This window comes from Salvelinus alpinus, chromosome 24, assembly GCF_045679555.1.
Source record: "Salvelinus alpinus chromosome 24, SLU_Salpinus.1, whole genome shotgun sequence".
Taxonomy (NCBI): Eukaryota; Metazoa; Chordata; class Actinopteri; order Salmoniformes; family Salmonidae; genus Salvelinus; species Salvelinus alpinus.
In genome coordinates, this window is record NC_092109.1 from 31,045,162 (window position 1) to 31,183,543 (window position 138,382).

At 43.8% G+C, this 138,382-nt stretch overlaps 6 protein-coding genes and 1 pseudogene across 9 annotated transcripts; 4 read left to right on the forward strand and 3 right to left on the reverse strand.

Moving 5' to 3' along the window:
* Positions 1-1,057: 1,057 nt before the first annotated feature.
* On the forward strand, positions 1,058-67,030 carry LOC139551877 (ryanodine receptor 1-like). Its single transcript, XM_071363224.1, has 84 exons — positions 1,058-1,210; positions 2,855-3,002; positions 5,219-5,421; positions 5,514-5,688; positions 6,985-7,193; positions 7,351-7,703; positions 8,386-8,512; positions 8,672-8,832; positions 8,931-9,093; positions 9,934-10,020; positions 11,892-12,118; positions 12,309-12,753; positions 13,011-13,559; positions 13,667-13,867; positions 13,978-14,089; positions 15,823-15,963; positions 16,175-16,448; positions 19,660-19,774; positions 19,890-20,022; positions 20,160-20,254; positions 20,352-20,487; positions 20,591-20,780; positions 20,910-21,024; positions 21,135-21,255; positions 21,475-21,644; positions 22,450-22,670; positions 22,873-22,963; positions 23,114-23,254; positions 23,383-23,546; positions 23,828-23,906; positions 24,021-24,110; positions 24,435-24,578; positions 24,697-24,774; positions 25,043-25,118; positions 25,234-25,357; positions 25,444-25,559; positions 25,709-25,776; positions 25,910-26,031; positions 26,306-26,355; positions 26,657-26,717; positions 26,826-26,952; positions 27,057-27,168; positions 27,331-27,412; positions 27,510-27,640; positions 28,037-28,357; positions 28,454-28,694; positions 28,893-28,980; positions 31,684-31,776; positions 34,396-34,410; positions 37,904-38,074; positions 38,206-38,265; positions 40,170-40,304; positions 40,439-40,551; positions 40,837-40,933; positions 41,028-41,128; positions 41,254-41,305; positions 41,406-41,498; positions 46,430-46,529; positions 46,999-47,078; positions 47,157-47,233; positions 48,586-48,659; positions 49,181-49,198; positions 51,595-51,675; positions 51,835-51,923; positions 52,386-52,514; positions 52,608-52,712; positions 53,659-53,664; positions 57,125-57,206; positions 57,311-58,614; positions 58,725-58,840; positions 58,979-59,141; positions 59,270-59,356; positions 59,599-59,883; positions 62,796-62,926; positions 63,073-63,115; positions 63,203-63,336; positions 63,471-63,531; positions 65,416-65,562; positions 65,648-65,782; positions 65,900-66,056; positions 66,222-66,286; positions 66,395-66,495; positions 66,581-66,632; positions 66,734-67,030. The coding sequence occupies exons 1-84, from the start codon at positions 1,058-1,060 to the stop codon at positions 66,827-66,829; spliced, it is 12,378 nt and encodes a 4,125-aa protein (XP_071219325.1). The 3' UTR covers positions 66,830-67,030.
* Positions 67,031-67,252: 222 nt separating this feature from the next.
* On the reverse strand, positions 67,253-79,583 carry LOC139552613 (tyrosine-protein kinase receptor UFO-like; annotated as a pseudogene).
* Positions 79,584-83,778: 4,195 nt separating this feature from the next.
* Positions 83,779-85,935, forward strand: LOC139551956 (uncharacterized). The gene is made up of 4 exons (XM_071363277.1): positions 83,779-84,363; positions 84,526-84,559; positions 84,721-84,988; positions 85,189-85,935. The coding sequence occupies exons 1-4, from the start codon at positions 83,981-83,983 to the stop codon at positions 85,533-85,535; spliced, it is 1,032 nt and encodes a 343-aa protein (XP_071219378.1). The 5' UTR covers positions 83,779-83,980; the 3' UTR covers positions 85,536-85,935.
* Positions 85,936-87,987: 2,052 nt separating this feature from the next.
* Positions 87,988-89,692, forward strand: LOC139552614 (B9 domain-containing protein 2). Its single transcript, XM_071364498.1, has 4 exons — positions 87,988-88,169; positions 88,441-88,554; positions 88,663-88,788; positions 88,941-89,692. Exons 2-4 carry the CDS (start codon positions 88,467-88,469, stop codon positions 89,252-89,254), a joined length of 528 nt encoding a protein of 175 aa, XP_071220599.1. The 5' UTR covers positions 87,988-88,169; positions 88,441-88,466; the 3' UTR covers positions 89,255-89,692.
* Positions 89,693-91,177: 1,485 nt separating this feature from the next.
* Positions 91,178-96,211, forward strand: LOC139552615 (transforming growth factor beta-1 proprotein). 4 transcript variants are annotated; one of them, XM_071364499.1, is made up of 7 exons: positions 91,185-92,679; positions 94,012-94,281; positions 94,488-94,586; positions 94,701-94,851; positions 95,107-95,257; positions 95,391-95,501; positions 95,644-96,211. In XM_071364499.1, exons 1-7 carry the CDS (start codon positions 92,340-92,342, stop codon positions 95,689-95,691), a joined length of 1,170 nt encoding a protein of 389 aa, XP_071220600.1. In that variant the 5' UTR covers positions 91,185-92,339; the 3' UTR covers positions 95,692-96,211. The 4 variants fall into 4 exon arrangements, with proteins under 4 accessions (XP_071220602.1, XP_071220603.1, XP_071220600.1 ...); XM_071364500.1 differs by having other exon boundaries at positions 91,187-92,679; positions 94,509-94,586; XM_071364501.1 differs by lacking the exon at positions 94,701-94,851 and having other exon boundaries at positions 91,178-92,679.
* Positions 96,212-107,066: 10,855 nt separating this feature from the next.
* LOC139551793 (carbonyl reductase [NADPH] 1-like) lies at positions 107,067-112,642 on the reverse strand. The gene is made up of 4 exons (XM_071363132.1): positions 112,199-112,642; positions 109,707-109,887; positions 109,237-109,360; positions 107,067-107,558 (listed from the first exon to the last, which is right to left on the reverse strand). Exons 1-4 carry the CDS (start codon positions 112,482-112,484, stop codon positions 107,319-107,321), a joined length of 831 nt encoding a protein of 276 aa, XP_071219233.1. The 5' UTR covers positions 112,485-112,642; the 3' UTR covers positions 107,067-107,318.
* A 14,670-nt stretch (positions 112,643-127,312) lies between these two features.
* On the reverse strand, positions 127,313-129,770 carry LOC139551794 (carbonyl reductase [NADPH] 1-like). The gene is made up of 4 exons (XM_071363133.1): positions 129,343-129,770; positions 128,397-128,577; positions 127,898-128,021; positions 127,313-127,813 (listed from the first exon to the last, which is right to left on the reverse strand). The coding sequence occupies exons 1-4, from the start codon at positions 129,626-129,628 to the stop codon at positions 127,574-127,576; spliced, it is 831 nt and encodes a 276-aa protein (XP_071219234.1). The 5' UTR covers positions 129,629-129,770; the 3' UTR covers positions 127,313-127,573.
* Positions 129,771-138,382: the final 8,612 nt, after the last annotated feature.

Genomic DNA, 138,382 nt, shown 5'->3' on the forward strand with positions numbered 1-138,382 from the left:
CTATGCTCCGTGCTATGAGGCTGTGCTACCCAAGGATCGACTGCATATTGAGCCCATCAAGGAGTATAAGCATGATGTCAATGGTGTCCGCAATCTGTTGGGGCCTACACAGTCCCTCTCGCACACAGCCTTCACCCCCTGCCCTGTGGACACAGCACAGGTAAAACTCTTGACTTATCAATGCATTTCTCTGTCTCCTATCTCTTGCTTCCATTCACCATGTTGTCCTTTCAGATTGTGCTTCCACCTCACTTGGAGCGCATTCGGGAGAAGCTGGCAGAAAACAGCCATGAGCTATGGGCTGTCACTCGCATTGAACAAGGATGGACCTATGGGTCGGTGAGTGCTTCCCATACTGCCCTATTCAGCTCACACTGCTTACATGACTGACTGATATCTATTTACTTCAATCTGGCAAACAAATTGTTTCTGTCCTCTACTTGCATTTCCTCTCCTCCAGTTCCGAGATGACAACAAGAAACTGCACCCCTGCCTGGTAGATTTCCAGAGCCTGCCAGAGCCAGAGAGGAATTACAACCTTGCCATGTCAGTAGAAACACTCAAGTGAGTCAATGTTTTGTACACGCCCTCTCCGCCTAGTGTGTGTGTGTGTGTGTGTGTGCTCAGTATTCACTCCCTCTGTTTCTCAAAGGACTCTACTGGCGCTGGGCTGCCATGTGGGCATGGGAGATGAGAAAGCAGAGGAGAACCTGAAGAACATCAAGATGCCCAAGACGTGAGTCAGACCTCAAAACAGGATCTCAGACTATTTTAGATGTTGACTTAATTATTCTCTGATATTAACTAACATGGTTGACAGTATTGTTTTCTGACGAAGGCCGTGAGGCCGATACGTAAGCTTATTAAAGATCAGTAATACTATCAAGAGCAGTGTGCGGTTTCCTTTTTCATTCACATTATCAGAGATAAACGTTTTGAAATGTTGGATTGTCATTTAAGTAGAGGCCTGTTCACTTAGTGAGTGTAAAGAAGAGTCCTAATGACATCTCACTTACTAGTCTAATCATAACATCATGTTTGGTCCACTAGGTATATGATGAGTAGTGGATACAAGCCTGCCCCTCTGGACCTCAACCATGTCAAGCTGACACCCAACCAGACCAACCTAGTGGAGAGACTGGCAGAGAATGGGCACAACGTGTGGGCTCGTGACAGGGTTCACCAGGGATGGACCTACAGCATTGTACAGGTATCTTTCATCTCTCTCTGATCCTGTGGGAAACCTGTGATAATAGCTTAAGTCATTTTAGACAATGTGTTTCTGTCACGTGGCTTTTAACGCACACGAAGGCGTACAGGTGGGCACACAACAAGCTCACCCAAAGTTATGCAGATACTTTGTCAAAGTTGAAGTCTGGGTGAAGTATGAGTCCTACTGACTCATGAGTTGTCGTAGTCATGTTTTCAGAGCCAACGTTTATGTAACTGTTGTGGAAATTCTTCCACAGGGACACTCAAAGTCAATCTTAAATGAATCATTGTATATTGTCAACGCGCTGGAGAGGTTCCAACCAACTCAATGCACCATAGTACACATGTCTGTCAGAAGAACTCTGCCGGGGCAGTCCCAACAGTTGTCTTATACACGGCTATACACAGACATGTTATATTTGCGTGATTTAGCATAATTAATTAATCATTACCGTTTTGTTTCATCCATGTGATCGATCAATACTGTTTCATAACATGTGATCGATCAATACTGTTTCATAACATGTGATCGACCAATACTGTTTCATAACATGTGATCGACCAATACTGTTTCATAACATGTGATCGATCAATACTGTTTCATAACATGTGATCGATCAATACTGTTTCATAACATGTGATCGACCAATACTGTTTCATAACATGTGATCGACCAATACTGTTTCATAACATGTGATCGACCAATACTGTTTCATAACATGTGATCGACCAATACTGTTTCATAACATGTGATCGACCAATGCTGTTTCATAACATGTGATCGACCAATGCTGTTTCATAACATGTGATCGACCAATACTGTTTCATAACATGTGATCGACCAATGCTGTTTCATAACATGTGATCGACCAATGCTGTTTCATAACATGTGATCGACCAATACTGTTTCATAACATGTGATCGACCAATGCTGTTTCATAACATGTGATCGACCAATACTGTTTCATAACATGTGATTGATCAATACTGTTTCATAACATGTGATCGACCAATACTGTTTCATAACATGTGATCGATCAATACTGTTTCATAACATGTGATCGACTAATACTGTTTCATAACATGTGATCGACCAATACTGTTTAATAACATGTGATCGACCAATGCTGTTTCATAACATGTGATCGATCAATACTGTTTCATAACATGTGATCGACTAATACTGTTTCATAACATGTGATCGACCAATACTGTTTCATAACATGTGACAGACCAACACCTCACAAGGCTTCTCTTCTCTAAGCTGAGACCTTGAAACTGAGATATCTTTAGTTTGTTCTCAAAACACGGTCGTTCGTTCTCAAAACACGGTCTGGGCCTACTGCCAAATCGCAGCTACTGATAGGTGTGATTTGTACAGTCAGCCACTTGCATCAACACAGAAATTGGTTTATAGAACAGCACATGAATAGAACAGAGAAATGAGTTATAAGAATAGCACCAACATTAAAATGTCCCTTACATAACTATTCAAGATGTTTAGAAAAACAAACAATAAGGTTCTTGGAGCTTTCTTTATTCAGTATCAATCTTTCCAGGAGATTAAAGTCCATAACTTGCACAATCATTCTATGTCTCACACAATTGTTTGTTGATTTTAACTGTTTATTTCCATGTTCAGGACATAATGAACAAGCGCAACCCGCGCCTGGTGCCATACAACCTGCTGGACGAAAAGACCAAGAAGACCAACAGAGACACTGTCTGTGCAGCTGTCCGCACTCTCATCGGCTACGGTTACAACATTGAGCCACCTGACCAGGAGAGCAGTGAGTCTGTCCGTCTGTCTGCCAAGATATAAACTGATCTAGTACCGGGTCGGACCCACCAGAACAGTCTGAATTCTTCAGGGCATGGAAACGTTGCTCACTTGGTATCACGGGACCTAACGTGTGCCAGGAAAACATTCCCCCACACCTGACTGGATGTTTTTTGTTTGTCGCACCATTCTCGGTAAACCCTAGACACTGTTGTGCATGAAAAGCTCTTTCTGAGATACTGAAACCGGCGCACCTGGCCCTGAAGATCATACCACGCTCAAAGTCACTTAGGTCATTTGTTTTGCCCATTGTAGCATTCAATTGAACAGTAATTGAATGCCTCGATGCCTGTCTAACTGTTTTATGTAGCTAGCCACGTGACTCACTGTCTGCAGGAGCGAACCATTTTTGTGAACAGGGTTGTGTACCTAATAAACTGTCCAATGAGTATGTGTGTGTGTGTATATACACACATACATACATACATACATACATACATACATACATACATACATACATACATACATACATACATACATACATACAGTGGGGAGAACAAGTATTTGATACACTGCCGATTTTGCAGGTTTTCCTACTTACAAAGCATGTAGAGGTCTGTAATTTTTATCATAGGTACACTTCAACTGTGAGAGACGGAATCTAAAACAAAAATACAGAAAATCACATTGTATGATTTTTAAGTAATTAATTTGCATTTTATTGGATGACATAAGTATTTGATACATCAGAAAAGCAGAACTTAATATTTGGTACAGAAACCTTTGTTTGCAATTACAGAGATCATACGTTTCCTGTAGTTCTTGACCAGGTTTGCACACACTGCAGCAGGAATTTTGGCCCACTCCTCCATACAGACCTTCTCCAGATCCTTCAGGTTTCGGGGCTGTCGCTGGGCAATACGGACTTTCAGCTCCCTCCAAAGATTTTCTATTGGGTTCAGGTCTGGAGACTGGCTAGGCCACTCCAGGACCTTGAGATGCTTCTTACGGAGCCACGCCTTAGTTGCCCTGGCTGTGTGTTTCGGGTCGTTGTCATGCTGGAAGACCCAGCCACGACCCATCTTCAATGCTCTTACTGAGGGAAGGAGGTTGTTGGCCAAGATCTCGCGATCCATGGCCCCATCCATCCTCCCCTCAATACGGTGCAGTCGTCCTGTCCCCTTTGCAGAAAAGCATCCCCAAAGAATGATGTTTCCACCTCCATGCTTCACGGTTGGGATGGTGTTCTTGGGGTTGTACTCATCCTTCTTCTTCCTCCAAACACGGCGAGTGGAGTTTAGACCAAAAAGCTCTATTTTTGTCTCATCAGACCACATGACCTTCTCCCATTCCTCCTCTGGATCATCCAAATGGTCATTGGCAAACTTCAGACGGGCCTGGACATGCGCTGGCTTGAGCAGGGGGACCTTGCGTGTGCTGCAGGATTTTAATCCATGACGGCGTAGTGTGGTACTAATGGTTTTCTTTGAGACTGTGGTCCCAGCTCTCTTCAGGTCATTGACCAGGTCCTGCCGTGTAGTTCTGGGCTGATCCCTCACCTTCCCCATGATCATTGATGCCCCACGAGGTGAGATCTTGCATGGAGCCCCAGACCGAGGGTGATTGACCGTCATCTTCAACTTCTTCCATTTTCTAATAATTGCGCCAACAGTTGTTGCCTTCTCACCAAGCTGCTTGCCTATTGTCCTGTAGCCCATCCCAGCCTTGTGCAGGTCTACAATTTTATCCCTGATGTCCTTACACAGCTCTCTGGTCTTGGCCATTGTGGAGAGGTTGGAGTCTGTTTGATTGAGTGTGTGGACAGGTGTCTTTTATACAGGTAACGAGTTCAAACAGGTGCAGTTAATACAGGTAATGAGTGGAGAACAGGAGGGCTTCTTAAAGAAAAACTAACAGGTCTGTGAGAGCCGGAATTCTTACTGGTTGGTAGGTGATCAAATACTTATGTCATGCAATAAAATGCAAATTAATTACTTAAAAATCATACAATGTGATTTTCTGGATTTTTGTTTTAGATTCCGTCTCTCACAGTTGAAGTGTACCTATGATAAAAAGTACAGACCTCTACATGCTTTGTAAGTAGGAAAACCTGCAAAATCGGCAGTGTATCAAATACTTGTTCTCCCCACTGTACATACATACATACATACATACATAATGAATATATAACCTGTTAATAATGTCACCTGAATCTGTTTGTGCTAGGTGGTCATGGGGAAGGTCATTCTCCGGGTAAGATCCGGGTGTTCCGGGCTGAGAAGTCATACGCGGTGACCCAGGGGAAGTGGTACTTTGAGTTTGAGGCTGTGACTGTGGGGGAGATGAGAGTGGGTTGGGCCAGACCCAGTGTCCGCGCTGACACAGAGCTGGGAGCAGATGAGCTCGCCTATGTCTTCAATGGTTTCAAGGTATGGTTGGTGATAAATGTTCTGTTCTGTGTCTGTTTTAGGGAAAACATTTACTAACATGTCGTATTTAAACTTTGACCGTTCTTTTTTAGGCTCAGCGTTGGCATGTGGGCAATGAGCCGTTTGGTCGTATCTGGTTGCCAGGTGACGTGGTGGGCTGTATGATTGACCTGGTAGAGCAGAACATCTTCTTCACCCTGAACGGAGAGATGCTGATCAGTGACTCTGGATCTGAGATGGCCTTCAAGGACATTGAGATAGGAGATGGTGAGTGACGAATGGGGAGGCTGCTGGGGGCTTGGAGGTGACGGATGGGGAGGCTGCTCGGGCTTGGAGGTGACGAATGGGGAGGCTGCTGGGGCTTGGAGGTGACGAATGGGGAGGCTGCTGGGGCGTGGAGGTGACGAATGGGGAGGCTGCTGGGGCTTGGAGGTGACGAATGGGGAGGCTGCTGGGGCTTGGAGGTGACGAATGGGGAGGCTGCTGGGGCTTGGAGGTGACGAATGGGGAGGCTGCTGGGGCTTGGAGAAGACGAATGGGGAGGCTGCTGGGGCTTGGAGGTGACGAATGGGGAGGCTGCTGGGGCTTGGAGGTGACGAATGGGAAGGCTGCTGGGGCTTGGAGGTGACGAATGGGGAGGCTGCTGGGGCTTGGAGGTGACGAATGGGGAGGCTGCTGGGGCTTGGAGGTGACGAATGGGGAGGCTGCTGGGGCTTGGAGGTGACGAATGGGGAGGCTGCTGGGGCTTGGAGGTGACGAATGGGGAGGCTGCTGGGGCTTGGAGGTGACGAATGGGGAGGCTGCTGGGGCTTGGAGGTGACGAATGGGGAGGCTGCTGGGGCTTGGAGGTGACGAATGGGGAGGCTGCTGGGGCTTGGAGGAGACGAATGGGGAGGCTGCTGGGGCTTGGAGGTGACGAATGGGGAGGCTGCTGGGGCTTGGAGGTGACGAATGGGGAGGCTGCTGGGGCTTGGAGGTGACGAATGGGGAGGCTGCTGGGGCTTGGAGGTGACGAATGGGGAGGCTGCTGGGGCTTGGAGGTGACGAATGGGGAGGCTGCTGGGGCTTGGAGGTGACGAATGGGGAGGCTGCTGGGGCTTGGAGGTGACGAATGGGGAGGCTGCTGGGGCTTAGAGGTGACGAATGGGGAGGCTGCTGGGGCTTGGAGGTGACGAATGGGGAGGCTGCTGGGGCTTGGAGGTGACGAATGGGGAGGCTGCTGGGGATTGGAGGTGACGAATGGGGAGGCTGCTGGGACTTGGAGGTGACGAATGGGGAGGCTGCTGGGGCTTGGAGGTGACGAATGGGGAGGCTGCTGGGGCTTGGAGGTGACGAATGGGGAGGCTGCTGGGGCTTGGAGGTGACGAATGGGGAGGCTGCTGGGGCTTGGAGGTGACGAATGGGGAGGCTGCTGGGGCTTGGAGGTGACGAATGGGGAGGCTGCTGGGGCTTGGGAGGTGACGAATGGGGAGGCTGCTGGGGCTTGGGAGGTAAATCCTTGTAGGATGGATCTGCTGATTTTAGATGAGTGTTATTCATTAAACTACATCTGCCGGTCTCCAGGTTTTATCCCTGTGTGTAGTCTGGGCCTGTCTCAGGTTGGCCGGCTCAACCTGGGCCAGAACGTCAGCAGCCTGCGCTACTTCACCATCTGTGGCCTTCAGGAGGGCTTTGAACCCTTCGCCATCAACATGAAGAGAGACATCACCATGTGGTTCAGCAAGAGCCTGCCCCAGTTCATCCCTGTTCCTACAGAACACCCTCACGTTGATGTACAGTACAGCATATGTTGTTCAACAACAGTGTCTTGGAATGGCTTCCCTTCCTATATTTTATAATTCCATTTAAAACACGTTAACATTCAAATGTTTTCTTCTGTGGGTTTTCAGTATGTGATTTTCTGCCCTTTCCCCCACGTCCCCTGTGTAGGTGTCCCGTGTGGATGGGACGGTGGACAACGCTCCCTGTCTGAAACTGACCCACAAGACCTTCGGCTCTCAGAATGCCAACACCGATCTGTTGTTCCTGAGGCTCAGTATGCCCGTGGAGTTCCACGAGACCTTTAAAATCATGGCTGGGACCACCCCCCTGACACGAACCCTGACCATCCCCGAGGACCAGGTCCTGGAGGTGGACCCCGACTCTGACTTTGAGGTGCTGAAGAAGTCTGCCAGCCGCACAGAGAAGGAGGAGGAGAAGGAGCCCTCTGTGCCTAAGGAGATCTCCGTCAACGGAAGAGAGAATGTGAAAGATGCCTCTACAGAGAAGAGCAAGAAGAAGGGGTCAGTACTGAGTAGGGGTCAGATTAGTGAAGAGACAGACGATAGGCTTGAGACAGGTCACAACTCTCTGTTGGAGAAGAGACAGGTCACAACTCTCTGTTGGAGAAGAGACAGGTCACAACTCTCTGTTGGAGAAGAGACAGGTCACAACTCTCTGTTGGAGAAGAGACAGGTCACAACTCTCTGTTGGAGAAGAGACAGGTCACAACTCTCTGTTGGAGAAGAGAGAGGTCACAACTCTCTGTTGGAGAAGAGACAGGTTCCAACTCTGTTTGGAGAAGAGACAGGTCACAACTCTCTGTTGGAGAAGAGACAGGTCACAACTCTCTGTTGGAGAAGAGACAGGTCACAACTCTCTGTTGGAGAAGAGACAGGTCACAACTCTCTGTTGGAGAAGAGACAGGTCACAACTCTCTGTTGGAGAAGAGACAGGTCACAACTCTCTGTTGGAGAAGAGACAGGTCACAACTCTCTGTTGGAGAAGAGACAGGTTCCAACTCTGTTTGGAGAAGAGACAGGTCACAACACTCTGTTGGAGAAGAGACAGGTCACAACTCTCTGTTGGAGAAGAAAGTGGAAAGTGAATGCTGAAAACGGCACTTTTAACTGTAATCGTCGTCATGTTTTCTCAGTCCTGTTGAAAAGGAGGCCCGGCTACGCTGACATTGTGTGTTCCCCTCAGGTTCCTGTTCAAGGCCAAGAAGGCAGCTTTCACTCCGCAACCTGTTGTTCCCACCATGCCTCGTCTGACGGAGGAAGTGGTCCCAGACGACAGAGATGACGATGACATCATCCTCAACACCACCACAGTATGAACTTTAACATCTCTTCAGATCCTCGTGTCTGAACCTAACTTCTCTTCACTGGGACATTTTTGTCTGGAAATATGTTTTTTTTAAATTCATTTTTAGTTTTAGGTAGTTCAACTCCTTGTTAATCATGTTTCTGCTCACATTCTCTGTGTTCAGTACTATTATTCAGTGCGAGTGATTGCGGGACAAGAGCCCAGCGGGGTGTGGGTAGGCTGGATCACCCCTGACTACCACCAATACGACCTGCACTTTGACCTCAGCAAAGTAAGAAATGTCACAGTCACCGTGGGAGATGACAAAGGCAACATACATGACAGGTGAGTAACGTGTCCCTGTGCACACACACACATGCACAGTATTCACAAAGACATAATACCTTAATATCTTCCTATGTTGTCTCTCATGCCTCCCTCAGTATGAAGCGCAGTAACTGCTACATGGTGTGGGGAGGGGAGTTCAGCAGCTCCCAGCAGACCCGTGTCAGTCAGGAGGACTTTGTGATTGGCTGCCTTATTGACCTGGACACAGGACTCATGACTTTCACAGCCAATGGGAAAGAGATCAACACCTTCTACCAGGTGAGATGCAGTGTTCAGTGTAAACATGTATTCTGCATTGTGTCCCGCCACCCACCACCCGCCAACCCCTCTTTTACGCTACCGCTACTCTCTGTTCATCATATATGCATAGTCACTTTAACCATATCTACATGTACATACTACCTCAATCAGCCTGACTAACCGGTGTCTGTATGTAGCCTCGCTACTTTTATAGCCTCGCTACTGTATATAGCCTGTCTTTTTACTGTTGTTTTATTTCTTTACCTACCTATTGTTCACCTAATTTTGTCTTGCTGCTTTTTGTTCTATGTTGCTCTGTCTGTATGCTACGTCTTGCTTGTCCTATGTTGCTATGTCTGTATGCTATGTCTTGTTCTATGTTGCTATTGTCCATATTGTAATTGTTTTTAATAACCTGCCCAGGGACTGCGGTTGAAAATTAGCCGGCTGGCTAAAACCGGCACTTTTACTGAAACGTTGATTAATGTGCACTGTCCCTGTAAAAATAAAATAAACTCAAACCTAATACCTTTTTTGCACTATTGGTTAGAGCCTGTAAGTAAGCATTTCACTGTAAGGTCTACAACTGTTGTATTCGGGCACACGTGACAAATACACTTTGATTTGATTTGTATTTCATTACTCAGAAGCATGCCAAGGGTTACTGGACTAATAATAAGCAAGGTACAAACTGCTCTGGGCTTGATTGATTGATTGATTGATTGATTGAATTTATTAGACAATTTTAAGAACATAGATAAGAGACGCCTCCACATACAATTCAAGGATAACACATTAAAGCTGGAAATCGAATTTCCATTGTGGCTTCCTGTGTAACACTGTGGTTGTTTGTTCCAGGTGGAGCCCAACACTAAACTGTTCCCAGCTGTCTTTGTCCTGCCCTCCAGTCAGAACATGCTGCAAGTGGACCTGGGGAAGCTCAAGGTCAGACTCATCGAGAATTACCCCTCCACTTTGCTTTTCAGTGTTACCCCTCCACTGTCTGCATTTTACAGTGTTACCCCTCCACTGTCTGCTTTTCAGTGTTACCCCTCCACTGTCTGCTTTTCAGTGTTACCCCTCCACTGTCTGCTTTTCAGTGTTACCCCTCCACTGTCTGCTTTTCAGTGTTACCCCTCTACTGTCTGCTTTTCAGTGTTACCCCTCCACTGTCTGCTTTTCAGTGTTACCCCTCCACTGTCTGTGTTTTACAGTGTTACCCCTCTACTGTCTGTGTTTTACAGTGTTACCCCTCTACTGTCTGCTTTACAGTGTTACCCCTCCACTGTCTGTGTTTTAATAGTTTTACCCCTCCACTGTCTGCTTTACAGTGTTACCCCTCCACTGTCTGTGTTTTACAGTGTTACCCCTCCACTGTCTGCATTTTACAGTGTTACCCCTCTACTGTCTGCTTTACAGTGTTACCCCTCCACTGTCTGTGTTTTAATAGTTTTACCCCTCCACTGTCTGCTTTACAGTGTTACCCCTCCACTGTCTGTGTTTTACAGTGTTACCCCTCCACTGTCTGCATTTTACAGTGTTACCCCTCCACTGTCTGCGTTTTACAGTTTTACCCCTCCACTGTCTGCGTTTTACAGTGTTACCCCTCCACTGTCTGTGTTTTACAGTTTTACCCCTCCACTGTCTGCGTTTTACAGTGTTACCCCTCCACTGTCTGCGTTTTACAGTTTTACCCCTCCACTGTCTGCGTTTTACAGTGTTACCCCTCCACTGTCTGCTTTTCAGTGTTACCCCTCCACTGTCTGCGTTTTACAGTGTTACCCCTCCACTGTCTGCTTTTCAGTGTTACCCCTCCACTGTCTGTGTTTTACAGTGTTACCCCTCCACTGTCTGCATTTTACAGTTTTACCCCTCCACTGTCTGCGTTTTACAGTGTTACCCCTCCACTGTCTGCTTTTCAGTGTTACCCCTCCACTGTCTGCGTTTTACAGTGTTATCCCTCCACTGTCTGCGTTTTACAGTGTTACCCCTCCACTGTCTGTGTTTTACAGTGTTACCCCTCCACTGTCTGTGTTTTACAGTGTTACCCCTCCACTGTCTGCTTTTCAGTGTTACCCCTCCACTGTCTGTGTTTTACAGTGTTACCCCTCCACTGTCTGCGTTTTACAGTGTTACCCCTCCACTGTCTGCGTTTTACAGTGTTACCCCTCCACTGTCTGCTTTTCAGTGTTACTCCTCCACTGTCTGCGTTTTACAGTGTTATGGATGTTTTCAACTGTCCTGCCTGCGGCTATGGAACCCTGACCTGTTCACCGGACGTGCTACCTGTCCCAGACCTGCTGTTTTAAACTCTCTAGAGACAGCAGGAGCGGTAGAGATACTCTTAATGATTGGCTATGAAAAGCCAACTGACATTTACTCCTGAGGTGCTGACTTGTTGCACCCTCGACAACAACTGTGATTATTATTATTTGACCATGCTGGTCATTTATGAACATTTGAACATCTTGGCCATGTTCTGTTATAATCTCCACCCGGCACAGCCAGAAGAGGACTGGCCACCCCTCATAGCCTGGTTCCTCTCTAGGTTTCTTCCTAGGTTTTGGCCTTTCTAGGGAGTTTTACCTAGCCACCGTGCTTCTACACCTGCATTGCTTGCTGTTTGGGGTTTTAGGCTGGGTTTCTGTACAGCACTTTGAGATATCAGCTGATGTAAGAAGGGCTTTATAAATACATTTGATTTGATTTTGATTCTATTTCATTCTGTCTTTTTACCCTCAAGGCTACTCAAGCTATTATTTCACTTCAACGACGACCCTTCTACTCTGCAATGTAAGTGTTTGTTTTCTCCTCAGAACATCATGCCTATTTCAGCAGCCATGTTCCGCAGTGAGCGTAAGAACCCGGTCCCTCAGTGTCCTCCCAGGCTAGATGTCCAGATGCTGACCCCAGTCATTTGGAGCCGCATGCCAAACCACTTCCTGTCCCCAGAGACGGGCCGTGTGAACGAGAGGCACGGCTGGATGGTGGAGTGTAGAGAGCCTCTCACCATGATGGCCCTGCACATCCCTGAGGAGAACAGGTCAGAACACTGCCACCATTGCTGACATCTAAGCAGAAGATTATTGTGTTTGATTGTGAAATGGATTTCAGTCTTAGCTATAGTATTGGGAAAGACATATAAACGGGAGACATTTTGGCTCTGATGCAATAGATTTGTCCAAATCTGTACAGCCTTGGGCCATACTGTCCTCTGCCTCTGTCCCGTCTAGATGTATTGACGTCCTGGAGTTGTCGGAGCGTATGGACCTGCTGAAGTTCCACTACCACACTCTGAAACTGTACGGCTCAGTCTGTGCTCTGGGGAACAACCGCGTGGCTCACGCCCTGTGCAGCCATGTTGACGAATCCCAGCTATTCTACGCCATAGAGAACACCTACCTGCCTGGACCAATGAGGAGCGGCTACTACGATCTGCTCATCAGCATGCACCTGGAGTCGGCCAAGAGGAACCGCCTCATGACCAATAAGGAGTTCATTGTGCCCATGACTGAAGAGACGCGCAGCATCAACCTCAACTCAGACACTGACAAATCCCATGCTTTACCAGGGGTGGGCCTCACTACCTGTCTGCGCCCCAAACTCCACTTCTCCCCCACTGGGTTTGTAGGGACAGACCTGGATATCTACACCCTCAGCCCCTTCATCCCCCTACATGTAAGGAGCCTCATAGGTTTGCAATCTTTGCAACTTTAAACTTTAAATTTAAATTCCCTGGTTTTCCAGAAATCCTGGTTGGAGGATTCCAGATTTCCTCATTATTCCCTCCTGAATCCGGGAATCTTCCAACCGATATTTTTGGAGAAAAAAACTGGGAGTTTTGCAACACTGGGCCAGGCTGATGAAGGGAGAGGGGAAAGATTTTCTGTTTGAACTGACTGGTGGTCATGAAAGTGTGTCTCTCTCTCCTGTAGGTGCTGAAGGCGAAGGCCCTGACCATGCTGACAGAAGCTGTCCAGGATGGTGGTCAAGCAATGAGGGATCCTGTAGGAGGCAGTGTTGAGTTCCACTTTGTCCCCATCCTCAAGCTCATCAGCACCCTGCTCATCATGGGTGTGTTTGAGAATGAAGATGTCAAGCACATCTTGAAGATGATAGAGCCCACAGTGTTCAGTGGAGAGGCAGAGGCTGCTGCCCAGGGAGAGGGGGACCAATCACTGGCCTTCAAAGAACAGGGGTTGGAGGTGAAGGAAGAAGAGGAGGGAGCAGTAGAGAGCGGACATGAAACAGAAATGGAGGATGAGGGGATGGGTGAGGAAGATGAGGAAATGGAGGCAGAGCTGGAGCAGTTGGAGCCTATAGAAAAAGAGGAAGACAAGGGGGAGGATGACGGAGAGAAAGTGGATGGAGAGAAAGGTGGTGAGGAGACGGAGAAGGAGGTGAAGCCTGGAGAGGCAGAAGAACAAGTAGGTCTGGAAGAGGGATTACTGCACATGAAGCTTCCAGAGTCTGTCAAACTACAGGTGTGTGTGTTTTTCAGTTCGCTGTAACTTTCACTATCCTCCTTAGTTTGATGAATTACCCTAATCTATGCCGCTAAGTCTCAGGTCATTCTCTCTCTGTTGGTCAGATGTGCACTCTGCTGCAGTATTTCTGTGACTGTGAGTTGCGCCACAGGGTGGAGGCCATCATAGCCTTTTCAGACGAGTTTGTGAGCCAGGTGCAGGCCAACCAGAGAGCCCGCTACAACGAGCTCATGCTGGCGTACACCATGAGCGCTGCTGAGACTGCTCGCAAGACCCGCGAGTTCCGCTCCCCACCACAGGAGCAGGTACCCTCTGCCTCAGTCACTGTATACCGGAGGAATAAGTACACTATCACACTTGTAACAGTACATGAAAGGTAACAACATCTTACTGTTTGTCTCTGTTTGATATGCAGGTCAACATGCTGATGAACTTGAAGAACATTGCGGAGGATGAGGATTGTCCTGTGCCTGACGAGGTCCGCGATGCCCTGCAGGCTTTTCACAAGAACCTGCTGTTTCACTGCAGTCAGTCAAGCTCATACCTCCACATGTAACTTAGAATTTCACTTGTACAGTGGGGAGAACAAGTATTTGATACACTGCCGATTTTGCAGGTTTTCCTACTTACAAAGCATGTAGAGGTCTGTAATTTGTATCATAGGTACACTTCAACTGTGAGAGACGGAATCTAAAACAAAAATCCAGAAAATCACATTGTATGATTTGTAAGTAATTAATTTGCATTTTATTGCATGACATAAGTATTTGATACATCAGAAAAGCAGAACTTAATATTTGGTACAGAAACCTTTGTTTGCAATTACAGAGATCATACGTTTCCTGTAGTTCTTGACCAGGTTTGCACACACTGCAGCAGGGATTTTGGCCCACTCCTCCATACAGACCTTCTCCAGATCCTTCAGGTTTCGGGGCTGTCGCTGGGCAATACGGACTTTCAGCTCCCTCCAAAGATTTTCTATTGGGTTCAGGTCTGGAGACTGGCTAGGCCACTCCAGGACCTTGAGATGCTTCTTACGGAGCCACTTCTTAGTTGCCCTGGCTGTGTCTTTCAGGTCGTTGTCATGCTGGAAGACCCAGCCACGACCCATCTTCAATGCTCTTACTGAGGGAAGGAGGTTGTTGGCCAAGATCTCGTGATACATGGCCCCATCCATCCTCCCCTCAATACGGTGCAGTCATCCTGTCCCCTTTGCAGAAAAGCATCCCCAAAAAATGATGTTTCCACCTCCATGCTTCACGGTTGGGATGGTGTTCTTGGGGTTGTACTCATCCTTCTTCTTCCTCCAAACATGGCGAGTGGAGTTTAGACCAAAAAGCTCTATTTTTGTCTCATCAGACCACATGACCTTCTCCCATTCCTCCTCTGGATCATCCAGATGGTCATTGGCAAACTTCAGACGGGCCTGGACATGCGCTGGCTTGAGCAGGGGGACCTTGCGTGCGCTGCAGGATTTTAATCCATGACGGCGTGGTGTGTTACTAATGGTTTTCTTTGAGACTGTGGTCCCAGCTCTCTTCAGGTCATTGACCAGGTACTGCCGTGTAGTTCTGGGCTGATCCCTCACCTTCCTCATGATCATTGATGCCCCACGAGGTGAGATCTTGCATGGAGCCCCAGGCCGAGGGTGATTGACCGTCATCTTGAACTTCTTCCATTTTCTAATAATTGCGCCAACAGTTGTTGCCTTCTCACCAAGCTGCTTGCCTATTGTCCTGTAGCCCATCCCAGCCTTGTGCAGGTCTACAATTTTATCCCTGATGTCCTTACACAGCTCTCTGGTCTTGGCCATTGTGGAGATGTTGGAGTCTGTTTGATTGAGTGTGTGGACAGGTGTCTTTTATACAGGTAACGAGTTCAAACAGGTGCAGTTAATACAGGTAATGAGTGGAGAACAGGAGGGCTTCTTAAAGAAAACCTAACAGGTCTGTGAGAGCCGGAATTCTTACTGGTTGGTAGGTGATCAAATACTTATGTCATGCAATAAAATGCAAATTAATTACTTAAAAATCATACAATGTGATTTTCTGGATTTTTGTTTTAGATTCCGTCTCTCACAGTTGAAGTGTACCTATGATAAAAATTACAGACCTCTACATGCTTTGTAAGTAGGAAAACCTGCAAAATCGGCAGTGTATCAAATACTTGTTCTCCCCACTGTATATCAAAGAGGGCCAATAGTTGAGATGAAAAGTTTTCAGCTAATGTCAATGATTTATCACCCCTGATGTCACGTCAGGTGTACATATCGAAGAGGAAGAGGTAGAGGAGAAGTTGGATACGTCTTTCAAAGGACGACTCCTCCGAATGCTGGACAAGTTGAGGCACCTCCGTAAGAAGAAGGTAGAGGAGGAGGAACCTGAGGAGGAGAACAAACCCAGTGAGTCTCACTCTCTATCAGCTGTCCCAGTGAAAAACGGTAAAATCAAGCCAAAAATGTACCATCAATCTCAGTCTAGTTGCCATGGGATAGTTTTATTCGGTTTCAGCAATCAATTATTTTCAGGTTACAATGATTTTATCACTAACACAACAAAAAACAGACAATCGATCAATTAACTGATGTCCCTCCTCCATAACCACCCCACCAGGCACCCTCCAGGAGCTGATCTCCCACACCATGGTCCACTGGGCCCAGGAGTCATTTATCCAGAACCCTGAGCTGGTGCGTCTGATGTTCAGCCTGCTGCACCGTCAGTATGACGGGCTGGGGGAGTTGATCCGGGCCCTGCCCAAGGCCTACACCATCAACGCCATCTCCATAAAGGATACCATGGACCTGCTGGAGTGCCTGGGACAGATCCGCTCGCTGCTCATCGTCCAGATGGGCCCCGAGGAGGAGTGGCTCCTGATCCAGAGCATCGGGTCAGTACAGAGAACAGTTAGAAAGATACAAAGAAGACATTATAAACTGGGTGGTTCTAGCTCTGAATGCTTTTTTTTACTGTTCTAATTACGTTGGTAACCAGTTTATAATAGCAATAAGGCACCTCTGGGGTGTGTGGTGTATGGCCAATATACCACGGCTAAGGGCTCATTTTACTTATTGAACCTTTATTTAACTAGGCAAGTCAATGATGGCCTACCAAAAGGCAAAAGTTTTCCTTGGAGGACGGGGGCTGGGATTAAAAATTTAAATAAATTAAATAAAAATATAGGACAAAACACACATCACGACAACAGAGACAACACTACATAAAGAGAGACCTAAGACAACAACATAGCATGGCAGAAACACATGACGACAACAGCATGGTAGCAACACAACATGGTAGCAACACAACATGGCAGCAGCACAACATGGTAGCAGCACAAAACAGGGTACAAACGTTATTGGGCACAGACAACAGCACAAAGGGCAAGAAGGTAGAGACAACAATATATCACGCAAAGCAGCCACAACTGTGAGTAAGAGTGTCCATGATTGAGTCTTTGAATGAAGAGATTGAGCTAAAACTGTCCAGTTTGAGTGTTTGTTGCAGCTCGTTCCAGTCTCTAGCTGCAGCGAACAGAAATGACGAGTGACCCAGGGATGTGTGTGCTTTGGGGACCTTTAACAGAATGTGACTGGCAGAACGGGTGTTGTATGTGGAGGACGAGGGCTGCAGTAGATGTTTCAGATAGGGGGGAGTGAGGCCTAAGAGGGTTTATAAATAAGCATCAACCAGTGGGTCTTGAGACGGGTATACAGAGATGACCAGTTTATAGAAGAGTATAGACTGCAGTGATGTGTCCTATAAGGAGCATTGGTGGCAAATCTGATGGCCGAATGGTAAAGAACATCTCGCTCAAGAGCAACCTTACCTGCTAATCTATAAATTACGTCTCCGTAATCTAGCATGGGTAGGATGGTCAGCTGAATCAGACTTAGTTTGGCAGCTGGGGTGAAAGAGGAGCGATTACAATAGAGGAAACAAAGTCTACATTTAATTTTAGCCTGCAGCTTTGATATGTGCTGAGATAAGTGCTGAGATAAGGACAGTGTACCATCTAGCCATACTTGAGGTGACTACCTCAAGCTCTAAACCCTCAGAGGTACTAATCACACCTGTGGGGAGAGGGGCATTCTTCTTACCAGACCACATGACCTTTGTTTTGGAGGTTTTCAGAACAAGGTTAAGGGCAGAGAAAGATTGTTGGACACTAAGAAAGCTTTGTTGTAGAGCGTTTAACACAAAATCCGGGGAGGGGCCAGCTGAGACTGTATCATCTGCATATAAATGGATGACAGAGCTTCCTACTGCCTGAGCGATGTTGTTGATGTAAATTCAGAAGAGGTTGGGGCCTAGGATCGAGCCTTGGGGTACACCCTTGGTGACAGGCAGTGCCTGAGACAGCGAATGTTCTGACTTTATACACTTCACTCTTTGAGAGAGGTAGTTAGCAAACCAGGCCAAAGACCCCTCAGAGACACTAATACTCCTTAGCCGGCCAACAAGAATGGAATGGTCTACCGTATCAAAAGCTTTGGCCAAGTCGATAAAAATAGCAGCACAACATTGCTTAGAATCAAGGGCAGTAGTGACATCATTTAGTACCTTTAAGGTTGCAGTGACACATCCATAATCTGAGCGGAAACCAGATTGCATACCAGAGAGAATACTACAGACATCAAGAAAGCCAGTCAGTTGATTATTGAAACATTTTTCCAACACTTTTGAAAAACAGGGCAAAATAGAAATAGGCCTATAACAGTTAGGATCAGCTTGATCTCCCCTTTTAAATAAAGGACAAACCGAGGCTGCCTTCCAAGCAATGGGAACCTCCCCAGAGAGGAGAGACAGGTTAATGAGGTCGGAGATAGGTTTGGCGATTATAGGGGCAGCAACCTTAAAGAAGAAAGTGTCTGAACCATCTGATCCAGATGGTTTTTTAGTGTCAAGTTTAAGGAGCTCCATTACTACCTTGGATTCAGTGACCACCTGCAGGGAGAAACTTTGTAGCAGAGGGGAAAAGAGGGAGGAGTATCAGGGCTAGTCGCATTAGAAGGGCTGGGAGATGAGGAAATGTTGGACAGGCAAGGAGGCATGGCTGTGTCAAATAGGAATCCAGACTTAATGAAGTGGTGATTTAAAAAGCTCAGCCATGTACTTCTTGTCACTAACAACCACATCATCAACTTTAAGGGACATGGGCAGCTGTGAGGAGGAGGCTTCATTCTCCAGGTCATTAACCATTTTCCAGAACTGCTTGGGGTTTAGACCCAGAGAGAGAGAACTGCTCCTTAAAGTAACTAACTTTGACCGGATAGCCTGAGTGCACTTATTTCTCATTTGCCTGAACGAGAGCCAGTCAGCCTGAGTATGCATGTGCCGAGCCTTTCGACAAATGGAATTCTTGAGGTGGAGTAACTCTGCAAGATCACTGTCGAACCAGGGGCTGAACCTGTTTTTAATTCTCATTTTCTTTATGGGGGCATGTTTGTCAACAATATCACTGAAAATATCCAAGCATCATCCAAGCATCATCGACAGAGATGATTCTATACCATTATACAGAGGCCAGGTCATGAAGGAAGGCTTGCTCATTAAAGTTTTTTAGCAAGCGTCTATGACAAATCAGGACTGGTCGTTTCACTGAGCAGCCATTACGAACACAGGCTGTAAAACAGTGATCACTAAGGTCTTTTCAGAAAACACCAGACTGATACCTATCAGGATTATTTGTGAGGATAACATCGTGGAGAGTAGCCTTTTCTGGGTGTTTGGAGTCATATCTTGTGGGATTGGTAATAATCTGAGAAATATTTAGGGAGTCCCATTGCTTGAGGACTTGATCAGGTGGTTTAAGCATGTCCCAGTTTAGGTCACCTAGCAGGACAAATTCAGACTTAGTGTAAGGGGCCAGGAGAGAGCTTAGGGCAGGTAGGGTACAGGCCGGTGCTGAGGGACGACGATAACACCCAGCAACAGTCAACAAAGATCTATTTGAAAGTATCTAGGCACTCCGCATTGTGTCATGCGGAAGAACATCCTTTAGCTGTGGTATATTGGCCATATACCAGACCCCCACGGGCCTTATTGCTTTAGTATACTGGAGGAACTGAGAATCAGCATGAGCCTTCTTTCTCCATCAGGAACATCATGAGCAACAAAGTGTTTTATCAGCACCCCAACCTGATGCGAGCGCTGGGCATGCACGAGACTGTCATGGAGGTGATGGTCAACGTGCTGGGTGGTGGCGACTCCAAGGTGAGGTGGTTATATGCTTCATAACTACAGGATCAATGCTTGTCTGCAAATTCAAATGTGTAACATATTTTTACACTGTAGTCAGTGCATTCACCCTTCATGTGTTCTTCTGCAGGAGATCAGATTCCCTCGTATGGTCACCAACTGCTGTCGTTTCCTGTGCTACTTCTGTCGTATCAGTCGTCAGAACCAACGCTCCATGTTCGATCACCTCAGCTACCTGCTTCAGAACAGTGGCATCGGCCTTGGTGAGGGACATTGATATCTTCTTCCAATACAAGTTTATATTCTTGTATAAATGGGAAAGAAAGGTCGACATAATTCCTCTAAAGGCAGAATCGTTTTGCTGTGTGTTGAAACTGAACGTGTCATGGATGTCTTTCAGGAATGCGTGGCTCCACCCCTCTAGACGTAGCTGCAGCATCCTGTATTGATAACAATGAGCTGGCTCTGGCGCTACAGGAACAAGACCTGGAGAAGGTTGGACACCCCCAGCACCCACATGAACATTCTCTGATCCAGCAGCACATTGGTCATCGCTCTTTCTGGCTCTTTTGCCCTGTGTTTTTCCTCCCAGGTGGTGAAGTACCTTGCAGGCTGTGGGCTTCAGAGCTGTCCCCAGCTCCTGGCTAAGGGTTACCCTGACATTGGCTGGAACCCTTGTGGCGGAGAGAAATACCTGGACTTCCTCCGCTTTGCTGTCTTTGTCAACGGTCTGTGTTTGTTGGCTTCATGTAATGGAATACACTGCTGTTGGTATTGTCTTTCTGTTTGTCCTTCATCACTGAACGTGGTTTGGCTCCATGTCCCCCATAGGAGAGAGCGTAGAGGAGAATGCCAATGTGGTGGTGCGTCTTCTGATCCGTCGGCCAGAGTGTTTTGGCCCGGCTCTGAGAGGAGAGGGTGGGAACGGCCTGCTGGATGCTATAGAGGAGGCCATCAAGATCTCTGAGGATCCTGCCAGGGACGGCCCCACTGTCAAGAAAGACAGGCGCTTCCCCGGCATGTAAGCGCCAAACCGCTTAGGGACTCTGATGATTGACTATCTAGTCTTAACTGGTGTAGTAGATTAGAACATGTTCTCCTTTCAAAGGTTTTGGGCCTACATGTATTAATTTTTCCTTTCTCCTGGTAGGTTCCCTGGTGGAGAGGGGCAGCATGAGGAGAACAAGGTGCATCTGGGGAATGCCATCATGTCCTTCTACTCAGCTCTCATTGACTTGCTGGGACGCTGCGCTCCAGAGATGCATGTGAGTACTGAGCGTTGGGAAACCTTAAGAGAGAAGCCAAGGCTTATGGAATTGTGCTAGCTAGCTGCTGTTTCAGTCTAAGACATTGCTATTTGTTCTTCATCCTCCAGTTAATCCAGGCTGGGAAGGGTGAGGCTCTGAGGATCAGGGCCATCCTGAGGTCCCTGGTGCCCATAGAGGACCTGGTGGGAGTCATCACCCTGTCTGTCCAAATCCCAGACTTTGGAAAGGGTGAGCCACAGGGGAAACCATTTGGGTTCAATTAACTGTTGTGTTGGCTCAAGGAAAGGGAGTATTGATGTCTTGATGATGAAACAGAACAAAAAATGGTTTTAGTTTAGTTTGATCGTGATATGTTCCATATTATATCTGTAGTCAAAAGTGTTAATATGATGTGAGTCCTAGCATTATTCTCCTCTTTAACTTCCCTCTGTCTTTTGTGATGTCTAGATAACAGCATCATTGAACCCAAGATGTCTTCCAGTTTTGTGCCGGACCACAAGGCTCCCATGGTGCTGTTCCTTGACAGAGTGTATGGTATTGACAACCAGGACTTCCTGCTCCATGTGCTGGAGGTGGGCTTCCTGCCTGACATGAGGGCAGCTGCTTCTCTGGACACAGTGAGTCAGCCTCTCTCGATCTCACTACTCATATACTGTACATGGCATAAGGCAATAACTTGCTCTTATGCAGGAGTGAGACACTAAGCATTTATTGACTGTAAACAGAACTACAGCTAATTTGTTGGCATATCAGCATATTGTTTGATTAAAAATGTGTCTCAACATTTTAATTGAGTTAGTGTGTGGTCTTTTGAACACAGAGAATATGACGGTTTAAATCAGGGATGGGCAAATGGCGACCCGCTTTTGTAGTCCAGTGGATTACTGTTGAGAGTTAGAATAGTAGAATACACAAGGTGCAATTTCAAAATGTGGTTGTGTATCAGCAGTTTTTCTCTTGTTATGTCAGTCACTGGCAGTCACTCAATTAGCTCATCTCAGCAAAACATGTTTAGTTTGGTAAGTTAGCTGGCCGCTAGACTATCTAAACTTGTAGTAATCATGATGGAATTACTGACCTGGGGGCCCCCGTTGATTTTGTTAGTCACTCTCGATCAGAGCTGTAGGAAATTAGCTGTAAAATAAAAAACATTTCTCTCTTCCCCTTCGCAAAATGTGTAGAATTGAAGGAAATTAACTCTAAAACCTAAAAAATGCTTTCAAAAGGGGGGGCCTCTAAAATGTTTTCCCAGTGGGGGAATGGGGGGCAACAACATTTCACTTAGTGACCCAAAAATGCTAGGGCTGGCTTTGACTGCCTGTGTGGGTAAGGATGTGGGTACGCAGACCTGCAATTTGTTTTGTGGCCCCCACGCCCAACAAAGTTGCCCATCCCTGGTTTAAATGGATCTCTCCCCACTAGGCGGCTTTCTGCACCACAGAGATGGCCCTGGCTCTGAACCGCTACCTCTCTCTGGCCGTGCTGCCCCTCATCACCAAGTGTGCCTTCCTGTTTGCCGGCACAGACCACCGGGCCATCATGATCGACTCCATGCTGCACACCATCTACCGTCTGTCCCGCGGACGAGCCTTCACTAAGGCCCAGAGAGATGTCATTGAGGAGTGTCTCATGGCTTTGTGCAAGTGAGTTGGACTTACCATGAGCTGTTATCTGAAGTCTATCTTTCTGCATTGTGTCAGTAGAATTGTCCTCTATAATTTAATGTCTCCTGGACATGACATGTTCTCTTCCCTAAACTGTTTGTACAGTGAACTTTTAGTGAGGTGTTTAACCATGCTTGATAATGTATTTACGTCCGCTTATTTATTTGTGTCTATTTCTTAGAAATCTACGGCCATCCATGTTACAACACCTGTTGAGAAGGCTGGTATTTGATGTACCAATTCTCAATGAATATGCCAAAATGCCACTTAAGGTATGGACATGACTTAAACATTAGACAATCAAACCTTTATAGAATCAAAACAAAGGAATGAAGATAGCCGTATCAAGATAATGTACGTATCATCCAGATGTTAGTATGCATCATCTCACTGATCTCATAATGTTCTTTTGTTGGCTGCAGCTTTTGACCAATCACTATGAGCGTTGTTGGAAGTACTATTGCCTGCCCAACGGCTGGGGCAACTTTGGAGTGTCATCAGAGGAGGAGCTGCATCTCACCCGCAAACTGTTCTGGGGCATCTTTGAGTCCCTGGCCCACAAGGTTACACTATTACACTGATCAATCAGAGATACCTTAGTCACCAGGAAATGTTTGGCTCCAATACAAAAAGAAAACGTTGATAGATCATTGTAGAAATATTTCACTATGTCATCTGGTTCTGGTTTCAGAAATTTGATGCTGAGCTGTTCAAAATTGCCATGCCGTGCATATGTGCCATTTCTGGTGCCATTCCTCCAGATTATGTAGATGCCAGCTACTCCTCCAAGACTGAGAAGAAAGTCTCGGTGGATGCAGAGGGAAACTTTGATCCCAAACCAGTGGAGACCACAAAGTGAGACCCTTGAATGGGAGAGAGTGAGATGAGAGAGATTGAAAGAGAGAGAAAATTATGGACAGAAGAGAGGGCGAGATGAGGGGGTGAGATGAGGGAGAGATGAAGGGAGAGTAAACCGATAGGAGGAAGGCCTTGAGAAAACACAAACAATTTAGATAAGATACAGTATCAATGGAAAGTGTTGATATTTTCATGAATATTTCGCAGTACCTCTGCTTTTAGCTACTGTGTAGTAAGTTATGTCTATGGTGTACTCAAGTCGATGTTTTGTGTTGTAGTACTATCATCCCTGAGAGTTTGGATGGTTTCATCAACAAATATGCTGAATACACACATGACAAGTGGGCTTTTGAAAAGGTCAGTAAAAAAAACGACCAAAGGCAACAATAAACATTTGTGTATCAGTTGTACAGCAAATTGTACAATGTATGGTGTTTTAAACAATAATGTTGTATGTATGCTCACCTGCAGATTCAGAACAACTGGACATATGGAGAGATGTTGGATGAAGATTCTAAAACTCACCCCATGCTCCGACCGTACAAAACATTCTCAGAGAAGGTAAGAGGCACAGTTGATCATTTTCTTACAATGCATAGTCTTTTCTGTCAACAACCACAGATTTTTTTATTTATTTTACCTTTATTTAACTAGGCAAGTCAGTTAAGAACAAATTCTTATTTTCAATGACAGCCTAGGAACAGTGGGTTAACTGCCTGTTCAGGGGCAGAACGACAGATTTGTACCTTGTCAGCTCGGGGATTTGAACTTGTAACCTTTCGGTTACTAGTCCAACGCTCTAACCACTAGGCTACCCTGCCGCCCCCATTGTTACCATTGCTGCTCTCTGATTCCCTCTGTCTGTAATGATCTCTTCCCTTGTAGGACAAAGAGATCTACCGTTGGCCCATCAAAGAGTCCATGAAGGCTATAATTGCGTGGGAGTGGACTCTGGATCAAATGAGGGAAGGAGAGGAAGCCAAGACTGAGCAAAAGAAGGCGGCTCGGAAAATCTCTCAGACTGCACAGGTACAGAGAAAAGGACGATAGGAAAGGATGAATAACACATAAAATTACATTTGAGATTTAATAGGATCTCTGTGGACAGAGATAATAAAAACAGTATGAATAAATGTGTGTATTTCAGGCAACATACGACCCCAGCCATGGCTACAGTCCCCAACCGATTGAGATCTCCCACATGGCTCTGTCAAGAGAGCTGCAGGTATGATGGCACTAAAGTATTTTATCTTTATTCAACTAGGCAAGTCAGTTAAGAACAAATTCTTATTTTCAGTGACGGCCTAGGAACAGTGGGTTAACTGCCTTGTTCAGGGGCAGAACGACAGATTTTTACCTTGTCAGCTCAGGGATTCGATCTTGCAACCTTCTGGTTACTAGTCCAATGCTCTAACCACTAGGCTACCCATCCCTCTCAATTACTTTACAAACTGTAATGTGATCAATGTTTTCATAATTTCTCCTTTCCCCAGTCCATGGCAGAACAGCTTGCAGAGAACTATCACAATACCTGGGGTCGCAAGAAGAAGATGGAGCTGCAGTCCAAAGGTCAGAGGTCATTCTGTTCAGAAAACAAAGAGGATATTGCCTACAGAATTGCCAGTCACCTTTTTCTTTAAAAAAAAGTTAATGGGAACTTTGTGTGTGTTTTGACTGTGTGTAGGAGGAGGCTCCCACCCTTTGCTTGTACCCTATGACACCCTGACAGCAAAGGAAAAGGCACGAGACAGGGAAAAGGCTCATGAGCTTCTTAAATTCCTTCAAATCAATGGATTTGCAGTCACCAGGTAAAAGGAAAAGTCATTGAAGGTATCAAGTTGAAGAAGCAACTGAATATGTATTGATAAGTCATGCTTTTGAATTCTTTCTCCAGGGGGATGAAAGACATGGAGTCAGACATCTCATCTATCGAGAAGCGCTTTGCTTATGGTTTCCTGCAGAAGCTGTTAAAGTGGATGGAGATCGCCCAGGAGTTCATAGCTCATCTTGGTAGAGTGGGCTCTGGGAGGAGGGTGGATGATGATAACCAATGAAATAGTGCTTTGTTATTGAGCAACTGATTGAATCAGTGTAGAGTCAATGTTGACATTTAACACGATAACAATACTCCATAATGTTGTCTTGTGGGTTTCATTCAGAGGCTGTGGTGAGCAGTGGCAGAGTGGAGAAGTCGCCTCATGAGCAGGAGATCAAATTCTTTGCAAAGGTGAGAGCAGAATCACTTTGAAACAGGCCTATCTAGAGAGGAGGAGAGATGGCATTTGATCCAGCTGTTAAATGTTTACTGCAGGGGTATAAGAATATATGATGATGATGATGATGAACTGTGTTTGTCTCAGATCCTGTTGCCCCTGATCAATCAGTACTTTAAAAACCACTGTCTGTACTTCCTGTCCACACCGGCCAAAGTCCTGGGAACTGGAGGACATTCCTCTAACAAGGAGAAAGAGATGATTGCCAGGTAACTCTGTCACACACTGTATTACATGTGTATTGCTACACCTCAGTTTAGTTAGTTGGCTTTCGCCACTTTCATATATCTCTACTCATCATGTCAAGTCTCTCTTTTGGAACCTGTGCTGTAATTTCACATTTTTCCTCTTACCTTTCATCATTCATTACCTTTCATCATTCATTACCTTTCATCATTCATTACCTTTCATCATTCATTACCTTTCATCAATCTTTACCTTCCTCTGCGTTTCCTCTCTCCTTTCTATTGGGTGTCGCTGTAGCATCTTCTGTAAAATGGCTGCTCTGGTGAGACACAGAGTTTCTCTCTTTGGTAAGAAATCGTCTTTGTCCTGATGATTTAGTTCTGTCCCGTCATTCCTGCTCTGTTTCTGTCTAACTTGTGTTTGACCCTCCCCCACTGTATCTCTATTCACTGTCCGCTGTTCGTCCACCTCTGACTCTGATTACCTGTGCTTGGCTTTCTCCCCTTCTCATGCTGATTTGAGTTGATGTCATTTGAACTAATGTACTTGCATTGAAGGTTTTTCTACCTGGTACTGTAAATCCAAAATAATTTATCTTGATGTTGCCAGCCTTCATTATATCTAGGTGACTTTGTCTATCCTGTATAGGAAATGACGCCCCTGCTATTGTCAACTGTCTTCACATCCTGGCACGATCTCTCGACGCAAGGTAATCTTCACTTCTCTGAAATGTGTTCACAATCCAAATACGACGGTAATGGATCAAATGTGTCATCTCAGGCCTTCCTCTGTTCCCTCCCTGCTCTGTATTCCTCAGGACGGTGATGAAGTCTGGGCCTGAAATCGTGAAGGCAGGGCTCAGGTCATTCTTTGAGGGTGCAGCTGATGATATAGAGAAGATGGTGGAGAACCTCAAACTGGGAAAGGTGTCTAAAGGCAACCAGGTAAGAGCAAAGTGTCTACAAGAGAACAGGTAGGAATGGAACTATTCCAGAAGTATTGTCTTTCAATCTTGTTCACCATGTTTTACTGTGTGGTCCCTCTACAGCAGGTGAAAGGCGTGTCCCAGAACATCAACTACACCACCATTGCTCTGCTCCCAGTCCTCACCTCCCTGTTCGACCACATCTCTCAGCACCAGTTTGGAGATGATGTCATTTGTGAGTCATGTGTCATCACGGCATTCATGTGATGACACATCATTCCAGTTTACTTACTCTCAGAATTGTGAAAAATGTGCATGTCTTGTGGACTGTGTTAACCGTGTATGTTCGTGTTCATGTGCGTTTGTGTGTGTGTGTGTGTGTGTTTGTGGTGGTCAGTGGATGACCTCCAGATGTCGTGTTACCGCATCATGTGCGCCATCTACTCCCTGGGTACTGTCAAGAACCCTCATGTGGAGAGGTGAGTCTGGATCTGGCTCTGTTTATCTTTGTGAACAGTACAGCAATACAAACCTGATCATCTGTGAGTTTGACTGCCCTTGTCTTCCCTTGTCCAGGCAGAGGCCAGCCCTGGGGGAGTGTCTGGCCCATCTGGCGGCTGCTATGCCTGTGGCCTACCTGGAGCCCCATCTCAATGAGTACAACTCCTTCTCTGTTTACACCACCAAGACCCCCAGAGAAAGAGCCAGTGAGTGTCCAGCTAATGCTTGTGATTTGTTCTCTGTCCACTCAGAACTTATATTCAAGTTCCTCAACACTCTCTCTCATCTTCTCTTTTTTTCTCCTCTCTCTCTCTGCCTCTCTCTCTCTCTCTCTCTCTCTCTGTTTCTGTCTGTCTGTCTGTCTGTCTGTCTGTCTGTCTGTCTGTCTGTCTGTCTGTCTGTCTGTCTGTCTGTCTGTCTGTCTGTCTGTCTGTCTGTCTGTCCGTCCGTCCGTCCGTCCGTCCGTCTGTCTGTTGGCCTCTCTCTGTCTGTCGGCCTCTCTCTGTCTGTCTGTCGGCCTCTGTCTGTCTGTCTGTCTGTCGGCCTCTCTCTGTCTGTCTGTCTGTCGGCCTCTCTCTGTCTCTGTGTCTTGATGTCCATAGTCCTGGGTCTGCCCAATGAGGTCCAGGAGTTATGCCAGGACATACCAGAGCTAGACGTTCTATTGAAAGAGATCGGGGACTTGGCAGAGTCAGGTGCCCGTTACACAGAGATGCCCCATGTGATCGAGATAACTCTGCCCATGCTGTGTAACTACCTGCCCCGCTGGTGGGAAAGAGGAGTAGAGAACTTCCCTGAGCTGGAGGGCCAGATCTGCACCGACGTCACCTCTGAGCAGCTCAACCAGCTGCTGGGCAGCATCATGAAGATCGTCGTCAACAACCTGGGAATTGACGAGGCCTCCTGGATGAAGAGGCTGGCTGGTGAGGTTGCCACAATGCTTTACATGTCTAATGTACCTGTGTGTGTGTGTGTGTTTTCTTGCCAACTCACCATCACCACTCCTCTTCCATCCCTAGTCTTCTCCCAGCCTATTGTGAGCAGGGCCAAGCCAGAGATGCTCAAGTCCCATTTCATCCCTACCATGGAGAAGCTGAAGAAGAGGACAGGGAAGGTGGTGGCAGAGGAGGACCACCTGCGTATGGAGGGGAAGGCCGAGGGGGACGAGGAGGAGGGCACCATCAGGGAGGAGTTTGCTGTGCTCTGCAGGGACCTGTACGCCCTCTACCCTCTCCTCATCCGCTATGTGGACAATAACAGGTACAGTACACAGGCAAACTAGTGGCTGCTCATGTTTTTTCTGTAGATATGTAGTACACCCTTTCATATCCAGTATCCTGTCTAACAGTACTGTATGTCAGAAACCATTCCCCCTGCCAGTTGTCTTTGCATACATGTTTGTTGTTGTATTGATGGTCTCCATAAGTAGTACCTCAAAGAGATGTCCTCCATTTGCAGGGCAAGGTGGTTGACATGCCCAGACCCAGATGCAGAGGAGCTCTTCAGAATGGTTGGAGAGGTCTTCATATTCTGGTCCAAATCTCATGTGAGTGTAAACCCCTGAAAGGTGACAACTGTTTCTCTCAAATCAAATCAAATCAAACTTTATTTGTCACATGCGCCACATACAACAAGTGTAGACCTTACAGTGAAATGCTTACTTACAAGCCCTTAACCAACAGTGCAGTTCAAGAAATATTGTTAAGAAAATATTTACTAATTAAACTAAAGTAAAAAATTATAAAAAGTAACACAATAACATAAGAATAACGAGGCTATACACAGGGTGTACCGAGTCAGTGTGCGGAGGTACACGTTAGTCGAGGTAATTTGTACATGTAGGTAGGGGTGAAGTGACTATGCATAGATAGTAAACAGCCAGTAGCAGCAGTGTACAAAACAAATGGGGGGGCAATGTAAATAGTCCTGGTAGCCATTTGATTAACTGTTCAGCAGTCTTATGGCTTGGGGGTAGAAGCTGTTAAGGAGCCTTTTGATCCTAGACTTGCCGCTCCGGTACCGCTTGCCTTGTGGTAGCAGAGAAAACAGTCTATGACTTGGGTGACTGGAGTCTCTGACAATTTTATGGGATTTCCTCTGACACCGCCTATTATACAGGTCCTGCTCCACTACAGCCCTGTCGATGTTAGTGGGGGCCTGCTCGGCCCGCCTTTTCCTGTAGTCCACGATCAGCTCCATTGTTTTGCTCACATTAAGGGGGAGGTTGTTGTCCTGGCACCACACTGCCAGTTCTCTGACCTCCTCCCTATAGGCTGTTGGTGATCAGGCCTACCACTGTTGTGTCGTTAGCAAACTTAATGATGGTGTTGGAGTCGTATTTGGCCATGCAGTCGTGGGTGAACAGGGAGTACAGGAGGAGACTAAGTACACACCCCTGATGTGCCCCAGTGTTGAGGATCAGCGTGGCAGACATGTTGTTACCTACCCTTACCACCTGGGGGCGGCACGTCAGGAAGTCCAGGATCCAGTTGCAGAGGGAGGTGTTTAGTCCCAGGGTTCTTAGCTTAGTGATGAGCTTTGAGGGCACTATGGTGTTGAACGCTGAGCTGTAGTCAATGAACAGCATTCTCATATAGGTGTTCGTTTTGTCCAGGTGGGAAAGGGCAGTGTGGAGTGCAATTGAGATTGCGTCATCTGTGGATCTGTTGGGGTAGTATGCAAATTGGAGTGGGTCTAGGGTGTGCAGGGAGGATGCTGTTGATGTGAGCCATGACCAGCCTTTCAAAGCACTTCATGGCTACTGACGTGAGTGCTACGGGGCGGTAATCATTTAGGCAGGTTACCTTCGCTTCCTTGGCCACAGCGACTTTGGTGGTCTGCTTGAAACATGTAGGTATTACAGATTCGGTCAGAGAGAGGTTGAAAATGTCAGTGAAGACACTTGCCAGTTTAAGGGCACAAGGCGAGACCCAAATGCAGACACAGGATGCAGATGGTTGAGCGCCGATATTTATTATGCCAATTGGGGTAGGCAAAATGCAGGTCGAGGACAGGCGATAGTTCATAAACCAGGTCAGAGTCCAAACAGTACCAGGGGATTGGCAGGCTCGAGGTCAGGACAGGCAGGGTGGTCAGGCAGACGGATTCGGTGTCAGGACAGGCACAGGTCAAAACCAGGAGGGCTAGGAAAAAACAGACTGGTAAAAATAGGAGCTAGGAGAAACGCTGGTTGACTTGGCAAAACAAGATGAACTGGCACAGAGAGACAGGAAACACAGGGATAAATACACCAGGGACTAATGGGGAAAACAGGAGACACCTGGAGGTGGGTGGAGACAATCACAAAGACAGGTGAAACAGATCAGGGCGTGAAAGCCAGTTGGTCCGCGCATGCTTTGAGTACACGTCCTGGAAATCCGTCCGGCCCCACGGCTTTGTGAATGTTGACCTGTTTAAAGTTCTTTCTCACATCGGCTACCGATAGCGTTATCACACAGTCATCCAGAACAGCTGGTGCTCTTGTGCATTCCCTTTGTAGTCCGTAATAGTTTTCAAGCCCTGCCACATCCGACGAGCGTCAGAGCCGGTGTAGTAGGATTCAATCTTAATCCTGTATTGGCGCTTTGCTTGTTTGATGGTTCGTCTGAGGGCATAGCGGGATTTCTTATAAGGGTCCGGATTAGTGTCCCACTCCTTGAAAGCGGCAGCTCTAGCCTTTAGCTCGATGCAGATGTTGCCTGTAATCCATGGCTTCTGGTTGGGGTATGTACGTACAGTCACTTTGGGGATGACGTCATCGATGCACTTATTGATGAAGCCGATGACTGAGGTGGAAAACTCTTCAATGCCGTTGGATGAATCCCGGAACATATTCCAGCCTGTGCTAGCAAAACAGTCCTGTAGCGTAGCATCCGTGTCATCTGACCACTTCTGTATTGAGTCACTGGTACTTCCTGCTTTCGTTTTTGCTTGTAAGCAGAAATCAGGAGGATAGAATTATGGTCAGATTTGCCAAATGGAGGGCTGGGGAGAGCTTTGTATGCATCTCTGTGTGTGGAGTAAAGGTGGTCTAGAATTTTTTACCCTCTGGTTGCACATGTGACATGCTGGTAAAAATGTGGTAAAACTGATTTAAGTTTGCCTGAATTAAAGTCCCCGGCCACTAGAAGCGCCTCTTCTGGATGAACATGTCATGTCACCTCTCTGTGTCAAATCTGTGTACGCAACCTATAAACTTCGATTTGATTTGATCTGATGACATTTCTCTCTCTATCTTGTGTCTCTGCAGAACTTCAAGCGAGAAGAGCAGAACTTTGTGGTGATGAATGAGATTAATAACATGTCTTTCCTCACTGCTGACAGCAAGAGCAAGATGAGCACGGTGAGCCAATACAGACCATCTGGGGTTAAAAAGTCATTAATTTACAGTTGAAGTCGGAAGTTTACATACAGCTTAGCCAAATACATTTAAACTCAGTTTTTCACAATTCCTGACATTTAATCCTAGTAAAAATTCCCTGTGTTAGGTCAGTTAGGATCACCACTTTATTTTAAGAATGTGAAATGTCAGAATAATAGTAGAGAGAATGATTTATTTCAGCTTTTATTTCTTTCATCACATTCCTAGTGGGTCAGAAGTTTACATACACTCAATTAGTATTTGGTAGCATTGCCTTTCAATTGTTTAACATGGGTCAAACGTTTTGGGTAGCCTTCCACAAGCTTCCCACAATAAGTTGGGTGAATTTTGGCCCATTCCTCCTGACAGAGCTGGTGTAACGGAGTCAGGTTTGTAGGCCTCCTTGCTCACACACACTTTTTCAGTTCTGCCCACAAATTGTCTATAGGATTGAGGTCAGGGTTTTGTGATGGCCACTCCAATACCTTGACTTTGTTGTCCTTAAGCCATTTTGCCACAACTTTGGAAGTATGCTTGGGGTCATTGTCCATTTGAAATACCCATTTGCGACCAAGCTTTAACTTCCTGACTGATGTCTTGAGATGTTGATCAATATATCCACCTAATTTTCCTACCTCATGATGCCATCTACTTTGTGTGCACCAGTCCCTCCTACAGCAAAGCACCCCCATAACATGATGCTGCCACCCCCGTGCTTCACGGTTGGGATGGTGTTCTTCGGTTTGCAAGTCTCCCCCTTTTTCCTCCAAACATAACGATGGCCAAACAGTTCTATTTTTGTTTCATCAGACCAGAGGACATTTCTCCAAAAAGTACGATCTTTGTCCCCACGTGCAGTTGCAAACCATAGTCTGGCTTTTTTATGGCGGCTTTGGAGCAGTGGCTTCTTCCTTACTGAGCAGCCTTTCAGGTTATGTCGATTTAGGACTCATTTTACTGTGGATATTGATACTTTTGTACCTGTTTCTTCCAGCATCTTCACAAGGTCCTTTGCTGTTGTTCTGGGATTGATTTGCCCTTTTCACACCAAAGTACGTTCATCTCTAGGAGACAGAACGCGTCTCCTTCCTGAGCAGTATGACGGCTGCGTGGTCCAATGGTGTTTATACTTGCGCACTATTGTTTGTACAGATGAACGTGGTACCTTCAGGCATTTGGAAATCCCTCCCAAGGATGAACCAGACTTGTGGAGGTCTACAATTATTTTTCTGAGGTCTTGGCTGATTTCTTTTGATTGTCCCATGATGTCAAGCAAATAGGCACTGAGTTTGAAGGTAGGCCTTGAAATACATCCACAATCCACTAAAATTATGTCAATTAGCCTATCAGAAGGTTCTACAGCCATGACATAATTTTCTGGACTTTTCCGAGCTGTTTAAAGGCACAGTCAACTTAGTGTATGTAAACTTCTGACCCACTGGAATTGTGATACAGTGAATTATAAGTGAAATAATCATGCACAAATTAGATGTCCTAACCGACTTACCAAAACTATAGTTTGTTAACAAGAAATGTGTGGAGTGGTTGAAAAACGAGTTTTAATGACTCCAACTTAAGTGTATGTAAACTTCCAACTTCAACTGTACCTTCAGTGTTTAAATGTTGTGGCATGTTAGCCAGGCCTCTCCAACTCTGTTGCTGGAGCGCTACCATCCTGTAGGTTTTAGCTTTCCGTGAACACGGTTGGAGAGCCTTATGTTAGACTGATGTCAGCAGATTTGGGTAGACTATGAATTACTGAAACATCTATCATACATTGTCATCATTTACACCACAGCAACAATGCAGCCAGCAATTTGTCTCACATCCTGCATCGTTTGCTTTAAAAAATAAATAAAAACATTTTACATACTTGGTTGTCAATTAATTTGGGATATCCTCCTAACCCATTGTAGCTAACCATGTGGAGTATATCTTACCTATACAAATTGGTGGTTCTTTTTCAAAACTGTACTTGATGTCTGCATAGGTTTAAGCAAATGCTAACTAGCGTTAGCACAATGACTGGAGGTCTATGGGTGTCCACAAGTTTATCTGACTCTGAAATGAAAGATCTTGTTACTTAAGTATATATCTTGTTTCACTGACAACAGCCGAAAAGTAAAGGCAAACAAGTATTTTCCCCACATCTTCAGCAGGTATGGTACATTGGAAAGCGTAATTTTTTTTAATGTCATTTTGATATGACGGCTTTGTGCCCTGTTTTCCATGCCTGCCTTGACCTGTCTATCCACTCCCGAGTGGCGCAGTGGTCTAAGACACTGCATCTCAGTGCAAGAGACATCACTGCAGTACCTGGTTCAAATCCAGGCTGCATCACATCTGGTTGTGATTGGGAGTCCCATAGTGCGGCGCACAATTGGCCCAGCGTCGTCCGGGTTTGTCCGGGGTAGACCGTCATTGTAAATAAGAATTTGTTTTTAACTGACTTGCCTAGTTAAATAAAGGTTAAACTTCTTCTCCAAACAAGATAGATAGGCAGTGTATATGTCAGTAGAGAGGTTGAGTAGCTCTAGGGTTTACAGTTCTCTCTTTGACTGTCCCTTGTCCTCTTTTTCTGTGTCCACGCTGGGTTTCTAGGGCAACGACTCAGAGGTTAGACTTTGTTTCTGCACGACCGCTGTGCTGACCGCATGGCACCTCACTTTGGGGGGCTTTTCATCAACTCCTCCGGCACAGTGGCACACTAGGACACCGCACACACACACACACACACACACACACACACACACACACACACACACACATTTCTAGCACGTTCCAATTCACCCACACACAACTTGTGGCAATTCTACTTTGTATGTAGAGGCAGCTGTCTATGTCCACTCAGTAACTAGCTACGTGTTCTGCACTTTACTGCAACACCAATGGGAAAGAACTGGACACACAGAAATAGAGCACAATAGCTTGTCTGGATTGACTTACATGCATCACTGATACGTTTTGGATCCAGTTACACTATCGTCAACACTGTGGACACTATTAACACTCAGCTAGAAGACTAATATCACATTTTCTACTGCTGAACTGCATAGAATTACAGGAATAAACACACCTGTGTGACAGAGTGTGTGAGTGACAGACACAGTGCTCCACACTAGGGCAGATAGAAAAAGCAGACATGCACCATACTGTTATAACACTAGTGGGCCACAGACCTGCCAGTGGGGGGGGAAGTCTGGAGGCGCTTGATGAAAGTACTCTGCAGTAGTCGGGCTCCTGGCACTAGGCTCCGCACCAGGCCTGCCCAAAGCAGCAGTGGGAGCAGAGTGCCATCATCCTGCCAATGAGTTTGCACCCAGTTGATTTTAGTTAGGTGGGAGTTTTCCTTCCTTTTATTATTGTCATGACACATTCTCTGTTTCTAGGGCTTTGCATCCTCTCCTGTTCTGTGCGTTGGTCCTCTGTTATCTTCACTCCCTGGGCCAACCTCAGCCTGCTGTATGACACACACGTGTACACATACACACACAGACAGACAGAGAGACAGAGAAATACACACACACACTACATACAAGCTTGCAGGGGACGTCAGAGAGGGCAGACAACAGACCATAATGTTCCATCACAGAAACGAGACAGGAGAGAGGGAGGAGAGCACAGGGGCGATGGGACTTATCCCATGTGGGGCGTATATCCCATGGACATTTGGTTTACTTGTGTGATTTGCTAGTTGGTTGCTAACACCTTGATCTGAATCTAGATTCCTATTAACATGATGCTACTTACAACTAATAGTTGTGTGTGTTTTCAACAGGAGCTTTGTTACTTTCCAAAACCATGTAACACATGAATTCACCTAGTGCTGCTGGTGCCAAATGCACCTGAGAAACATACTGTACAAGAGGATTTTTCATGTGAATGGAATGCGTTTGTAAGCATGTTTTTATCTGCAGTTTCACTGATTTCCTGTCCTACAGATTAGAATGATTCCTTTCAGTTGTCCTCCCCAACACCCTCCACCCCAGCTCCAACCCCTGTCCTCAATACAGTGTTACATTCTCACATTCCCCTCCCCTTACCAGCCAAGTGTTCAGAAACAGGTCATTATGGTGGTGAGATGTAGCCCTGATTCTGGGCAGTTTGGTTATTTTATCAGTACATTGCCTGTCCACCTGCAGCAAATACTGAATAATATGATGATGTGAAGGAACTGACCAAGACTGAAGGGTTCAGAGAGGAGTCCATGGCTCTTGATATTAGAGGGTGTTAACTGTTAATTAATGGTATTTTGTGACAGCTACAGCCTGGGTAAACAGGTACGGGGACACATTGTAACTCAACAGGTCATTGAAATGAGAAGCAATGGTCACATTTCCACTGGATTGCAGGTATCAAGCTGGAAATAATGTGACAAGAGCACATTATGGTTTTTAGTACATTGCACAATGTGTAGATGTCATGTACATCTAGGATGTCAAACTCATTCCATGGATGGCCTAGTGTCTGCTGGTTTTTGGGATTTCCTTTCAATTAAGACTTAGACAACCAGGTGAGGAGAGTTCCTTACTAAGACCTAGACAACCAGGTGAGGAGAGTTCCTTACTAAGACCTAGACAACCAGGTGAGGGGAGTTCCTTACTAAGACCTAGACAACCAGGTGAGGGGAGTTCCTTACTAAGACCTAGACAACCAGGTGAGGGGAGTTCTTAACTGAGACCTAGACAACCAGGTGAGGGGAGTTCCTTACTAAGACCTAGACAACCAGGTGAGGGGAGTTCTTAACTAAGACCTAGACAACCAGGTGAAGGGAGTTCCTTACTAATCAGTGACCTTAATTCATCGATCAAGTACAAGGGAGGAGTGATAACCAGCAGACACTCAGCCCTCCGTGGAATGTGTTTGACACGTGATGGAGATTATTTAATGTAATGTAAATATACACTCAGTAGCCAGTTTATTAGGTACACCACTTCATTCACAAAAATGGTTGGCTCCTACAGTCTCGTGGCCGTGGCTTGCTATATAAAACACTCAGACAGGCATCAAGGCATTCAGTTACTGTTCGATTGAACGTTCTCAGAAACGGCCAGCCTCCTGGGCTTTTCACGCGGTGTCTAGGGTTTACAAAGAATGGTGTGACAAACGAAAATAATCCAGTTAGCGGCAGTCCTGTGGGCGAAAACAGCTTGTTGATGAGAGAGGTTGAAGGAGGCGGGCCACAAACAGTCAAATAATGGCACAGTACAACATTGGTGTGCAGAATGGCATCTCGGAATGCACAACTCATCAGTCCTTGTCACGCAAGGGCTATTGCAGCAGACGACCACACCGGGTTCCACTCCCATCAGCTAAAAACAAGAAGAAGCGGCTCCAGTGGGCACAAGATCACCAACACTGGACAATTGAGGAGTGGAAAAAGATCGCCTGGTCCGACCAATCCCGGTTTCTGTCAGGATTTGGCATAAGGAGCATGAGTCCATGGCCTCATCCTGCCTGGTGTTAACGATAGAGGTTGGTGGTGAAATAATGTGGGGTATGTTTTCCTGGCACACGTTAGGTCCCTTGATACCAATTGAGCAACTTAGGAACACCACACCTTGTATAATCCATTCCCTGAAGAATTCAGGCTGTTCTGGAGGCAAAGGGGGGGTCTGACCCAGTACTATATGGGTGTACCTAATGAACTGTCCACTGAGTGTATAATGTAGAAGTAGTTGCTTTTCTATTGTAGTGTTCATAATAATTATTTTCATGGTTAAGAGGTAGAACAGGACTCTTATTGAAAAATGTAAGTGATTGTAAGTGTTGTGCCATCGAATCAGTGCCATGGGTTCAATGCTAAGCAGTGGTAATTGATGGTGTTCAATGCCAAGCAGTGTTAATTGATATGTTGTTCAATGCTAGGCAGTGTTGATGTATATGTTGTTCAATGCTAAGCAGTGTTAATGTATATGTTGTTCAATGCTAAGCAGTGTTAATGTATTTGTTGTTCAATGCTAAGCAGTGGTAATTGATATGTTGTTCAATACTAAGCTATGTTAATTTCTATGTTGTTCAATGCATGTATTGGTTGTGGCTTTATGCATGAAGAAGATGCCTTGGTCCCTCCTTATGTTCTTGGCTTGGTCCCTCCTTGTGTTCTTAGGCTGGTGGCTCAGACGTGGAGCGTACCAAGAAGAAAAGACGGGGAGATCGTTACTCAGTGCAGACGTCACTTATTGTGGCTGCCCTGAAAAAGATGCTCCCCATCGGCCTCAACATGTGCTCCCCTGCTGATCAGGAGCTTATCAACCTGGCCAAGATACGATACTCTTTGGTAGTCTGCCCTCGGCTGTCTTAAATAACTCTGCCGTAGTATGACTAGTTGTTTGTGCCAGACCCATAGGGCTGTATATCCAGACACAGAAATAGTTCCAAAATAAATGTTAAACAACATTTTTCTTCCAGAGGGACACGGATGAGGAAGTAAGAGAGTTTTTGCAAAACAACCTGCATCTTCAAGGCAAGGTAAGATGGACTGGGTTGGTGCAGTAAAGTGATACGTGGTGAAGTCCTGTGGTGTTCCTCCGGCTGCACTGTGTGTTCTTCCGGCTGCAGTGTGTGTTCCTCCGGCTGCAGTGTGTGTTCCTCCGGCTGCAGTGTGTGTTCCTCCGGCTGCAGTGAGTGTGACTCTGGCTGCAGTGTGTGTTCTTCCGGCTGCAGTGTGTGTTCCTCCGGCTGCAGTGTGTGTTCCTCCGGCTGCAGTGAGTGTTCTTCCGGCTGCAGTGTGTGTTCCTCCGGCTGCAGTGTGTGTTCTTCCGGCTGCAGTGTGTGTTCCTCCGGCTGCAGTGTGTGTTCTTCCGGCTGCAGTGTGTGTTCCTCCGGCTGCAGTGTGTGTTCCTCCGGCTGCAGTGTGTGTTCTTCCGGCTGCAGTGTGTGTTCCTCCGGCTGCAGTGTGTGTTCTTCCGGCTGCAGTGTGTGTTCCTCCGGCTGCAGTGACTGTGCCTCCGGCTGCAGTGTGTGTTCCTCCGGCTGCACTGTGTGTTCCTCCGGCTGCAGTGTGTGTTCCTCCGGCTGCAGTGTGTGTTCCTCCGGCTGCAGTGTGTGTTCCTCCGGCTGCAGTGTGTGTTCCTCCGGCTGCAGTGAGTGTTCCTCCGGCTGCAGTGTGTGTTCCTCCGGCTGCAGTGAGTGTGACTCCGGCTGCAGTGTGTGTTCTTCCGGCTGCAGTGTGTGTTCTTCCGGCTGCAGTGTGTGTTCCTCCGGCTGCAGTGTGTGTTCCTCCGGCTGCAGTGTGTGTTCTTCCGGCTGCAGTGTGTGTTCCTCCGGCTGCAGTGTGTGTTCCTCCGGCTGCAGTGAGTGTGACTCCGGCTGCAGTGTGTGTTCCTCCGGCTGCAGTGTGTGTTCCTCCGGCTGCAGTGACTGTGCCTCCGGCTGCAGTGTGTGTTCCTCCGGCTGCACTGTGTGTTCCTCCGGCTGCAGTGTGTTCCTCCGGCTGCAGTGTGTGTTCTTCCGGCTGCAGTGTGTGTTCCTCCGGCTGCAGTGTGTGCTCCTCCGGCTGCAGTGTGTGTTCCTCCGGCTGCAGTGAGTGTTCCTCCGGCTGCAGTGTGTGTTCCTCCGGCTGCAGTGAGTGTGACTCCGGCTGCAGTGTGTGTTCCTTCGGCTGCAGTGTGTGTTCCTCCGGCTGCAGTGTGTGTTCCTCCGGCTGCAGTAAGTGTTCCTCCGGCTGCAGTGTGTGTTCCTCCGGCTGCAGTGAGTGTGACTCCGGCTGCAGTGTGTGTTCTTCCGGCTGCAGTGTGTGTTCCTCCGGCTGCAGTGTGTGTTCCTCCGGCTGCAGTGTGTGTTCTTCCGGCTGCAGTGTGTGTTCCTCCGGCTGCAGTGTGTGTTCCTCCGGCTGCAGTGTGTGTTCTTCCGGCTGCAGTGTGTGTTCCTCCGGCTGCAGTGTGTGTTCCTCCGGCTGCAGTGAGTGTGACTCCGGCTGCAGTGTGTGTTCCTCCGGCTGCAGTGTGTGTTCCTCCGGCTGCAGTGACTGTGCCTCCGGCTGCAGTGTGTGTTCCTCCGGCTGCACTGTGTGTTCCTCCGGCTGCAGTGTGTTCCTCCGGCTGCAGTGTGTGTTCCTCCGGCTGCAGTGTGTGTTCCTCCGGCTGCAGTGTGTGTTCCTCCGGCTGCAGTGAGTGTTCCTCCGGCTGCACTGTGTGTTCCTCCGGCTGCAGTGAGTGTTCCTCCGGCTGCAGTGTGTGTTCCTTCGGCTGCAGTGTGTGTTCCTCCGGCTGCAGTGTGTTCCTCCGGCTGCAGTGTGTGTTCTTCCGGCTGCAGTGTGTGTTCCTCCGGCTGCAGTGTGTGTTCCTCCGGCTGCACTGAGTGTTCCTCCGGCTGCAGTGTGTGTTCCTCCGGCTGCAGTGTGCGTTCCTCTAGCTGCAGTGTGTTGTGTTCAGGTGGAGAACCCGTCCATGCGCTGGCAGATGTCCCTGTATAAGGAGATGGCAGGGAAGGCTGAGGATGCTGACGCTCCAGAGAAAGTGGTGAAGAGGGTGCAGGAGGTGTCAGCTGTTCTCTATCACATTGAGGTGGTGAGTAGAGTAGTATACCCAGTACTTCAATACTACAACATCAATATAATCCTACAGTATCCCTATAGTCCTACTTCACACACATGGCATGATGTCAGTGGTGCCGTTTCTCTCAATTATCTCATCTCACTTAGACGGAGCACCCCTTCAAATCCAAAAAGATGGTGTGGCACAAACTGCTCTCCAAGCAGAGACGCAAGGCTGTGGTAGCCTGCTTTAGGATGACTCCACTCTACAACCTACCCAGGTTAGAGACGCTACTACAGTCTTGTATTTACATTTGAGTAATCTAGCAGACGCTCTTATCCAGAGCGATTTACAGAAGCAATTAGGGTTAAGCGCCTTGCTCAAATGCACATCGACAGATTTTTCACCTAGTCTGCTCGGAGATTAGAACCAGCGACTTTTCTGTTACTGGTCCAACATTCTAAAATGCTAGGCTACCTGCCGCCCCATTCAAACATATGCAGTAAGTAACACACAGCCACAAGTACAATACAGACACTAACATGGTTTTCTGTCTGCCTCACAGGCATAGAGCTTCCAATATGTTCCTGGAAGGATACAAACGCAACTGGATCCATACTGAGGGCTACTCCTTTGAGGACAGAATGATAGACGACTTGTCTGTAAGCTCTGCATGCTTGACTCACCTTTTAAGGATTTCAGGACCTGCGAGTTTCCTCCTATAGTTTCACTCCCACATCTCTTTCTCAAACACAGAAAGCCATGGAGCAGGAAGAAGAGGAAGAGACGGAGACCAAGCCAGATCCCCTTCACCAACTCATTTTGCATTTCAGCCGTACCGCTCTCACAGAAAAGAGGTGGGACTCTCCTTTTCTCCCTCAAGCATGTTAGTTGAGCAGCTTTTGGATTGAATTCAACACTAAATACGCATCTCCACCTTTTGACATGTTGCCTAAGCCTCTGTTTCTTCTCATCGTTACAGTAAACTTGATACAGATTACCTATATATGGCATACGCTGATATTATGGCAAAGGTAAGTTTTACGATGTAACATTTTAGCATGTTATTGTTATTTGTATATGAATGTATTTAAAGTATATAATTTATTTTTACCTTGTCTGTGTGTGTTGTAGAGCTGCCACATTGGTGAGGAGGACGAAGGGAGAGAGGAGGTGGAGGAAGGGGCTGAGGATGAGATGTCCCTTGAGGTGCGACAGACAGAACTGGTATGGGGCGGCCAGGGGCAGGGGAGCAGGGAGACACTGGAGCGGTAGCTCTCAACGCATCGAGTGACCACATCATCCACTGCACATCAGCCTGCAACCACATCTCTCTGTTCTCTATCGCTCTTCTCTCTCTCTGTCTCCTCTCTTCTCTCTCCTCTCTCATCCCTCTTTTGTCTCTTCTATCTGTTCCTTTATATGTGTGTTGCTTCCTCCTAAATGTTATCTGTTTGTCACTTGTTCTCCTTCTTTGTGTTTTGCTTCACTCCAAGTGTTTCTGGATTGTACCTGACTGTTGTGGTTAACATCGCGGTTAACATTCTGTAGATGTTGCATGACTCACAAAGTGGTTGGAAAATACAACTTATCTAGACCATACAAAATCATGTGGACCATCCTAAAGCATTGACCTATCTGCTAAGCACAAAGTTCTACTGATGAGTATTCCTTCAATTTGGCAGGCAGAATGTGTTTACATGGGTCAAATACTGTTGTCAATCATATAATGGCTCCTCTATTATTTTGGACAGAAATACATCTAATCATTTTCATAGTTTGTATGAACACCTTCCTAATATTGAGTTGCACACCTTTTTGCCCTCAGAACAGCCTCAATTCGCCGGGGGATGGACTCTACAAAGTGTCGAAAGCGTTCTACAGGGATGCTGGCCCATGTTGACTCCAATGCTTCCCACAGTTGTCAAGTTCACTGGATGTCCTTTGGGTGGTGGACCATTCTTGATACACACGGGAAACTGTTGAGCGTGAAAATTCCAGCAGCGTTGCAGTTCTTGACACATTCAAACCGCTGTGCCTGGCACCTACTACCATACCCCGTTCAAAGGCACTTAAATCCTCTGAATGACACACATACACAATCCATGTCTCAATTGTCTCAAGGCTGAAAAATCCTTCTTTAACCTGTCCTTTCCCTTCATCTACATTGATTGAAGTGGATTTAACAAGTGACATCAATAAGGAATCATAGCTTTCATCTGGATTCACCTGGTCAGTCTATGTCATAGAAAGAGCAGGTATTCCTAATGTTTTGTCCACTCAGTGTATATACCGGTATTTTTTCCATATGTACAGTGGGGCAAAAAAGTATTTAGTCAGCCACCAATTGTGCAAGTTCTCCCACTTAAAAAGATGAGAGAGGCCTGTAATTTTCATCATAGGTACACTTCAACTATGATAGACAAAATGAGTAAAGAAAATCCAGAAAATCACATTGTAGGATTTTTAACGAATTTATTTGCAAATTATGGTGGAAAATAAGTATTTGGTCACCTACAAACAAGCAAGATTTCTGGCTCTCACAGACCTGTAACTTCTTCTTTAAGAGGCTCCTCTGTCCTCCACTCGTTACCTGTATTAATGGCACCTGTTTGAACTTGTTATCAGTATAAAAGACACCTGTCCACAACCTCAAACAGTCACACTCCAAACTCCACTATGGCCAAGACCAAAGAGCTGTCAAAGGACACCAGTAACAAAATTGTAGACCTGCACCAAGCTGGGAAGACTGAATCTGCAATAGGTAAGCAGCTTGGTTTGAAGAAATCAACTGTGGGAGCAATTATTAGGAAATGGAAGACATACAAGACCACTGATAATCTCCCTCGATCTGGGGCTCCACGCAAAATCTCACCCCGTGGGGTCAAAATTATCACAAGAACGGTGAGCAAAAATCCCAGAACCACACGGGGGGACCTAGTGAATGACCTGCAGAGAGCTGGGACCAAAGTAACAAAGCCTATCATCAGTAACACACTACGCCGCCAGGGACTCAAATCCTGCAGTGCCAGACGTGTCCCCCTGCTTAAGCCAGTACATGTCCAGGCCCGTCTGAAGTTTGCTAGAGAGCATTTGGATGATCCAGAAGAAGATTGGGAGAATGTCATATGGTCAGATGAAACCAAAATAGAACTTTTTGGTAAAAACTCAACTCGTCGTGTTTGGAGGACAAAGAATGCTGAGTTGCATCCAAAGAACACCATACCTACTGTGAAGCATGGGGGTGGAAACATCATGCTTTGGGGCTGTTTTTCTGCAAAGGGACCAGGACGACTGATCCGTGTAAAGGAAAGAATGAATGGGGCCATGTATCGTGAGATTTTGAGTGAAAACCTCCTTCCATCAGCAAGGGCATTGAAGATGAAACGTGGCTGGGTCTTTCAGCATGACAATGATCCCAAACACACCGCCCGGGCAACAAAGGAGTGGCTTCGTAAGAAGCATTTCAAGGTCCTGGAGTGGCCTAGCCAGTCTCCAGATCTCAACCCCATAGAAAATCTTTGGAGGGAGTTGAAAGTCCGTGTCGCCCAGCAACAGCCCCAAAACATCACTGCTCTAGAGGAGATCTGCATGGAGGAATGGTCCAAAATACCAGCAACAGTGTGTGAAAACCTTGTGAAGACTTACAGAAAACGTTTGACCTCTGTCATTGCCAACAAAGGGTATATTAGATAAACTTTTGTTATTGACCAAATACTTATTTTCCACCATAATTTGCAAATAAATTCATTAAAAATCCTACTTTTTTTTTTCATTTTGTCTGTCATAGTTGAAGTGTACCTATGATGAAAATTACTGGCATCTCTCATCTTTTTAAGTGGGAGAACTTGCACAATTGGTGGCTGACTAAATACTTTTTTGCCCCACTGTATGTAAGTGGTATATTTGGACGAATAGGAATTACTCCTGCATCTGTAAATTGTTACCTTTAGAGTGTAGGAGGCCATTAGCCATGATGTTGGCTACATGTGTACTACCACACATTGTCCCAAGTCTAGTCTATCACTGCCAGCTCATACCACCATACCCCACCTATGGTCTTTCATGTAGATTCAGATGGAATCTCTAACAGAACTGATCCTGTCTGTTTCTCAGATTGTAACCAACTACTGACCCTTTGACTGAACTCTGACCCCCCATCTGTGTCAGTTCCATGTTCTCTTACTGCTCTCCCACTTACTCTGGCGTAACACGTTCATCTCTAATAACTGAGTTTTACTAATCAATGCTGTTCCCTTCCATACTCACTTAGCGTATTGACCAATAGACTACAGTGAAAGCCTGTCTACTCTCCCAGACACCTAGACTGACACATACAGTAAGAATATGTGTAAGAAGAGTTCCAGCAACAACACATTCACTGATAGACATACTGTATACTACACCTGATAGAGGGCTTATCCAAACACACCTCTTGTTTCCATTGGATTGGAAACTCTCCATAAGTAATGTCAAGTACATCTGCACCATGCTTACTGGGTAGACCATAATCAGGCATACGCGGGTGGGTGGGTGGATCTTTGGGTGGGTTAGGAGAGTGGGATGCTTGTGGGAACTGATTAAATATGTATTTGTATTACTTTTGTTTTAATTAAGTCTTAGTTGAAAAGAAAATGTTGGTTAAAATATCAAATCTTGTTAGTTTTTATACCTTCTATATACTTAATTGCATTACATTGCACTTGTCAAAATGTTGCAAGCTTACACTACAAATGTGTAAGTGCTTTTTAAAATAAAAATGTCATAACATTTATTTGAGCAGAACTGCTCCACTCTGAGGGCTGTGTAAAGTTCAATATGTGATATAAGACACCAAGGGGGACACTGTGGTTATTCAATAGATCCTGTATGGTTCTTTGCAACGGCTAGCACTGCAGCATGCAAGGCCATCAGGGCTGTTTGCTGTAGTCTAACATTTGCTCCAGTAGTAGTAGTGTAACGACTCCATGACTAATTAACTGGGGAGAGAGAATGGGTGAGAGAGAGAAACAGATAGGTGGAATGAAAGTAATGAAATGTGTGGAAAACGAGTCAAAAAGCAGATAAAGCATGCAGGTTTGAATGAGTTTATCCCTATACAATGAGAGGAAAAGGACAGCTAAGAAATGGAGATGGAGAGTAGAAACTGAGAATGAGAAACTATTTCAATTTTAGATATATGGTACAGGTCAAAAGTTTAGACAGACCTACTCATTCCAGGGTTTTTCTTTATTTTTACTATTTTCTACATTGTAGAATAATAGTGAAGACATCCAAACTATGAAATAACACATATGGAATCATGTAGTAACCAAAAAAGTGTTAAACAAATGTATTTATTTTTTATTTAACTACAGTAGGCCTTTAGTTAAAAACAAATTAGCGGTTTAAGGCACTGCATCTCAGTCCTTGAGTCGTCACTACAGACACCCTGGTTCGATTCCAGGCTGTATCACAACCGGCCATGATTGGGAGTCTCATAGGACGGCGCACAATTGGCCCAGCGTCATCCGGGTTTGAGCGGTGTAGGCCGCCATGGTAAATAAGAATTTGTTCTTAACTGACTTGCCTCGTTAAATAAAGGTTAGATCAAATTTTAATATATATTTGCCTTGATGACACCTTTGCACACTCTTGGCATTCTCTCAACCAGCTTCATAAGGTAGTCACCTGGAATGCATTTCAATTAAGGAAAAGTGAAGGAAAAGCATCCAACAAGTGCTCAGCATATGTGGGAATTCATTCAAGACTGTTGGAAAAGCATTCCAGGTGACTACCTCATGAAGCTGGTTGAGAAAATGCGGCTACTGTGAAGAATCTAAAATATATTTCGATTTGTTTAACACTTTTTTGCTTACTACACGATTCCTTATGTGTTATCTCATAGTTTGATGTTTTCCTTATTTTTCTACAATGTAGAAAATAGTAAAAATAAAGAAAAACTTTTCAATGAGTAGGTGTGTCCGAACTTTGACTGGCATTGTATATGAAGCATTTAAAACTATAGGCCTACACTATTAAAACAAAGTTTAGGGCAGCAAATCAGTGGAGCTTAGAGAGAAGGTCTATACAGCTAGGTACTAGCTGTGTGACTGTCACTTGTTCTCCTTCTTTGTGTGACCATCAGGACACAGTCACAGCATCTGTGTCCATCACAGGAAAAAGAGATGGAGAAACAGAGACTTCTGTACCAGCAGTCCCGTCTCCATAACCGTGGGGCGGCTGAGATGGTGCTGCAGATGATCAGTGCTTGCAAAGGTACTTCCCCAACCCATGCAGTTACACCAAGGATCCCCAATTACATTCAACTGTGGGACGATTTCTCCTTGAGAGGATGGTCAGGGGGCCGGAACATAATTTAGTTATAAATCATTTGTACACTTCAAATTGACCACAAGAATCCCAAACAGATATAGTATTTAACAAAAACATAATCATTTCAAACCTTGATTACATTGGGATACGATCAAAAATGGCTCTCTATTTATGCGTAGGAATACTTAGAAACAGATTTCCTAAATTAAAATCACATTGAGGCTTATTTTTTAAATAAATAAAATAATTTGGCCTGCGGACCGCCTAATGGAGAACCCTGCAGTACTACAAGTCGATGTCTCTCCATCACAGTGCATGTATTTGAAGGGTACCTGTCGTGGTCGACACATATCAAAGACATTATTCATACCCGTCATCTAGAATGGTAAAGAGTACTTTTCTCTGCATCTAGGTGAGACTGGCTGCATGGTGTCCTCCACCCTTAAACTGGGCATCTCCATCCTAAACAGTGGTAACGTTGAGGTTCAACAGGTAAGTGTCCTCTCAGTGGGCTGTCCATCTGACCTGAGGATATAGTAGTAATTGACTGGTCTCACTGTCTGTTTGCAGAAAATGCTTGAGTACTTGAAGGACAAGAAGGATGTTGGCTTCTTTTTGAGTGTCCAGGCTCTAATGCAGACATGCAGGTTTGTCTTCACCCCTGAATTATTCATAAAGGACAGTACCAGTCAAAAGTTTGGATACACCTACTCATTCCAAAAAGTTCTGGGACACTGTAAAGCCCATGGAGAATAAGAGCACCTCCTCCCTGCCCACTGCACTGAGGCTAGGAAACACTGTCACCACCGATAAATCTATGATAATCGGTAATTTCAATAAGCATTTTTCTACGACTGGCCATGCTTGCCACCTGGCTACACCCTACCCTGGCCAACAGCTCTGCACCACCTGTAGCAACTTGCACAAGCCCCCCCCCCCCCCCCCGCTTCTCCTTCACCCAAATCCAGACATGTTCTGAAAGAGCTCCAAAATCTGGACCCCTACAAATCAGCTGGGCAAGACAATCTGGACCCTCTCTTTCTAAAATGATCTGCCGAAATTGTTGCAACCCCTATTACTAGCCTGTTCAACCTCTCTTTCGTATCATCTGAGATACGCGGTCATCCCCCGCGGTCATCCCCCTCTTCAAAGGGGGAGACACTCTAGCCCAAAACTGTTATAGACCTATATCCATCCTGCCCTGCTTATCTAAAATCTGGTGTTTTGCAGGTACTATTTAATGAAGCTGCCAGTTGAGGACTTGTGAGGCGTCTGTTTCTCAAACTAGACACTCTAATTGTACTTGTCCTCTTGCTCATTTGTACACTGGGGCCTCCCACTCCTCTTTCTATTCTGGTTAGGGCCAGATTGCGCTGTTCTGTGAAGGGAGTAGTACACAGTGTTGTACGAGATCTTCAGTTTCTTGGAAATTTTGTTTCATGGAATAGCCTTCATTTCTCAGAACAAGAATAGACTGAAGAGTTTCAGAAGAAAGTTCTTTGTTTCTGGCCATTTTGAGCCTGTAATTGAACCCACAAATGCTAATGCTCCAGATACTCAACTAGTCAAAAGAAGGCCAGTTTTATTACTTCTTTAATTAGCACAACAGTTTTCAGCTGTACTAACATAATTGCGAAAGGGTTTTCTATTGATCAATTAGCCTTTTAAAATGATAAACTTGGATTAGCTAACACAACGTGCCATTTGAACACAGGAGTGATGGTTGCTGATAATGGGCTTCTGTACGCCTATGTAGATATTCCATAAAAAATCTGCCGTTTCCAGCTACAATAGTCATTTACAACATTAACAATGTCTACACTGTATTTCTGATCAATTTGATGTTATTTTAATGGACAAAAAGTGTGCTTTTCTTTCAAAAACAAGGACATTTCTAAGTGACCCCAAACTTTTGTACAGTAGTGTATATAAATGGAAAATGGAGCCAACAGCTTATGAAGTTTGATAAAAGTTGACTGTATGTTGTTTTTCATGGCAGTGTCCTGGACCTGAATGCCTTTGAGAGACAGAACAAGGCAGAGGGTCTGGGCATGGTGTCGGAGGAGGGAACAAGTAAGTCTTTAAAGCTCTGACTGTACTGGACACTGGTACACCAACTTTGTACCACCTTACACCATCTTTGCATCCATGTCCTGCCAAGATAATCACACACGCATGTGCAGTATCAGGGCCTATGGTCACTGAGTGGGAGTTCCTCCACTTCATTCCTCTTTTTTTTTCTCAGTATTAGTAACATCCATCAACTCTGCTGTCCAATAATGATTGGGTGATTCATGTGTTGATATGACTGTAATTTTGTCAGCGCTAACGCCTTATCAGTTGGTAATTTGAATATACATGGTGTCTTTTTAGTACTGTATTTTGACTTGCTAATATTTTGTGTTTACATTCAATGTTAATTTGTAAAATATTTTGTAAGTGTAGAATTATTTTTAACTAATTCTTAGTTTAAAACTCCTAAGTGTTCTACTGTTGTCCATCAACTCACTGGCGCTCTCTTTCCCTACCTTGGCATCATCGCATCCCTCCCTCCCCTATCCTCTCTTCCCATTCCCTCCTTTGCTGGTCCTCAGACATGAAGTCAGAACGGGGTAAATGATACCTCTGTCCCTCTGTTTATCTACTTTTTCTCTTTCTCTTGCCCTCCCTGTTCCCTCTTCCTGTCTCTTCATTTTCTTTAGCTCTTAATTATCTTGTGTTGTGGGGCCCACCTTTATTCAATTTCACACTCAAGGAGTTTATGAAATAACCTTTCAGTCATGTCAAGTAATGCCAATTCCATTGTTTCTCGGGTATATACTGTACATTTCTGTATTCATAGTAAACTTATTAAACTCTCAAAGAGTAATGTGCCCTAACAACAGACAATGACTGAAAAGCGTTTTTTCCCATTGAGTGGCTAACCACAGATCTACTGAAACTCAGAAGCTCACCACTATTGCAATCAGAATTCCTGAGCACGGAATTAGCTCAATATCTGGATCTATGTATCTCTCATATTAATCCTCAGTGTTTGTAACTCTGGGCCTGTATCCACAAAGCGTCTCAGAGTAGGATTGCTGATCTAGGATCTGTCCATATACAGTGCATTTGGAAAGTATTCAGACCCCTTGACTTTTTCCACATTTTGTTATGTTCAGCCTTATTCTAAAATTGATTCAATAGTTTTTTCCCCTGATCAATCTACACACAATACCTCATAATGACAAAGCAAAAACAGGTTTTTAGAAATGTTTGCAAATGTATAACAAAAAAAAGAATGGTGTTCAGACCCTGAACGACCCAGTCATACACAGAATCTTGTTTCTAATGGTCTGAGAGTCCAAGCGGGCTGTCATGCCTTTTAATGAGGAGTGGCTTCCGTCTAGCCACTCTACCAGAAAGGCCTGATTGGTGGAGTGCTGCGGAGATGGTTGTCCTTCTGGAAGGTTCTCCCATCTCCACAGAGGAACTCTGGAGCTCTGTCAGAGTGACCATCGAGTTCTTGGTCACCTCCCTGACCAAGGCCCTTCTCCCCCGATTGCTCAGTTTGGCCAGGCAGCCAGCTCTAGGAAGAGTCTTGGTGGTTCCAAACTTCTTCCATTTAAGAATGATGGAGGCCACTGTGTTCTTGGGGACCTTCAATGCTGCAGACATTTTTTGTACCCTTCCCCAGATCTGTGCCTCGACACAATCCTGTCTTTGAGCTCTAAGGACAATTCCTTTGACCTCATGGCTTGGTTTTTGCTCTGACATGCACTGTAAACTGTGGGACCTTTATATAGACAGGTGTGTGCCTTTCCAAATAATGTCCAATCAATTGAATTTACCACAGGTGGACTCCAATCAAGTTGTAGAAACAAGGATGATCAAGGGGAACAAATGCACCTGAGCTCAATTTCGAGTCTCATAGCAAAGGGTCTGAAAACGTATGTAAATAAGGTATTTCTGTTTTTGATTTATATAAATTAGCAAAAAATTCAAAGAAATCTGTTTTCGCTTTGTCATTATGGGGTATTGTATGTAGATTGATGAGGATTTTTTATGGTATCCATTTTGGAATAAGGCTGTAACATAACAAAATGTGGAAAAAGGGAAGGGGTCTGAATACTTTCCGAATGCGCTGTAATCATATTCTTTTATGATATGAAAGGCAAACTGATCCTAGATCAGCACTCTGTCTGCCCCACCCACCTCTGAACCCTCACATGACTTACACTGTAATCCCCCCCACAATGACATCATCCCTCCTCAACTCTACCTTGCTTGGACAGAAATCCAAACTCTGGCCCTCGTAACCCACATTCAGTGAAGGTAGAGGAGTGCAGTAGGTCTGTGCTGCATGACTGTGTTTCTGCATGCACTGACATAGGAACTGACAGGGTTAACTTCTCCATTACGTTGAATGTCTGTGCGGTATACAGTGTTGTCCATTGTATCTATACATGTTGATGTGACCATGTACTTTTATCTGTATGTATACTGTGTATTTAGTATACTGTGTTTTCAGTGTTGATGGAGAACTGTTTCTTTATATGTTTATGTATGTAACATAATGGTGTTTGATTATGTGTCTAAAAGTGCAGAAGTTCTTATCGTTGCTGTGAATGTGCTTTTACAGTACATGCCAACCTATTGGCCATGATTCAGCAAGTGTTTGAAGTTTTCTATATTGTAGTTACAGTGAACAACTCAGTATGGACTTAAGGAAGATGGACAGTCTGTAAGGAGGAGGTTATTGCAGCTCTTACTAATATGATTATGCAGACGTGATGGAGAGATGTGAAATGATAATCACACTCACCTTATTGCTGCAAGCATGTGTGCTGCTGACCATGGCATGCACTGCCTAACACTCGGACGAATGGCTCAAATTGTCTAGTTAGTCTCCCACCTACATTACATACAGATAGATAGAGGCGGCCTGACTGAACCCCCCCTTCCGTCAAATACATCCAGTACCCCTAAAACTAGTCTGATCCTCTGCCCTTTTGTCTGACCTCTCCAGGTGAGAAAGTCATGTCGGATGATGAGTTTACATGTGATCTGTTCCGCATGTTGCAGCTGCTCTGTGAGGGCCACAATAACGGTGAGAAAAATATTATCCAATGGTGTTCTATTTAGGGAATGATGGATTCGTCTGTGGGGGCACAGCAACACTTAGGAGAATGACATTGAATCATGACTTGCTGTAATGCTAATCAAATGTTGGCAGTCTATCTGAGTTGACTCTCTGTTTTTACTCCAGATTTCCAGAACTACTTGCGGACACAGACAGGCAGCACCACCACTATCAACGTCATCATCTGCACTGTGGATTACCTCCTCCGACTGCAGGTACTGGAACTATTAACACATACCTGTTAAAAAGGTGTCCTGTTATCCCTTTTACCATGCAAATTCACATTTCTAATGAATTTTATAAAGCCCTTTTTACATCAGCAGTTGTCACAAAGTGCAGAAACCCAACCTAAAACTACAAAGAGCAAGAAATGCAGAAGCACAGTGGCTTTCTCTCTAACCCTCTCTCTCTCCCGCTCTCTCACCCTCACTTTTTCACCCTCTCTCTCTCTCTCTCTCTCTCTCTCTCTCTCTCTCTCTCTCTCTCTCTCTCTCTCTCTCTCTCTCGCTCTCTCACCCTCCCTCTCTTTCACCCTCTCTCTCTCTCTCTCTCTCTCTCTCTCTCTCTCTCTCTCTCTCTCTCTCTCTCTCTCTCTCTCTCTCTCACCCTCGCTCTCTCACCCTCTCTCTTTCACCCTCTCACTTTCTCTATCTCTCGCTCTTTCTCTCTCTCTAAAGGAGTCAATCAGTGATTTCTACTGGTATTACTCTGGGAAAGAGATCATCGATGAGCCAGGCAAGAAGAACTTCTCCAAGGCCATGACAGTGGCTAAACAGATCTTTAACAGTCTGACTGAGTACATCCAGGTGAGTATAAACCCATTCATCTGTACAGTATGTAGATGACTGGATGTTACTGGGTATGTGTGTGACCGTACGTACCCGGTGGTCTCCCCTCAGGGTCCGTGTACAGGCAACCAGCAGTCCCTGACCCACAGCAGGCTGTGGGATGCAGTAGTAGGCTTCCTCCACGTCTTTGCCCACTTGATGATGAAGCTGGCACAGGTACAAGCTACCTGCCTCAAAATGTCAACATACCACTTCTACACATCTCACCACACAAAACATGGCTATTATCCCCCTAGAAACCACACATTGTGTACCTTACACTAAAGTTGGATGTGCATGAGGAAATTACATAGTTTGTATATATATATGTGTATCTGGCATGTAAATGCCCACAAAAATCATCTGTATGTAACTACACTGTGCACAAAATACACTTGCATCTACATTTCATGGTATAGATAGGCTATTTTGTGCACTTTTTATTAAAGGATTGTGGTTTCACATATCAAAGTGGTCTGTGTTACCATTGCTGGGGTGAAAATTCGCTATGAACTTACACTTGACTGCCAACTATGCATTTAACAAACGCCTTTCAAGCCAACAACTTGAACACTTTTGATGCATTGTTTGACTGATAAGTCTGTAATTTCAAAAATATATATTTACCGTGAAAGTAGTTTATAGAAAGTGAATCTGGAATGGTGAACTAGATCTTATTGTGATGCTAAAAACCTCTGCTACATGAAAGTGTCCTCTCTTACTCCCAGGCACAAAGCAATCAGCCTCACAGATATCTCCTCATGCACACTCTCATTTTCTACCTGACATTCACACTAATGCACTGGCTTGCAGACACACCACATATATGACTGGAACACTATTGAACAGTTGAACTCCTTTTTTAACTGAAGAAAGTAATGCCATATTTGTACCGTACTGTAAGTATGTTAGTTACAAGTAAATCGTTTGTAGATTGATAAGTTATATGTACTGATAGTGAAATATATTAGCGTTGTAATGTTAGTACGTAACACCTTGATGAAACTATAGCCAACTGTAAAAACCAAGTACTTTGAAATATAGCACTCTCTTTATGTTTTTATCGTTTACAAATCTTATGAGATATTGATTATGTAAACTGTCTTTCACATGATCTATGCAGGGTAAAGTATGTATTCATTTTATTTATCTATCATTGACGTGATTGGGTGTTTACCAGTTTGTTCCTGATTCATACCTGCTTTTTTCTCAGTTTGTTTTATACTCACCTGCCTTTAAAGCTAGAATAAGAAGTAGAAAAATACTTATTTTGTAATTCAATAATATTGTATGTCAACCTCCAGAACAGTGAAAACAACCTACTGCAACAATGAAAACATTGCTTTATTTGGTTAACTTCAAGTTCTTTATACAATGACATTACTAACCTACATTAGGGATAGGAAAGTGAAATGCTTAAAAGCAGGTGAATGTAAAGCTCGCTGAAAAAAGGGACAGCCCTTTAACATCCCCCGATGGAGCATACACTGTATAGGGGTTAGAGTGACCTGGACACCGTAATGTTTTGACAGTGTGTGTATGATGCGATGCTTTCTGACTAATTCTAACATTGCCCCCAGCATAAAGTTGTAGATGCATGTTGCTCTCTAGTCTTTCTGTGTAAAATGTATATTCTTTTTCACTTTTAAGAACTTAAACTATATGTTGTTGGCCGAAAACCAAGTGAATTTACAGGCTCTCATGAATTGTAAGTTGTATACATGTAAAATGTAAGTTGATGTAGTAAAATGTAATTTTCCCTGATCGGTTAATCATTTATGATGAAATATTTTAAATGTGTACCTCAATAAAATGCAAGCAAAGGATCATCTTAAGGGTAAGGTGATATCCCTCTAACCTTCATCTCATTCTGTCTTACCGTGGAGACAAGCATTTACTGTAATGGCAGTTTTAACATAACTATTTACTGTAATGGCAGTTTTAACATAAGCATTTACTGTAATGGCAGGTTTGACATAAGCATTTACTGTAATGGCAGTTTTGACATAAGCATTTACTGTAATGGCAGTTTTGACATAAGCATTTACTGTAATGGCAGTCTTGACATAAGCATTTACTGTAATGGCAGTTTTGACATAAGCATTTACTGTAATGGCAGTTTTGACATGAACATTTACTGTAATGGCAGTTTTAACATAAGCATTTACTGTAATGGCAGGTTTGACATAAGCATTTACTGTAATGGCAGTTTTGACGTAAGCATTTACTGTAATGGCAGTTTTGACATAAGCATTTACTGTAATGGCAGGTTTGACATAAGCATTTACTGTAATGGCAGTTTTGACATAAGCATTTACTGTAATGGCAGTTTTGACATAAGCATTTACTGTAATGGCAGTTTTGACATGGACATTTACTGTAATGGCAGTTTTGACATAAGCATTTACTGTAATGGTAGTTTTGACATAAGCATTTACTGTAATGGCAGTTTTAACATAAGCATTTACTGTAATGGAAGTTTTGACATGGGCATTTACTGTAATGGAAGTTTTGACATGGGCATTTACTGTAATGGCAGTTTTGACATGAGCATTTACTGTAATGGCAGTTTTAACATAAGCATTTACTGTAATGGCAGTTTTAACATCAGCATTTACTGTAATGGAAGTTTTGACATGGGCATTTACTGTAATGGCAGTTTTGACATGGGCATTTACTGTAATGGCAGTCTTGACATAAGCATTTACTGTAATGGCAGTTTTAACATAAGCCTTTACTGTAATGGCAGTTTTGACATTGGTATTTACTGTAATGGCAGTTTTGACATAAGCCTTTACTGTAATGGAAGTTTTGACATGGGCATTTACTGTAATGGCAGTTTTGACATGGGCATTTACTGTAATGGCAGTCTTGACATAAGCATTTACTGTAATGGCAGTTTTAACATAAGCCTTTACTGTAATGGCAGTTTTGACATTGGTATTTACTGTAATGGCAGTTTTGACATAAGCCTTTACTGTAATGGCAGTTTTGACATTGGTATTTACTGTAATGGCAGTTTTAACATAAGCCTTTACTGTAATGGCAGTTTTGACATTGGTATTTACTGTAATGGCAGTTTTGACATGAGTATTTACTGTAATGACAGTTTTAACATAAGCATTTACTGTAATGGCAGTTTTAACATAAGCCTTTACTGTAATGGCAGTTTTAACATGGGCATTTACTGTAATGGCAGTTTTGACATAAGCATTTACTGTAATGGCAGTTTTAACATAAGGATTTACTGTAATGGCAGTTTTAACATAAGCATTTACTTTAATGGCAGGTTTGACATAAGCATTTACTGTAATGGCAGTTTTGACGTAAGCATTTACTGTAATGGCAGTTTTGACATAAGCATTTACTGTAATGGCAGGTTTGACATAAGCATTTACTGTAATGGCAGTTTTGACATAAGCATTTACTGTAATGGCAGTTTTGACATAAGCATTTACTGTAATGGCAGTTTTGACATGGACATTTACTGTAATGGCAGTTTTGACATAAGCATTTACTGTAATGGTAGTTTTGACATAAGCATTTACTGTAATGGCAGTTTTAACATAAGCATTTACTGTAATGGAAGTTTTGACATGGGCATTTACTGTAATGGAAGTTTTGACATGGGCATTTACTGTAATGGCAGTTTTGACATGAGCATTTACTGTAATGGCAGTTTTAACATAAGCATTTACTGTAATGGCAGTTTTAACATCAGCATTTACTGCAATGGAAGTTTTGACATGGGCATTTACTGTAATGGCAGTTTTGACATGGGCATTTACTGTAATGGCAGTCTTGACATAAGCATTTACTGTAATGGCAGTTTTAACATAAGCCTTTACTGTAATGGCAGTTTTGACATTGGTATTTACTGTAATGGCAGTTTTGACATAAGCCTTTACTGTAATGGAAGTTTTGACATGGGCATTTACTGTAATGGCAGTTTTGACATGGGCATTTACTGTAATGGCAGTCTTGACATAAGCATTTACTGTAATGGCAGTTTTAACATAAGCCTTTACTGTAATGGCAGTTTTGACATTGGTATTTACTGTAATGGCAGTTTTGACATAAGCCTTTACTGTAATGGCAGTTTTGACATTGGTATTTACTGTAATGGCAGTTTTAACATAAGCCTTTACTGTAATGGCAGTTTTGACATTGGTATTTACTGTAATGGCAGTCCATCATTACAGTAAAGGCTTATTTTAAGACATGAAGGTCAGTCAATCGGGAATATGTTATTTCATAGTTTTGATGTCTTCACTATTATTCTACAATGTAGAAAATAGTAAAATAAAGAAAAACCCTTGAATGAGTAGGTGTGTCCAAACTTTTGACTGGTACTGTATTTTTCAGCGGATTCATACAGATTGGGAAAATCATTACCATATGTGTTCGGACCATCCCTCTCACTATTGTCATACTGCATGAATACTTCTAGATTCTCCAACAATTTGAGATTTCATTGGCAGAAAAATTATCTTCAATATCATTAGAAGTCTGCAGGCCTGAAATGCACTGTAGTAACAGTAAATGCCATTGTTGTGAAGCCTTGTGTATATGTTTGTGCTGTGTCGTAGGACTCCAGCCAGATTGGCCTGCTGAAGGAGCTACTGGACCTCCAGAAAGACATGGTGGTTATGCTGCTCTCTCTACTAGAGGGTAAAATAAAAAATTTATGACAGACTTTCTGTCTTTCTGCTGTTTTTCTCTTTAATTTCTCCCACCTCCTTCATGATTTGCCTCCTTGCAATGTCGTGTTTCAGGTAATGTGGTGAACGGCACCATTGCCCGTCAGATGGTGGACATGCTGGTGGAGTCCTCCAGCAACGTGGAGATGATCCTCAAGTTCTTTGACATGTTCCTCAAACTGAAGGACATTGTGGCGTCAGACGCCTTCCGTGATTACGTGACTGACCCCCGAGGGTTAATCTCTAAGAAAGACTTTCAGAAGGCCATGGACAGCCAGAAACAGTATTCTCCCTCCGAGATCCAATTCCTGTTGTCCTGCTCAGAGGCTGATGAGAACGACATGATAAACTTTGAGGAGTTTGCCGACCGCTTCCAGGAGCCAGCTAAAGACATTGGCTTTAACATTGCAGTGTTGCTGACCAACCTATCTGAACATGTCCCTCATGACCTCAGGCTGAAGAACTTCCTAGAGCAGGCAGAGAGTGTACTCAACTACTTCCGCCCCTTCCTGGGCCGTATAGAGATCATGGGTGCCAGCAGGAAGATAGAGCGTATTTACTTTGAGATCAGCGAGGTCAACCGCACACAGTGGGAGATGCCTCAGGTCAGAGAGTCCAAACGACAGTTCATCTTTGATGTGGTTACTGAGGGGGCCGAGTCGGAGAAGATGGAGATGTTTGTCAACTTCTGCGAGGACACTATCTTTGAGATGAACATCGCCTCCCAGATCTCGGAGCAGGAGGAGGAGGAGAAGGAGGAGGATGATGATGATCCAGCTGAAGGAGGAACTGATGCAGGAGGAGGAGGAGGTGGAGATGAAGAAGGCAATGGAGAGGAAGGAGAGCCAGAGACCATCTCTGCCTTTGCAGACTTCATCAACAGCGTATTGAACTTCCTGAGTATCTTCACATTCCGTAACCTGCGACGGCAGTACCGCAGGGTAAGGAAGATGACCATCAAGCAGATAGTGGTGGGTCTGGCTACCTTCTTCTGGACTATCCTCATCGGCATCCTGCACTTCATCTACAGTGTATGTAAGGGCTTCTTCCTGCTCATCTGGCAAACTCTATTTGGCGGAGGCCTGGTGGAGGGAGCAAAGAACATCACGGTGACAGAGATCCTGGCCAGTATGCCTGACCCCACCCAGGATGAGGTGCATGGGGACCTGCCAGGGGAGCCTGGGGTTGGGAAGGAGCAGGAGGCAGGAGGGGTGACTGACCAAATAGACACAGGCGGTGGAGAGGAGGAGGACAATAAAGACAAGGAAGGTGGGGGGACACCACGCATCGATGCTCCTGGTGGACTTGGTGACATGGGAATTGAGGCCACTGTTGAGCCTCCTACTCCCGAGGGTACTCCTTTGACCAAGAGGAAACAGGTGAGGCACATTTTCTTTCTAATGCAGAGACTAAGAAGTGCATGGTGAGCTTTACAGTAACGTATGTGTAGATTCACTTATAATAATGACCTTTTTCTTGTGGTTGGCAGCAACCAGAGGAGGGTGCTGCTGCAGCAGCTGATGGCCAAGCAGCTGATGGCCTAGCTGCTGAACCGGCTCCTGCTCCTGCCATAAAGGAGCCCCCTCCAGAGCCTGAGAAGGCAGAGTGAGTACCTCAGGCCATCTTCCTACATGTACAGAAGATGAACTCTTTCATCCCCATTTATAAACCATACTGTACATGCTTTAATGTTGTGGTGTTTGTTGGAATGTGCCAAAAAACACCCTATTACTTCATTCTCAGCACTGAAAATGGAGAGAAGGCCGAGAAAGAAGCTGAGACCAAAGAGGAGAAGCAGGAGGAAGCGATAGAAAAGAAACCCAAGTCTAAGAAAGATAAGAAGCAACACAGGGAGCAAGGGTTCCAACTCTGGACTGAGCTCGACATCCAAAGAAACAAATTTTTGGTTCGACATGACAGATAAATAATTGCTATCCTGCAGTAGTTTTTGCAACGTGTTGATGTCGCAATTTGCAGACTGTCAATTCCACTGTCCACCTGTGATTAATACAACTTATTTTGTCTCTTTCCCAGAACTACCTCTCTCGGAACTTTTACAATCTGCGTTTTCTGGCACTGTTCATTGCATTTGCCCTGAACTTTATTCTACTCTTCTACAAGGTCAAGAAATGCTTCTATATTATCTTCTGTCACCTTTAAATATCTTACCATCACTCCAATTCTATAATTGAAACAAATAGCATCTATTTTCAATGACTTCATTCAAAAGTTTTTCAATGTTTTAATGTTTTATTCAAATCACTTCATGAATTGACTGCCTTCAATTCGAATGCTTATAACATCTAGTGTTAAATGTTAGTAATGTATTTGTTTTTCTGTGTCTGCCTGTGTCCATTGTGCAGGTGTCGGACAGCCCCCCCGGAGAAGGTGATGAGGTGGAGGGCTCTGGCATGTTTGAGGGCTCAGGGTTGGGAGTGCTGTTTGAGGGAATTGGGCTGTTTGAGGGCTCAGCGGAGGAGATGGAGGGATCTGGTGGGGAGGAAGGAGGAGATGAGGAAGAGGAGGGGGGCCCAGTCTACTTCTTCTTGGAGGAGAGCACTGGCTACATGCAGCCCACCCTCACCTTCCTGGCTACCCTGCACACCGTCATCGCCTTCCTCTGCATCATCGGTTACAACTGTCTAAAGGTGAGGCTTCTACAGTAGTAGATGCTGCTACTAATACTGATGCTACTACTACTGCTACTAATACTGCTACTGCTGCTACTACTACTACTTCTACTACTGCTAATACAACTATTGCTACTACTGCTGTTAATACTAGTACTACTACTGCAACTATTGCTGCTACTACTACTACTGCTAATACTACTGCAACTATTGCTACTACTACTAATGTTACTGCTACTGCTACTACTACTGCTAATACTACTGCAACTATTGCTACTACTACTACTGTTACTACTACTACTACTACTACTACTACTGCTGCTACTAATACTACTGCTAATACTACTGCAACTATTGCTACTACTACTACTACTGTTATTACTACTACTACTACTGCTGCTAATACTACTGCTGCTGCTACTACTGCTGCTACTACTGCTACTACTACTGCTGCTGCTGCTACTAATACTGCTGCTACTAATACTGCCGCTACCAACACTACTGCTGCTACTGCTGCTATTACTGCTGCTACTACTACTACTACTATTACTAGTGCTGCTGATGCTACTACTGCTGCTACTGCTACTACTACTACTACTGCTGCTGCTACTACTGCTGCTACTACTACTACTGCTGTCACTACAACTACTACTGCTGCTGCTGCTACTACTGGTGCAACTACTACTGCTGCTGCTGCTATACTACTACTGCTACTACTACTAATACTGCTACTGGTACTTCTGCTACTACTGCTACTACTGCTAATATAACTATTGCTACTACTGCTGCTAATACGAGTACTACTACTGCAACTATTGCTGCTACTACTACTACTGCTAATACTACTGCAACTATTGCTGCTACTACTACTACCACCACTACTACTACTACTGTTACTGCTGCTGCTACTACTACTGCTACTACTACTACTGCTGCTACAAATACTACTGCTAATATTACTGCTAATACTACTGCAACTATTGCTACTACTATTACTGTTACTACTACTGCTGCTACTAATACTACTGCTACTGCTGCTGCTACTACTGCTACTACTGCTGTAACTACTACTACTGCTGCTACTGCTGCTACTACTACTGCTACTGCTACTGCTGCTGCTACTACTGCTACTACTACTACTACTGCTGCTGCTACTACTACTGATGCTACTACTGCTGCTACTGCTGTAACTACTACTACTGCTGCTACTGCTGTAACTACTACTACTGCTCCTACTGCTGTAACTACTACTACTGCTGCTACTGCTGTAACTACTACTACTGCTGCTACTGCTGTAACTACTACTACTACTACTGCTGCTACTGCTGCTTCCACTGCTACTGCTGCTACTACTACTGCTGCTGCTGCTGCTGCTGCTGCTGCTGCTACTACTACTACTACTGATGCTACTACTGCTGCTACTACTGCTGCTACTACTATTACTACTACAACTACTACTGCTGCTGCTGCTACTACTGCTGCTACTGCTACTACTACTACTGCTATTACTGCTGCTATACTACTACTGCTACTACTACTAATAATGCTACTGGTACTACTACTACTGCTGCTACTACTACTACTACTGCTGTAACTACAACTACTACTGCTGCTGCTGCTACTACTGCTGCTGCTACTACTGCTACTACTGCTACTGCTACTACTGCTGCTATACTACTACTGCTACTACTACTAATACTGCTACTGGTACTGCTACTACTGCTAATACAACTATTGCTACTACTGCTGCTAATACGAGTTCTACTACTGCAACTACTGCTGCTACGACTACTACTACTACTGCTGCTGCTGCTACTACTACTACTACTACTGCTGCTACTGCTGCTACTACTGCTGCTACTGCTGCTACTACTGCTGCTACTACTACTACTACCGCTAATACTACTACCACTACTACTACTACTACTACTACTGCTGCTACTACTATTACTACTGCTGCTACTACTACTACTACTACTGCTGCTACTACTGCTGCTACTGCTGCTACTACTGCTGCTACTACTACTACTACTGCTGTAACTACAACTACTACTGCTGCTTCTGCTGCTACTACTGCTGCTACTACTACTACTACTGCTACTACTACTGCTGCTTCTATACTACTACTGCTACTACTACTAATACTGGTACTACTACTACTGCTACTACTGCTAATACAACTATTGCTACTACTGCTGCTAATACGAGTTCTACTACTGCAACGATTGCTGCTACTACTACTACTACCGCTAATACTACTACCACTACTACTACTACTACTACTGTTACTGCTGCTGCTAATACTGCTGCTACTACTACTAATGCTGCTACAAATACTACTGATAATACTACTGCAACTATTGCTACTAATCCCACTGTTACTACTACTACAACTGCTACTGCTGCTGCTACTTATGTTATTGCTGCTACTACTGCTGCTACTACTACTACTAATGCTGTAACTACATCTACTACTACTACCACTGCTGCTATTGCTGCTACTACTGCTGCTACTACTACTACTGCTGCTGCTGCTACTACTACTACTGCTACAATTACTAGTGCTGCTGCTGCTGTTACTACTACTACTATTACTACTGCTGCTGCTGCTGCTACTACTACTACTGCTACTACTGCTGCTGCTGCTGCTGCTGCTACTACTACTACTACTACTGCTGCTGCTTCTACTATTATTACTACTACTACTACTGCTGCTAGTACTGTTACTACTACTGCTACTATAACTACTGCTTCTACCACTACTACTACTACTACTACTACTACTACTACTGCTGCTACTGCTGCTACTACTACTACTACAGTAGACTTCAAGTGTATCTGTGCCCCATAACCATTAACACATGAGTGATTTGTATGATGACCTTTACATGAACGGCTCAATGACAAGAGAGAATGTGTGTTCCTCTCAGATCCCTCTTGTGATCTTTAAAAGAGAAAAGGAGCTGGCCAGGAAACTGGAGTTTGATGGTCTTTACATTACAGAGCAGCCTGAGGATGATGACATCAAAGGCCAATGGGACAGACTGGTCCTCAACACACTGTAAGCATGGACAGACAAGCTCCTAGAAGTCCACCTATACCCACTAGTATTATTTCATCTCCTTTCAGAAAACTTTACAGAGGAATTCTTGCTTAAATGATGCCTGTCTTTGGAACTCAGTACCATTTCCAATTGTTTATTCACAGCTCTTTCCCAAGCAACTACTGGGACAAGTTTGTTAAGCGAAAGGTAAGATGTTTTTAGAGGCTATGTGTGGATGAAGTTGGTTGAGTTGGTCTTTGGATGGAATGTTCTATGATGTGTCTGTGTGGCCAGGTCCTGGATAAGTATGGAGACATTTACGGCAGAGAGAGGATTGCAGAGCTCCTAGGCATGGATTTAGCCTCGTTGGATGTCAGTCAACAAACTGATAAGAAGCCGGAGGAACCCGACAATTCTACGTTGGCCTGGTATTAAGCAATGCTGTTATACTTCTCCAATCTTATAGGGGAGCTTTTCATTGGGTTATTAAGGCACTTAAAATAACTGTACTTTTAAACCTACTGCACAAATATATGAAAGTCATTGAAGTAATCTTTTTCAGGTTTACGTCTATTGACTTCAAGTACCAGATCTGGAAATTTGGAGTTGTGTTCACAGACGGGGTAAGAGGGATTATAGATAAATAGTGTTTTCTATTTTTGAGCTATATACATACAGTGCATTTGGAAATTATTCAGACCCATTGACTTTGTCCACATTTTGTTACGTTACAGCCTTATTCTAAAATTGATTACATCTGTAAGGGAGTGCGTAACTGGCGGCAGGGAAGTCAGGCGCAGGAGAGCAAAACTGGGTAATCAACGGAGCAGTCGGTAACCAGAACAATAAAGAAATGGGTACAAAACCCGTCGCGCATCAGAGAAAGCGTGCACATGCACTTACAATAAACAATTCCGCACAAAGACATGGGGGGAACAGAGGGTTAAAAACACAACATGTAATGAGGGAAATAAAGACCAGGTGTGTGAGAAGACAAAACAAATGGAAAATGTAAAGTGGATCGATGATGGCTAGAAGACCGGCCACGCCGACAGCCGAGCGCCGCCCGAACAAGGAGAAGAACCGACTTCGGCGGAAGTCGTGACAACATCGTTTTTCCCCCTCAACAATCTACCCTATAGTGAAAAAGCGAATGTATACATTTTTGCAAATGTATAAAAAATAATCAGACTATTTGCTATGAGAATCGAACTTGAGCTCAGGTGCATCCTGTTACCATTGATCATTCTTGAAATGTTTCTACAACTTGATTGGAGTCCATCTGTGGTAAATTCAATTGATTGGACATGATTTGGAAAGGCACACACCTGTCTAAATAATTTCCCACAGTTGACAGTGCATGTCAGAGCAAAAACCAAGCCATGTCGAAGGAATTGTTTGTTGAGCTCCGAGACTGGATTGTGTCGAAGCACAGATCTGGGGAAGGGTACAAAAAAATTCTGCAGCATTGAAGGTCCCCAAGAAGAACACAGTGGCCTCCATCATTCTAAAATGGAACCACCAAGACTTTTCCTAGAGCTGGCCGCCTGGCCAAACTGAGCAATCGGGGGAGAAGGGCCTTGGTCAGGGAGGTGACCAAGAACCCAATGGTCATTGACAGAGCTCCAGAGTTCCTCTGTGGTGATGGAAGAACCGTCCAGAAGGACAACCATCTCTGCAGCACTCCACCAATCAGGCCTTTATGGTAGAGTGGCCAGATGGAAGCCACTCCTCAGTAAAAGGCACATGACAGCCCTCTAGGAGTTTGCAAAAAGGCACCTAAAGGACTATCAGACCATGAGAAACAAGATTCTCTGGTCTGATGAAACCAAGATTGAACTCTTTGGCCTGAATTGCCAAAGCGTCACGTCTGGAGGAAACCTGGCACCATCCCTACAGTGAAGCATGGTGGTGGCAGCATCATGCTGTGGGGATGTTTTTCAGCGGCAGGGACTGGGAGACTAGTCAGGGTCGAGGGAAAGATGAATGGAGTAAAGTACAGATAGATCCTTGATGAAAACCTGCTCCAGAGCACTCAAGACCTCAGACTGAGGTGAAGGTTCACCTTCAAACAGGACAACAACCCTAAGCACACAGGCAAGAAAATGCAGCAGTGGCTTCTGAATGTCCTTGAGTGGCCCAGCCAGAGCACAGACTTGAACTTGAACGATCATCTCTGGAGAGACCTGAAAATAGCTGTCCCCATCCAACCTGACAGAACTTGAGAGGATCTGCAGAGAAGACTGGGGGAAACTCCCCAAATACAGGTGTGCCAAGCGTGTAGCGTCATACCCAAGAAGACTCTAGGCTGTAAATGCTCCCAAAGGTGCTTCAACAAAGTACTGAGTAAAGGGTCTGAATACTTATGTAAATGTAGAATAAGGCTGTAACGCAACAAAATGTGGAAAAAGTCAAGGGGTCTGAATACTTTTCAAATGCACTGTATGTCTTCATACTGTAAGTTGCAGACACTAAACTGTATATTATTTCAATCTTATTCCCCCCAGACTTTTCTCTATCTGTGTTGGTACACGATCATGTCCTTGCTTGGACATTACAACAACTTCTTCTATGCCTGTCACTTGCTGGACATAGCCATCGGTGTGAAGGATCTGCGTACTATCCTGTCCTCTGTCACCCACAATGGGAAACAAGTAAGAGCTGACCAGGAAGACTCTTCCAGCCTCCATGTGTAGTGAATGTGTGGCTGATTCTACTCATTCCCTGTTTCCCTCCTAGCTCATGATGACATTGGGCTTGTTGGCAGTGGTGGTGTATCTCTACACTGTAGTGGCTTTTATCTTTTTCCGCAAGTTTTACAACAAGAGTGAAGATGAGGATGAGCCGGATATGAAATGTGACGACATGATGACTGTGAGTCAGGGTTTCTGTCTCTGGTCTGCTCTGTGTAGTATACAATATGTTGTATAGTAGAGTCTACTTACTCCTGCCCTATATTCGATGTGCTCTCTTCCCTCCACTTTTCATCAGTGCTACCTCTTCCATATGTACGTGGGCGTGCGTGCTGGCGGTGGCATAGGGGACGAGATCGAGGACCCGGCAGGAGACGTGTACGAGCTCTACCGGGTCGTCTTTGACATCACCTTCTTCTTCTTTGTCATTGTCATCCTGTTGGCCATCATCCAGGGTAAGGCACCCGTCCCGCTTATGCAGTCCAAAACACTACCCAACTACTGTACAGTATACCTCAAGCAAGGCCAATTTCTGTCTGGGCATACTGAATGGATCGAAGGAGATATCTAGTCATAATTCCATTCTCCAGTGAGGCTGTGAGCTTGTGTGCTACCTACAGGTCTGATCATTGACGCCTTCGGAGAGCTCAGAGACCAACAGGAGCAGGTTAAGGAAGACATGGAGGTAGAAATCATTTATTTTATTGCTTTCCTCAGTTTTAGGTGAGTGAGTCAGATAGTTATGCACATACCAGCATCTTGTCTACTGTTTCTGTTTATTTGATTCTTGTAGACCAAGTGCTTCATCTGTGGAATTGGAAGCGACTACTTTGATACGACGCCGCACGGCTTCGAGACCCACACCCTGGAGGAACACAACTTGGCCAACTACATGTGAGTGTTCTCCCTGTCAGGCAGTCAACAGTGTGTGTCCATGTCCATCAGCCATCACAATGACCTGCCTGTCTGTCCTCTGCAGGTTCTTCTTAATGTACCTCATCAACAAAGATGACACGGAGCACACTGGCCAGGTGAGTCTGTCTGTCTGTCAGTCAGTCTTTCTGTTTGTGACACCAAATTCCTCGCCATTAATTTCAATTTTCACCCTCTATCCTACTGTCCTCTGTTGCAGGAGTCGTATGTGTGGAAGATGTACCAGGAGCGAGCGTGGGACTTCTTCCCTGCTGGCGACTGTTTCAGAAAGCAATATGAGGATCAGCTTGCATAACCATACTGTAACGTACTACTACAATTAGTAGGTTTAATAACATACTGTAACGTACTACTACGATTAGTAGGTTTAATAACATACTGTAACGTACTACTACAATTAGTAGGTTTAATAACATACTAAACTAGACTGAAATAGCTGTACTATACTGTACGGACCAGGGTGAAGGCACATTTATAGTGCTAGACCAAAAGAGGGCTTTTGTCCCTCTTGTTCGAATAGGCCAAACACATGCAAACTAAATGACTGCATTTAGAAGATGTGTTTGTTACCATGTCAATTCTTCAAATGTGTGAATGAATGTGGGAAATACTGAAGTGCATATGTAGCAATAACAATTACATATTTCAATTAATGTCATCTCTCACACACAGTGCACATTGTTTGTAGACAATACAAATGTAGATTTCTGTGTCTAAATCGTTTGAACAAACTTTATTAGTTGCATTGGTACTTTCTACTATAAGCCCAACTAGAGTATAGTGGCTGGTACTTTTATGAAAAATGTAAAACAGAAATACCTAATTTACATAATTATTAAGTAAGTATTTAAGTAACAAGGACAACATTTGTAACGGTTGCTTATTTTCTCTCAGTGGTCGTTTGGAGTGACTACGTGGGAGATAGTCACAGAGTACATTGTTTTTTCCTTTAAAACAATGCACTCTGACACTAATGACACAAAAATCTCTTTGATCATATTTGACTATTCCGCTTGAATTTCCATCCCACTGGAACAGCTCTATAACCACTCATACAGTACATTGAATGTGTTGAGTGCCGTACTTTCTTCAACTGCTACTTTTCAACTGACAACATTTGTGTTGCATACACTACAGCTTTTCCTGAAACCTTCTCTGTTTATTTATTAATAATAATGTTGATTATTCTTATTTTTCTCAATAGAACTAATTATGGTTACTGTGCTGTTAACGTAGTAACTAGGGTTTGTGTATTTTTTCGTTTTTAGTATGTTTAATGCTGACTCTAGTCTGTGAACACTACGAATGCATTATTGTATCCAATACATTGTTTAGTTTGAGAGAACTCACAACTTTGTGTTCTTAAAACAAAGATTGGTTTATTAATGAGTTTGTTCATTGGTTTATTAAATAAAGGTATTGATGCACTTGCAGTTTGATGTAGCTTTCTTTCAGTAGAAGATTATACCAATTTATAACACACAGTCACTGCCAATGAATTAGGTGATTTGATTTCTTAACTTAATATTGGGAAGATATTTAGCATGTGATGGGGGGCTGCACATTAGTAATAATTTACTAATGTGTATGTGCACAACAAATCAATTATTTCTTTAGAGCTTGTTCATTTGACCACACAACAGTATTTCAATAAAAAGTGAATTTCAGTCCACATTTTTCAGTATTTCTAAACAACCACTGGTAGTCACTGTGTATTTTCTCGAAGTCTCACTGCCTGAACACCCTACGGTCCCATCCTTGACCTGTCCGTCCAGCAGGAGAGAGGAGGAGCGGGATGCCTGGAGCTGCAAAGTGGGGCTTGAAGAGGAGGCCATTCAGCTCATGCTGTCCATAGAGTCATTGAGATAGGGCTGGGCCTCGTGCTGAGGGCTGACCATAGTCATTAGATAGGGCTGGGCCTTGTGCTGAGGGCTGTCCACACAGTCATTGAGATAGGGCTGGACCGTGTGCTGAGGGCTGTCCACACAGTCATTGAGATAGGGCTGGGCTGAGGGCAGAGAACATAGTGTTCTGCATGATCATGATGAGTATGATGATGCACCTGGATTGTTTCCAGATTGCTCATGTTCTTCCAGTAGGACGGGTGAGGCAGTCCAAAGGGCTCCCAGCCCCCAATGGCCCCTGGGGGCTCTTCCATGTTGAAGTAGAGCAGGTCATCTGCAGGTCATCTGCCTCCTCCTGCTCAGGCATCCCCTCCAGGGCTTTCTCCAGGTCACAGCGCAGAGGGGAACCCTGGGCGGCCCTTAGCACTCAGCAGCCAGCAGGAGAACATCAGGAAGTAGTTACAGTATGAAGGAGAGGAGGGGACGACTGAGGCTTATACAACATGAGAAGAAATAAACACAACTTCAGGTACTCCACGAAAGTTACGTTGCCTCTACTGTATACCAGCAAATAACGATAATTCAATGAACTAACTCATACTATTCAAGGATTTATGTGTACAGATCCAGAACTAGAAACTCACAAGGTGTCCAGGCAGCCAGGGGGCTGTTTGAGGCGGTTGCGCTGTCTAAGGGAGTTGTAGATATCACTGTTTTCCACTCCAGGGTAGGGCGTCTGCCCCCGAGCGGCTATCTCCCACGTAGTCACTCCAAACGACCACTCAGAGAGAGATAATAAGCAACTGTCACAAATGTTGTACTTGTATTTAGTCCTTGTTACTTAACTACTTATGTACTTACTTAATACTAACTTGATTACTTATGTAAATAAGGTATTTCTGTTTTGCAAAAATGTCTAAAAACCTTTTTTCCCTCCATCTGAAGGGTCTGAATACTTTCTGAATGCACCGTATGTCGCAGGATTTTAAAACACGAATACAGAGGCGTACATGGAGCACATAATGTAGCCAGACCAAGTCAGGAAGGATTTCTCACCACATCACTCTTGGTGGTGTAAACTCTGTCTGCCAGGCTCTCGATGGCGATCCATTTCACTGGCATCTTTGAAATGCGTCCTTGTCTATAGTAGTCCCCGTTATAGATATTCTTGGAAAGGCCAAAATCAGCCACACAGACAGTCATATTCTCATTCAGCCTGCAGGACAGATATGTACAACATAATAAACCCTGTATTGTTACTTGTATCACTCAACATGCTAGACTTTCACAGAAAAATATTGAAGAGTATGTGTGAGAAAGAGTGGAACATATTGACTAAACAGAGGTGAGAATCCTCACATGCAGTTTCGCGCTGCCAGGTCTCTATGGATGAACCTCTTGTTGCTCAGGTATTCCATTCCCCGTGCGGTGTCTGTTATGAACTTCACCAGCATCTGAGAAGGCAAGGACTGATGGATGGAGAGGAGACGGAGAGGATTAGATAAGGCAGTTCTCCAACAGGGGGTGCTATACAGCAGCACAAATGGAAAATGCATAAAAGGAGAAAGGCCACAACGCTAAAATGTATTTGTGTAACAAACTTTCCGATCTGTGTGGGAGGGAAGGGAACTGACCAAAGGATTGTCCCCAAGTCTAGAGTAGAGAAGGAAACTTCATATAGGGCAAGATGACTACAGGGGAGGGGTAGCCTCCTCTCTCTGCTGCCTGCAGACGGGGAATTAAAGAAGGAATCCAGTCAAACGGTTAGGAGTTTATAACACAACCTTATCAGACACTTGGTTATTGACCACATTTTAATAGTAGATGGAGAAAGTTGTGACAAGCGACCCCAGTCTGTCTCACCAAGGAGTCTCATGACGTTGGGGTGGTCAAACTCCTTCATACAAGCAGCCTCCCCGAGGAAGTCCTCCATCTTAGTGTGAGTGCAGATGGAAGCTAAGAGAAGGTGAGAGGGAGGAGAAGGTGACTAAGGTAAAATATGGGAGAGACATGGTGGCAACTGACACTGTCTGATCACTCACTCTTCATGGTCTTCACAGCTTTGAGAACAGTCTGTTGGTGCACCAGAAGCCCTTCTAGGACAGAGCCAAACGCCACTGCAGAGTAAGACATGGACTTGTTGTTAGTCAGGTGGGTGTATCTGGGGATATAAGCCTCTTAAGGGCCTGGGATGTTTACTCCTAGATTGAGTAGTTCATGTCTAGGTTACATCATGTATGATAAAGGCATCAGTCAGAGCTCACTCACCCTCGCCAAGGGTCTTGCACAGGGTCAGCTTGTGACTGTCCATCATCACGTCCTGCAACTTCTGCTTCAATTCACCACTAAATCACCAGGCTGTTCACTGTGGAAAGGGATAGATAATACTCCCTTACACTGAAACAGGGATTTCTGAAAACATTACATCTTGGAAAATAACTTTAGCATGAATCCTCCCCCACTGTCCTTAAACAACTGCCAACACACATCAGAGTGATCCCTTACAGGGGATGTTGTTCTTGTGAAATCCCGGCTCAGTAACACATTATATAATTTTTCTGCTGCGGTTTTGAAAAACAACCCAGATCATGAAGCCATTATTGTTAAGCTGCTCCAGGCTTACAGTATATATTTTTCCTTCCCGTTTACCTCACCATAACAATGCTATATTCACACTATCAACAAACACACCCCAAAACCCCAAAACTTTAAACCAGTGGTGTAACGGCTTTCGTCCTCTTCGTCTGAGGAGTAGGAAATATCGGACCAATGTGCAGCGTGGTACGTATCCATAATATATTTTAATAGAATGAATACAAAATACAAAAAGAACAAGAGAATCAAAATGAAAACCAAAACAGTCCCGAATGGTGAAAACACTGAAACGGAAACAACCACCCACAACACACAATGGAAAACAGGCTACCTAAATATGGTTCCCAATCAGAGACAACGATAAACAGCTGCCTCTGATTGGGAACCACACCAGGCCAAACACATAGAAAACAAACACCCTAGAAAAAAGAACATAGACTGCCCACCCCAACTCACGCCCTGACCAACCTAACACAAAGACATAAAAAAGAAACTAAGGTCAGAACGTGACAAGTGGTTCCCAAACTGTGGGGCGCGCCTGCGAGGGGTCGGCAGGGGGGAACTCAGTCCAGCTTTCAACTTACTCGTGGAAGTGGTAATAGTAGAATGCACAAGGTGACATTTCTAAATTGGGAAGTGCATCATCAGTTCCTCTTGTCATGTCAGTCATTTCAGACCTTAGAGAGCTATTTATAAATTGTCAGAAATGTCCAGATCAACTTGCCCATATTTATTTAGCTAGGTTTTTAAGCCCTTAGATTTTGTTGTAATGTTCAAGTCACTCAAATATCACATCAATACACATTAGAAATGATAAAATGTGTAGAATTGCAGGAAATAAGCTTTAAACCTGCTAAATGTTCTCTCCACCAACAAGAGGGATGTGAACAGTTTGTGTCATGAACAGTGCTTGTACCCATAGAAATAGACGTGGCGTGTGTGCAGGGGGGAATGTTCCCGAATATTGGAAGGTGGGCCTGCGTGAAAAAGTTTGGGATCCCCTGATTTAGACCGTTTTCCATTTTTATTGGAATAAATCAATTAAAAGGTGTAGGTGCCTTGACCCCTAGAAATACTAGCAATATGACTCTACCAAGATCTGTACTCTGTTCTCAATTAAATCCAAAGGGTTGTGTTAACAGCCAGATCATAACACTACTCTGCTTCTCCACATCTGGCACAGAACAACATTGAGCAACAGGATGAAATCCAAGCCTCAAAATCTGTGCCTGAACTCTCACCCTGCACGACACATCATTTGATTCCAAGTCATTCAGTTAAATAACTAATATATCCGCTCACCCTGCACTGTTTCTCTTATGTCAGTGGCATGGCAACTCACATGTGGCTTCGTTTGACTGCCGATTGTAGGTGCGTCCTGCACTGTATCTCACCACAAAATCCCCACCAGCGTTCCTCATAGGGTAAAATGCCTTCCTGTTGCACACACAGATGGTTTAAATTAATAATCTGACAGTAATGAAAAACAATGGAACAAAGTGATACAGGGACAGTGGTGTAAAGCACTTAAGTAAAAATACTTTAAAGTACTACTTAAGTAGTTTTTTGTGGTATCTGTACTTTACTATTCATATTTTTGACAACTTTGAATTTGACTTCCCCTCATTCCTAAAGAAAATAATGTACTTTTCACTCCATACATTTTTGCTTACACCCAGAAGTACTCGTTATATTTTGAATGCTTAGTAGAACAGGAAAATGGCCCAATTCACATACTTATCAAGAGAACATCCCTGAGCACCCCTACTGCCTCTGATCTGGCGGACTCATTAAACACAAATGCTTCATTTGTAAATTATGTCTGCGTGTTATGTGCCCCTGGCTATCCGTAAATGTATATTGCTTAATATAAGCAATTTGAAATTATTTACACTTTTACTTTTGATACTTAAGTATATTTTTGCAATTACATTTACTTTTAATTCTTAAGTATATTTAAAACCAAATAATTGTACTTTTACTCAAGTAGAATTTTACTGGATGACTTTTACTTGAGTCATTTTCTATTAAGGTATCTATACTTTGTCAAGTATGACAATTGGGTACTTTTCCCACCACTGTACAGGGAGAACTATAGGTACATACCCAAAGCATGTCTCTCTTTGTCGCAATATAATTGCATATAAGATGAACCCTATCAAGGCCAGACTGACAGCAATCCCCATGACCACATACCACCAATGCCAGGAGAATGCCTGGTGGAGGGACACAACTAAAACAGAGGAAAGAGAGGTATGTTAGCTACAGTATGTCAGACACCATAATGTGCTACCGATTAAATCAACCTAGAAAACAAAGCCCCTCAAATATTCATTTTGAATCTCCTGCTGTTTTCCCTTCTCCTGGACCCATCACAGCCATCCTGTTGTCTCCCTCGGTTCTGTCCAGACTCACCAGGCTGCTTCTGTTTGAGGGATTGGACTGGGCTCCAGGGGCCGCAACCTGTAACAGTACAGGCACTCACACTCAGGGACACACTGTCCAGGAGGCTAGAGAGAGGGATAGCTAGCTCAGAGGACTGAACTGACTCCATAACAGCCTAAGACAGGGAAACAGAACAACAGCAAAGATACCCATTACACTGTGTGTGTGTGTGTGTGTGTGTGTGTGTGTGTGTGTGTGTGTGTGTGTGTGTGTGTGTGTGTGTGTGTGTGTGTGTGTGTGTGTGTGTGTGTGTGTGTGTGTGTGTGTGTGTGTGTGTGTGTGTGTGTGTGTGTGTGTGTGTGTTACCTGGGACATGGTAGCAGTGAGGTATTCCACTCTGTAGCCCAGTATTTGGCAATTTAATCTGCCTGGTGGCTTGGACCAGCTGGCAATAACATATGTTCCATTAAACAGTCCACTCACGTTGTCTGGTGCTTCCTCTGGCACTGTCAGATACACACAAAAATATGTGTACAACATATTAAATGATCTGTAATATACACTACTGGACTCATGGTGTTAAAACCAGTGTGTATTTAAAGAAAGGTTCTGTGCATAATATTTATCTTATTAAGACAACAATGTAAATAAAGACATCTTTGTCTATCACGTTGTGAGTCATGGCGTGGGCGGTGGCTGGAGCCTGTACTGGACCCTCTCCAGGGATGTCATCCCTGAGTGTTCCACTGCTGATTGTTTCAAGATGTGGCTCTACCTCAGCCAGCAAAAACACAAGCACTTCTCCCTCTATCCCTCCAACCCTCTGTCTCTCTCCCTCTATCCCTCCAACCCTCCCGTCTTTCTCTCCCTCTCCCTCTCTCCCTCCAACCCTCTGTCTGTCTCTCCCTCTGCCTAAGCCCCTCTGACTCCTGTTGAGAGATATACTGTAGCTGTACCAAAATATTCCTGTACATCTTTGTGGGGAGGTCGGGAACATGTGCTCTATTTACAACACAAAGTATAGCGCACGCACGCACGCACGCACGCACGCACGCACGCACGCACGCACGCACACACACACCTTAAAGATTTGTGCCACCTCATGCGTGTGCATGCTATCTTCAGATAAAGAGACAGAGTAAAGAGTCTAAATGGTTAGGTTACACAAAGACCTCAGATTCATGAGTCTTCCACTGCCTGCAACAACAAACGTATGGAATGAACCAATACGATGTCTTTTTTTCTCCTCCACACAGTCAACATCGTGTAGTTAATCAAATCAAATGAATCCAAACTTACATTCTCACAGCACAAAGAAGGGTGTTTTATTTCAACTCTGGTTACTGATTTGATTGAATTGCCGTTTTTTCCTGACTACTTTTTACTTCAGGAAAATTATTTATAGGTCAGCGTGTTGATGTGCACTACACCACTGTGGTAGTGGCTGTTTCCCCTTTCTCTTCGAAAGTCTCTCTTTCCCTTTTTCACAAGCATGTCTACATTGCAGACTGTGGAAAGCATGAGAAAAACCGCCTCTCCTCTAGCCTTAATTCAAACACACTGCAGCATTATGGACACAGCAGGAATGCACCACCTCTGCCAAACCATGAATAGACAATGTTTAATGTGTTTCCCTCCTGCTCTCAGTACCTCCTCCTTCACTCAGGCAGCTTGCTCAATATAGAGGTTTATATTTAAAACACTGAGGATGGAGCGGAGGAGTGTTCCTACTGGCAAACTTGACTGTCTATTACCATCTCAGAGGAATAGCACTGACAATCTTTATTTAATCTCTTCAGTTTATTTGATCAAAAACACTTGAGAATGCTTAACCAATTCCCAAATATTTTTTTCAAGAACAATCTTTGTTCCAAAACCAGTCTTTCACAGCAAGTCACTCAACTGAGACTACTATCGTTGCTCCTCCCATATTTCCTGTATGTCACTGAGCTCTGCTACATAGGTGTTGTTGCACTTGTTGAATTCCCTTTTTGTAAGTCACTCAGGATGAAATCATCTGCCAAAATGACTAAGAAATGTAGAAGTGAATACAAATATCTATCACGTTGACTCCCGCTCCGGCGCTCAACGTCACCGGTCTCTAACCACTTGTCCTGGCAAAAATCATTACGCACACCTTGTCTCATCATCGGTCACACCTGAACTTCATTAATCCCTTGATTACTTATCCTTTATATAGCACTCTTTTGTTATTAGTCATCAGGTAGTATTGTTTTTGTTTCCATGTCAGACGCTTCTCGTGTTTTGTATTGCTCCATGTTCGTTGTTATTAAACTCACTAACTGCACCTGCTTCCTGACTCCCTGCATCTACGTTATAATAACGAAAAACATTATCAGTAATAGAATTTTATAAACACTGATGGGTTGTGGGTAGAAGATCGTGGCATACAGCTTACCTCCTTCAGCTGTGTGCAGTGTTCCCCATGGTGTCCACGGGGAAGCAGCTTGACTACTACGGCAAGCCACCCTCACGTCATAGAAGGTGTAGGGCTTCAGTTCAGGGAACAGGTGTTGAGCAGGTGGTACATTGACATTCTGATTATGGATCAGGAGATTACGCAACGTGTTGCGGTCAGGACCAGACGGAGCTGCCTGAAATATCAACCATGGTACACTGAGTGCATAAAACATTAATAACACCTTCACCTGGATTCACCTGGTCAGTCTATGTCATGGAAAGAGCAGGTGTTCATAATGTTTTATACACTGTGTATAACTCATGAGCAGTTACTTTTAGATTGGCTCTGTATCTAGACTATTCTATAGTCAATCACACCAGTTTCTTGGATTAGTCTTACCTGTATAGAACACACAGAGACAGGATATACCCCTCCAAAGCCAGGCTCCCAGGAGATGTGTAGGGAAGAGTTGGTGACCTCTACAACTTGGACTTTCTGTGCCTGGGAGGGAACCACTATTCCAAGACAGAAAGAGAGATAGTCATGGATAAAACCAATCCAATCAGCATGTTAAGTAATGTCTGTTGCACCCCTGCCCTGTTGGAATGGACCTGTCACAGTTCCAGAGGCTGAGGTAGGCACACCTTTACTGTTGTGTTCTTCACAGGAGAAGCTCCTGTTATGGTTGAGGCCTAAATGGTGACAGTCAGAGAGGTGGTCAGTGAGATAATGAATGCTTTTGATTTTATCAACACTCTTTTATGAAAGAATTGCCTCTGAAAATATATTTTACATCACACAATACATAACAATAGAAATGTTTTTTCCTCATGTCACTATGTAAATGTTTTCTTTATTTATCTTTAACTCTGCATTGTTGGAAAAGGACCATTAAATCAGCATTTCACTGATAGTCTACACTTGTTGTTTACAAAGTATGGGACAAATACAATTTGATTTGATTTTGATTCGTTCTACGTGTGGCATGCAAATAAGACAGTCTTTGCCTGTGATATTGAGAGTAGAGGGAGAATCGGACACCTCCTTCAGTCAGTGACAGGCACTTGCACTTGATTGGTGTCAGCGTAATCCAGGGATTGACCGTCCCTCAACCACACCACATCCGGAGGCTCCTCTCAACCCCCATCTCCCTGGAGAGTACAGAGCACCTGTACCGGCTTACCCAGAGATAAGGTTACGTTGGCCGGGCTCTTCAAAAACTGAAACGCTTCATAAAAAAAAAACAGGTGGGACACCCACCCCCTCCCTCCCTCCTGTCCGGAGCCGCCAGAGTCTCCCTCCTGTCCGGAGCCGCCAGAGTCTCCCTCCTGTCCCCAGTCCGGGGTCGGCGGTAAGGGTCCCCAGGCGCCACCTAAGTGGGCCAAGACTAAGGTGGAGCGGGGTCCACGTCCCGCACCAGAGCCGCCACCGCGGTGAAATGCCCACCCAGACCCTCCCCTATAGGTTCAGGTTTTTGCGGCCGGCACCTTTGGGGGGGGGGGGGGTACTGTCACGCCCTGACCTTGGAGATCTTTTTTCTGTCTCTATTTTGGTTGGTCAGGGCGTGAGTTTGGGTGGGCATTCTATGTCTGGTGTTCTATGTTGTTCTATGTTTTGTATTTCTATGTGTTTGGCCTGGTATGGTTCCCAATCAGAGGCAGCTGTCTATCGTTGTCTCTGATTGAGAACCATACTTAGGTAGCCTGTTTCCACCTGTGTTTGTGGGTAGTTGTTTTCTGTTTAGTGTTTGTTGCACCTGTCAGAACTGTTCTGGTTATTCCTTTTGTTATTTTGTATTCAGTGTTCAGTTTCAAATAAATAATATGAACACGTATCACGCTGCACCTTGGGTCTTCTCCTTCTCCCGACGACGTTCGTTACACCACGTAATAATTAACATTTTCTGTTGCTGCAGGTTTCTTTCCTGCTGTAGCAAACTGGCTCAAATTAAAAACCTACATCTGTAACTATATCAGTCTAAAACCTTCGTAAGTAAGATAAACCGTAATGAAGGAAAAACATATACATTTTAAAAGGTTTTTCAAATAATAAAATATACGTTATGACAGCGCCTCCGTTATCGTCCATGCTGACTCACTTGGCACAGGTAGGCCTAGCACTGTAGCTATATCCATCAACAGAAGAACAAATAACGGCACACACCCTCCGCTGCCGTTCATCCTCGTTCAGGTTTGCTCTTGAAGAATAAGATTGCTCTCCACTATGCCTCAGACATATTTACACGATTCCTGGCAAGAATGAGTCATCTTCCTCGCACAGTATCCAGATGTTAGACTTTGTTTCTTGAAGGTTTCAGCTGCTTTCCAAAAACTATACTTTAGACTATGCCATGGGAATTCTTGAAATAGTTTTGCTCCTTCGAGGAGTCGAGTTCAGAAAATAGGATACATCAAATCCAGCTAGTTGGTCTATTTTCGATACTGAATTTAGTTTGTAATAAGCAAATAGTGCGCGAGTATTAGACAGTCTCTCAACATCGGTTGAATTACTCTATGGGCAAACTTTAGCTCTTGACATTTTTTCCCTCCATTACTCCTCCCTCCCCTCTCTTCACTTACTTTATTGACCTTCATGCACACTCAACCGTTGAAGAAACACTCCTCGGCCCAGGACCGAATTTGGGAACGCCTGCTCCATAATGAATGGAATTCTATAGTATTTCAATTAAATATTTAACGTAAAAAATTATTTTGTATGTTTAGCTCACATCATATAATGTAAAAGTATGCATTAAGGTGTCTGTCATAGTATAAACGTGGCAAAAACAAATGTAGACATTAACCACGGGGCAAAAACAAATGTAGTGTAACGGTTGCTCTCCTCCTCTTCGTCTGAAGAGGAGAAGCAGGGATCGGACCAATACGCATCGAGGTATTCTGACATAATGAATTTATTGACAAGACGAACACTGACACGATCTACACTTGAATGATACAAAATAACAAAACGACGTAGACTGACCTAAACATGAGAACTTACATAGACACGAAGAACGCACGAACAGGAACAGACTACATACATGAACGACAACCGAAACAGTCCCGTGTGGTGCGACATACACAGACACGGAAGACAATCACCCACAAACAAACAGTGAGAACATCCTACCTTAATATGGTTCTCAATCAGAGGAAATGTAAAACACCTGCCTCTAATTGAGAACCATATCAGGCAACCCATTTAAACCAACATAGAAACACATAACATAGAATGCCCACCCCAACTCACGCCCTGACCAACTAAACACATACAAAACAGGTCAGGAACGTGACATGTAGACATTAACCACGGGGCAAAAACAAATGTAGGCATTAACCACGGGGCAGAAACAAATGTAGACATTAACCACGGGGCAAAAACAAATGTAGACATTACCCACGGGGCAGAAACAAATGTAGACATTAACCACGTGTCAACGTCGTGTGTATAGGTGGCAGGGAAGTCAGGCGCAGGAGAGTTAAACGAAGTGTAAATGGAGACTTTTAATAAATGTCCACATAACATGCTCCAAACACTAAAATATACATACATAAAATAAACATGGGTACGAGGACCCGTCGCGCACCTATACACCAAGAATCAACACTTGACATAAAACAATCTCTGACAAACACATGAGGGGAAACAGAGGGTTAAATACACAACAGGTAATGAATGGGATTGACAACAGGTGTGTGGGAAGACAAGACAAAACCAATGGAAAATGAAAAATGGATCGATGATGGCTAGAAGACCGGTGACGTCGACCGCCGAACACCGCCCGGACAAGGAGAGGCAACGACTTCGGCAGAAGTCGTGACACCACGGGGCAGAAACAAATGTAGACATTAACCACGGGGCAAAAACAGGTTGAATCAACATTGTTTCCACATCTAAATCCACTGTCATAACATGATATACCAGTTAGTTGAGAAAACAGTGAAATGGTTAGTAAGATTATTATTTTAGAGACAGCAGACTTTACACATGCAAAAACAAACGTATAGGCCTACTTTTTTATCATTAAAATTATGTAAATAAAATGTATCTAATTTCAGGGGCAAATTTCACTCTTCAAAACTAGCCGGATGTGTTTCTAAAATGAGGAAACAGCGGATTTAGTAGTAGGCTATTTCCTGGTTTTGACTAAGTGGTGTACAGCCAGACAGTAGACAATGGACCTGATCGGACAGCTCAGAGCTTCTGCTCTTTTCTGTCCATAAAAACAAATGGATTGGTGGAAGAGGCAGGGCAGGCCAGGAGCAAGGAAGGAGGGTGTGGTCAAGCAAGGCATCCCCCGAGGCTAAATGCCCTAAGGTTTTTATCAGAACAGGCGTAAATTAGTTTCACCTTTTTCTTTTCCCGACATGAGTTTGTGGTGTTTTAAAAAATTAAGAAAAAAGAAAAAACGTAATTAAAATTAGAGCTCACAACTGTGCGGGCTGAGAGGGGTGGGGGCGCTAGGAGTGCATTCACATATATCTACACACTTTCATACACACACCATTTTTTGTATTTAGTATTTTTTAAATATTTTTTCCCCTCTTTTTCCCTTCTCCCTTTTCATCTCTTCTAGGTCAGTTTCAGCATTATGGACATGGGTGTATCTGTGGTCCATTTGGCCTGTCTCACAGCTTCCTTCAGTGTACAGCTATGACCAGAAGTGACTTTTATGTAGCATGTTAATAGAACTTACGCAGCAGGTTAGGAGAATTAACGTAGTAGGTTAGGAAACCGGTTAAGGTTAGCTAAAACGTTCTCATAACCTGCTACGAAAAGTCACCTTCGGGTCGTAGCTGTACTCCATCTAGTCACAACCCTATTTCATGGCAACATAAAAAACATTCAACATACAGTACATGGGGTATTACTGCTCCCTTGTGGATGTTCTTAGAATCACAACACTGCATTAAAATGTCCTAGGCCAGAACAGCACGATCTCATGCCATAGCAGTGCTCTTCAATCATAGTCCTTGGGGTTCATCGATGGCTAATACTACCTGATTCAAATAATCAACTAATAATTATCAAGCCTAAAATTAACCTTGTTTGACGGTGCTGGGCCGGAGCAAAAGCCTACACACCCTGTTGGTCCTCAGAGCCAGGCTTGAAAAACAAGATGTTATACATGATCTCTCATCTGGATATTCAAATAATGAATGACAGAAAAGCACATCTTCGTATGAAAGAATATGCTAGCATATGATAAAGGATGGATGCACGTATGAGAAAACTTAATGTCAGTTTTCATTGTTAAAGTTCTTATGAAAAACAAACAAATAAAGTGTTTATCTGCAGAGATGTGAATGACTGTTATCCTGCAGCAAAATGCTTAATGTCTGTTCTATGTATGATATTTTAAAACCATATGGGATTTATGCTGCAACATTCACATAGATTATTAAAGATTAACATGGTATCAGTCTGTCCATTCCTATTTCCCACAAACCATCTGTGGTGAGATACAGCAATCCCTTGCGGCCGCCATAATCTGGGGTCAGAAGACAGTGAGGGATTGTCAATGGGATCTCATTGCACCCCACCACAGGGGGTTGTTGTTGACTTCACATGAAAGTGTTAATGGGATTAAGATTAAGAAATACACCAATTATTGAGGATTTAAATCACTGAGTCATAGTGCATATTTTATTGATTGAGAACATGAATCACAGAGTCATTGTACATGTTTTAGTGATTGAGAATTTAAATCACTGAGTCATAGTGCATGTTTTATTGATTGAGAACATGAATCACTGAGTCATAGTGCATGTTTTATTGATTGAGAACTTGAATCACTGAGTCATAGTACATGTTTTATTGATTGAGAACATGAATCACTGAGTCATAGTGCATGTTTTATTGATTGAGAACTTGAATCACTGAGTCATAGTACATGTTTTAGTGATTGAGAACTTGAATCACTGAGTCATAGTACATGTTTTATTGATTGAGAACATGAATCACTGAGTCATAGTGCATGTTTTATTGATTGAGAACTTGAATCACTGAGTCATAGTACATGTTTTAGTGATTGAGAACATGAATCACTGAGTCATAGTACATGTTTTAGTGATTGAGAACTTGAATCACTGAGTCATAGTACATGTTTTATTGATTGAGAACTTGAATCACTGAGTCATAGTACATGTTTTAGTGATTGAGAACTTGAATCACTGAGTCATAGTACATGTTTTATTGATTGATAACTTGAATCACTGAGTCATAGTACATGTTTTAGTGATTGAGAATTTAAATCACTGAGTCATAGTGCATGTTTTATTGATTGAGAACTTGAATCACTGAGTCATAGTACATGTTTTATTGATTGAGAACATGAATCACTGAGTCATAGTGCATGTTTTATTGATTGAGAACTTGAATCACTGAGTCATAGTACATGTTTTAGTGATTGAGAATTTAAATCACTGAGTCATAGTGCATGTTTTATTGATTGAGAACTTGAATCACTGAGTCATAGTGCAAGTTTTAGTGATTTTAGTGCATGCAAGTATCGATAGGAAATATTATCAAGTGGCTCAAGAGAAGAGAGAAGCTGGTGGTTATGCATCATGTCAGTAATAGCACAATAGACAGTACAGATTATATGTGCTTTACCCAGTGAATGCGTGCTTTCTCTAATTCTATATGCATGAGTGAAAATGTTGCACAAATGGTTAGGCTATAGGTTAGGCTATGAAAATGTTGCACAAATGGTTAGACTCATTTTGTAGGTTAGGAATTTTGCATTAGATTTGACCATTCATACTTCAGTATTATACTTTTGATTTGCACTGGCATGTGTTGTTTACGTGATTGTACTTGGCTTGCCTAAGGACAGTAAACCCAATCTAGTTCCAAGCTTCTGAACTGCCCCTGTGTGGGATGCTCCAGCTGAATGGGGATTATGCCTCGGCACTAAAACATACCAAACACACACAGGCATGCTCACTCGCCCATTTGCACTCTTCCTAAATACAGCCATCGCTCTCTCCATCTCTTGCGCCTTGTCTCTCATGGAGGCTAACCTTTAAATATGAGTGTTGCAGGGATTCACCGTGGATTTCTCAGGAAGTATGGTAAGACACTAGTTCTCCTCTCTTTTACTTCATTATTTTTGTTTAGTAGTAATAATTGGTAGGACGTTACTTTAATTATTATTGTAATGTACATTTAATGGATGTTTTTTTTTAAATGTATTAATTTCTGTAAAATAATGATTATCTTCAGTTGTGTGTTTTGGGACAAAATTGAAGTCTATGTAAAATCCATAGAAATATTTATTAGATGATGGCTAGCATAAACAGACAAGCTTCTTTTGCATTATGACAACGGGGAAATGTTTTACAGTCTATGTCCGGTGCTAAGCTAGATCTATTGAGTTTTACGGGCATCAATACAGCATGTATAAATTGTGACTAAGTACAGGACACTTAGGAGTGGGCGGCAGGTAGCCTAGTGGTTAAGCTCGTTGGGCCAATAACTGAAAGGATGCTGGTTTGAATCTCAGAGCTGACTAGGTGGGAAAAAAATCTGTTGATGTAAAATAAGTGGGGCATGTTCCATCAACATACCATGCATTGCATAACGTGGAATTAGTTGGGCAAATGCAGAGAAAAATAGTGCTTTGGAGTTCTGGCACAGACAATCTAGGGCAGGAATAGATCAAGAATAGATTAGTAGATCAGACCACATCATTTGTATCAATTAACTAGGACATGGTCATATGATGCAGTCAAATGCCATATGCTAGTGGGCTAACAGCTGTTCAGACTATCTCCTGTCCTGTACTGATTGTTCTATATGCTCTGATGAAGTGCATCACTTTGGTTTGCAGATGTAGTGAGTGGATCCAGATGTGTGGCACTGTTTATTCTAGTTCAAGTGCACGCTATAGGCAGTATTATCTGCTTGGTCCAGCCCCTCTTGATCCTCCAACCATGTGACTTGTTTTAATCCTAAAGGAGGAGAGAATAGGAAGCAGAGAGTGGACATGTTTGTAACCACTGGCACACTGCTTCCATCATCATCATCATTGTGAAAAAGTTAGTTTAACCTTGTACTGCAGTGGGCTAAATCAGAGTCACACAGAGTGTTTCTTGGTAGTCTTAAACAAATCTGCTTTGAAACAAAAGTATAGACCTAACACACATGGTTAATCCTGCCATCGTGCTTTGGGTGTTAAATATTTCTGTTCTGAAAAATGTATGTAGTCCTAAGTGCCTCTAAAGAGCTTCATCTTTGTTTGTTCCGCTCTCTCACCATCCATCATGCACTCTTCCTGCTTCCTGTCCCCTGCGCTACCAACCTCCACCTCTCACTTCCAGGTGGCTTTATGTTCAAACAATGGAAGGAGAGGTACCTCATATTGACAGCTGACGGCTGTATGTTGGTGAGTCGCGATGCAGTGTCCCCTCCTGACCAGATGGTGGCATTGCAGGGGGGCTGTGAGGCCATCGTGGAGGGCAGGGAGATCCTGGACCTGCCCAAGCTGCCCTCTGGAGGACGCAGGGACTGCTGCTTTGCTCTGATCCTGCCTCAGGAGAAGTTCCTGCTGCTACTGGCTGACAACGCAGAAGACTGCAGGTCAGTTGGCAGAGCAATGTGAGATAGAGGCTGGGGTGGGATGGGGATTACTGGAGTTGGCACCATTGTGCAGTGTCAGCGATTTACTTTCTTTCATCTCACGTCGATGAAACTATGTTCTGAGTATTACTGAAGTAATAATGTGTCATATTCTCTCCTCAGTCAATGGGTCAACATGCTGAGGAAAGTGCGAGAGGTGAGTCTATGCCTCCTTAATTTGAATCTTAATTCGCCCTCCTCATTTGAACAAACTGGGAATGTTGTCAGTGATGTGACTGTGTGCGATAGCATTGCAAGAGGTAGGATATTCTTCCTCAACGGTTTGATATCACAGCTATACAATTTTCTACTCTACAGAGTGTATCGTCACCAATGTCCTCCTGTAGACGCCATAATGCTTCGACACGATGCATCACTGACAGAGACCCGCTTCCAGACCCCATTTCTGACAAAGATTCCCCAACTCCACCGCTCAGTGATATGGAGATCTTATCTCCTGGGCCAAGATACCCTGGGCCAAGATCTCCTGGGCCGAGATCTCCTGGGCCAACCTCTCCTGGCTTAATCTCTGCTGGGCCAAATTCTCCTGGGCCAACCACAGGCGACATTCAACAAAAGGAAAATGGTGAGAAATACAGGACTTACGGACATTACTATACAAACTTGTTTATGCAATTTTGTCTCTGAATTAATTTAACCACTGTCTACGTGACTGTTTCAGTTTTTCTTTGGTTGAGTCTGTAGAAAAATAAGCCTGCAGTCCAGTGGCGTAGAGTAGACAGCAACTAAGGATGTGCATGACATTCTCTCCACCCTCCACCACAGGTCAGAAATCTCCCCACATGAAGAGGGACAAAGGGACTAGTCGTTCAGTGGGCTGTCTGCGCCATGGCACCAGCCATGATGCCCAGGCAGTGAGGGCTGTGTATCTGCTGATGGGAGGGGCCGCTGCTTCCTCTGCCATGGGTTACCTGGGTGCATGCTCTCCTGCTAATCCTGACGTAAGGCCTCCTGACCTGCCGCCCACCACAGACTTCTCTAACCTGGGCTCAGCAGGGGCATACCACTCCTGCAACCAGACTGTTGTTGACTCTCCTCACTTCCACAGCTTTGACTTTGAGGGGGCAGACTCAGACTTTGATGCCTTTGACTGTGGGGGATTTTCATTCTAGGGGGGAAATGATGATTTACCTACCGTCAAGACTTTCAATCCTCCTGTTCATCCTTTATGAAAATACAAGGGCAATAATTGCCTCTTATTGTTGCCACCCTTTGTAAGTGATATGTACTGATGCAAAACATTTGAGCTATTTTATCTTATCTTTGATATAATTTATTTGATTACAACCTGTCTGCTGTCACCCTCTGGCTATGGAGAGAGCGTGGATTTCTTGATGCCGTTTTAAGTAACGTAATGTAAGCATATCTTGTCTTTATAACTATTTGCCCCACACCTATCTCCTTAACTTTTGCTCTGCCATGTGTTAGCTAAGTTCATTGTCATTGTTTCGTTTCCTTATTTATATGTTGCTTAAATAAATGCCAGTGTTCGATAGAAAATGTTTTGTGCTTTCTTGTCTCTTTCATTCCCATAGCGAGCAATACGCAGCCTTGTGTAGCCTAGCACACATTAATGCATCATCACATTAGGGGTGAGTGGGGTAAGTGGAGCAATGTTTTACATTCAGCGTCACTCTGTCAAGGGAAATATAGTATTATTTATTTAAAAGATATCTACATATATTTATGAATGTTGTGTATCCCTGGAAATAATCACAATTAATGTAAACATTACAATTTTGAAAACATAGCTTGTACAAAAAAAGTGGTCTCTTGGCACAACTTACCAGGTATGGGGTAAATTTAGCCGCCTACAAATGACTGTACTGAATGAAATATTACCACTACCCTTTTAAAACCATGTCTATCTTTATTTCACAAACACAATTCAACACAATAACAATCACTTTCTTGTCTTTCAATCATTTTAAAGTGGCAATATGTAGCTTTTTGGGCGACCCGACCAAATCGACATATAAATGTGAGTTATAGATCTATCATCCTACTTGAAAGCAAGTCTAAGAAGCGGTATATCTGTTTCTGTGTGCTATTTCTATGCTTCCTGTTCTTAAGTTTTGGTTTTGCTCTATTCATTTTGTTTTTGTTTCACCAGCTTCAAACAGCTGAAACAACAATAGTTTTGGTTATGGAAAATATATTTCACAGTGGTTTAGATGGTACAATGATTCTCCATACTATACTAAGTTATTTTGTCAAATAAACTGAAATTAGGCGACTATTAGAGTTTTATCAACCAGGAAATGGTGGAGCGATTTCTGCATAGTGCAATTTTAAGCATATTTCAATACAGGCTTATCACCTAAAAAAAACCATTGTACTTTTTTTTACACTTTTGACATAGGCCAGGCCCTGTTGTTACCTCATATCCCAGCGATAATACTTTGCATTAAGTCTGGGAAGAAACACTGACATTTGCTCAACTTGCCATTGGCTCAACCATATTGGCTCAACCATATTGGCTCAACCATATTGGCTCAACCATATTGGCTCACATATTGGCTCAACTTACCCCATAGCCATTGGCTAAACTTACCCAAGGCAAACATTTAGACTATATTAGCCCACACAGCTAAAAGGATGCACTTCCTGCTAGGCAGTGGTATGAAATACTTAAGTAAAAATATTTTAAAGTACTACTTAAGTAGTTTTTTGGGGTATCTGTACATGACTATTTATATTTTTGACAACTTTTACTTTTACTGTCAATTTCACGCATTTATCAAGTGAACATCCCTGGTCATCCCTGCTGCCTCTGATCTGGCGGACTCATTAAACACAAATTCTTCACTTGTAAATTATGTCTGAGTGTTGGAGTGTGCCTCTGGCTATCTGTAATTTATTTTTAATTTTTTTCATTGTGCTGTCTGGTTTGCTTAATATAAGAAATGTTAAATGATTTATACTTTTACTTTTGATACTTAAGTATATTTTATCAATTACATTTACTTTTGAAACATAAGTATATTTAAAACCAAATACTTTAAAACTTTTACTCAAGTAGTATTTTTCTGGGTGACTTTCACTTTTACTTGAGTCATTTTCTATTAAGATATACATAGTTTTACTCAAGTATAACATTTGGCAACTTTTTCCACCACTGATGCTAGGTTTAGGGCAACATATTGAAGCTTATAGAGACCCCAACTGATGTATAAAACAATCCTAAAATGATCTATTTTTGATTAGATACAAGCAAGCATCATGAAATCTTTAACACAATATATTAATTTGACTTGGTGAAAATCCATTATTTGGACATAACTTGCTTACCACTTTTTCCCACGTGGTTTCTTCCTTCACAGACTACATGAAATGAGGACCTCATCCTAAATATTTGGTCAAAATATACATTTTGTGCATTGTTTCCTAGAAACAAGGGTGGTGCACGCATAGACCATTTGGCTCAACTGACACCACTCTCCCCTACATTACATATATTTTATTGATAGAAATGTACACAGCCAGCTATACTATTGTGCAGTGTATGTGTAAGAAAACATTTCCATGGCAATAAACTAGTGGACAATTAATTTCCCTAGTTTCCTACAAGGTCATCCAAAAATCCATACTGACTGTCGAAGGAAGGGAACAGAGCAGTCAATCTGTGGATTTTGAATGCGCGTTTTGCCTGCTTTCTATCGTCAGCTTCCGTAGTTTCCTGTTTGGTTTCCAAGGAAATGAGGATCATGGTGGCCTCGGGATTTTCATCTAAGTGAATCCTTGGGGTATGTTTTTTACATTATTATTGTTTTTCACTGGCAATGTTTTATATAAATTGTTGAAACGTTAGCTAATCAAATGTGCTAGCTTGCTAGCTAACCAACAACCATTTTGCAGGCCAGCTATGTTGACGAATGTATCTTTTGACCCTACGAGGCTAGCTAACGTTAGCCAGCTAGCTATAACGTTACTCTTAACTAACGTTAATCCCAGCTAGCTAGTGACTGTAAACAGAGATTTACACCAATTCAACGTTATTATGTTCTCTACCTGCAGGCAAAGGAGCTGCACAGATACCGGTAATGGCAGAGTTGCACATTATCGGTCAGATCGTTGGGGCTAGCGGCTTCCCTCAGAGCAGTCTCTTCTGTAAATGGGGAATTCATACAGGTGTTTTTCGTTATAATCAGATTATTTCATTGAGTATGATGTGTACTTTACCTTATCCGTTATGGTTGTGATTCTCAGTTTCCAACAACACTTATCTCGTTATGTAAGGAGGTGCATGGAGACTTCTCTCTGGCCTGAAGGAGGGGCAGACCCAGGTGGATTTGCCTCAGACGGGGGATATGGCATACTGGAGTCATCCCATTGATCTGCACTACACCACTAAAGGACTGCAAGGTAACAAACTAGCTTCCTGGCAATTTCAAAGTAACAGTTCATCACAGATGTAAATCGAAAGCTAGCTACAGTATATACATAGTCACATCTACCAAGCCTAGTTTTCAGGGTAATACCAGGGTAAGACTCATTTGTCTTTTATTCCCCTTCAGGTTGGCCCAAGCTTCACCTGCAGGTTTGGCACCAGGATTCATTTGGGCGCTGTCAGCTGTATGGTTATGGATATTGCCATGTGCCCTCCAGCCCAGGGCACCACCATGTACGCTGTGTGACCTGGAGACCACTGGGATCCTGGCAAGAGCAGATAGCTCAAACCTTTGTGGGTGGCGGTCCCCAGCTGCGCTCCCCAGACCTCGTATACAGTGGGGCGGACAGATATAGGCTGCACACAGTTGCTATGGGCACTGTGGAGCTGGAGCTAGGCATCATCATGCGACACTTTGACAGATATGGTGTAGAGAGCTGAAATGTAGAGATGGGACAGCGAAGGGTGAATGGAGGGAAGCCTGAATGGAGCATTGTATTGTTAGTTCGTGGGGGCGGTGTAGATTTGGACCATATCTGCACCGGGGTACATAAAATAAGGTCAGATGAGATATTTTGCCTTGTGAGATGCGTTGATGTGGCATACATGCTGAGGAGAACCCAACATGCAAATGTAGGTATGTCCCCTGTTTCTCCACCGGCGGCGTGTGTGTGGTGGTTGGGTGGGGTGAGCCTTTCAACACCATCTGCCTTCCCGATTGTCAATATTTTTTTAGAACATTTCATATAATCGAGGTTGTATTTTAAACAATGCGAGACAGATTTTGTACTGCACTTAATTTCAGTTTGATACTTTTCTATGAATTCCTTGGGTTTTATATAGTAGAATTATGTAAATAAATCAATACAATGTACCAAACCTGACACCTTTGATCTTTAACCTAACTTACATCTTTTTGCTGTACAAATATTCACTCAAAGTTAGGCTTGCAAATGCCATTACTGATAGGCACAATTAATTCACTCATCAATATTTTCTGTAATATTATGAAGTACTTATTATTAATGTTTGATAGTAGGTGGTAAACACAGAGGTGAGACAAAATATATTAACTACGAATATATTGTATCCATGTCAGTCTATTTGGATGATACTCTGTTTTTAGCACTTGCAGGTCTATTGAATTTAGCAAATCAACCAGTTAACACAAGCCTACCAGACAAGCTAAATGACTTCTATGCTCGCTTCGAGGCAAGTAACACTGAAACATGCATGAGAGCATCATCTGCTGCGGACGACTGTGATCTCGCTCTCTGTAGCTGATGTGAGTAAGACCTTTAAACAGGTCAACATTCACAAGGCCGCAGATGGATTACCAGGACGTGTACTCCAAACATGCGCTGACCAACTGGCAAGTGTCTTCCCTGTCTGAGTCTGTAATGCCAACATGTTTCAAGCAGACCACCAAAGTCGCTGTGCCCAAGGACACTAAGGTAACCTGCCTAAATTACTACTGACCGGTAGCACACGTCTGTAGCCATGAAGTGCTTTGAAAGGCTGGTCATGGCTCACATCAACACCATTATCCCAGAAACCCTAGACCCACTCCAATTTGCAAACCGCCCCAACAGATCCACAGATGATGCAATCTCTATTGCACTCCACACTGCCCTTTCACACCTGGACAAAATGAACACCTATGTGAAAATGCTATTCATTGACTACAGCTCAGCGTTCAACACCATAGTGCCCTCAAAGCTCATCACTAAGCTAAGGACCCTGGGACTAAACACCTCCCTCTGCACCTGGATCATGGACTTCCTGACGAGCCGCCCCCAGGGGGTAAGGGTAGGTAACAACACATCCGCCACGGTGATCCTCGGAGCGCCAAGTCTAGGTCCAAGAGGATTCTAAACAGCTTCTACCCCCAAGCCATAAGACTCCTGAACGTCTAATCAAATGGCCACTCAGACTATTTGCATTGCCCCCCCCCCCCCCTTTTTTTCGCTGCTGCTACTCTCTGTTTATTATCTATGCATAGTCACTTTAACTCTACCTCCATGTACATATTACCTCAACTAACCGGTGCCCCTGCACATTAACTCTGTACCGGTACCCCTTATATATAGCCTCGCTATTGTTATTTTACTGCTGCTCTTTGGTATTTTTTTTGGTATTTTTCTTAACTGCATTGTTGGTTGAGGGCTTGTAAGTAAGAATTTCACTGTAAGGTCTACACCTATTGTATTCGGCGCATGTGACAAATACAATTTGATTTGATTTAAGTTCTTACATGTGTCTTGCCTTCCGGCAAAGTTAAAGGAAACAGCAACCCTGTACTTTGAAATGGCAGATGTTTCACAATGCTGCTCACTTCCTGGACTTAGAGCTTCATACTGTTTTAGTGCAAGAGGGCAGGAACTAGACAGAAAAGCAACAGGAACTGGAATGAAAAGATCAGTGGCTGATGATGGCTGCTAAAACGAACAACTCTAGGGTCTAATAGGGTAGATGGTTTTCTACGGTGTATTGTTTTTTTCTTATATCTTTGTCTTAGTCTGAAACGTTTTAATTGACTGGATCTGGATATAGTAGACTAGAGAAGGAGGCGGGCCTGAGCTGTAACTGTGTGGGTGAGTTAGATGACGCTGTTATGATGTCTACTCTGCTCTTTCATTTTTTTTGTGGTGGACCTCTGTCTTGAGTGTTCTCTCAAGTTTAGCATGGGAAAGTGCATCTAGTGAATGACACAGCATCGGTCTTGGAACATTTTAAATGGTTAAGTAATTGAAGCTAGGAAGTTTTTAAATTTTTTTTTACAACATTTCTTGTGCTTTATGCAATACGGTATTTTGTGTGCATGTATTTATGTAGAACTGGTTTATACATTTACATTTGTCAATATTGTGCTCTTCTAGACTAATGATATGGCCCTTTGCTTTGGCTTAGTCTGAAGCAGTTTATCTGATGAAAGAAGTGAGTCAGCTGACTAAAACTTATATTCAATAACGTTGTAGGAAGAGACTGTCACATTTGCCAAAACAATTTGTTAACTGATTTTAACATAAACACATTTTTATAGAGAGTTGGGAAGACAGTTGAGACAGCTTGACAATTTTCATTGAGATTTTCCTCTGTTACTTTCCAAATCTCAGTTCAGTCTCCTAAGAGCTTGTTTGTTATTTTAAATTGGGTCCCAGGCACGGGGAGTAATGTGGTGATGTGCTGTAGTTCATTCATTCATGAATTGAGACGGCCTCTAGGGAGCACTGTGAGAGTCTGTGAGGCACCATGCCAGCGAGAGAGTGACTCAGTTTAGGCTGAGCTCTTTTGGTGGTGAACTCTATGTGGTTCTAGTCCGGGATCTGACCTCGGCTCAAGAGCTAGCACCAGTCTCTGAGGAGCTCAACTTGAGATACTGAAGCCTCCTGGGTTGTTGTGACAGCAGCAGGAGAAGTACATTGAAATCAGCTCATGCAACAGGCTCAAACAGGACGGTAAATCCACATAATAGTCAACTCTGAAAGCCTGCTGTCATAGACATTGTTCCTCTTTAAAGTGTGCAATGAGGGCAGTGTGTTTGATGCTGACTGCCTTATTGATGTTGGAATATGTGTGCCGGAGTGACACCATGTCCACCTGTAAGTCTCTGGACTTGGAGCTGGTGAAGAGGAAACGTATTGAGGCCATCCGTGGACAGATACTGAGCAAGCTGCGGCTGCCCAAGGAGCCAGAGATTGACCAGGAGGGAGACACTGAGGAGGTCCCAGCTTCCCTGATGTCCATCTACAACAGCACAGTGGAGCTGAGTGAGGAGCAGGTGAAGACGTACATACCGCCTAATCCGGATGCAGAGGAGGAGGCATACTTTGCAAAGGAGGTCCACAAGTTCAACATGAAACAAAGTGAGTAGATATATCCATGCATGCTGTCTACATGCACACACATCCTGCTGCTTACACAGGCTCTGGCTTGTCAAGTTAAAGTGGATGCTTCTCTAGCCTCACTTCAGTCAAGTATAGGCGTGTTAAATGGTTGATGTGTGTAGGGGGATCTTCAAAGGTCGATTTAAGATATAAATCCTAGCTAACCACAGGCCTTCACCATGGTAATTGCATAGCAATGCAAAAAAGTAGGCATTGTATATATTTTGCTTGTTGTCATAATCTTTGATCATCGCACCCATATTTGGAGTGAAATAACATTAGACCATATTGTCACTTACAATGTGGAGGGTAAGACAGATGGATGGGGCCAGTGGTTTCCTCTGACTGATTACTGTGTGCTTATTCTGGTTATCTGAATAGCTGGCAGGAAGGAACACTTGACTTAGTACGTGCTGTTAAATGACTCCGGTTCTGCCCTCAAAAATAAAAGGGCTGCTATCTCTGTATACCATGTAGCATGTGTCTAACTTTTCACCACCCTGGATTGAGGAGCGCAGGATGATGCAGAGAGGTTTGGTAGACATGCAAATTATTATTAAGGCTATTTCAACCTTGTCGCATGTCGTGAATAAGATACATTTGAAGTGGTGCTGTAGTTTATGACAGAGCAAATGCATAAACTGCAGTTGGCGGATCATTTTTAGGGTGTACATTTGTATAATTATGTCCTTTAGATAAGGTTGTTGACTGAAAATGGGTGTTTCTTCCATTGGTTTACTGAACTGACTGCAATGGCACTGTCTGCTGTGTGTAAAACCACGGCCTGCGTCAACCTTTTACCTCTCCCTACCAGATGTTTCCTTCCCTTTGCTGGGTCCTTCCCCCTTTTTGTCTAAAAGACAGTATACATCGCTACAGTGTAAACTTGTTGTCCAGGCAGTAACTCTGAGCAGGTTAGGTTTGCGCCAGAATCTCTCAGGACCGTGCCCTCTGATTAGATCCTTTTTGATGCCGTTGGTTTATTGTAATACAGCAGCATGGTGTGATCTAGCTTCCAGAGCAGAGCCTCACTTCCTCAGCGTCCCTGTCAATGTGTAATTATTGTTACAGACTCACAGGGGTAATTTTGGCTCCGGCAGATAGCATTTGAGGCCAAACCTGAAACTGCATTCGCCTCTCTCTGAGAGTGCCTTTATATAACAGAATCTATCCACAATAGTTTTATTACCAGTACTATGGTAAAATGCAGCTTCTCTTTCGGTTTCTCTTTCTTTCTCTATACACCCCCTCCCGCACTGACAGGTCCAGTAGTAGAAAGTACAAAAAATCATATTGACTCTCCTTTCCAAGGTGAGAACACCAGTAAGCACCAGATGCTCTTCAACATGTCTGAGATGCGGTCAGTACTGGGGACTGATCGACTGCTCTCTCAAGCTGAGCTCCGTCTCCTCATCAAGAACCGTGGCATGAACGATGGCATTGAGCAGAGGCTGGAACTCTACAGAGGAGTTGGAGATAAGGCACGTTACCTGAAGTCCCATTTTGTCTCCAAGGAATGGGCCAATCGCTGGGTGTCCTTTGATGTTACACAGACTCTGAATGAGTGGCTGCAAGGGGCTGGTAAGTTACAATTTTCTTTACGGTTGTAGATATAATTACATAACACAAACAGTATGTTGCAATACAGACAATCATATCCTGTTACAAATCTGTGTCTGATTGAAGTGACAAAGCATGTGAAAGAACTGTCCATCAGACTTTTACACCTAAAACAGTATACCTATTCCTTCAGGTTTAAAAATAAGTTTGATACACCATTATATTAGTATTTGTGCAACACTTCACAGGAGAGGAGCAGGGATTCCAATTGAAGTTGCCTTGTGATTGTGGGAAAACAATGGAGGAATTCCTCTTCGAAATATCAGGTATTTGCAGTTTACTCCATTCACTGTATTGAAATCAACTCGAGCCATACGTTTTCTGCCAAAACCTCCACTGTGAATCTCTTGCCTGACAGGTGTCAATGTTTTATACGATAGGGATGAACAAGCTGAGGGGAGATACAGAAACACTAGCCATGAAAATGCCATCAAAGCCTCACATTTTACTGATGTCACTTCCTGTGGAACGCCACAGCCAGCTTAGCTCTCGGAAGAAACGACAAACCACTACTGAAGAGATCTGCTCAGAGTGAGACTATCCTTTATTCCACTGGCCCAAGAGCACATTTAGAATGATCAATTCATGTCTCTTAAATGTGTACTAACAAAGTGAATCTCTTTTGGCAGATAGATATACTGTAGACCTACTTAGAGGCCCTGTTAACACCCTCTTAACGCCCTGTTAGCTCCCTGTTAGCGCCCTGTTAACTCCCCGTTATTTCCCTGTTAACTCCCTGTTTGTAAGAAATAAGGTGTATAACTCACAGGTGTGTGTATCCCCCAGTAAATCGGAGAGTTGCTGTGTGCGAACACTTTACATTGACTTCCGTAAGGACCTGGGCTGGAAGTGGATCCATGAACCCACGGGCTACTTTGCTAACTACTGCATCGGCCCCTGCACCTATATATGGAACACAGAAAACAAGTATTCCCAGGTAATGCTACCAGTCATGTTTCTATAGACGGCCCTATTGTTACAGTTGGGGTGTTCAGTAATAAGACGCTGTATAGCCACGGGGGGAGATGGTCTGTTCAGTGAGATATCTAGTGTTGTTTACCCAACCACAGGTACTGGCTCTGTATAAGCACCACAACCCCGGAGCCTCTGCCCAACCCTGCTGTGTTCCACAGGTCTTGGAGCCCCTACCCATTATCTATTATGTGGGGAGACAACACAAGGTCAGTAAATACTGTATAGTTAGAAGTATCAAATTAAACTCTCATAACATCCTCACCGAATTGAAATCATAGTCAACACAGCTGCTGGGTTTGAATACTTATTTATAATGTCTATCCATTGAATGTACTTTTTTTTTCACAGGTGGAGCAGTTGTCCAATATGATTGTTAAGTCCTGCAAGTGTAGCTAGAATTACTGCACATGTCTCTACATTTTCTTGTCCATTGTATTTCCTTGTACTCATGGAGATACAAAATGGGGACTGATCCTTTTTGATGCCGCTGGTTTAGTGTAAAATGCTTGTCCCTTGGAAATCAGGATGTAGTCAAGACATTCATTTACGAAGGGTACTATTATAATTGTTTTTGGGTGGTGTCTCTAGTCTGCATTTTTCATTTAGCTTTTCCCAGCAGTTGTTTGTGTTTAGTGATTTGTTAATGTTTTCTTATTTTATTTTAAATATATGTAGTGCTTTATGGAGTTTAAATTTTTTTTGTTTAGACTTGTCAATGTCCTGGGTGTGTCAATAGTCTTGACTTATTGTCACTGTGTTGCAGTATTTGTGCTCCCTGGGAAATGTAGAGGAAAGAGAGAGGCTAAGACGGGATTAGTTTGGGTTTACTACTTAAAATAATGAATGTACAATAGCATCAACTTCCTCTCAATATTTTTGTCATTATTCTCTTTTGAATAAATGTATCTGCATCACACCACTTATCAAGTCTTTGACAAGATGGCGCAGATAGAGATGGTATCTTCGCTTCAAGCCCTTAGGAAACTGTGCAGTATTTTGTTTTTTTATGTATTATTTCTTACATTGTTAGCCCAGAAAACCTTAAGTGTTATTACGTATAGCCGGGAAGAACTATTGGATATCAGAGAGTTACCAGCACAACCAGCACTATGACCAGGAATACAACTTTCCCAAAGGGGATCCTTTGTCTGCACCTCCCAGGGTATTTGAACTGATTCCAGATCCCGACCCAAAACAACGCCGTCGGAGGAGAGGGTGCCGGAGCTGTCTTCTAGTGAGGGTTCGGATGCGCGCACACCACAAACCGCTTCCGAGTATATTACTCGCTAATGTCCAGTCCCTAGTTAACAAAGTCAACGAAATTATGGCAAGAGTTGCTTTCCACAGAGATTTCCGGGATTACACGAGCGAGTAACACACTCGACCACTGCTACTCGAACTTCCGCGATGCATACAAGGCCCTCCCCTGCCCTCCTTTTGGCAAATCTGACCATGACTCCATCTTGTTGTTCCCCTCTTATAGGCAGAAACTAAAACAGGAAGCGCCCGTGCTTAGATCTATCCAATGCTGGTCTGACCAATCGGATTCCACGCTTCAAGATTGCTACGATCACGTGGACTGGGATATGTTCCGGATAGCCTCAGACAATTAACATTGACGTATAAGCTGACTCGATGAGCGAGTTTATAAGGAAGTGAATAGGAGATGTTGTTCTCACTGTGACTATTAAAACCTTCCCTAACCAGAAACTGTGGATTGATGGCAGAATTTGCGCAAAACTGAAAGCACGTACCACCGCATTTAATCATGGCAAGGCGACTGGAAACATGACCAAATACAAACAGTGTAGTTATTCCCTCTGTTAGGCAATCAAAAAGGCAAAACGCCAGTATAGAGCGACTTACAAATTGGAGTTCCAATTCAACGGCTCAGACATGAGACGTATGTGGAAGGGTATACAGACAATCCCAGACTACAAAGGGAAAACCAGCCACGCCGTGGACACCGACGTCTTACTTCCGTACAAGCTAAACACCTTCTTCGCCCGCTTTGAGGATAACACAGTGCCACCGACGCAGCCCGTCACCAAATACTGTTGGCTTTCCTTCTCCGTGGCCAATGTGAGTAAGACATTTAAGCGTGTTAACCCTCTCAATGCTGCCGGTCCAGACGACATCCCTAGCTGCGTCCTCAGAGCATGCGCAGACCAGCTGGCTGGGGTGTTTACGCACATATTCAATCTCTCCCTATCCCAGTCTCCTGTCCCCACTTTCTTCAAGATGTCCACCATTGTTCCTGTACCCAAGAAAGAAAAGGTAATTCAATTAAATGACTATCACCCCGTAGCACTCACTTCTGTCATCATGAAGTGCTTTGAGAGGCTAGTTAAGGATCATATCACCTCTACCTTACCTGACACCCTAGACCCACTTCAATTTGCTTACCGCCCCAATAGATCCACAGACGATGCCATCGCCATCGCACTGTAAACTGCCCTATCCCATCTGGACAAGAGGAATACCTATGTAAGAATGCTGTTCATTGACTATAGCTCAGCCTTCAACACCATAGTATCCAAGCTCATCACTAAGCTCGGGGCCCTGGGTCTGAACCCTGCCCTGTGCAACTGGGTCCTTGACTGACGGGCTGCCACCAGGTGGCGAAGGTAGGAAACAACACCTCCCCTTCGCTGATCATCAACACAGGGGCCCCACAAGGGTCAGCCCCCTCCTGTACTCCCTGTTCACCCATGACTGCGTGGCCACGCATGCCTCCAACTCAATCATCAAGTTTGCAGACGACACAACAGCCTGATTACCAACAATAACGAGCCATCAGAGAGGAGGTGATAGCCCTGGGAGTGTGGTGACAGGAAAATAACCTTTACCTCAATGTCGATAAAACAAAGGAGCTGATCGTGGACTTCAGGAAACAGCAGAGGGAGCACGCCCCTATCCACGTCGAAGGGACTGCAGTGGAGCAGATGAAAAGCTTGAAGTTCTTTGGCGTACACATCACTGACGATCTGAAATGGTCCACCCACACAGACAGTGAAGTGAGGAAGGCACAACAGTGCAACAGCTTGGCACCTAAAACCCTCAAACTTTTACAGATGCACAATTGAGAGCATCTTGTCGGGCTGTATCACCGCCTGGTACGGCAACTGCACCACCCGAAAATGCAGGGTTCTCCAGAGGGTGGTGCGGTCTGCCCAACGCATCACCGGGGGCAAACTACCTGCCCTCCAGGACACCTACAGCACCCGATAACACAGAAAGGCCAAAAAGATAATCAAGGACAACAACCACTCACCCCACTATCATCCAGAAGGCGAGGTCAGTACAGGTGCATCAAAGCTGGCACCGAGAGACTGAAAAACAGCTTCTATCTCAAGGCCATCAGACTGTTAAATAGCTAGGCGGCTTCCACCCGGTTACGTAACCCTGCACCTTAGAGGCTGCTGGCCCATATACATAGACTTGAAATCACCGGCCACTTTAATAATGGAACACTAGTCACTTATAATGCTTACATATTTTTGCTTTACTCATCTCATATGTATATACTGTATAATATTCTACTGTATTTTAGTCTATGCCACTCCGACATTGCCTATCCTAATACATAATAATATCCTTTACATTTAGGTTGTGTATATTGTTGTGAATTGTTAGATATTACTGCACTGTTTGAGCTAGAAACACAAGTATTTTGCTACACCCACAATAACATCTGCTAAACATGTGTATGTGACAAATAAAATTTGATTTGATTATTGGCCTTTTGCAGTTGAACCTGAGGTGAGGAAGAATGTTTTAGGCGTACCAGAGTTACTCCTATAATCAAACAATATAATGCTAATCTTTATTAAAAAAGTATCTGATAAAAAAAATATGAATTAGCCTCCTTCTGTACGTGTATATCTGTATAGCAGACGCAGTACCCTGTCTTACAAGGATAAAGAAATGCATGTTGGTGGGTTGTAACATGACGCCGACATATCTATCTAAATATACACTGCTCAAAGAAATAAAGGGAACACTTAAACAACACAATGTAACTCCAAGTCAATCACACTTCTGTGAAATCAAACTGTCCACTTAGGAAGCAACACTGATTGACAATAAATTTCACATGCTGTTGTGCAAATGGAATAGACAACAGGTGGAAATTAGAGGCAATTAGCAAGACACCCCCAATAAAGGAGTGGTTCTGCAGGTGGTGACCACAGACCACTTCTCAGTTCCTATGCTTCCTGGCTGATGTTTTGGTCACTTTTGAATGCTGGCGGTGCTTTCACTCTAGTGGTAGCATGAGACGGAGTCTACAACCCACACAAGTGGCTCAGGTAGTGCAGCTCATCCAGGATGGCACATCAATGCGAGCTGTGGCAAGAAGGTTTGCTGTGTCTGTCAGCGTAGTGTCCAGAGCATGTAGGCGCTACCAGGAGACAGGCCAGTACATCAGGAGACGTGGAGGAGGCCGTAGGAGGGCAACAACCCAACAGCAGGACCGCTACCTCCGCCTTTGTGCAAGGAGGAGCACTGCCAGAGCCCTGCAAAATGACCTCCACCAGGCCACAAATGTGCATGTGTCTGCTCAAACGGTCAGAAACAGACTCCATGATGGTGGTATGAGGGCCCGACGTCCACAGGTGGGGGTTGTGCTTACAGCCCAACACCGTGCAGGACGTTTGGCATTTGCCAGAGAACACCAAGATTGGCAAATTCACAGATGAAAGCAGGTTCACACTGAGCACATGAGCACATGTGACAGACGTGACAGAGTCTGGAGACGCCGTGGAGAACGTTCTGCTGCCTGCAACATCCTCCAGCATGACCGGTTTGGTGGTGGGTCAGTCATGGTGTGGGGTGGTATTTCTTTGGGGGGCCGCACAGCCCTCCATGTGCTCGCCAGAGGTAGCCTGACTGCCATTAGGTACCGAGATGAGATCCTCAGACCCCTTGTGAGACCATATGCTGGTGCGGTTGGCCCTGGGTTCCTCCTAATGCAAGACAATGCTAGACCTCATGTGGCTGGAGTGTGTCAGCAGTTCCTGCAAGAAGAAGTCATTGATGCTATGGACTGGCCCGCCCGTTCCCCAGACCTGAATCCAATTGAGCACATCTGGGACATCATGTCTCGCTCCATCCACCAACGTGGCGTTGCACCACAGACTGTCCAGGAGTTGGCGGATGCTTTAGTCCAGGTCTGGGAGGAGATCCCTCAGGAGACCATCCGCCATCTCATCAGGAGCATGCCCAGGCATGTTTGGGAGGTCATACAGGCACGTGGAGGCCACACACACTACTGAGCCTCATTTTGACTTGTTTTAAGGACATTACATCAAAGTTGGATCAGCCTTGGATCAGCTTGTTCCTAGCTCCAACAGTGCAGTGGTATCTAACAATTCACAACAATACACACAAATCTAAAAGTTAAAGAATAGAATTAAGAAATATATAAATATTAGGATGAGCAATGTCGGGGTGGCATTGACTAGAATACAGTAGAATACTGTATACCCCATAGATAGGCAGTTCCCATTCAAGTCAGGACTGGCAGCCATTGCTAGTGAACCCATGAATTTATCAGTCGAAGTGCCAGGGTTAGAGGTTCCGAAGTCCTTCTATGGATTATATCTATGGCTACAACTTAACAAGCTGTTCTATATTTGGCACGCATGCTGCCCAAATTGCAGCCTTCCCGACTGTAAGTGGTTGTGATGAAACTTAATCCACAGCAATTTTTTAGAAGCTATTGATCCTCTAGCAAAATTATGCTCTCTGGTGTACAGTCGTGGCCAAAAGTTTTGAGCATGATACAAATATTAATTTCCACAAAGTTTGCTGCTTCAGTATCTTTAAATATTTTTGTCAGATGTTACTATGGAATACTGAAATATAATTACAAGCATTACATAAGTGTCAAAGGCTTTTATTGACAATTAAATGAAGTTGATGCAAAGAGTCAATATTTGCAGTGTTGACCCTTCTTTTTCAAGACCTCTGCAATCTGCCCTGGCATGCTGTCAATGAACTTCTAGGCCACATCCTGACAGATGGCAGCCCATTCTTGCATAATCAATGCTCAGAGTTTGTCAGAACTTGTGGGGTTTTGTTTGTCCACCCGCCTTTTGAGGATTGACCACAAGTTCTCAATGGGATTACCGTCTGGGGAGTTTCCTGGCCATGGACCCAAAATATCAATGTTTTGTTCCCCGAGCCACTTAGTTATCACTTTTGCCTTATGGCAAGGTGCTCCATCATGCTGGAAAAGGCATTGTTCGTCACCAAACTGTTCCTGGATGGTTGGGAGAAGCTGCTCTCAGAGGATGTGTTGGTACCATTCTTTAATCATGGCTGTGTTCTTAGGCAAAATTGTGAGTGAGCCCACTCCATTGGCTGAGAAGCAACCCCACACATGAATGGTCTCAGGATGCTTTACTGTTGGCATGACACAGGACTGATGGTAGTGCTCACCTCGTCTTCTCCGGACAAGCTTTTTTCCGGATGCCCCAAACAATCGGAAAGGGGATTCACCATAGAAAATGACTTTACCCCAGTCCTCAGCAGTCCCCTGTACCTTTTGCAGAATATCAGTCTGTCCCTGATGTTTTTCCTGGAGAGAAATGGCTTCTTTGCCGCCCTTCTTGACACCAGGCCATCCTCCAAAAGTCTTCGCCTCACTGTGCGTGCAGATGCACTCACACCTGCCTGCTGCAAGGTGTTTCCTTGTAGGTAACCATGGTTGACAGAGGAAGAACAATTATTCCAAGCACCACCCTCCTTTTGAAGCTTCCAGTCTGTTATTCAAACTCAATCAGCATGATAGAGTGATCTCCAGCCTTGTCCTCGTCAACACTCACACCTGTGTTAACGAGAAAATCACTGACATGATGTCAGCTGGTCCTTTTGTGGCAGGGCTGAAATGCAGTGGGGGGATTCAGTTAATTTGCATGGCAAATAGGGACTTTGCAATTCAGATGATCATTCTTCATAACATTCTGGAGTATATGCAAATTTCCATCATACAAACTGAGGCAGCAGACTTTGTGAAAATTAATATTTGTGTCATTCTCAAAAATTTTGGCCACGACTGTAGTATTAAAAAAAAAAGTTTTTTGTCTGTTCGGACATGAGTGATGTAATGTAGGGGGAAATTATTTTTTAATAGCCTCATTTTGGCTAAATGTTTTAATTTATCCTACTTCCTGCGGCTATGGACACAGAGGTGGGGGTGTTTGTTTAATTTGGAATATGCTTTTATTTTAATATTTACCACTGTAGCAGTGCACATTGCATTTTATACCAATAGGATAATGGTTAAATTAGCATTATTAAGTTTGTCTTTGTTGCATTTAGGGGGGCTCATGCCTTAATTCACACTCTGAATATGTCACCATCTCAACAGGCAGCTACAATGAAATTGTTATGCAATGTGTCAGGTCAATGTGATAGGGCTGGTTGGCTCTCACTCAAGGTTGAGTGCATGCGAGAGTCTTTGTGCTTGCAGACACCTGCGCCACACTTCTTTCCACATTTCCCTCTTCTCAGTGCAATAACAAATAAAACTGTTGAGGCCAAATAAAAATCAGGCTGCCAGTTGGGGAACTATGCTCTAGAGCATAATTCTACAATTCACAACCTCTCTTTCGCCATCGCCATCTGGCTTGGATTCTCTGTCGACACGACCACGTCTGAGCAGACCCCCTCCGTCTGAGCAGACCACCCCCCGGGCTACTAACTTTAAACGCCGCGTGCTAGCTTAGTGGAGGCCTCCCTGCTCCATCTACGGCTGCCCCCTGGACACTATGATCACTTGGCTACATAGCTGATGCATGCTTGACTGTCCATTAATTCACGGTACTCCATTCTGTTTATTTGTGTTTTATCTGTCGGCTCTGTGCTTTAACTCAGGATCTGTGTGTAGTTAATCCGACCCTCTCTGCCTAGTCGTCGCCATTTTTACCTGTTGTTGCTGTGTTAGACTAGCACCCTGTTATTGCTGCTGTTATCTTACCTGTTGTTTTAGCTAGCTCTCCCAATCAAGACCTGCAATCACTTTATGCCTTATTGTATGTCTCTCTCAAATATCAATATGCCTTGCATACTGTTGTTCAGGCTAGTTATCATTATCACTGTTTTGGTTTGCAATGGACCCTGTAGTTCCACTCTCCGTACCTCTGATACCTCCTTGGTCCCACCCCCCACACATGCGGTGACCTCACCCATTGAGACCAGCATGTCCAGAGATACAACCTCTCTTATCATCACCCAGTGCCTGGGCCTGCCTCCGCTGTACCCACGCCCCACCATACCCCTGTCTGCACATTATGCCCAGAATCTATTCTACCACGCCCATAAATCTGCTCCTTTTATTCTTTGTCCCCAACGCTCTAGGCGACCAGTTTTGATAGCCTTTAGCCGCACCCTCATCCTACTACTCCTCTGTTCCTCGGGTGATGTGGAGGTAAACCCAGGCCCTGCATGTCCCCAGTCACCCTCATTTGTTGACTTCTGTGATCGAAAAAGCCTTGGCCTCATGCATGTCAACATCAGAAGCCTCCTCCCTAAGTTTGCCTTACTCACCGCTTTAGCACACTCTGCCAACCCTGATGTCCTTGCCGTGTCCGAATCCTGGCTTAGGAAGGCCACCAAAAATTCTGAGATTTCCATACCCAACTATAACACTTTCCGTCAAGATAGAACTGCCAAAGGGGGAGGAGTTGCAATCTACTGCAGAGATAGCCTGCAAAGTTCTGTCATACTTTCCAGGTCTATGCCCAAACAGTTCGAACTTCTAATTTTAAAAATTAATCTCTCCAGAAATAAGTCTCTCACTGTTGCCGCCTGCTACCGACCCCCCTCAGCTCCCAGCTGTGCCCTGGACACCATCTGTGAATTGATCGCTCCCCATCTAGCTTCAGAGTTTGTTCTGTTAGGTGACCTAAACTGGGATATGCTTAACACCCCGGCAGTCCTACAATCCAAGCTTGATGCCCTCAATCTCACACAAATCATCAAGGAACCCACCAGGTACAACCCTAAATCCGTAAACATGGGCACCCTAATAGACATTATCCTGACCAACCTGCCCTCCAAATACACCTCTGCTGTCTTCAATCAAGATCTCAGCGATCACTGCCTCATTGCCTGTATCCGCCACGGGTCCGCGGTCAAACGACCACCCCTCATCACTGTCAAACGCTCCCTAAAACACTTCTGCGAGCAGGCCTTTCTAATCGACCTGGCCCGGGTACCCTGGAAGGATATTGACCTCATCCCGTCAGTTGAGGATGCCTGGTCATTCTTTAAATGTTACTTCCTCACCATATTAGACAAGCATGCTCCGTTCAAAAAATGCAGAACCAAGAACAGATATAGCCCTTGGTTCACTCCAGACCTGACTGCCCTCGACCAGCACAAAAACATCCTGTGGCGAACTGCAATAGCATCGAAGAGCCCCCGCGATATGCAACTGTTCAGGGAAGTCAGGAACCAATACACGCAGTCAGTCAGGAAAGCAAAGGCCAGCTTTTTCAAGCAGAAATTTGCATCCTGTAGCTCTAACTCCAAAAAGTTCTGGGATACTGTAAAGTCCATGGAGAACAAGAGCACCTCCTCCCAGCTGCCCACTGCACTGAGGCTAGGTAACACGGTCACCACCGATAAATCCGTGATAATCGAAGACTTCAACAAGCATTTCTCAATGGCTGGCCATGCCTTCCTCCTGGCGACTCCAACCTTGGCCAACAGCCCCGCCCCCCCCGCTGCTACTCGCCCAAGCCTCCCCAGCTTCTCCTTTACCCAAATCCAGATAGCAGATGTTCTGAAAGAGCTGGAAAACCTGGACCCATACAAATCAGCTGGGCTTGACAATCTGGACCCCCTATTTCTGAAACTGTCCGCCGCCATTGTCGCACCCCCTATCACCAGCCTGTTCAACCTCTCCTTCGTATCATCTGAGATCCCCAAGGATTGGAAAGCTGCCGCGGTCATCCCCCTCTTCAAAGGGGGAGACACCCTGGACCCAAACTGTTACAGACCTATATCCATCCTGCCCTGCCTATCTAAGGTCTTCGAAAGCCAAGTCAACAAACAGATCACTGACCATCTCGAATCCCACCGTACCTTCTCCGCTGTGCAATCCGGTTTCCGAGCCGGTCATGGGTGCACCTCAGCCACGCTCAAGGTACTAAACGATATCATAACCGCCATCGATAAAAGACATTACTGTGCAGCCGTCTTCATCGACCTGGCCAAGGCTTTCGACTCTGTCAATCACCATATTCTTATCGGCAGACTCAGTAGCCTCGGTTTTTCTAATGACTGCCTTGCCTGGTTCACCAACTACTTTGCAGACAGAGTTCAGTGTGTCAAATCGGAGGGCATGTTGTCCGGTCCTCTGGCAGTCTCTACGTGGGTACCACAGGGTTCAATTCTCGGGCCGACTCTTTTCTCTGTATACATCAATGATGTTGCTCTTGCTGCGGGCGATTCCCTGATCCACCTCTACGCAGACGACACCATTCTATATACTTCCGGCCCTTCCTTGGACACTGTGCTATCTAACCTCCAAACGAGCTTCAATGCCATACAACACTCCTTCCGTGGCCTCCAACTGCTCTTAAACGCTAGTAAAACCAAATGCATGCTTTTCAACCGTTCGCTGCCTGCACCCGCACGCCCGACTAGCATCACCACCCTGGACGGTTCCGACCTAGAATATGTGGACATCTATAAGTACCTAGGTGTCTGGCTAGACTGCAAACTCTCCTTCCAGACTCATATCAAACATCTCCAATCCAAAATCAAAGCAAGAATCGGCTTTCTATTCCGCAACAAAGCCTCCTTCACTCACGCCGCCAAACTTACCCTAGTAAAACTGACTATCCTACCGATCCTCGACTTCGGCGATGTCATCTACAAAATAGCTTCCAATACTCTACTCAGCAAACTGGATGCAGTTTATCACAGTGCCATTCGTTTTGTTACTAAAGCACCTTATACGACCCACCACTGCGACCTGTATGCCCTAGTCGGCTGGCCCTCGCTACATGTTCGTCGTCAGACCCACTGGCTCCAGGTCATCTACAAGGCTATGCTAGGTAAAGTGCCGCCTTATCTCAGTTCACTGGTCACGATGGCTACACCCACCCGCAACACGCGCTCCAGCAGGTGTATCTCACTGATCATCCCTAAAGCCAAAACCTCATTTGGACGCCTTTCCTTCCAGTTCTCTGCTGCCTGCGACTGGAACGAATTGCAAAAATCTCTGAAGTTGGAGACTTTTATCTCCCTCAACAACTTTAAAAATCTGCTATCCGAGCAGCTAACCGATCGCTGCAGCTGTACATAGTCCATCTGTAAACTACCCACCCAATTTACCTACCTCACCCCCCATACTGCTTTTATTTATTTACTTTTCTGCTCTTTTGCACACCAGTATCTCTTCTTGCACATGATCATCTGATGATTTATCACTCCAGTGTTAATCTGCTAAATTGTAATTATTCGATTTATTGCCTACCTCATGCCTTTTGCACACATTGTATATAGATTCTCTTTTTTCTACCATGTTATTGACTTGTTTATTGTTTACTCCATGTGTAACTCTGTGTTGTCTGTTCACACTGCTATGCTTTATCTTGGCCAGGTCGCAGTTGCAAATGAGAACTTGTTCTCAACTAGCCTACCTGGTTAAATAAAGGTGAAATAAAAAAAATAAAAAAATAAATAGAGGCTCAATTCAATAAACAAAGTTACAACTTTGAACAAGAGTTTCCAGTAAATCACTGTCTCAGACATTATTATCAAGCTATTTTATTTCTTTACATCATTAAACTTTTTGAAAGAATAACAGGCCTTCATTACAATGAAAGTACTCCAGAGCGTTATGTAAATTAATCATATTAAATCATATAAAGAAAAAAAGCAAAGATATCTCCACAACCCTCTGTTGCAATGTGTCTTTTGTCATGTGAATTTGGCGGAACCTTTTTGTGCAATTTTCCTCAAGTCTCTGATTGAGATGAGGTAAACTTCCTGCTGCCTCCACTCTACCATTCCTGAACGGCCTTGTCCCACACCAACTGTCCATGTGGCTCCTTGGCCCCTTCAGGAAGAAGTGCCAGATAGATAGGAGTCTGTGCTCCTTCCTCAGGGCTCTTGAGGGCCTTGGGGCCTGCCATGTCAGTGCGGACCCAGCCAGGGCAGCAGGCGTTGAGCAGGATTCCATCAGCTGCCCGGGTCTTAGTCAGAATATGAGCCTGAATCCTGGACAGCACAGTCACTCCAATCTAAACAGAGATGAACAAAACAGTATGATAAATGTGCCATTTGTGACCTGTTTCAAGAAGCTAGTTGTATGTCACAAGTCACTACTTCACAGAAGAGGCATTTGAGATATGTGAATATGTGAACTTTCATGTGCCTTAATAAGAAACGTGTATGCCATCTGTAAATTTGAATACAAATGTTAAATTATGAGCCTTGTTGGTTGAGCCATGGAAAATACAGGAACCTTCCCGCTAGCTATGATTACCTGAGATAATGGATGGGCTGGACATGCCGAGAGTTGAGTTCTGATTGGTCTGCCATGTAGCATGCTTCTGTCTATAACATAAGCTTCTCAGTATGTGTAGATAATCCTTGCTACCACTGCGTTTTTGAAAGATACAACGTTAGCCATGGAGACCTGCAAAAGTGTTGCTTCTGCTCACAATAACATCACTGCCCAGGATTTAGCAGGAGAGATCGACAAAGATTAGTGGGATAAAGTTGTGATGGACTACTTTTCTGCAAAAGGTCAGTGTGAACTGGAGTGACTTGACACAACAGTGGGCAAAACAAGCTGTAGCTAGCTACAAACCAAACGGAAAAGGCACTCTGCCGTGAAGCGTTCATCCATGTATACGGTAAGAGTCTAGCTACATTTTCAGATATTAGATGTTTCTCATTTTGTCAAAGTCGTTTTCATTGCAAGTTAAAGCGTACTGTTTATTAGCTAGCGAATGTTAACTTGCTTGCTCGCTAGCTAACGTTACATGTATGATCTGTATAGTAATATTATTCGTATCACACAAAGCCATTTGCATTGTTAGTTATAGCATAATGTTAGCTAGCTAGCTAACATTGAACCTAGTTGGTTAGCTTTAACTACCTGCAGATTCATACAACAGTATTTCATGCATAGTGGCTAGCTATGACAATCCATCTGTACTGCAGCTATGGGTTGGGATTATGGTTCATTGTTTAGCTAGCTAGATATCTAAACAAAAGACTCCACTTCATAAGAGAATGATTACATGACCCATCAAGTTAGCCAGGTGTGTCTGGGTGTAATTACGGCCGTCTATTGTATTTCACGAACATGTGTACATGTCTAGATGTGGCTGGGGGGTGGTTATAGCATTTATTTCACATGACTCATCAATTTAGACAAGTGTCTGGGTAAACATCATCTAACAATATTTATACAATACTTTTATCTGGACACTTTCAAAGTCAGACTAAAATATAGGCCAAGATCAAGTGCATTTTTACCTGGAGTTTTTTCTTATTGTAGGCTACTACTTTCACCACTTTTAGTCATGAAATCTTTGGTTGTTTACTACACTACCTTACTCACTCTGTTTAGCACATGGCCTCCCATGTGAATTCTTAAAGAGATGGGTGGGGCTAAGGCTTAGTGGGTGTGAATGATGCTGAATAGGTGTAGACAAAGAAGAGCTCTCCAGTAGGTTTACCAACACATTCAAGGGCCATTTTCTCAAACGTGGGGTTACAAGTTTATCAACTTTCGAAGCAGAATTACTTTCCCATTGTTCCTCAACTGCAGTGTATGACATACCATTTTGGAGCTCCGAGTCTCTACTTTTATCCAAAAACACAATTTCGCTACATAAGACCAAATTGAGGCGGTGGGTCACATTTGCCCATTCCCCTTAATAGTTGTGTGGACAGACAGAACCCCACCTTTGTTGTGCCATAGGCTGTGTTTGGCCACCCCTGGGCCTGATGGTTTCCCTGCTGAGCGGCAATAACAAACTGCCCCATCAGCAAGCACAGCTCCTCCTCAGAGAGCTCAGTATCACGGAACCTTCAAGACACAACAGAAAAAAGACCTTGTAATACAGTGGTTTATGACTGCATGTGATGATCGCAGTAATGGTTTAATTTTAAAATATTGTCTATGATCTGTAGTAGCAACTGACAATAAACTGATTTGATTGTCCAATTATGATTAAGGCCACAACAGCAAAATGTTCTTCATATCTGCTAATGCAACAGCTGCTATTGAAGGGATAGGGCTTTCGTTCAAGTTGGTCAGGTTTGCAGGTAGATGGATGTATAATGACATCAGTGTATATTTCTCCCTCAGTAGATCACAATTCAGAATTAAGTTAAGGATGAATGAGGTTTTCGATACAGAATGAAGATCATACTTGGCTTGTAGTTGAGGGCTGCATGTATCAAGAGCCTTCTTGCTAACAAAGCTGGAGACATTCACCACTCTGGCATTTGGTCTGAGGAGGGGTAGGAGAGCATGGCACACCCACAGGGTGCCCCAAAAGTTGGTGCGCATGGTCACCTCAGCCTGTTCCCCAAAAGGCTCAGTCGCATCATCTAGGGAAAAAATGTGATGGTCAATTATTGCTTTGTACAAGAGAGAGGGAGAGAAAGAGAGAGAGCGGGGGCTATGTCAATATAGCATCACCCTCACCCATCATTTTTGCAGAGATAATTTTTCTAATGCAATCACACTGATACATATGACTATCATTCATGTTACACAAAAGTTGCAATCAACTAGCCCTACTATTGTTGCTAGGCAGTTTAAACTGAACAGTTTATTTAACAGCTGATTGTTGCTAAACATGGCACACTACCTGGCCTCAGAGCATTTTGTATTATTCTGTACGTAAATCCGAGACACCCCATTTATACTGAACAAAAATATAAACTCAACATGTAAAGCGTTGGTTCCATGTTTTATGAACTGTAATAAAAGATCCCAGAAATGTTCCATATCCACAAAAAGCTTATTTCTCTAAAATGTTGTGCACAAATGTGTTTACATCCCTGTTAGTGACTATTTATCCTTTGCCAAGAGAGTCCGTCCACCTAACAGGTGTGGCATACCAAGAAGCTGATTAAACAGCATGATCCTTACAGGTGCACCTTGTGCTGGCGACAATAAAAGTCCACTCTAAAATGTGCGGTTTTGTCACACAACACAATGCCACAGATGTCTAAAATTTTAAGGGAGCGTGCAATTGGCATGCTGACTGCAGGAATGTCCACCAGAGCTGTTGCCAGATAATTTTATGTTAATTTCTCTACCATAAGCCACCTCCAATGTCATTTTTGAGAATTTGGCAGTACGTCCAACCGGTCTCACAACCACAGACCACTTGTAACCACGCCAGCCCAGGACCTCCACATCCGGCTTCTTCACCTGTGGGATCGTCTGAGACCCGCCACCCAGACAGCTGATGAAACAGAGGAATATTTCTGTCTGTAATAAAGGCTTTTTGTGGGGAAAAACTAATTCTGATTGGCTGGGCCTTGCTCCCTGGTGGGTGGGGCAGTCTCCCAAGTGGGTAGGCCTATGCCCTCCCACGCCCACTCATGGCTGCGCCCTTGCCCAGTCATGTGAAATCCATAGATTAGGGGCTAATTTATTTATTCCAATTGACTGATTTACTTATATGAACTGTAAATCAGTAAAATCATTGAAATTGTTGCATTTATATTTTTGTTCAGTATAGTATGATATGTTCGTATGGTATGTATTAATTTGTAGATGTCCATCACCCATTTTGTATGATATGTTACGAATTACAATTCCATTATATGTTACGAAATAGCAAAAGGTACCATATGTTATGAATTTACAAAACATACAATATGTTACGAATTTGCAAATCATACAGTATACGTTACAAATTCTAGCTAGGTGGCTAACGTTAGCTAGCTGGTTAATGTTATGTTATATGCCCACCCATGGGTGGCAGGTAGTCTAGTGGTTAGCCTAGAGAGTTGGGCCAATAACGAAAGGTTGGTGCATCGAATCCCTGAGTTGACAAGGTAAAAATCTGTCGTTTTGCCCCTGAACAAGGCAGTTAACCCAGTGTTCCCCGGTAGGCTGTCATTATAAATAAGAATTTGTTCCTAACTGACTTGCTTAGTTAAATAAAAAAATAGAAACAACCAATGACATCCTACCCAGGGCCAACCAGGGACCGTAGTGACGCCTCTTGCACTAAGATGGAGTGCCTTAGCTCTCGAGGGGCACAGCGGCCTATCTGTCTCATGTAACCATACCAAAAGTAACATATCATAATATGTTACGTCTAGCCTATGAGACCAAGCTACGGCACAAGATCCGCCCACAAACCTCACGCTATTTTTTAAACTAGCCCGGATTGAACCGGTCAAAAACCTGTCACGTCCTCGGGCGAAAGCAGGGAAGGAGTAGCGCCCTTCTCAAATTAACAGCAATCTGCGCTGCTTGGTCATTTTGTCATCCAGAAACATCTATTTTCCATAAAATAAGATGTTTGAATGTTCTAACTAGTTTTCATTGCGAGGGCAGATAAAGCGTTTATATAAAAATGAATCCATTTTAAATGTGAAAACACCGAATTCTACAAATTATGACATGTGTTTAAATTACATAACTTTTGTTATGAGCAGACTTCGCTGTTGGATAGAGCGGGGCAACTGGCTCACGCCTGGGAGGCAGCCTGGTTTCAAATAGAATGCAATTACGTTTCAGCCGCTGTACTCCTAAACGGGCGCCCGGGCAAGATTAACCGAACCCCCTCAATGTTACAATCCGCTAGCCTCGCAAAGCCGCCAAACAAAATTGCAACACAGCAATAATTGCATAGCATGTTGCGCCAAAATAATAGAATAGGCTACCGTACGGAACTTTTAAAGGACATTCCCGCGTTGTTAATAAACACATCCAATCCGCCATACGTCTTCTGCAGAAAGTTACTCAGTTGCTTGGCGCTGGCTTGGTCGCAGAGATCAAGGTGGTGGAAAGCAACTTCAAATCCTTCAGACTTCAGCATCTTCACTGCCTCATTTCCAAGTTTCTCATTTCGAGCAGTAAGAATAACATCCCCGGTAAATTTTGCCTTGCAAAGCTCCCTCACAATCGCAAATCCTGTGCCTTTATTGGCACCGGTAACTACTGCCACTTTTTTTGACATTTCATTCGCTCTCCAAAACGTTATTTTTGTAAAGTAAATAGTTAAAGTAGCCTAACTATTTAAATCATGTAATTAACCGCACTGTGGTTGTAGTGGGCTGACGTGTAGCCTACGCTGATCTGGGAGAAGACAACGTTGATTTAGAGGAAAGTCAACCTTATTAGCTACTTTTGCAAACAAAGGAACGTGCACAGTCACTCTGACAGATGAAGTTGTGTAGCCTAGTAGGCTACTTTTGCAAACAAAGGAACGTGCACAGTCACTCTGACAGATGAAGTTGTGTAGCCTAGTAGATCAAATACCCACATATGATACAATGGGAAGGAGAGGGCATATTATATTTATATAAGAAGGGATAGGTTAGCCTATGTACGCACAGTTCAGACGCCGAATTCATGGCGAGTCAACTGAATAGAAATGAACGCCTCATGTCCACCCGATACATCAACCTCTTTGCCTTCCAGTGGAACTCATTTGTTGTCAATGGAGCAGTTAGCAACGCTACCTTAGGAGAGCCGCACTAGGCTGCGGTGCGTCCGCATGGCATTCAATATTTTCAGGCAGAGTTAAGAGCTTTGTTTGACATACTGATTGGTTTCATATATAGAGATGGATAGAGGACTCATCTTTATATCTGTGCCATTATAGCATATGTGACAGCAATTCAATTTCAATTGAATGGGCTTTATTGGCATGGGAAACATATGTTTACATTGCCAAAGCAAGTGGGGATAAACAAAAGTGAAATAAACAAAAAGTGAACAGTAAATATTAGTTACAAAATAATAAAGACATTTCAAATGTCATTATGTGTATATATACAGTGTTGTAACGATGTGCAAATAGTTAAAGTAAAAAAAGGGAAAATAAATAAACATAAATATGTGTTGTATTTACAATGGTGTTTGTTCTTCACTGGTTTCCCTTTTCTTGTGGAAATAGGTTACAAATCTTACTGCTGTGATTGCACAATGTGGTATTTCACCCAATCGGTATGTGAGTTTATCAAAATTTGATTTATTTTCAAATTCGTTGTGGGTCTGTGTATTCTGAGGGAAATATGTGTCTCTAATATGGTCATACATTTGGCAGGAAGTGCAGCTCAGTTTCCACCTCATTTCGTGGTCAGTGTGCACATAGCCTGTCTGTTCTTGAGAGCCAGGTCTACCTACGGTGACCTTTCTCAAGAGCAAGGCTATGCTCCCTGAGTCTGTACAGTAGTCAAAGCTTTCCTTAATTTTTGGTCAGTCACAGTCGTCAAGTATTCTGCCACTGTGTACTCTCTGTTTAGGGCCAAATAGCATTCTAGTTTGCTCAGTTTTTTTGTTAATTCTTTCCAATGTGTCAAGTAATTATTGTTGTGTTTTCTCATGATTTGGTTGGGTCTAATTGTGTTGCTGTCCTAGGGCTCGGTGGGGTTTGTTTGTGTTTATGAACAGAGCCCCAGGACCAGCTTGCTTAGGGGACTCTTCTCCAGGTTCATCTCTCTGTAGGTGATGGCTTTATTATGGAAGGTTTGGGAATCGCTTCCTTTTAGGTGGTTGTAGAATTTAACATCTCTTTTCTGGATTTTGATAATTAGCGGGTATCTGCCTAATTCTGCTCTGCATGCATTATTTGGTTTTACATTGTACGCAGAGGATAGTTTTGCAGAATTCTGTGTGCAGTGTCTTAATCTGGTGTTTCTCTCATTTTGTGAATTCTTGGTTGGTGAGCGGACCCCAGACCTCACAACCGTAAAGGGCAATGGGTTCTATAACTGATTCAAGTATTTTTAGCCAGATCCTAATTGGTATGTTGAATTTTATGTTCCTTTGGCTGGCATAGGGTGGCAGGTAGCCTAGTGGTTAGAGTGTTGGACTTGTAACTGAAAGGTTGCAAGATCGAATCCCTGAGCTGACAAGGTAAAAATCTGTCGTTCTTCCCCTGAACAAGGCAGTTAACCCACTGTTCATAGGCCATCATTGAAAATAAGAATTTGCTCTTAACTGACTTGCCTAGTTGAATAAATAAATATTCTTGCCTTGTCTCTCAGATTGTTCACAGCTTTGTGGAAGTTACCTGTGGTGCTGATGTTTAGGCCGAGGTATGTATTGTTTTTTGTGTGCTCTAGGGCAACGGTGTCTAGATGGAATTTGTATTTGTGGTCCTGGCAACTGGACCTTTTTTGGAACACCATTATTTTTGACTTACTGAGATATACTGTCAGGGCCCAGGTCTTACAGAATCTGTGCAGATGATCTAGATGCTGTGGTAGGCCCTCCTTGGTTGGGGACAATAATTTTCACCAGATCATTTTCAAACAATAAAAAAAAAAAATGTTTACCTTTATTTACCTAGGCAAGTCAGTTAAGAACAAAGTCTTATTTTCAATGACGGCCTAGAAACAGTGGGTTAACTGCCTTGTTCAGGGGCAGGACGACAGATTTGTACCTTGGGGATTTGAACTTGCAACCTTTCGGTTACTAGTCCAACGCTCTAACCACTAGGCTACGCTGCCGCCCTATGCTAGCCAAAGGAAAACATTTGACTTCAGATTCTAGTAAGGTGAGGCCGGGTGCTGCACACTGTTCTCGTGCTCTCGCCAATTCGTTGATATACAGTGTATTTGGAAAGTATTCAGACCCCTTCCCTTTTTCCACATTTTTACAGCCTTATTCTAAAATGGATTAAATAAATAAAAATCCTCATCAATCTACACACAATACCCCATAATGAGAGAGCGAAAACAGGTTTTTAGACATTTTTGCAAACGTATTAAAAATAAAACACAGAAATACCTTATTTACATAACTTTTCAGCCCCTTTGCTATAAGACTCGAAATTGAGCTTAGGTGCATCTTGTTTCCATTGATCATCCTTGAGATGTTTCTACAACTTGATTGGAGTCCACCTGGGATAAATTCAAATGATTGGACATGATTTGGAAAGGCACACAAATGTCTATATAAGGTCCCACAGTTGACAATGCATGTCAGAGCAAAAACCAAGCCATAAGGTCGAAGGAATTGTCCGTAGAGCTCCAAGACAGAATTGTGTCGAAGGCACATATCTAGGGAAAGGTGCCAAAATATTTCTGCAGCATTGAAGGTCCCCAAGAACACAGTGGAATCCATAATTCTTAAATGGAAGAAGTTTGGAACCACCAAGACTCTTCCTAGACCTGGCCACCCGGCCAGACTGAGCAATCGGGGGAAAAGGGCCTTGGTCAGGGAGGTCACCAAGAACCCGATGGTCACTCTGACAGAGCTCCAGAGTTCCTCTGTGGAGATTGGTGAACCTTCCAGAAGGACAACCATATCTGAAGTACTCCACCAATCAAGCCTGTATGGTAGAGTGGCCAGACAGAAGCCACTCCTCAGTAAAATTGCACATGACACCCCTCTTGGAGTTTGCCCAAAGGCACCTAAAGGACTCTCAGATCATGAGAAACAAGATTCTCTGGTCTGATGAAGCCAAGATTGAACTCTTTGGCCTGAATGCCAAGCATCACATTTGGAGGAAACCTGGCGCCATCCAAGCATGGAAGGTGGCAGCATCATGCTGTGGGGATGTTTTTCAGCGGCAGGGACTGGGAGACTAGTCAGGATCGAGGGAAAGATGAACAGAGCAAAGTACAGAGAAATCCTTAATGAAAAAGCTCTCAGGACCTCAGACTGGGGGGAAGGTTCACCTTCCAACATGACAACAACCCTAAGCACACAGCCAAGACAACGCAGGAGTGGCTTTGGGACAAGTCTCTGAATGTCCGTGAGTGGCCCAGACAGAACCCAGACTTGAACCTGATCGAACATCTCTGGAGAGACCTGAAAATAGCTGTGCAGCGACGCTCCCCATCCAACCTGACAGAGCTTGAGAGGATCTGCAATGGAAGAAACTTGAGAGAAGAATGGAAGAAACTCTGCAAATACAGGTGTGCCAAGCTTGAGGCATCACACCCAAGAAGATTCTACTTTCCGAATGCACTGTATATGGTGAAGAGGGTGGGGCTTAAGCTGCATCCCTGTCTCACCCCACGGTCCTGTGGAAAGAAATGTGTGTGTATTTTGCACATTTTAACCTCACACTTGTTGTTTGTGTACATGGATTTTATAATGTTGTATGTTTTTCTCCCCAACACCACTTTCCATCAATTTGTATAGCAGACCCTCATGCCAAATTGAGTCAAAAGCTTTTTTGAAGTCGACAAAGCATGAGAAGACTTTGCCTTTATTTTGGTTTGTTTGTTTGTCAATTAGGGTGTGCAGGGTGAATACGTGGTCTGTCATATGGTAATTTGGTAAAAAAACAATTTGACATTTGCTCAGTCCTTTTTTCTTTCACTGAGGAAATGTACAAGTCTGCTGTTAATGATAATGCAGAGGATTTTCCCAAGGTTGCTGTTGACACATATCCCACGATAGTTTTTGGGGTCAAATTTGTCTTCACTTTTGTGGATTGGGGTTATCAGTCCTTGGTTCCAAATATTGGGGAAGATGCAGATGCCAGAGCTGAGGATGATGTTAAAGAGTTTAACTATAGCCAATTGTAATATTTGGTCTGTATATTTTATCATTTAATTTAGGATACCATCAACACCATAGGCCTTTTTGGGGTGGAGGGTTTGTATTTTGTCTTGTAGTTTGTTCAATGTAAATGGAGAATCCAGTGGGTTCTGGTAGTCTTTAATAGCTGATTCTAAGATTTTGAATTGATCATGTACAGTATGTATTTTTGCTGTTTGTTCTTTTTTGTAGAGCCAAAAAGATTGGACAAGTGGTTTATCCACACAACTCTGTTTTGGATAGATAACTCTTTGTGTTGTTTGTTAAGTGTGTTCCAAATTTCCCAGAAGTGGTTAGATTCTATGGATTCTTCAATTACATTGAGCTGATTTCTAACGTGCTGTTCCTTCTTTTTCCGTGGTGTATTTCTGTATTGTTTTAGTGATTCACCATAGTGAAGGTGTAGACTCAAGTTTTCTGGGTCTCCATGTTTTTGGTTGGATAGGTTTCTCAATTTCTATCTTTAAGTTTTTGCATTCTTCGTCAAACCATTTGTCATTGTTTTACATTTTCTTAGGTTGTCTACTTATTTTTATTTTTTTGATGGGGAATCTGAAAGGTCAGATATACTGTTTAGGTTTTCTACTGCCAAGTTTACACCTTCACTATTACAGTGAAATGTTTTGTCAAGGAAGTTGTCTGAAAGGACTTTAATTTGTTGTTGTCTATTTATTTTTTGTTATGTTTCTACACTACTTTCCTTCCATCTATAGCATTTCTTAATATTGTGCAGTTCCTTTGGCTTTGATGCCTCATGATTGAGTATTACTCTGTTCAGATAGACTGTGATTTTTCTGTGATCTGATAGGGGTGTTAGTGGGCTGACTGTGAACGCTCTGAGAGACTCTGGGTTGAGGTCAGTGATAAAGTAGTCTACAGTACTACTGCCAAGGGATGAGCTGTAGGTGTACCTACCATAGAAGTCTCCTCGAAGCCTACCATTGACTATGTACAGACCCAGCGTGCGAGAGAGCTGCAGGAGTTGTGACCTGTTTTTGTTGGTTGTTTTGTCATAGTTGTATCTAGGGGTGCATATTTGGGAGGGAATACTGTCACCTCCAGGTAGGTGTTTGTAACCCTGTGTGCTGAGAGTGTCTGGTTCTTGTCCAGTTCTGGCATTTAGGTCGCCACAGACTAGTACATGTCCCTGGGCCTGGAAATGGTTGATCTCCCCCTCTAGGATGGAGAAGCTCTCATCGTTAAGGTATGGGGATACTATTGGGGGATATCTGTTGAGATAATTTCCTTATTAATTTCTAGCCAAATGTAAAATGTTCCTGTTTTGACTAATTTAATAGAGTTCTGCTCTATACCAAATTAGCATACCCCCAGAGTCCCTTCCCTGTTTCATATCTGGTAGTTTTGGTGGATGGGACTACCAGCTCTCTGTAACCTAGACGGCAACCAGTGGGTCAGTCACCTCTATACCATATTTGTTGTAGGATGACAATGTCTGTATTTCCAATTTATTTGATGAAGTCTGGGTTCCTGTTCTCTAGGCCAAAGGCATATGACCTCAGACCTTATATTCCAGGATGAGATAGTAAAAGCTTTGTGTCCCATAGTGTGTAGTGTTGTTTTCATGTGGTTTAGGCCCGGACCATTACAGTAGGTGTGAGCATCTGATACATACCTCTTAGGTGGCAGGATGGGGCTTAGGTCTGATCTGGGGGGGCCTATATAGGGTGTGGCCAGGGTTTGTTTGTGGTGGTCTCAGCTGGTTGGGGTGTGGCTGGTGAAGCTGTGGTCTGGGTGTAGGTCCTCTTGGCATGGGTTCTCTCGGTGCAGGTCCTTCGGGAAGGGGTCTTGCAGGTCTGAGAGGGTGTCTTGCTGGTCTGGGCGGGGTGTCTGTGGCTCTGTCGCTCCTGTGTGAGGTGCTGGGGCTGCAGTTGAGGGTGACGTCCTTCAAGGTCCTGGCAAAAGTTGGGATTGCTGCCTTGTAGAGGTGGACCTGGCCGTAAAGACTGTTCAAGTCCAGGGTGGAGTCCAGGGTGGAGTGGTGGGTCAGGTAGACATTAAGTTTTGAGGCACAGTCCCGGGAAATGCTTGCATTCACCCGCTGTATGGTGACAATGTGAATGTCTTTTCGTGGTAGCAGGGTGGAGATAACCACTTGTGCATTGGGGAAAGTGGAAGAAGCTTTTTCAATCACTCCCTTGAGTGCTGTGGCCACCCTTTCCTGTTGGGCCCTCGGGTCGTTTGTGCCTGTGTGAATTATAATGTGGCTGGGGGACCTTAATCTGTCCTCTGACAACAGCTCCAGGGCATGTCTAATGTTTGAGTACCAGATGTTACGTTCCCCAGTTTCTGTGTTGTGGTTTGTTAGGTGTGTGTTTCAGGATGGCTTCCTGAAATCCCCCCCAAGCAGCTGATTGGTCGACTCCATGGCTAATTGGAGAGCTGACCCCGCCCCCTCGTCAGGACGCAGCTGTCTCCAATTACCAATGCCTTCTGAAGCTATATAAAAACGAGTGTTCTGTTGCGCAGAAGAAAGATCATTGCTGAGAGATGGTTATGTTCTGTGGTTGTTGCTGAGAGAGCGCTGATTTGATGTCCTGTCTTGGTTGTGGCTCAGAGACAGGTTTTGTTAAGTATGTGTGTGCTAATAGAACTGTTTTTGATTCTTGAAATTGCGTAATTATATTTGGATAATTCTGTTTCATTTGTTCCCAGGGGAGAAGGGGAAGGCACCTAGGGAGTGCTTAGGCAAGAGGCCCGCGGGCATACATATACCCGTAGTATATTCACTGTCTAGGCACACTAGGAAAGACCTGGGCGGACCACCCCCTGTATTTTGGTTAGCGCACCAGGTGGTGCTAAGTTAGGTGGGTAGGCAGGTAAGGTAGGAGAGGGGGCTTTGATATTTACTTTCTTTGGTTCCGTCCAGCCCCTTTTCCCCAAAATTACCGCGTGACGGAATAAATTCCTTGTAAACGGTACAATTCTCTGCCTTTTGTCATCCTTACTCGCACCTACAGTCCATACTACTTTCACTTCACGGAGAGTTGAGTTGTAGCAGGGAGTTGCGTTCCCTCTTCTTAGAGGTGTGCGTAACACCAGAGTTTAGCCACTTTGTGTTGGGGAAAAAGTTTATTCTCTTGAAAGTAAACTCAGCAAAAAAAGAGAATTCATAAAAATCCAAATAACTTCACAGATCTTCATTGTAAAGGGTTTAAACACTGTTTCCCATGCTTGTTCAATGAACCATAAACAATTAATGAACATGCACCTGTGGAACAGTCGTCAAGACACTAACAGTTTACAGACGGTAGGCAATTAAGGTCACAATTATGAAAACTTAGGACACTAAAGAGGCCTTTCTACTGACTCTGAAAAACACCAAAATAAAGATGCCCAGGGTACCTGTTCATCTGCGTGAACGTGCCTTAGGCATGCTGCAAGGAGGCATGAGGACTGCAGATGTGGCCAGGGCAATAAATTGCAATGTCTGTACTGAGATGCCTAAGACAGTGCTGCAGGTAGACAGGACGGACAGCTGATCATCCTCGCAGTGGCAGACCACATGTAATGACACCTGCACAGGATCGGTACATCCGAACATCACACCTGCGGGACAGGTACAGGATGGCAACAACTGCCCGAGTTACACCAGGAATGCACAATCCCTCCATCAGTGCTCAGACTCCGCGAGAGGCTGGACTGAGGGCTTGTAGGCCTATTGCAAGGCAGGTCCTCACCAGACATCACTGGCAACAACGTCGCCTATGGGCACAAACTCACCGTCGCTGGACCGAACAGGACTGCCAAAAAGTGCTCTTCACTGACAAGTCGCGGTTTTGTCTCACCAGTGGTGATGGTCGGATTCGTGTTTATCGTCAATGGAATAAGCGATACACCGAGGCCTGTACTCTGGAGCGGGATCGATTTGGATGTGGAGGGTCTGTCATGGTCTGGGGCGGTGTGTCACAGCATCATCGGACTGAGCTTGTTGTCGTAAACGGCTAATCAAAAGGCTATCCAGACTATTTTCATTGACCCCCCCCAATCCACCACCCCCAATCTTTACGCTGCTGCTACTCTGTTAATTACCTATGCATATTTACTATACCTCTACCTACATGTACATATTACCTCAATTACCTCAACTAACCTGTGCCCCCGCACATTGACTCTGTACTGGTACCTCCTGTATATAGACTCGTTACTGTTCTGTTATTGTTGCTCTTTATTTTTTTTATTTTTTTTACTTCAGTTTATTTTAGTAAATACTTAACATGTATTTTTCTTAACTGCTTTGTTGGTTAAGGGCTTGTAAGTAAGCATTTCACTGTAAGGTCTATGGTCTGTTGTATTCGGCACGTGACAAATACCATTTGATGTCTGGATTGTGTTCCCCTAGCTCTCTGAGCTCCCCCATGTCTCTCTCCAGCTCTGTGAATTTATCCCTCTCAATGATGGAGGAGCAGTGCAGTTGTGGGACCTGGGTGTTCAGTTCTGGGGGGGTGACTATCCTCATCTGCAGGACAGTTTGAAGAGGTGTGATCAGACTCACTCAGGATGGGGGAGTCATCACCGAGAGAGAGCTTTTCCTGCTGTGCTCTCTCTTTATCCCGTAAAAGTCCAGCTGGAACTGCTTGAGGAGACCCTGCACCACTGTCCCAGACTTGTACATATTGACAGAGGTTGTTTCAATTTCCTCAATGTCCAGTATTCTGAGTTTCCACCCTGGGCCAATACACTCTCTCTTGACATAGGGGTAGTGTGCTCTTATAGCACTGTGCCATGCCGGGGGAGGGTCTGTGTGGAAAATTAAGCTGTTTACGTTCCCCTCTTTGTAGCAGTCAGCAAATAGTGTCTCTGGATGTCCTTGAGGAGCTTCTTTTTGTACTTATTCCATGCAGGGGGTACTGTATTGTGATGACATCTGCACAGGGGGCTTCAAAGGCCTCTACATTTGGGTGGGGGAGGCTGTAAAACTCTCCTGCCATTGTTAGGCTCAAGAGTTTTCACACATCTCACTTCACACTTCAGTGTGAATTGAAGTTGCAGTCAGGTCTGTTCTGTCCTGGTAGCTTAGTAGCCTTATTTACTAAGCTTTATATAACAAAATTACCGAGAGATTATTGTCATTTACTTTTTGGCTTCAGAAGTAGGTTCAGTCTGAACATTACTCACTCAGTTATGTGTTGGATGGTATTTCCAGGTTTCCGCTGTGTTTCTTCGTCAGTTTTGGTTTGTTAGAAGTTTGTTCTTGAAAGTCCTTGGTAGTAAGAACCCATTCAGGTAATTTTGTCCAAAATCAAGGTTTTAGGTATGGAATTTATATTTAGTTTTAAGGTTTTGATGTAGAGGGTAGTATCTTGTCCTTGCAAAAAAAATATCAATGTTTATCTACATTTATCCAACTATAATTCCATTTTTTTTCAGAATAACTCAGGCGCCTATGAGCTCATGACCTCTCTCTCTCTATCTCTCTCCGATATGAATTCCCACACAGTTGACTACTTTGATAACTTTAAAATGAGGCCTCTGTCATTCTCTGGTTTCATACAACCGCTCTCAACAAACGTATTTTTTTTAATCATTCACAGTCGAATATATTAACATTTTATATTCATCTAATGTAAAAAATAAATAAAAAATCCAACAACTAAAAAATACTGTGGTTTTTTGTCTGTCCTCCCCTTTCAGAATATATAATTTCATAGTCATGGAACACTTTGTGTAAGAGCTATTGAAGATTGAAAAAGTGTGTATTTTTCTCCATCAACCCCTGGTTCAGAATATACCATCTTCCTATATAAACACTTGAATTGTGGGGTTTTATGTTTGTTTTTACATATAGCCTATGGACCTTGAAGCCAATTCCACTGCATTTTTTTCATTGTTCACCACTAATCGGAGACTGATTTAGACCTGGGACACCAGGTGTGTCCAATTCATTAATGCTGCTGGGTTTTTCACACTCAACAGTTTCCCGTGTGCATTAATTAAGTATGGTCCACCACCCAAAGGACGTCCAGCCAACTTGACACAACTGTGTGGGAAGCATTGGAGTCAACATGGGAAAGCATCCATGTGGAACTCTTTCAACACCTTGTAGAGTCTATGCCTAAATTAATTGAGGCTGTTTTGAGGGCAAAAGGGGGCGCAACTCAATATTAGGAAAGTGTCCTTAATGTTTTGTACACTCAGTGTATAATGAGGTTATTAGATTACAACCTAGTGAACATTACATTTGTTTTAGCTTACCATTGACTGAAAGATGTCAGCCCTTTTCGCTCCTCTTGCATCTGGCTACCAGGGGAAATTTAGATTTGTTTTGCTTTTCCCTTTATGATAACCTGCTTCTTGTAGTGACAGTCACAGGGAACATCTCCACTAAACAAACAGACAAGCAAATAGGCCTAGTAGCGGGACTCAGCACCAGGATAGCACCGCGGTTTATCAAATTTCCGTGAATCTAACTAGTCAAGATTTTGTAATAGTAACATCATGGAACAATGTAGCAAATGTCTATTTCCCCTAGCATGTTTGTGGACACAATGTACCAGCCATTTTGTTAACAGTGAGTAGCTTCAGTTTATATTTTGAGCCTCTGCCAGTGCCACAAAATTAGTTTGGAAATTTGTGAATGTGAGATGGAGATTGCCTTCAGTAACTGTGTCGAGAGGTCTCGTGTAGCCTAGCCTACACATGATAGTCAGCAATGTAAACTGACAGCTGCAACCAACCATAGAAATATAATCCATAGATGACAGTTCCCATTCAAGTCAGGACTGGCAGCCATTGCTAGTGTACCCATAAATGTATCAGTCGAAGTGCCAGGGTTAGAGGTTCTGAAGTCCTTCTATGGATTATATCTATGGCCACAACTTAACAAGCTGTTCTATATTTGGCACGCATGCTGCCCAAATTGCAGCCTTCCCGACTGTAAGTGGTTGTGATGAAACTTAATCCACAGCTATTTTTTTAGAAGCTATTGATCCTCTGCATCTAAAGTATGCTCTCTGGTGTAGTATTTTCAATACTTTGATTTATGTCTGTTCAGTAATTTAGTTTAGTGGAAAATTATTTTTTAAGGCAAAATTATTCCAATTTATCAGGAGGTGCTGCAGCTTCCCCCGGCTATGGACACAGGTGGGGTGTTCGTTTAATTTGGAATGGTTTTATTTTTACCACTGTAGCAGTACACATTGCATTTTAAACAAATAGAATGGTTAAATTATTATTTTATTAATTTGCACTCTGAATATGTCACTATCTCAACAGGCAGCTTGAATTACTTTGTTATGGTATGTCAGGTCAATGTGGTAGGGCTGGCTCTCACTCAAGGTTGAGTGCCCTGCAAGAGTCTTTGTGCTAGCAGACCCATGCTCCCTACTTCTTTTCAAGCTTCCCTCTTCTCAGTGCATTCCATCTGGTGGGAATGCTACTCCTCTAGTCAGAAGATGATTTGTACAATACAAGTTCATAAGGGAGAGGAAGATAAGGTAGCTTGAATGAAATGGGTCTCTCTCACCCTCAAGGGTGAACACATGGCAAAACAACTGTCTCCTCCAACTGAATGCAGAGACAATCAGGTCTCTACAAAATGCTAAATCAGTGTCAAGAAATAGACTGCCTTTTGAGAACATTATTCTAGGCCAGGGGTGTCAAACATACGGCCCGCGGGCCGGAACCGGCCCCCTAGGAGGTTCGATCAGGCCCGCAGGATAATTTGAAAGTGGAAAAAATGCATAAAAGACATGGAATTAATATTTTTAATTCGCTGCAATTCATGGATTATCCGCTAAGGGGCGCACTCTTTCCATCAGAGTAGAAGACAAGCCGCATCACTGAGACAGACTGAAAACAGCAGACGGTATCAATGCGCCATCTGCTGCTTGTTACGACGTTGTTAATACCTTGGTCTCTACCTCTCCGCTACACCCTCATTAGCCAAAATGTCGTTATCCAAACGGAGAAAAGTAGATAAGGAGTGTAGAATTTTCAAAGAAAAATACAAGTCCAGACTAGACTAACACCTTTAAAATGCTGCCTTAGATACTGTTTGCATTGAAAGAATACAGCTCTGTGAAGATGAATCCTTACTGTGGTGATTTAAAAAATGTGCACTTTAATGTTAGTCAGCAGCTTCAAAACAAAAGTTGTGTGATGGAATTCTACTGTTCATACAACTCCATAAATTTTCAGTATGTATTGTATGTGTATGTATGTTTCATGTATGAAGTTTACAGATTTACAGGACAGGCGAACACTTTCTTCATTACACATTTAAAATCACTCTCCTTAGTTTGTAAGGTGTACGCAGGGATTACATTTAGATTTTATATGCGTATGTGTAAGTGGTTTAAAAATTCCTTTCTTTAAAAGTCTCATTTAATCTTAAAGTGCATTACTATATTTTTCAGTACCAATTAAAGTTTTGTGCCTTTGTACAATCAGTGGGATCAGTTGCAATGCATATTTGTGAATGATAAAAGTAAATTGCACATTTGTCTAAGGAAATATGAGGTGTTTCATGAAATGTTTTGTAAAAGGATAGTTCATAAAATTTCAATATTTTCCTAATGTTCTTGTGCTTCTTTACACCAAAACAAAGGAAAGACATGATATTTTGGTTATTTATAGCAGAGTATGGTATAATTTTAATGGTCCGGCCCACTTGACATCTCCCTAGGCCATATGTGGCCCACGATGCGAAATGAGTTTGACACCACTGTTCTAGGCTTTCTAGGTCAGTCTCCGCTTGGTCTTTGGTGCCCCCTACAGCAGGGATCATCAACTAGACCAGGGGTGGGCAAAGCCAGTCCTCAGGGGCCTGATTGGTGTTACACTTTTGCCTCAGCCCGAGCTAACACACCTCGACTCTAATAATCAACTAATCATGATCTTCAGTTGAGAACGCAATTAGTTTAATCAGCTGTGTTTGCTAGGGATGGGGAAAAAGTGTGACACCACTCTGTCCCCCGAGGCCTAACTAGATTCAGCTGCAGGCTGATTTCTTTCTTGAGCGGATGGTCAGGGGGCCCGAACGTAATTACAAATCATTTGTAGACATCCCTTGGAGCTGGTTTGCTGGTGTTTTTACAGTCTTATATATCCAATCCAAAAAGTTATTTTTTGGTAGAAAACTTTGGGGGCCCAATAAAATCACCCGCGGGCAAAATTCGGCTCATGGGCCGCCAGTTGGGGAATGATCTAGAGGCTCTATGCTCTAGAGCAGGGGTCGGGAACCTTTTTGACTAAGAGAGCCATGAAAGCAAAAAAATTGGAAATTTATTTCAGTGAGAGCCATATAATATATTTTAAAAGTGAATTCAACTAAATGTCAGTATAATAAGCCTCTGAATTTATTCTTAAATAATGTTGTTATAATACTCACCATTAATGCGACTTCTGGTGCTGCATGGATTTGCTGATGTCTTTGTAGTCTGGTTGGTACTTGGTGAGGTTAAGCTTCATGCAAGCGTTGAGGCTTTCATCCGTTAAACGTGATCGTAGGTTGGACTTGATGTTTTTAAGATGTGAGAATGACTGCTCACATGCATACGTAGATCCAAACATGGTCAATACAGCAATACTCACACGCTGCAGTGTGTGGTATGTGACAGGAAGCGCGTTCCAAGTTTTGAGAATCAGCTGGTCTTCGGGTTGAAGTTTTTTCATTTCTGTCCACATGTGCTTGCTCGCCAACTCCGCTTTCTGTCGTGTGATTCTTTCCAAATCTCCAAATCAAGTCGAAGTGCCGCTTTACATTCGACCGTTTCATCATGATGCATGCAATTAGACACACCGCAGAACCTGCTCTCTCCACAAAGGCGAATTCTTCGGTCCATTCGTCCTGAAATGTACGATACTCGTCATCTTTTTTTCTTTTCGCCATCTTCTTCGTCGAAGGGTTAGCTTTGAGCTAATGACCGAGCAGACTGATTCAAAAGGAGGCGTTTACCTGTTTTACCTAGCAACGGCCAACGTAGGCCAGTATCATTTAATTAAAATAATGGACAATTGCTCCTGCAGCCCTGAACAGGACATGAGCAGTGAAAAATCGATGGATGGATTAAAACAAGGAGTTGTAGCGATGAGACAAGATAGTAATTACTAGCGATTGGATACCACGAAAATTGGGGAGAAAAGGGGATAAAATTTATTTACAAAAAAAAAAAAAGAAAAAAAAAAGTGAGAATATTTGGTTTTATCTGCGAGCCAGATGCAATCATCAAAAGAGCCACAGGTTCCCGACCCCTGCTCTAGAGGCTCAATTCAATAAACAAAGTTACAACTTTGAACAAGAGTTTCCAGTAAATTACTGTCTCAGACATTATTATCAGTCTATTTTATTTCTTTACATCATTAAACTTTTTGAAAGAATCACAGGCCTTCATTACAATGAAAGTACTCCTGAGTGTTTATGCAAATGAATCACATTAAATCATATAAAGAAAAAAAAGCTAAGATGATATGTCAACAACCCTCTGTTGCAATACGTCTTTTGTCATGTGAATTTGGCAGAATATTTTTGTGCAATTTTCCTCAAGTCTCTGATTGAGATGAGGTAAACTTCCTGCTGCCTCCACTCTACCATTCCTGAACGGCCTTGTCCCACACCAACTGTCCATGTGGCTCCTTGGCCCCTTCAGGAAGAAGTGCCAGATAGGTAGGAGTCTGTGCTCCTTCTTCAGGACTCTTGGGGGCTTTGGAGCCTGCCATGTCAGTGCGGACCCAGCCAGGGCAGCAGGCGTTGAGCAGGATTCCATCAGCTGCCCGGGTCTTAGTCAGAATATGAGCCTGAATCCTGGACAGCACAGTCACTCCAATCTAAACAGAGATGAACAAAACAGTATGATATATCTGCCTTTTGCCCATTCCCCTTAATAGTAGTGTGAACAGACAGAACCCTACCTTTGTTGTGCCATAGGCTGTGCTTGGCCACCCCTGGGCCTGATGGTTTCCCTGCTGAGCGGCAATAACAAACTGCCCCATCAGCAAGCACAGCTCCTCCTCAGAGAGCTCAGTATCACGGAACCTTCAAGACGCAACAGAAAAAATACCTTGTAATACAGTAGTTTATGACTGCATGTGATGACCACAGTAATGGATTAATTTGAAAATATTGTATATGATCTGTAGTAGCATTTGTGTGTACTAGAATTGTAATTGACATTATACACTTTGATTTGATTTTCCAATTTTGCTGTTGTGGTCTTAAGTACAATGCTCTTCATTTCTGCTAATGCGACTACTGCTATTGAAGGGATGAAAAGGGTTTTTCTTCAAGTTGGTCAGGTTTGCAGCTAGATGGATGTATAATGACATCAGTGTATATTTCTCCCTCAGTAGATCACAATTCAGAATTAAGTTAAGGATGAATGAGGTTTTCGATACAGAATGAAGATCATACTTGGCTTGTAGTTGAGGGCTGCATGTATCAAGAGCCTTCTTGCTAACAAAGCTGGAGACATTCACCACTCTGGCATTTGGTCTGAGGAGGGGTAGGAGAGCATGGCACACCCACAGGGTGCCCCAAAAGTTGGTGCGCATGGTCACCTCAGCCTGTTCCCCAAAAGGCTCAGTCGCATCATCTAGGGAAAAAATGTGATGGTCAATTATTGCTTTGTACAAGAGAGGGAGAAAGAGAGTGGGGGAAGGTGTGGGGGGGGCTGTGTCAATATAGCGTCACCCTCACCCATCATATTTTCAGAGCATCATTTTCAAATGCAATCACACTGCTACATAGGACTATCATTCATGTTACACAAAAGTTGCAATCAAGTAGCCCTACTATAATTGGTAGGCAGTTTAAAATGAACTGCTGCTTGTTGCTTAACATAGCCCAAGATCTGCCCACAAACCTCTCACTATCTGGCTACAGTGTGATTTATTTTTACGCTGGCCCAAGCGAAAGCGGGTAGGGAGGAGCACGCTTCTCAAATAAACAGTAATCTGAGCCACTTCTTTTGTCAACGAGGCAGCATACTGCATCATACACATCTCTTTTCCATAAAATAAATGTTTGAATTGTCTAACTAGTTTTCATTGGGAATGCAGATAAATCGTTTTTAATCAAAAGCAATAATTTTTTCATGGGAAACATAAAATCCTACGAATTACTACACGTGTTTAATGAAGTCGCTTTAGTTTTGAGCCGACTTCGCCGTCGGATAGAGCGGGCCCTGGCCCATGCCCGGGAAGTAGCCCGGTTCCAAATAGAACGCAATCAATGTTCAGTCGGTGCAAAACACACCTATACCGGCGCCCGGGTGAGAGTAATTGTTATGATCGGCTAAAACAGTAACAAGTGCATGGCCAGAGTCGCCAAAATAGTAGAATAGGCTACCGTACGGAACTCTTAAAAGCCATTCCAGCGTTGTTAATGAGCACATCCAATCCCCCATAAGTCTTCTGCAGAAAGTTACTCAGTTGCTTGGCGCTGGCTTGGTCGCAGAGATCAAGGTGGTGGTAAGCAACTTCAAATCCTTCGGACTTTAGCATCTTCACTGCCTCATTTCCAAGTTTCTCATTTCGAGCAGTAAGAATAACATCCCCGGTAAATTTTGCCTTGCAAAGCTCCCTCACAATCGCAAGTCCTATGCCTTTATTGGCACCGGTAACTACTGCCACTTTTTTGGACATTTCCTTTGCTCTCCAAAAATTTCTTCCTGTAAAGGAATTAGTTAAAGTAGCCCAACTTCGGTTTAAATAATGTAATTAACTGCGCTGTGGTTGTATTAGACTGACGTGTACGCTGATCTGGGTGTAGAGGAAGTCTAGCCTTATTGGCTACTTTTGCAAACAAAGGAATGTGCACTGTCACTCTGACAGATGTTGGGTAATCTTTGATCAGATAACCACATGAAAAAATGTGAGGGAGAGGTCATATCACATGATTATACTTATATAAAATGGGAGAGGTTAGGTAATTTACACACAGTTCAGATGGCATATTTCGAGTTGAACTGAATAGAAATTAAGAGCTGGCTGGCACAGTTAAGCTCTTTGCTTTACATACCGATTGGTTTTATACACAGAGATAAATAGGACTCATCTTTATATATGTGCCATTGTAGCATCTGTGAAAGCATGGGCAGTGCCATTGAGGCTACAATCCACATGAATCCCCACTCAGTTGAGTACTTTGACTACTTTAAAATGGTGGAAGCTATCAATGGCGCTGCCCATGCTAAATGGCCTCTATCATTCTCTATGATTTCATACAACAGTTCTCATCCAGGGTATATAAACACAGTTTCGACTGCTCCTACAATTTTGCTTCGCTACTGCATTTTAACTGACATACTATCCATAGAAGGCCACATACAGAAGATAGATTTGAAAATTCCTAATAAGACACTTTAATCATCATCATCGTGCACAAAACAGCCATTCAATTATTCAAATAACTGTAGCTGAGGACGATTTTTTCCCATCACTCACATGTATTAAAGGTCCTGCACAGTTAACCTATTTCCCAAGTAAAAATAGCAGTTGAATGACCAAAACATCCCCCATAATATCTTTACACAATTAAAATGCTCAGAATTTAATACATTTAAAATTCTCTCTCATCTCTAACTATCAGGAAGTCTGAAAGAACAGGCTAAGTGAGCAGGGAGATTATATTAATGAGCTTGCTTTGACTAACAGCTCATTGAAACACCCTTTTGGTCATTGCCAGGTAACAAGGTAAACAATAGGCCACATATCATTGATGACCAGGTAAACAATGGACACGTCATTCCGAGCCTAAATAGTATACCTCACCCCATTTTCTCTGCAAAATCTTCTCATGGTCAACAGAGTTTATCATGGACTGTTGGATATCAGACAAACAGCAGCAATTGCCCTGGGGGGTATGAACAAAGGATCCGATTCACAAAAGTCGTATTCCTGTTCGTAATGCTGGTGAGTTACCGCCACTCTGATATCCAAAAGTTCTTCCCGGCTGTATGTAATAACACAAAAAAATTCTGGCCTAATAATGTAAGAAATAACACACAATGAAACAAAATACTAGAAGCATGGCAGCCTTATCTGTCGGCGCCAAGATGTAAGTGCCTTTGATCAGGGTATGGTAGTAGGTGCCAGGCGCACCCGTTTGTGTCAAGAACAGCAATGCTGATGGATATTTCACGCTCAACAGTTTCCCGTGTGTATCAAGAATGGTCCACCACCCAAAGGACATCCAGCCAACTTTACACAACTGTGGGAAGCATTGGAGTCAACATGGGCGAGCATCCCTGTGGAATGCTTTCGACACCTTGTAGAGTCCATTATTTTACAACAAAAGAGGGGGTGGGGGGGGTGCAACTCAATATTAGGAAGGTGTTCCTAATATTTGGTGTACTCAGTGTATGATTTATCGGTAAATGACAAATACTATTCCCACCGCAACTCCTTTTGTGGACAACATTCTTTTGTGTCAGCTGTGTGCTGGAGATTCTCAGACTCAATGTAGGGGGCTTAGGGATGGAAGAACAAAAACCATATAGTGACTATCAGGTGTTACAGAACAATATACTGTTCAAGTCAAAGCAGCCACAGCCACAACCATCGTGACAAACTGTAATGTAACGTCCCTCGCCCAAGAGGGACGTTACATTATGGTCAGCTCTTGCAAGAGCCACTGATCCACTGTTAATGGTACAGCATCCGTCTTCAGAATTAGCTTCCTGATGTTCTCATCAATTGACAAAGTAACTTGGCTCGAAATGTGCACTGCACACGCGTGACATGATCATAATTTTTGGTTCAGCCCGTCCACCCGAAATGAAAAGCAGCCACTACTGTCGGAGGAAAATAGTGTAACATTAAATGAACACTATGAGATCCAGTTTATAACACAGTGTGCTTTTTCCAGCAAACTCTTAAGTAGCTTGGTAGCTTAAAGTCACAACACAGATGAAAGGGGGTTAGTTACTGGGATCATTCTGCTTGAGCAATTTTAAGGTTTGTGATGACGGTTTTAAGGCGTTACATATTTTACTGAGTTAAGATTATAAGACGCTACCATTGGTGTATGATATTTCTGGCATTACGTGACGTTGTCCCGACCTGATCTGTTTCACCTATCTTTGTGCTTGTCTCCACCCCCCTCCAGGTGTCGCCCATCTTCCCCATTATCCCCTGTTTATTTATACCTGTGTTATCTGTTTGTCTGTTGCCAGTTAGTCTTGCTTGTCAAGCTTACCAGCGTTTGTCCCGTCAGCTCCTGGTTTTTCTCAGCCTCTCTTTTTCTCACTCTCCTGGTTTTTAGCAAGGCTATCTAGTTCCTGCTCATCAAGTCCCCTCTGATTCCCGTGTTATTGGAATTCTCCTGGCTCCAACGACACAATCCCCTCATTAACTGGTCTACTGGTGCCATCATGGGTCAGAGCCACACCCATTGCCTGAAGTCAGCACAACCTGCCCCAGGATGTCTTCCTGGGGGCTCGGAAGGTGCCCCGGACGTCTCCGCCATTCCCGTGGAGTACCAGGACCTCCGGAGGTGTTCAGCAAGGCCCGGACCACGTCGCTTCCGCCACACGACCCTATAACTGCGTATTGACCTTCTCCCTAGCACCACGTCGCCCAAGAGGGACGTCTGTACTCTCTGTCAGGACCGGAGACCAAGGCTATGGATACCTACATTGGGAACTCCCTAGCTGCTGGTTTTATCCATCCCTCTTCCTCTCCCACCTGTGCAGGCTTCTTCTTAGTGGAGAAAAAGGACAAGACCCTGCGCCCGTGCATTGACTACCGGGGACTCAACGACATTACGGTTATGAACCGTTACCCGCTACCACTCATCTCCTTGGCCTTCGAGCCGCTCCAGGGGGAACAGTGTTTTCCAAACTGGATCTATGGAATGTCTACCACCTGGTGCAGATATGAGAGGGGGACGAGTGGAAGACCGCCTTCAACACGGCCAGTGGCCACTACGAGTATCTGGTCATGCCCGTTAGCCTCACCAACGCCCCTGCTATGTTCCAGGCTCTGGTGAATGATGTTCTCCGACATGTTGAACAGGTTCATCTTCGTCTACATTGATGACATCCTCGTCTTCTCCCGCTCTCCTCAAGAACACGTGCTCCACTTGCGGCAGGTCCTTCAACACCTTCTGGAGAATCAGCTGTTTGTGAAGGCGGAGAAGTGCGAGTTCCATCGCTCCACCATCCCCTTTCTGGGTTACATCATCTCAGCTGGGAGTGTCCCGGGAAGGAGAGAGCAGTGATGGATTGGCCTCAGCCTACGTCCAGGGTGCTGCTGCAACGTTTCCTGGGGTTCACCAATTTCTATCGCCGCTTTATCCGGGGTTACAGCACAGTCTTCCCCCCTGTCAGCACTCACCTCTCCCAAGGTTCCATTCACATGGTCCCCAGCTGCTGACCGGGCATTCCGGGACCTCAAACATCGCTTCACCACAGCTCCCATCCAGGTTCATCCAGACCCATCTCATCAGTTCGTGGTGGAGGCTGATGCCTCGGATGTCGGAGTGGGGGCTGTCCTGTCCCAGCGTTCTGGTTTTGACCTCAAGCTACATCCCTGCACCTTCTTCTCGCATCGCCTCAACACCACGGAAAGGAACTACGATGTGGAAGATGGGGTTGGAGGAATGGAGGCACTGGCTGGAGGGGCCGAACATCCGTTCATCGTGTCAACTGATCACAAGAACCTGGAGTTTCTCCGCACCGCCAAGCGCCTCAACTCCAGGCAAGACAGATGGGCCCTGCTGTTCACACAGTTCCACCTCTCCCTCTTGTACCGGCCAGGATCCAAGAATGTCAAGCCGGACACGGTCTGCATCTGGGTCTTACCTTATCCTGATAGACATTGCATAATGCAGGAAGTAATACCTGCCTCCTGAATCCATGTGTTTGACATGGGGGGAGGGGACCAGTAACTTTATGATCAACTTTTTCAATGTACCAGCTACAGTACTTTTTCATACTTGAATACTATGAACTGGTTTAATCAAAATATCATCAAATTTGATGAAAAACATTATTTTCACTGTTCGGGACCATTAACATTTTATATTAATCCAATGTCTGCTGTCGTGACTTTACTTTCATTAATCTGATGACTGTTATTTATCTAATCAACTATGTTTAATTTTGACCAGATTTAAATTAATCATGTAACAATTAACTCATTAGGAATTGGGGCACCACGAGAGCAGTTCTTTAACTTCTCTGCGCTACGGATCCCTTTAGCGGGATCATTTTCCTAAACAACCGCTGAATTGCAGGGCGCAAAATATTACTAAAAATATTTATAATCATGCAATCACAAGTGAAATATACCAAAACACAGCTTGTTGTTAATCCACCTATCGTGTCAGATTTTGAAAATATGCTTTACAGCGAAAGCAATCCAAGCTTTTGTGAGTGTATCAATCAATGCTAGAACAGTTAGCCTTATATTAGCTTGGTTAGCTTGGTCACGAAAGTCAGAAAAGCAATCAAATTAATCGCTTACCTTTGATAATCTTCGGATGTTTGCACTCACGAGACTCCCAGTTACACAATAAATGTTCTTTTTGTTCGATAAATATTACTTTTATAACAAAAAAACGCCATTTGGGTTGCGCGTTATGTTCAGAAAACCAAAGCCTCGTTCCATTCGACGAAAATTACAAAAAGTATCCGTAATGTTCGTAGAAACATGTCAAATGTTTTTTATAATCAATCCTCAGGTTGTTTTTAACAAACATAATCGATAATATTTCAACCCGACCGTAACCTATTCAATAAAAGAGAGAAAGAAAATGGAGAGCTACCCCTCTCGCACGCAGGAACTTATCAAAGGACACCTTTTGAAAAATCTCGCTCATTTTTCAAAATAAAAGCCTGAAACTATGTCTAAAGCCTGGTCACAGCCTGAGGAAGCCATTGGAAAACGAATCTGGTTGATACCCCTTTAAATGGAAGAAGGAAACACATATAAAAAATATAAAAAATCACGTCCGGGTTAGATTTCCTCAGGTTTTCGCCTGCAGAATCAGTTTTGTTATACTCACAGACAATAGTTTGACAGTTTTGGAAACTTTGCAGTGTTTTCTATCCTAATCTGTAAATTATATGCATATTCTACGATCTGGACCTGAGAAATAGTCCGTTTACCTTGGGAACATTATTTTAAAAAATAAAATAAAATCTGACCCCTAGCGTCAAAAAGAGTTACCATCTCCAAAATTAAACTCAAGGTCTTAACCTATCACATCTATAAACAATCAACTTATTAATCATGACCTCGTATCATATCATCATTCTGAACAGTCATAACCTCCTACATCTGCTAAAACACCAGCCTTACTTATGATTCAGTACTATACAAATTGGTTTAATTATTTATTTACTAGCTAACACAGGATAAACATATACACTTAATACATTAGAAACAGGTCCCTAGCGGGCTGACACAATATGGCGGCTTGCTACAAAAGACATTGAGAGAAAAAAAAGACATGGAAAGGGAGAGAGGGACAGACATAATACTTTGTTACAGTTAACTACTCTCACTTATCATACTTTGCACACTTTGGACATGAGCTGCAGCTCAACGTCTCTCTGGTCCAATATGTTAATTCTTAACCCATCATTTTATACAGTTCTTCAAAAGGGGCGGTTCGTCTGGTTGAAGTTATCCATTGAAAAGCTGATCTGACCCATTCCGATCCTTACAGGACAGTCATGACACTGCCGTGTTTTCACATTACGTGATGACCTCATCGCTGCTCGTGCTGCTCCCTGTGCGCACTGATGCCTCTTTCAAAACAACTGGGAACTCAGACAAATACGAGGTCAAATCATGATGTCAGTGATATTCCTGTCGGAAAATTTAAGCTCTAGAAAGAGGCCCGAGATCTTGAGCTGGAAATCCGAGTTGGTTGACTGTTCAAATAGATTTTTCCCAGTCAGAGCAAATTGTTTTCTGAGTTCCCAGTTGTTTTGAACCCACAGAAGTCGGAAGTCGGAGATTTCCAAATTCCCAGTTCCGAGTTCCCAGTTAATTTGAATTCAGCAGGAGTGCTAGTGGGCGTGTGAGGTTGGGCTGTGTAAACACGATGCAACCCGGACATAGATGGTCCATAAACTGTTGTATGCGAACGTGAGTAGATTACTTTGACGTGAGTAGATTGCGGATGTATAGCTGCGACAAGTAGGACGCTGAGGGTGTTGCAGAACTCCCTGATAAATCAGAATAAAAAAGTACATATATTTGAAAAAAGTATATTTGTCTGGGTTTTTACTGGTATTAGCAGACCAATATATACTGCTGTATCACGGGCAAAAAACATGTCAGCATCTCTGCTTTGGCAATAAAGAAAATTAAAAAACATATCTTGCAGGATTCAATAGTTGGAATTGTAAGAGTTTTTGCCATGTCCATTTCTCTGCGATTGTCATTCTAATGGAATCCAGAAAGAAGAAAACCTTGTTCTGAAGGTGTAACGTTATGGGCAAAGACACAAAACATCCACATCAAATTCAATATTTTTCTTGATCAAATAACATGGAAAACAACCACTTTTTGTGCAGTAATAATTTACCATCCTTACAAATCACTTAATGTAAATATACTGTACATTACTATATTGTACAGTACATAGGCTGGTCACCTAGGTTTGGTACCTGTAGATTTTCCATCAGCATGAAGGAAAAACAATGCACAATACAATAATTCAGTACGTTGAGACATCAAGTGGTTTGTAGTGATGAGTTGGTAACTTTTTAATTTTTTAAAAATGTAACCTTTACTTAACTAGGCAAGTCAGTTAAGAACACATTCTTATTTACAATGATGGCCTACCCCAGACGTCGCAGGGCCAATTGTGCGCTGCCCTATGGGACTCCCAATCACGGTCGGATATGATACAGCCTGGATTCGAACTAGGTACTGTAGTGACGCCTCTTGCACTGGTGATGCAGTGCCTTAGACCGCTGTGCCACTCGGCAGAGCATGGTGCTTGCAACACTAGGGTTGTGGGTTCGATTCCCACGGGGGAGCAGTATGAAAAAGTATTAAAATGTATGCACTCACTACTGTAAGTTGCTCTGGATAAGAGCATCTACAAACATTTTAAAGGAACGAATAGACAATTTCAGTTGCATTTGCAAAGTACTTCAAGAAACAGGAAAACACATTTTTATTAAATTTTTTATTTAACCTTTATTTAACCAGGTAGGCCTCATTTACAACTGCGACCTGGCCAAGATAAAGCAAAGCAGTGTGGCACAAACAACAACACAGAGTTACACATGGAATAAACAAACATACAGTCAATAACACAATAGAAAAGTTTATATACAGTGTGTGCAAATGTGGTAAGATTAGGGAGGTAAGGCAATAAATAGGCCGTAGTGGTGAAGTAATTACAATATAGCAATTAAACACTGGAGTGATAGATGTGCAGAAGATGAATGTGCAAGTAGAGATACTGGGGTGCAAAGGAGCAAAATAAATAAATAACAATATGGGGATGAGGTAGTTGGATGGGCAATTTACAGATGGACTATCTACAGGTGCAATGATCTGTAAGCTGCTCTGACAGCTGATCCTTAAAGTTAGTGAGGATATGAGTCTCCAGCTTCAGTGATTTTTGCAATTCATTCCAGTCATTGGCAGCAGAGAACTGGAAGGAAAGGCGGTCAAAGGAGGAATTGGCTTTGGGGGTGACCAGTGAAATATACGTGCTGGAGCGCATGCTACGGGTGGGTGCTGCTATGGTGACCAGTGAGCTGAGATAAGACGGGGCTTTACCTAGCAAAGACTTATAGATAACCTGGAGCCAGTGCGTTTGGCGATGAATATGAAGCGAGGGCCAGCCAACAAGAGAATACAGGTCGCAGTGGTGGGTAGTATATGGGGCTTTGGTGACAAACGGATGGCACTGTGATAGACTGCATCCAATTTGCTGAGTAGAGTGTTGGAGGCTATTTTGTAAATGACATCGCCGAAGTCAAGGATTGGTAGGATAGTCAGTTTTACGAGGGTATGTTTGGCAGCATGAGTGAAGGATGCTTTGTTGCGAAATAGGATGCCAATTCTAGATTTAATTTTGGATTGGAGATGCTTAATGTGAGTCTGGAAGGAGAGTTTACAGTCTAACCAGACACCTAGGTATTTGTAGTTGTCCACATATTCTAAGTCAGAACCGTCCAGAGTAGTGATGCTGGACGTGCGGGCAGGCAGGTGCGGGCAGCGATCGGTTGAAGAGCATGCATTTCGTTTTACTTGTATTTAAGAGCAGTTGGAGGCCACGGAAGGAGAGTTGTATGGCATTGAAGCTCGTCTGGAGGTTAGTTAACACAGTGTCCAAAGAAGGGCCAGAAGTATACAGAATGGTGTCATCTGCGTAGAGGTGGATCAGAGAATCACCTGATTACATGTGTTATTTCATAGTTT

Bases quoted from the DNA above. Each gene is read 5' to 3' on its own strand.
- LOC139551956 (XM_071363277.1), top strand. From the start codon at position 83,981: ATGTATGTAGTCCTAAGTGCCTCTAAAGAGCTTCATCTTTGTTTGTTC. The intron at 84,364-84,525 runs GTCAGTTGGCAG...TTCTCTCCTCAG, and splicing joins GACAACGCAGAAGACTGCAG to TCAATGGGTCAACATGCTGA. The intron at 84,560-84,720 runs GTGAGTCTATGC...TCTACTCTACAG, and splicing joins TGCTGAGGAAAGTGCGAGAG to AGTGTATCGTCACCAATGTC.
- LOC139551793 (XM_071363132.1), bottom strand. From the start codon at position 112,484: ATGTCAAAAAAAGTGGCAGTAGTTACCGGTGCCAATAAAGGCACAGGA. The intron at 109,888-112,198 runs GTTCCGTACGGT...TTTTTTCCCTAG, and splicing joins CGCGGGAATGTCCTTTAAAA to ATGATGCGACTGAGCCTTTT. The intron at 107,559-109,236 runs GTGGGGTTCTGT...ATCTCTGTTTAG, and splicing joins CAGCCTATGGCACAACAAAG to ATTGGAGTGACTGTGCTGTC.
- LOC139552614 (XM_071364498.1), top strand. From the start codon at position 88,467: ATGGCAGAGTTGCACATTATCGGTCAGATCGTTGGGGCTAGCGGCTTC. The intron at 88,555-88,662 runs GTGTTTTTCGTT...TCGTTATGTAAG, and splicing joins TAAATGGGGAATTCATACAG to GAGGTGCATGGAGACTTCTC. The intron at 88,789-88,940 runs GTAACAAACTAG...ATTCCCCTTCAG, and splicing joins CACCACTAAAGGACTGCAAG to GTTGGCCCAAGCTTCACCTG.
- LOC139551794 (XM_071363133.1), bottom strand. From the start codon at position 129,628: ATGTCCAAAAAAGTGGCAGTAGTTACCGGTGCCAATAAAGGCATAGGA. The intron at 128,578-129,342 runs GTTCCGTACGGT...TTTTTTCCCTAG, and splicing joins CGCTGGAATGGCTTTTAAGA to ATGATGCGACTGAGCCTTTT. The intron at 128,022-128,396 runs GTATGATCTTCA...TGCGTCTTGAAG, and splicing joins AGCCCTCAACTACAAGCCAA to GTTCCGTGATACTGAGCTCT.
- LOC139551877 (XM_071363224.1), top strand. From the start codon at position 1,058: ATGAGTAGTGGATACAAGCCTGCCCCTCTGGACCTCAACCATGTCAAG. The intron at 3,003-5,218 runs GTGAGTCTGTCC...TGTTTGTGCTAG, and splicing joins GCCACCTGACCAGGAGAGCA to GTGGTCATGGGGAAGGTCAT. The intron at 63,337-63,470 runs GTATTAAGCAAT...AATCTTTTTCAG, and splicing joins GACAATTCTACGTTGGCCTG to GTTTACGTCTATTGACTTCA.
- LOC139552615 (XM_071364499.1), top strand. From the start codon at position 92,340: ATGAGGGCAGTGTGTTTGATGCTGACTGCCTTATTGATGTTGGAATAT. The intron at 92,680-94,011 runs GTGAGTAGATAT...CTCCTTTCCAAG, and splicing joins CAAGTTCAACATGAAACAAA to GTGAGAACACCAGTAAGCAC. The intron at 94,587-94,700 runs GTATTTGCAGTT...TTTATACGATAG, and splicing joins ATTCCTCTTCGAAATATCAG to GGATGAACAAGCTGAGGGGA.